General features: G+C 39.0%; 3 protein-coding genes across 11 annotated transcripts; 2 read left to right on the top strand and 1 right to left on the bottom strand.

Moving 5' to 3' along the window:
* Window positions 1–13,933: 13,933 nt before the first annotated feature.
* Window positions 13,934–41,464, top strand: CIITA (class II major histocompatibility complex transactivator). 4 transcript variants are annotated; one of them, XM_061376113.1, is made up of 20 exons: window positions 13,934–14,141; window positions 19,951–20,084; window positions 20,298–20,441; window positions 22,816–22,938; window positions 23,387–23,446; window positions 24,516–24,599; window positions 25,186–25,245; window positions 27,139–27,288; window positions 28,473–28,613; window positions 30,885–30,950; window positions 31,403–33,110; window positions 33,197–33,367; window positions 34,247–34,318; window positions 35,687–35,767; window positions 37,124–37,216; window positions 37,563–37,646; window positions 38,416–38,499; window positions 38,977–39,060; window positions 39,700–39,796; window positions 41,320–41,464. In XM_061376113.1, the coding sequence occupies exons 3-19, from the start codon at window positions 20,315–20,317 to the stop codon at window positions 39,770–39,772; spliced, it is 3,261 nt and encodes a 1,086-aa protein (XP_061232097.1). In that variant the 5' UTR covers window positions 13,934–14,141; window positions 19,951–20,084; window positions 20,298–20,314; the 3' UTR covers window positions 39,773–39,796; window positions 41,320–41,464. The 4 variants fall into 4 exon arrangements, with proteins under 4 accessions (XP_061232097.1, XP_061232098.1, XP_061232099.1 ...); XM_061376114.1 differs by lacking the exon at window positions 19,951–20,084 and having other exon boundaries at window positions 20,302–20,441; XM_061376115.1 differs by lacking the exon at window positions 19,951–20,084 and having other exon boundaries at window positions 24,519–24,599.
* Window positions 41,465–44,546: 3,082 nt separating this feature from the next.
* On the bottom strand, window positions 44,547–61,665 carry DEXI (Dexi homolog). The gene is made up of 2 exons (XM_061376111.1): window positions 60,696–61,665; window positions 44,547–45,193 (listed from the first exon to the last, which is right to left on the bottom strand). Exon 1 carries the CDS (start codon window positions 61,223–61,225, stop codon window positions 60,944–60,946), a length of 282 nt encoding a protein of 93 aa, XP_061232095.1. The 5' UTR covers window positions 61,226–61,665; the 3' UTR covers window positions 44,547–45,193; window positions 60,696–60,943.
* A 1,842-nt stretch (window positions 61,666–63,507) lies between these two features.
* CLEC16A (C-type lectin domain containing 16A) lies at window positions 63,508–137,243 on the top strand. Of its 6 annotated transcripts, none has more exons than XM_061376071.1 (24): window positions 63,508–63,704; window positions 70,325–70,453; window positions 71,765–71,898; window positions 72,656–72,804; window positions 73,475–73,580; window positions 75,465–75,588; window positions 76,485–76,659; window positions 78,369–78,422; window positions 81,008–81,121; window positions 85,522–85,750; window positions 87,087–87,216; window positions 91,268–91,368; window positions 95,564–95,686; window positions 97,559–97,668; window positions 98,158–98,202; window positions 99,428–99,478; window positions 101,411–101,539; window positions 105,380–105,500; window positions 113,282–113,433; window positions 114,145–114,349; window positions 115,748–115,915; window positions 120,784–120,930; window positions 131,953–132,072; window positions 136,548–137,243. In XM_061376071.1, exons 1-24 carry the CDS (start codon window positions 63,625–63,627, stop codon window positions 136,883–136,885), a joined length of 3,234 nt encoding a protein of 1,077 aa, XP_061232055.1. In that variant the 5' UTR covers window positions 63,508–63,624; the 3' UTR covers window positions 136,886–137,243. The 6 variants fall into 6 exon arrangements, with proteins under 6 accessions (XP_061232055.1, XP_061232058.1, XP_061232057.1 ...); XM_061376074.1 differs by lacking the exon at window positions 131,953–132,072 and adding an exon at window positions 135,464–135,502 and having other exon boundaries at window positions 136,548–136,678; XM_061376073.1 differs by having other exon boundaries at window positions 131,949–132,072; window positions 136,548–136,633.
* The last annotated feature ends 484 nt before the right edge of the window (window positions 137,244–137,727 follow it).

Below are 137,727 nucleotides of genomic sequence, written 5' to 3'. Positions count from 1 at the left end.
TTGCCTAGGCAGAGGCCAAGTGAACTTTGTGGGCCCTGATGCGAGTGTGAGGAGGCACAGCTCGAGGGGTAGCCAAAGGCTTTGGTTCAGGCTCCAAGATGTCTCCCTGCTGATGAGGGCTTTGTGCTCCCCAGGAGCACCAACCTCGATAGGGCTTGTGCTGAAGGTACTCCCCAAAAGGACAAAGCAGAGAGAAAGGTGAATGCACATATACACATATGATACATGCCTTATTTGAGGACTTCGGTCCGCTGTCCTGTCAGTGATGGGCCACACTTTATGTGCTTGTCCCTTGCCTCACAGTGGGCCCTGTGCCGCTGTTGGGCTTTTGAGGGGTAGTCCAGTATGGGCATAATACTGGGGATGTACTACTAATGTAACTTAGGTTGGGGTGTTTAGTTAAAGGTTTCTCCTGTGTTTATTTAAATAGCAGGTGGGTTATACAACAGAGTTAAGGAAGTAGGAATGTGAAATGAGACAACTGCTCTAGACAACTAGATCAGGTTGCCCAGAACCACATCCAGCCTTAACTTGAATGTCTCCAGGGATGGTGCATCCACCATCTCTCTGGGCAACCTGCGCCAGTGTTTTACCACTCTCTTTGTAAATAATTTCTTCCTCATGTTCAGCCTGTATCCCCCCTCTTCTAGTTTAAAACCACCATCCCTTATTCTATTGCCCTGCTAAAATGTATCTCCCCATCTTTCTTATAGGCCCCTTTTAAGAACTGAAAGGCTGCAAAAAGGTCTCCCTGGAGTCTTCTCCAGGCTGAAAAACCCCAACTCTCCCAGCTGTTCCTCACAGCAGAGGTGCTCCATCCCTCTAATCATTTGTGTGGCCTCCTTTGGACCCTCTCCAACAGCTCCATGTCTTTCCTGTACTGAAGACTCCAGAGCTGAACACAGTGCTCCAGGTTGGGTCTCACCAGAGCAGAGGGGCAGAATTACATCCCTTGACTTTCTGGCCATGCTCCTTTGGATGCAGCTGAAGATACAATTGGCCTTTTGGGTCTGCAAGCACACACTAGTGGGTCATCTCCAATCTTTCATCCACTAGTACCCCAAGTCCTTCTCTGGGGTACTCTCACTCCCTTCATTCCCTAGCCTGTAATAATCTTCTTGTCTTTTCTAAAACCTCTAACTAATCCAGAATCTATCTGTTGAGTAAGTACAGAAGTTACTAAGGTAAAATTGGAAAGCAGCTTTGTGCAAGACTCCTTACTAGAGCAAGACAATACCTAATGCATCAGAAAAACTGGTAGAGCTGTACTTAGTAGGATCTGTAACTGTAGGGGAGGAAAGGTGCATTTTATGACTAATAATGTTAATATTGTGCTAGTCATATTTTGGCCTTGGTAGTGTTAAAACAGTATCTCATAGTGTATCAGTAAGTGCAGCAGATTTGCACTACAAAACTGAATAAGCAATTTGATGGAATGGTCCACAGTAGCCTAGAACATTAAAATATTTAAGGAGGCTTTCACTCACAAAAAGGACTTAACCTCTATAAGTTATCATGAGATACAATTAGTAAATAATTATGTGCATACCTGAAGCTGACCTCTACTCCATTTACTGTATCAACATGCAGTTCTACTTATGAGCAGCATATTTACAGTAACTCAAATAGAACTGGCTTTCTGACTCATAAGCAGTTCCTGGAACTGCACTGACACAAGCATTAAGCTGTGGAGGGAGGTCTTGCATTTTCTTCACTGCCAGATTATAATCTCAGATGTTGCATCAGCCCTGTCCTGTCAGCACAGTTCTGCCAGCAAGTCTGATGGTTTGAATTTAATAATGTTGCTGTATTGTCTGAACTGTTGCATTGTTATTCTAAGGCACCAGAAAATAACTATGTGCCATGTCCTTTTTAGATAAAACAGTACTTGCTTCTGCAGGAGAGGTGACAATTAGCCTGATACAGAATTAGATATCTGAGTGCTTACTCTGGTGCTGCTAGCTGATTTCATTAGGGGTGGAATGATATAACTAAAAAGAGAAGCAGAACCTGTGTTTTGTTTTTTTAATTTTAAAACAGATAAACATTTCTTTAATTTTCCCTCCTTCCAGTGTTTGTCTTTACTGTTTCACTATAGGGATTATCTGTTTTCTTAAGAAACTCTTTTGGATAATCCCACAGAAGACTATCACTGTACCATGCAGATGGTTTCAGTAACATTCTCTAAAAAGCAATGTCAAACTCTTGTGTGATTATTCAAGATATTGTATGGGTTATCATTTTCTTTGAGCAAATTAGGAGCGAGAAAGAATGCTTGTTTGCTAGAGGAATTGTTGGCCAAACCAAGAATTTCTTCATTTTGGGATTATTGGAAAAGCATCTTTCCTTGTTCTAAAACAAATACATCCAAGTGTAACCTCATTAGAAGTTCCCAGTGTTTTCTAGGATTTTGCAGATCAAATTGTCCTATTTTCAACAGTTTTTCAGTATTATGATTTGACTACAAATTATTTGAAGACTGGAAAGATTAGGAACATCCTAAAGGTGATGCAAGTCCTCAATACCACTTCAACACATAAAATGTAAAGATAGTTACACTGAATTTGTGAATTGTGGTTTGGTTTTCAGGTTTGTACACAGGAAAACCTTGACCTTTAGGAAATACATTAAGATTTTATGTAATTGCTGACTGAAACATAGAGCATAAGATAGTTCAAAGCTGATTCACTTGGTGCAGTGTCCTTATTACTTTACAGGCAGTTCTCTGCCCTGAATAAATAATGGCCTTTCTATCAAGGAGTACTATCAATGACAAAGGCTTGATGTAAATAATGAGCTATGTCTCACACTTGGTTTCAACAATAAGTAGAACCTCCTCCAAGTCGAATATGGTGTTTCATCCGTGTGGTTAACATGAAGTCAGCTGATTTCTCTTTTTCTTTGGAGCGTTGCCCAGAATTACACCCTCTAGCAGTATCAAGCCCTGTAAGCTGCACAAGGACATTCTGAGTAGCTTGACAGTTCTTCCTCTGGGGAAGCAACTCAGTGTTTACAGTTTTCTGTTTTTCTGAATACTGGAAAAATACTGTTAATCCAAGAATAACTGTTACTGTGCATTAGATATATTTGCATGATTTGTTGGAGGTTCAGTAAAATGTTTGCATTTTGAAGAGATAGGCCAAATTAGAGAAGGTATTCAACAGATAACTTTCTTATAGTGTTGCCCTCTAATTAATTTGCAAAAGATTATTTTCTGCTTTGGCCCAGAGCTAATTTCTGTGGAACTTTTTGTCAGTGCATACCTTAGTTATCGTAATTGTCAGCTCTGTATTATCAGGAGAGAAGCTGCAGCATTTACTTGACAGAGCAGGATAATGTCTTTCAGTTGGATGGTATGTAGCAATATACTCTCAGTAGAGATCTAGTTCAAGAGGTTTGGGCTCTAAATATGAATTGAGAACTTTTATTAAATAAAAAAAAAAGGAAAAGAAAAAGAAAAGCTGTATTGGGCCTCCATTATGTTTAAAGAGATTAAAAATATTTTTTTATTACCTTGAGAGGGGTATAAATACCCATTATTGCACAGTAACTGATTTTAATTCTAAAAAGTACAGTAGTACCTGTATTCCTTTCAGACAGGAAAAAAAGAAAACAAGAAAAGATTACATGTTTTTATTAAATGGAATCCTCTGTATTCACTGTTTGTGTTTAGGCCTTATTTAACTGGTGCTGTAGAATTTCTAGTGTGGTTACCTGGGAGACAAAATGCTTTGCAATTATTACTGAGTTTACTTCAGTATCTTTTTCTGTTGAGGCTGTATAGTGGTCACTTAGAAACAACCAAAACAAAGGCAGACCAAAACAATGTTATCAGCTGTCTTCCAGCTTTGGGTACATTGCTTCCCAATCCTTGGATGTCGACTTCTTGATGTGTTTAGCTCTCTGTAAATATCTTGATACATTCAAAGCTTCAGCCCTTCTCAGCTGCAGTTCTTGTTACTTGTTTGTTCTGCAGATCATCTCTTATTGCTCAGTTTGGGAACTCCAGAAATAAGGAATTTGGATGCTGTCAAAAGTTTGTTTTAAGTGGCTCTGTAGATCCACTGCAGTAAAGGATCTAAGTAAGGAGAGGACCCCTTTCCTAGAGTGGCACCAGAGCCCACTCTAAAGTCCTAGAGTCTTCACCAGAAGAGGTGCTTGGGGCTCCTTCCTTCCTTTGCTGGATGAATTTAAAAGGCCTGTACATCCTCACACAAGTATCCAGTACCTTTCCTGACTTAAGCTGGTCTTCTATAGGCTTGCTAAGGGGAAGAAAAATAAAATAGAAGTAATGTAAACCTATTAAATAGAAGACCCTAAGGGTTATCAAGCAGTTGAGAAGCTTAGTACAACAGGAGGTTAATATGAAAAATTGAGTACTGTTGCTTCTACTGTTTTCTCTGCAAAAACAGAAGTTGAGGTGGCTTCTAAAAGCTGTAAGCTGCTTACTTACTAGCCCCCACCCCCTTGCTAGTAGTAATATCATCATAGTCGTGTTGAGATCCCTGAGATGCTTGCTGGGCAGTTCGTCAACTGTTGCTTTCATTGGCAATGTCTACTTCATATTTTGTTGTGAAGGATGTGGAGATTAATCAGCTTTTGCTATAGCTGCTTGCATGTGGTGTTCTTACATACTCTAAAATGGTGTCAGTGGGGTGGTAAAGGCAATAACCTGTACCTACAGTTCTTCATTCTTATGACCCACAGATTTTTCTGAAGCACATTGTGGTCCCTACTTCTACAGCATTATTGTTTAATAGTAGCTTTCCTTAATTTGTTACTACTTTTTTTTTTTCTAGTTCACTGAATAATTCCAGGTCCATAAAATTCTTTGTAGTCAGTCACAAAGAACTTGATGGGGTGTCTGAGCAATTAAAATTCACAAAATCCATACTATTCCTATACACCTGAATCATACAAAGTGGTAGAGGTGCTCAGGATTCGTCTTCAGGTTGCTGTGTCCCCCTTATAAGCCATGGGAACATTAAATGCCTTGGAATGGAGTCCGGCATGTTGACTGTGTGTTCTTTACAAGGTATACCAGGTGCTACTGGAGATAACTCCTGGTATATGCAGTGCACAGCCCTGAACCTCTCCTGTAGGTCGACACCCAACCTCTTTTGGCAAAATTAAAAGCATGGTTCCTGCTTTTAATGAGCCCTTTTTACAATGGAGCCTGTGTTCAGGAAGAGACCATAATTCCCTCTGCTGCCTGAAAGGTGACAAGCCTCAGCCTCACAGCTTAGATGAGGAGAAAGTTCTGGGCTGTATTGGAGGCCTCCAGAGATCTTCCTGTGAAAGCTGTTCTGCTTGACTCTGCAGTTGGAGGGTGAAGCATTTGTTTCTCCTGGAACGGGCTCAAATTCATAACCTACACATCTTCAAAATCTATATAATAATCAGCTATTAAAAATACTGAAATAAACCTTGGAAGAAGGGCAAGGACTCACCCACCCTGTTTGTTTCTCAGACCCGTTTGTTTGAGAAAATACCGTCTGCCTTTCATTCCTTCATGCAGGTCAGAGCAGCTTTAGCAGAAGAGTTTGGGAGTTCCCCATCCCTGTGGCAGAGCACCCCAGAGATCACACTGCAGGAGTGCGGAAACATGGACCTGAAAAGAAGGCAATGTGACTGTGTCTGATGATACATTCACTGTACGCAGTTTACAAGAGTAACAGCACAGCTACTGGAATAAAAGTCATGGTAAATGATGGTTTATTCAAGTGACTAAAGGTAGAGCTACCATGTGAGGTAGATTTTAGTATCTTTGGTGTTTGATGTGTGTTTTAGTTGACAAAAATCAGAAAAGTTCTAGGGAAGCCCCTAAAAATTGTGGCTTCAACTGTCAGTTTAGTATTTTTGCCCAGTCTTCTTGCCTCTGTCATTCTGAAACTTGATGTAGGCTGTGATTTTGCACATATCCTTTTCCTTGCTGGTTTGGTTTTGTATTTGTATTCTGCTTCCCATTCTTGCTGTATTCTATTTTGATGTAAGGGAAATTAGTGTTTTTTATCACATGCCCCAATGCATGAGTGTGCTGGACTAGTTATATGAAGAACAGTGGTGGTGACAGAAAGGATATGAACTTTTTTTCTTTCTCTAGTTACTCTCAGCTATAGATAAATGAAAAATCCTTCTGTTAACAAGAGGAATACTGTTATGTGTTGTCTCAGAACTACTGCTAAAAGATCTCCAAATCAAGAAGTAAGAGCTTTTCTCAGTTGTCTTTTCCTCTGTAGGCCAGGCAGCATCTGGATGTTGCTGCAGGTCCTGGTGCTCACGATGTGCGTGCAAAGCATGCAGCTGCAGCCAACTTCTAGTGAACCACTTCACACTGCATCCTTGTCTTCCTGATGAAACACCTTATGCTTGTACAAATAGTGTAATAAGAAGAGCATGCTTAGGAATCGGAAGTGCTTTAGCAAAATGTTGCCAACCCAGCAATATTTTGTTAATTTTCAGTTGTTTCGGGTTTTCTTGCAATTTTTTTTCTTTTTTCCCACTGGGAAGTTCTAGCGTGTACCATAGCACACTCATTCTAGTGCCAAGGAATGTAATGAATCACTGGTGTTCAGGTGAGGCAGAAAGTGGTGGAATTCATAGTTTAAATGTGGGCCTATCAACACAAAGATAGTTCAGAAAAATATTTGACACCTTGCTGCTGGAAACAGCTTCATTATTTGTCTTAATATATTTGCCCAACTCTGCAGGGAGCTTTGCAGTAGCTATGTCCTCTTGTCACAACAATCTGGACTGAACAAGCCATTCTGGCAAAGTAATGTTATGTTGTTACTATTTATCTTGCTAAGCTAAAAATGTGAGGGTTATGAGTTTTTAAACTCTAATATTTCAGAGAAACAGAATTCCATTGGATGTTTATAGCAGACTGGCAGCAAATTTGTATATGCCAGCCTAATAACGGTAGAAACTAAAGCAACTTCTGCAGAAATGCCTTTTGGAGTTAGTCTATCAGGATTTTGCAAAGCAGTCATCTAAACAGGTCTTCTGTCCAGCCTACCTTGCTCTCTCAGCCTTCTGAGAATGCTTGTCCAAAGTTCTGTGAGGTTCTGAATGACCACAAATATTTGAGGTTCTAGTCTTTCTTTGCACCTACTAGATTGGAAGTTCCTAACCTTTTGAGTTCCTAACCTCACCTGAGAAAATAACGTTCTGAGGAAGTTGCCAGTATGATCAGCAGTGTTGCAGTGTATTACCTTGGGCTCTATGCACTGCCCCACATACAAAGTCCATGCTGCACCACTGAGGCTCATCATAGATTTTGGAAAGCAATATGGTTGGTAATACTACAAGTGCAGGCATGGAAGGATGCTGAAGGACTTTTAAGCATCTCTAAGCTCATGGACATTGCTGCCAAGTCCCTCTTGATTTCAGTAGATAGTTTATTATGAATGAACTGCACTCCCTTGAAAATTCATGTTGTCTGAGATGTTGACTCTATCCTTGAGCTCTGATTTTCCTGTCATCATTTTTTTGGCATCTCTGGCCATAAACTGGATTCAGTACCAGAATTTCTGTTTGTAATTCCTTCTGTGCAGGCTGAATAGGTTTGACATACTGCTGGATGAACAATTTTTTTGTAGACTGGAAAGTCTGTTTAACAAATTTTCCTACTTTCTGATGGTAATGACTCAAGCCTGTGTAATACATTTCACTACTTTGCTTCACAGATGAGTGTATGTATTCAGCTGCACAACTTCTCTTCCTGTTCTAAGGATTTTGTTTAACTGACACACAGCTTATGTAGATAAGACTGATGTTTCAAAGCAGCTGTATCTCTTTTTAAGGATCATTATGGTGGTCTTTCTTTCAGAGTCCAAAGGAAAAGACATGCCTTAGCTATAGAAAGTGCTAAATGATAGCAACATAAACAGCAACAAATAGTAAAAATGTGCAGCATGACTTAGTTCTCTTTTTCACACACGCTGTTTGTGATGTGATACATTTTTAAAGAGGAAAGTGATACAAAAAGGAGAACTCATGCTTTTGATTTCTTTGCATTGAAGGGAAGTGTCACTTCTAAGTAAATATGATGCTGTCCAAAGTCTACATCTAATTTTGAAATCCAAATATTCTCAGTAAAATCATTTCACTCTTTTTCCTAGGGTCAGTGAAGCAGCTGAAAGTGTACCAGTGTAGGCCAGGTTATGTCCTTCAGTCCTTGACATCTGGATATATCATGAGCCTTAGCAGATTTTATCTAGTGTCAGGGTAGTAAGATTTTTTTTTTTATTTATACAAATGCAAAAACAAAAGCAGAAATAGAAATAACATTTAATTATTTTCTAAAAATTGCAAATTAGGACTGAAGAGCACTAGAACTTACTTGAATCAAGTTTTCAAAACTTAAGACACTTGTAGTCCCTTTTCCTGTCTTTTGGCCTCAGCTACAAGATCAGTTTTGAGGTCAAAGGCAGAGAACTTCTAGAATATTATTGCTTGGTATGTTTGTCAACAAAATCAGCTTGAAATCTTCATATCTTAACCCATATGCAAAGACAATACCACTTTTGATCTGTCTCAAATCTAGACCATAAAAGAAGAAACAATATTGTATTTGGTTTGAAAAACTTACAATCTTCTGGAGAATTTACCTCTGGAGGAAACTATTGTATGGAGGGGAGTTCTTTGCCCACAAAAAGAAAATCTACCATTCCCATTATTATATGCCGTCCGTCAAACACACTTACACCCTGGAGCACTGGGCAAGACTTTCTGTACCTGGCTTTTGCAGAGCTAAGGTGCAGCAGGTCAATGAGTTGCAGAGACTGGCTGAGGATTACAGTTTAAATTGAGTTTCTTCTTTTGATATACAGCTTCCCATGTGGCTTGAACTGTCCACCTCCTGTTCTAGAAGGAGACTTCCTAGTCAGGAGCACAGCTACCTAGAGGGGCTTTGAATGTGACTGATGATGCTCCCCAGGCAAATAATGGAGACAATACTTCTTTTTTTTAATCTGTTCAACCCATTCAAGAGCCCACTGCTTGCCGGAGAAGCTGAGATTGAGACTCTTTCTTCCCAAGCTGTGGTAAAATCTCTCAGATTTGCCACAATAGCAAGCAGTTCCCAATCTTCTATGAGGCAAACACCTAGCTGCCTTCAGCATGTGCTCTGCTCCACGAGATGATAAAGTCCAAGTGAAGACATCTTATATGGTGCACTTTCATGTTGACAATACTAAGGGAAGCAGTCCTTTTCATGTAATATTTGAGGGTCAATGCTATTCCAAGTGAGTTGGAGCTCATTCCTACTCATAATTCAATAAAAATAATGTTGCCTCTTCTATTTTGAATCAATGTAGGAAACAACTTTAAAGGAAAATACATTTAAAAGACAAATTCTGAGTGAGATAAGAATATGCATGAAAGATCCAAGGGTTTTATTTTTTCATAAGGAAAATGGATGTGCTTTTCTTAGTTGCCATTTATATAGTTGCAGCAAAGCTTGTTACTGACAAGTTGTTATGGTGGTATGGAAGATTTGCTACTTATTTATACCAGGAACTTGAAAACTCTTCTGTTCAAGAAATTTAACACAGTGTCTGTCCCTTGCAATATAAGTATGCTAGCTTTTACTAAGAATATATGGAAGTCAAAAGCAACTTGTTTCCTAGTTATTTTTTCATCCTGATAGCTTCAGATATGGCAGAAACCAGAGTCAAATCTGGGATAACTTTTTACCTCAGAGTTTCTCACCTGGTTCTAACCGATTTGACTTTCATGAAATCAGAATCAGAATTAATCTCACATTGGAGTCTCCAATGCTTTAAACCCATCCCTGTTGTAGATGATGTGTTTTGTGCTGAAGCTTTTGGTACTGTTCAGATTAGACAATGACATTGCTGGGTCCACACTTCACCTTGGCCAGGAGACAAAGTTCCACCTATGGCAGTCCTTCTTTAGTGGGATAAATATTTTTTTTAATTGTTCTTTCTAGTGACCATGTTGCTGGTTGGAGAGCCGTGTTTTATGAATGCTTGGAAGAATTGTGGTGTTCTGTCATTTCATCAGGAAGTAACTTGGTTTTGGAAATGTTATTTAAAGGCATAATCAAATGAGAAAATACCTCTGCTGTTGCAGGCCAAGGTCTCAACTTTTTTTTCACTTCATCTTTTTGATGCTGGGTGGATCTTTTCATTTTACCGAAACAGTTCAGATTTTGCTTAGACTTCCTTCAAACATCTTCAGATGCAGGTATGAATCTCTTTAAGGAGATCCTACCTAGAGGAAGGAAGATTCTTTCAACTTATACAACGTCTGATTAACCTCATGCTGAAAGAAGATGTGATATCCAAGGAATACAATCAAGCCTTGCTCATTGAGAAAGACAGAAGGGACCTTGCAAGGAAGATACCTCTGACATTTGTGGAAAAAAGGAACCTATACTTGGGACTCTTTGGTTCCCTTCTGTTGTTTAAATTTCCATATCAGTAAGCCTCAAAACATGACATGAGCCAAGAGGAAGAAATTACATTTCCGGTAAATCAGTTGATTTTTTTTCTTCCTTTTTTGCTTTGTTAAAGATTTACTTTTATTGCATGCTGAGATTGCATAGTGCAAAGTACAGCAGTGGAGAGCACGTTGGGAAGAGCCAGATTTTAATGCAAGAGCAGCTAAAGAGAGATACATCCCTTTAGGTTATTAGATACTTATTTTCATAGCCAGGCCATAATAAAACTTGTTTTTTGCTGCCCTTTACAGAACCAGAAATGCAAAGTAGATTAAAGAGACCAGGATGAGGTCAGATTTTTCTCAAGTGACATATTAGTCACTGATAGTCTGAGCAGCATGTATTGATGGCACATGCTGGCAGTTCATGTTGGCAAATCTCTTACCTTTCTCAACCATATATGGAAGGAATATTCTCCACTTTAAATTCCAGATGTCTATAAGCAACGTAACTGCACTGTCTACAGGAGACTGCTGCAGATTTAGGGGGGGGGGGGGGGGGGTTGGGGGGGTAAAAGGAAGGAGGGAGAGGAAATACTTCATGGTTTATAATGCTGTATTCAAGAGATTTGAGGGTTTTAGTGGACAGCAAGAGAGAGAAAAATCTTATAACTCTGAGGCACTTCTTGGTCTGATGCACCAGAGGATTAATGCATATGTAAGAGAACAGGGATTAGCTCTGGACAATCCAAACGTTGTCCATCATATGTAAAATGACATAACCCTATCTTAAATTGTAGCTTTCAGGATTAGTTTAACAAAACCAAGCAACTGTAAATGAGCATAAAAATACTTAGGTGAACATTGGGGTAGTCCTGTAAAACAGGTAGAAGGACCTTGAGCTGCAACACAGTGAGGAGTGTAAATTGTTTTCTCTTTTGAAATACAGTATTGGAAATCACTTCTCAAGGCATGGATGAAAGTACAAGAGAAAAGAAGTTAGTTCATGAGAGGATAAAATACTGAGGTAGGCAATTTTAGCTCTATTATTGCACACATTAAAGTGAATGCCAAAATTTCGTATTTTAAATGTAGACTATCATAGTAAGAGGCCTGGTGTCACTTATGCTGGGAGTATATATAGTCAGGTTTCTACTTTTAATTAAATCCAAGAAATGCTTGACAAAGTATCTGATCCTTCTCATTTCTGTAATGGTAGCATCTAAAATCTCTATTTAAAGATCTTGGTCCTGTCATGCCTGGCTCTGCACTTACTTGAGACATGACAGAGGGAAGCTCATCAGAAGAAACAATAGTCTCAATCTATCACTTGTTCAACCTTTGTCACTATTCTTTAGATTTTTGTAGTAGAGATGGGCTTAAAAAATGTGGAACATTGAGTCACCAAGAAGTGATTCAATTGTATTAAAGACCTGAGCTTCCTCTGAAGGAAATTGGTTTCTGACTTTTGTTTTTTAAATTTGTTAATTTTTCAGCCTTCTGTTCAATCATTATTTCACTCTGACAAAGCCTTGCAAAGAAAACTCCTGTCAGGAACAGATTTATATCAGCAGGTTTCTCTACAAACTACTACTAACTAACATTTCTGCAACTGTTTTTTCTATCACAAAACAGACCTTTACAATTTCTGGACAAAATACCCCAGCTTCCACCTCTCCTACAAAGTGCACCATTGACATCTGTTTTGCAGTGCTTCCAATACTAATCAATACATTCTCTTCCCTCCTTTTGCAGTAGGGCAGTGTATCAGCAAGCATTGAAGCAAAGAAGCTGGTGGTCACCTGAGAAGCTAAAGCAGTTCTCAGCTGTCTCAACCTGATGTTTTTGTAGACTGTTCTTCCTTTTGTCTATAAGACCGTCTTTATAGACTAGTCCACTAAATGATAGAATCATAGGTGAAGCACTACTCTGATTTGCTTCAGCAATTCCTTTCTTCAGTTTCTAAGCAGCTATGGGTGTTGTACAAAAAGTGGACAAGGAGTCTTTGCTACTGTTACAGATTAGAATCACAGTAAACAGCTGAGCTATTTTGTTCTCCAAACTTCCATCTATACACTGTCATCAGTATATAGATCACCTCATGAGGATTACAGCCTCAAAAGGTAGTAAAGAAGTCTGCCTGCAGGGCAGGTAACGGAGTTTATGATTTCTGGGGTTGTGCTGCACATTAGACTAGGGCTAAGAAATAACCTTCTTAAATTTTGTACGGTTCTCTCATACAGTGATTGTATTATTCTATCAAAACAGAGCACTAAAATACAGAAATCTGTATTTGTGCAGCATTTCATTATTTTCTGCTCTGAATGCTGTTATACTGAGATGTTGCTTTTCTTCTAATGCCATAGAGGAGTTCCAAGAACACAGCTGCCTGGCAGGTTAGAGAGCCCAAAGATGCTAGTGCTGGGCCTTGCAGGCTGGAATCCATATCTCTTTAAATACTGAGAATAGAACAGCCACTCCTGGGATGGGAAAAGCTTTTTCTCTTCCTGAAGAGCTATAGAACATGGTGGAAGCAGATCACCTCTACAAGGGGAAAAGGCTTGCACAGGTCAGCAGCTGCTCTGCTTATAGGACCTGCTGCCTTGTGCAGAAGCCATTTGTTATGAAGTATCTGATTAAAAATTTACCTTACTGAAGCAGCAAGTCCTGCATGTCTTTGACTTCGCCAAATCCCACTTCCTTTCCCCTTCTGACTCTGGTGGAACTTTTGCTGTAAGTTAGAGCCAATGGAATACTACTACAGAAAGTATTTGCTTGCTTGAGAATATATTATCTTTCACAGTTAATTTCTAATTTGTGTAGGTCTGCTCATGATTTAGGGAAACAAAAACAAAAACAAAAAAGCAAACAAACAATAACAACCAAAAAAAACAGAAAAAAACCCACAAGAAAAATAGTCAAATAAGCTTGCTGAGCCACGCAGAAACAGCTATAGTCATTGTGGCAGGAATGCTTGTGAATGAACTTGATTTTCAGAAGGTTGTTTGTCATACACTGGCAGGGTAAGTGATGATTGGATGAATAAACATTGTCAGCTGCTGCAACAAGCAAACCCTGAACACCATGTGTAAGCCAGGCAAGATTTATGAGCTCCTGTTTCATAGAACATCCTACTTGTCATTTGGACCAATGGCAAGAAACGTTTGCTCAAGACACCAAACTGATTTTGGATTAGTAGTCTGTGAACTTGTGAAAGAAATACTTTCACTTCTGTTTCAACAAATGGAGCTGCAAGGTAACAGTGTCTGCCTGCTGCTTGCTTCATTCTTACTGTGCTGCTTGTTTTATTCTCACTGATGGACTGCTTAACAGCATGATTTCGGACAGATTTGAACTGGAATAAAAAGGGAGAGGAAGAATTCTATGGACCACCAGAAATGGTTACCACCAGCTCTCATCCGGTTTTAGTTTCCAACCAAATAAATCAATCAATCTGTTCCTAACTAGTGACAAGTGCAAGCTCTTCTTAGCAGTAACAAGTGACGGGTAAAGGTAAGAGTGCTTATTATACAAAGGTTGCTAGAAAGGAGGTTCCTCTTAATGTTCCTGTTTGGAATTCCCCCTGTGTATTTCTTTTTTCTGCAGTGACTAGTCTGGCTCATTTCCTCCTTTCTGGTGTCACTTTCTATAAGCCCTGGGCAGTGATAGCAGCTCTCCTCGTATTTTGGTAGTGAATCCAGAGTAAAAGAAGAGGAACTATCCTGTTTTCTGAGGTCAGTTTTTCCTCAACTCTTGAATGGGGTAAATTCTTCCTATCTTACCTTCTGTAGATATAGTTAACTACAGTGTGTCAGTATCTGGCATTGTGTTGCTTGAAATATTAGAAAGATGAAGTCTGGATGCAGATGAAATTTTGGAGAATTTTGAGTTATTCTCTTTGTGGCTAGCCCTGTTACTTGGTCAAAAGGCTGCTGTAATTTCAGTCTTTTTTTAAAGAATGTACTTGTTTTTTTTAGACAAGTTGCTCCTATAGAAAGTGAAACTAAAAATCATAGAAAGAAACTCATTTATTTCCATTTTTTTTCCACAGAGTTTTACTTTCCCATTTAGGAGGGCTGAGATTCTATCATGAAAAAAGTCTTGGAGTACAAATGTAGGCAAGGTGTTTGCTGTGCTGTTGTATTTCATCTTACTGTTGGGATGGGAGAGCTGGGCACAGCTGTGACACATGAGGTGATACTGGATATGAAAAGGCAAATTCTGCTCTCAAATCACAACTCTGGACACCTGCAGGACAGTACGTTATTAGTCTGCCTGAATTCAGCTGCCTCCAGTGGAAGACTAATAACATTTCTTTTATCTATTGTGTTGGTCTCTATACAGCTAAGTCCATTGGAAGGCAGAAGTTCCTTTTACCTGATATTTATACTTCTAACTTCTTTAAACTCCTCTCTAAGGAAGACAAAGGAGAATGTGGCAGGATACAGGGCAGCTTTGTTTTCAGCATCATCTCTGTTCTTTCTTTTTAGACTATAAAGCTCATGGAATGTAACACTACATTGGCACAGTAAAGACTGTCGGTAAAAGTAGTACCTTTTGTTAAATCAGGTAATACAACAGGAAAAGTTAAATGCTTTTCAGATGTATAAGCTTTTCAAAGATCTGAAATAGAAACTAAAACCTTCTAAGTTCATTATAACTAAGTTCTTCATAACCTGAGCACCACTACTTGCAGTTTATGAATAATGAGGCTGTCTCTGACAGCAAAATCTGTTTGATATCTGTGGAACAAAGGAATTGTTAGTGGTGGATTTGGGGAGAGGAAAGGGAAACAGGTGACTGTAGCATGGAGGGCACTTCATCCCTCCTCATTGCTGGCTTGCCCACCTCCCAGAGTGCATTGCCTCAAAACATTGCATGCAGCAAAAGCCAGAAAGCACATCCCTACCTTCTGGCGTGTGTGTTGTGCACAATGACATAACCCTTGGGTGGCACAAAAGAAGACAGAAGACTTTCTAAAGTTGTTAACAAAATTTTAAAAAGGCTTCAAAATTGTAGCTGGTAGCTGATGTCATTGAACTTTTAGCTCCAAGTGCCAGTGCTTCACTGGACTCCTTATTTAGAGTTTGGTAACACCCACTTCTTGTCAGCTTGGTTCATGTGTTCATTGGCTCATTACTCTGGAGTGGTGCAAGAAAGTAACATTTCTTCAGCAATCTTTGTGTTTAATTTTTTGACCTCTTGTCTTCACTGCAGTCCCACTCTCATATTTTTCTTTAATGCAAGCCTTGGAGCTGTAATGTTATGCCATCCTCTGCTTGAAAAACATGTGATTTGTGTGGCACTACTACTCTTTTCTATGAATTATCCTCAGCTTCCTAAACTGATACAAAAATTAAATTCTGGGGAGGAGGAGGGGATTTCCTCTGTTCCTGAACTGGCTTCAGATATTTTCATTTTCTTAACCTCTACTCATGTGGGAGACTATTTTATTACCTGTCAGTTCAGATGTCAACAGAGCTTTGGGAAGGAAAACCCCTAACAAATCTCAGAAGCACCCACCTTATTTTTGGAGTAAATGTTATGCTATTGTCTATATAAACTTTCTTCGTTCTCTTAGAGAACAGTTAGTAAGTAGCAGACCCCATTGCCAGGAATCTTTAACATGTTGATCCTTTAAAATATAACACATGTTTAAATCAAGTTATTGGGGCAAAATGAGAAACTGCAACCACCTTCCTTATCTTTAGAAATCTAAACTGCCCTATCTAGCTCTTAAGACTTCTATATGGTTTAAGTGAATACCTCTTCCTTCTTTAACCAGATTCTTTGTCCTGGTATGGTGATGTTCACTATTTCTTCCACTAATTTTCCAGCATTTTTAATTCGTATGATATAATTTGGACTCTAAAAGAGCACTCAAAACAAACCATGGAGAACCTTGGAAGTGAATCATATTGTTGTGCTGTATATGCAGAATACAGCAGTAAGCCAAATGCATCATGAGTGGAAACCTTGCTCTAGCATGTATGCACTAAATCATTGCAGAGGTTTAAGAGCACAGGCTACCAAATGCAGGAGAAAGGAGGTTTTATGTAAAGATTTAAAGCAAAAAGTCTGTCTTAACCAGTATCCAAACAATAAAGGAAAATATATTCGTGGAAATACATTTGTAAGTACACCCTGCCTTCCCCCACTCAGCAGCTGCACTTTGTGCGTGGAGGCCTGACACAAAGGAGGGCAGAGACACCCCTGGGGACTTCAGGACTTTGTCTTGCAGGTCTGTGCAGGGTCTGTCTTCCTCCAGATGTGGGCTGGCTCTCGCCTTCACAGGCTTTATGCAGAAATTACTACAGAAATATTTTAGTCTTCTCATGAAGTGAAAATGTGACAAACACCCGTTTTGGCAGCACTGTAAAGGACCCCAGAGGGAATGTATAATCAGTTAACTAAGTTAAAAGAATGCATGAAACAATAGAGAAAGTGCTGGGTAACACAGAGCATACTTATCTTTGGTCCCAGCCAGGAGGCTGTTGGAAAATGCTGTGAGAAAAAAAGGGAAGCCTTGGGACAGGAGTTGCTGTTGTAAACAAGATCAATTATGCCTGGTTTCATTTTGTGTGCTTCAGTTACTACATGCAGCAAAACACTCACTGTCCATGAGGTGTCAGTCTCCTTACCTCTGACTCTCTCAGCGCAGAAGCTTTTCACCTTTCAAAAACTTTTTGACTTCAACCTTGGATGCAGTGCTTTCCATGGTTGCACCATGATTTTAATGCAGCAAAGCACACAGCACACCCGCTATTTGTCCGTTCAACTACAGAAAGAAATTGCAGCATCCCAAATCCAGTGCAGTCAATAACAAGACAGCTATGTATATATCTGTGTCAAACCAAAGTAATTAAAAAAAAAAAAAAAAGAGGATAAGCTGAGGGCCATTCAGACTGGTGAAACAAGAGAGATGAGTACTCCAGTTTGTCATTCCTGAAAGAATGGCAATCTTCATTCTTCTTAAGGTGGAAGGCTATGTTTCCCTTACTCCTGTGTTCCTCAGCTATAACACTTCCTACATACCAATTATAAGCTCCCCAGCTAGACTCGGCACTGGCAAGCTGAAAACATTTTGCATTACTTATGTATTTATCCACAGGGAAATGCTATTAATGCTATTTAATGAAATGCTATTAAAAGAAATGCTATTAAAGGAAAGGTTTAAATTAACAAAAGCTCTTACTTTTCTGTCAACGAAGAAGTTACGATTTTTTATTATTTTTTTTAAAGGACTATGTGCATGGAGGCTGGAAAATCTTGTCTGTAGAATTGCAGGTAGTGAGGAAAAACAATGTTTTCTTACAAGCTGACAGACCTTGAGGAAAGGGAGGATGATAAATGAACCAGATGGATCAGAAGAAGAGTAACAGCTAACTTCAGACAGACTAGGAAGGCAGGAGTAATTTTGAAAGTCCTGGCAAAACAAAAGATAACTGTGTTCCTAAAGGAACTTGGTTCATTATAACAATAAAAATCCCACGCCCTGAGATAAGCGACCCTTGCCCACAGAAATCTTTACTCACTGGATGTGCATAGTGAAATAAATATGTACTGCATCTTTAAACGCAGAGAATGTGGAAGCCAAGATACATATTATAGGTATATAATGCTATCTATGTATATAGGAAGCCCTGATTCTCACTGAAATGTACGGAAATAGGTAACTGGCAGACTGAGGGTGCGTTGGCTTTGTGAAGTTACCACCTAACACCCACCTCTGCTTAGACACAGAATAAACAAATATCTCAACTTTAGGTACTAATCAGCTCTCTGTGCACCAGACAAATAACCCTGATTTTGGGGACAACATTATGACTATGACTTAATTACAGCTTAGTATTTACATGAGGATTAAGTTTGCCTACTCGGTCTCTTTCCATAGGATTTAGCCTTTATCTGCTGTAATCAAGCAGTTGACTGCCACTGGAATGATGCATTTGTCTGTCTTGCATTCTCTTTACAGCTTCTGCCCAATTACTTCTCTGTCTCTAACCCCAAAATTATACTGACCCTGAGGTAGTGCTTCAACAGCATTATTCACGAACTCTGGCAACCTGACATTCTGAAAGGATTTTATGTTCATTTAGCAAGGGAAAGGGCAAAGCAAAATGCTGCAACAAACTGAAAATTTAATCTGGTATGTTTACAACCTCATTTTTGGCTCTTATGCAGATTTGGCAACTTCTGCTTTCCATTTATAGCACAGCAGGCAATAATATTTTTGTAATCTTGGTAGCATAATGAGGCCACTGAACATAAGAAAGGAGAAGTACCTGAGTGTAGGTTATTCCTACTTGTGGAACTTCATTGTGTCCATCCTCTTCTAAGTTAAGGCTCTAGATTCTGACATCTTCTGCAGCAGAATGTGGAGAGGTTGACTTTTAAGCTGTTCATCAGAACAGCCCCTTAGAGTAGTAAGAGGGATGAAGATTAGTGTACAACAAAGCAACATGTAGTAGTGCGTGACTAGGTCTGCTCTGCCCCTCTTTAATGAGAGCTGCAGTGTTAGCTGTATTTCTCTTTCATCATGTTGCAGGTAGGCTTCATGGTACAAGAGATTGCTCCATATTTACACACCTTGAGAAATTAGGCGTGTGCAACCAGAGTTATTGATGGCATTCTGCTAGAGGCAGAATATTTGAGCTGTATTATATTTATTGTTCATTGCAGATTATGGTGCTTGATGTCAAGCTGAAACTTTTCATGGTTGTGGTGTGTCAGCACCTTTTTTTTTAACAGGGTATGGCCTGGAAATTTTGCTGGTTGTCCATTTCATGCTGGCATTTTAATATTATTATGAACTAAATTTCTTGGATCACCAGCACGAGTGGCATTCATATTAGCGACCTGTAAACATTGAGGAGCCAATATTTGGTTTTGAAATAGTTTGATAAAGATGATGAATGACCAACAAGTAGTGTTATTTCACTGGCTGTGGAATATCCAGAAGGAATGTTTGAACTTATTGTAGTGCCTGGAAGCTTATTCTAGTAATTGGAAAGACATATAAGGGATTTAAAATGAGGTGGAGGAAGAGATAACCTTTACTGAGAAATGTAGCTGCAGCAGTTAAAAGCAGTTCTCATATAAACAGGTGACTGGAGCAGGGAGCACCTTAGATCAGTCAGATTTGTCTGGGTAATGTATGGCACTCTGCTTGAAGGGCTGTAGCAATGCCCAACTCACAGGTAGGTATGAGTTCTGAGGGGGAAAGAAAACTGATTAACAAGTAATTGTGATAGATTCCAAATTCTCAGTGAGTGGCCTGTTACAAGAAACTAATTCCCAAAGTGACCATGCTATTTTGTACGCATCAACTGCGGTCTGGAAAAGAATTATACAAAACAAGTGTTCTACCTTTCACTGTACCTTCTTGTGCTGAGGGGATGTCTCCTAGTGCCACCTCCAGGGCTTAGGAACTGAGTGTAGTGTCCCAGACAGAAGCTGCTTCCCTTAAAAGAAATTGTCCTGATGGTAACGAATGGGATTCAGCTTCCATCCTTTTCACTGCAGTCTTCTCGTTTTCCCCAGTACCTGCTGGATTTGTGCTTGCATCATTTATATCCTGATAAAGATACAGGACTTGTGACTTATTCAGTACTTGGCACTTTTGGTCCAGGTGGTCAGGCTGCAGTACTGGACCCCCTGACTGGACTAAAAGATAGGTAAGTCTCATTGCAAGCTGGATCTGGATCTGCAAATTTAAGTTACACAGAGTTGTAACCCAAGTAAGACTTGGTAAAGCAATACCAGTTCCACAGCCTTAAGGTCTCAATATTTTGTCAACAGAAGGGCACAGTGCAGAACTTGTACTTTTCGATGACAAAAAAAAAAAAAGTGGTTTTGTTATTGCTAGCTGTTTTTCTATTTGATTTCAGATAGCAAGAGACAAATAATGGATTCAACATTTCTGTCTGAAAATGGCTATCTTGATTTGCTGCACAGTGATATCGATCCATTGCATTTGTATACTCAACTTGATCCTAAGTTATCGGGAAATGAAGAAGGTGACTTCTCTGCAGGTTAGTAAAACACTAAAAAATGCTTGATTAGTTTAGGCATCATGCTATAAGTTATTACCATCTCCTCTCAATTACATAGCCATCTAATGGCAGTTTATCATGGTGGCTGAACTAAACACAGCAACACATGGTCTTATGATATAACTTTGTTTATATCTGTATGTAAAATAGTGACTGCTTCCAGAAACTATCATAGTTTTGAAACTCCATGTTTACATCTTCCTGCTCAGTGAGTCTAAGAATACATACTATACATGTCACTCATCAAGGTGTGGGATTAATGTATTTGGTTTGGATATCATTCCTGTAAGTAGTTTATTTGCAAGTGTTCCTATTGTAAGCTGATCAAATGTAATTGTCCACACTTGTGTAACTTCAGGGTAAAAGCTTTGCAAAACAGAGACTTTTAGGTGAGTTTGTGATGAAGCCAGTCTGTAAGCAAACTAGCATTTTATTTCCTTCTGAGATCGTAAGGCATCAGCTTTCATTACCAGTTTCCATTTTACAGCTTCTGGGGGCACAGGCCAATGATTTCATGATTCTGTGCTAGAGAAGAAAGCAGAAGGGCCAGGACATAAAGATCATAGAATAAAATCATAGAATAGTTAAGGTTGGAAAGGACCTCAGGATCATCAAGTTCCAACCCCCTGCCATGGGCAGGGACACCTCGCTCTAAACCATGCCACTCAAGGCTTCATCCAACCTGGCCTTGAACACTGCCAGGGATGGAGCATTCACAACCTCCCTGGGCAACCCATTCCAGTGCCTCACCACCCTAACAGGAAAGAATTTCTTCCTTCTATCCAATCTAAACTTCCCCTGTTTAAGTTTTAACCCATTATCCCTTGTCCTATTACTACAGTCCCTGATGAAGAGTCCCTCCCCAGCATCCCTATAGCCCCCCTTCAGATACTGGAAGGCTGCTATGAGATCTCCTCGCAGCCTTCTCCAGGCTGAACAGCCCCAACTTTCTCAGCCTGTCTTCATATGGCAGGTGCTCCAGTGCCCTGATCATCCTCGTGGCCCTCCTCTGAACTTGTTCCAACAGTTCCATGTCCTTTTTATGTTGAGGACACCAGAACTGCACACAATACTCCAAGTGAGGTCTCATGAGAGCAGAGTAGAGGGGCAGGATCACCTCCTTCGACCTGCTGGTCATGCTCCTTTTGATGCAGCCCAGGATACGGTTGGCTTTCTGGGCTGCAAGTGCACGGTGCCAGCTCATGTTCATTTTCTCATCGACCAACACCCCAAGTGTTGATAAGATGATAGTTTCTTCATGTAAGTTCCTACAGCTAACCAGATTAGGAGGTTGCACTGGATCTCAAACATTCTGCTCCTGAATTTGTGTGGAGGCTGTGGAATATTTTGCTTCCCCTGAGTTTGCCAGCATAAGAGTATGAAAGTGAATGTGTGCTGCTGTGTGGTGGAGCAATAGATGAGTTTATTTCAAATTACTGAGCTGGTCTGTGGGTTGAGATTGGTAATGAAAAGAGAACAACAAACTCATGCCAGATATAAAGACCTATAGGTCTGCTTGATAGGTGTAAGAGATTACCAAACTGGAGGATACAACCTCGCATCCTTGCTTTAATGAGAGACCAGTGTCAGCAGGTACATGGGCAAATCAGTGGAGAACTGACCACCAGAACCTGGAATCATCTTTGTGATTAATTATTTCCCAGGTTGAGCTTTGTTCTCTCAATTTCTGACTGTTAATAAAACCTGCAGGAGTGTTTCTTCACTCCCATTGTCTTACTTGCTCAGTGAAAGTAGGATGAGTTGGGGATCAAGGAATGGCTTTTGTTATATCAGAGATTTTTCATTGTTTTGAATACTTCTGAGCCTTAGCAATGTCTGAGATGATGTAGAGAAAGTAAATGTTGTCAGGACGTGGCACCGGTTATTGGAAGCTGGGTATCCCTGCTGTGAAGATGTTAGTATGGTCTCTGGTATATTTTGGCCCTGTTCAACTAGCAGCTTTACAGGCCATTTGTAGCAGTAGCTCAGGGGTTAGCATGGACCCAGCATTTTTCCAAACAGGGAGTCTTGGATGGTACCACAATATCCTGAATAAGAAGGTTTAATAGTATTGATGAGTCTGGGCCACATGCATGGGCCTTAATGGCATAGGATGGATCCTAGAACTGTTTTATTTACTAGGAAAGATGAAGTCTCAGTTGAACAAAAGTGTTGATTTCTGTTGATATATTACTGAGAGTTCAGTTCTGTTCCTGCTTAACCAACATAAAAAGAAGAGCCAAAGCCTTTTGCTGAAGTAACAGATCTGCCTCTTCTACATGTCCTGAGATCTGTTTTTCACTCCTTCGTTATGGTATTCATTGAACCCATGTGTTCTCCTTTTTACTTCTAGATTCTGAAGTTGATGCCAGTGACTATGATCAGTTCAATATAGATTTCCTGTATACAATGGAAAACAGTGAAAATGGGGATGAATTAGATCTCTGTTCCACCAAAGAAGATTATGCTAGAATAGGTATGAAAGCAATTTTTCTTTTTTTCACATCCTTATTTTCCAGTCACTTGCTATAGCTATTTCTTATGAATTGTATTTTCAGTCTAAAGCAGTGGCATATACATAGTGTTCTGTCCCTCATGCATGGCAGATCTAGCCAGGGTACATAAACCTGCACTTTGTGGGGAAACAGATTAACAGTAGCTTGTGGTTGTTGGGGGGGGGGGGGGGGAATCTCTCTATTAATGGCTCCTTCTGCTCAATACTTCCTTTCTCAGCTTCTTCTTTTTCGTTTTCTTGATTTCCTGAACAACAATTTGCAAGAAAAACTTAATTTACCTCTGCAGAATTCTGTTAAAGAGGCTAAGTTTACAGGAGTTTTACTGTGAAATTACTGTGCCCTTACTATGTTTTTTCTTTTTTTGTCTGTTTTGGTTGTTTGGGTTTTTTTTTGTCCCTTTCTTGCTAGCTGGATTAGCAGAATATGTGCTCCAAGATCATCAGGAGATGCAGGTGGAACACACTTTTGGTAAGATTTCTGTGGCAAAGATTAATTTTCTCCATGACAGTGTTCTGGCTAACATCTGCACTGTACTTCATCCCCATGATTTGAACCTTAGTAAGGATTTTATATATCTGGTATACTCTTCTTTCCCCGTGGAAACTGTATCCCAGGATTTTCATGGCAAACTTTGAGGATTTTCTGTATTGTTGCAGGCCTTTCTCAAAGATGGCAGTTTTATCTCTGAGCAGTTGCCGATCACATCACTATGGCTATAGTGTATGTACAGCTAGTACAGTATATGCCCTGAGTTAGAGTCTGACTTATTCTAAGCACAGCACAGGTGGTATGCAGAAGTTCATTAAAGCTGAACCACCCAGAGAACTTACCATGCATTTAAACGCTGTTCATGCACACTAACTTCTGTCCAGGATGCACAAAGCTGCCTGAGGAAGCATGTTAAATTTTAATTCTCTCCCTGATCAATGTAGCAATGCTGTAGTATACATGTGGTAAATGATTCCTTCATTCAGTGTTTGACCAGAGATAATTGCTTGACTTTTTACTGCTCCCTGGTACGTTTAAAAATCAAGGCTTTTTGCACTTAATGGCAAAATTTTTATTGGTTTTAGAGGAAACAAGATACAGTATTAGTGCTGAATGACTTGCCAGTAGAAGAATGGTACAGATAACTTCTCAGTTCTAACAACACAAAATACAATCTCTCAAAGGATCTAATCCCTTTCATACCAAAAATGAGTAAATAACTTTGCTAGTACTGAGATTATGCTGTGATACATCTGTGATGTTTTATCCTTTGCTCATCATTAAAGCATTGAGAAGTGTTTAAGTTTTATTAGCCACTGAATTAATGGCAGTAGATTAATACCTCACAGTTCAAAAACCAACACAGGGTAACAGAACTTGCATTCAAAACTCCGTGGGCTTTCTAAATCCTCTTGATCTGAATATGTGTTTTATTGGATTTCTTTGGAGCATGTTTTATCTTTGCCACCTGTTGGTATGTTTCTGTTACTTTTTCTCTTCCTACAATTTTTCTAGGAGAGCACAGGTTGACATTTTAACATATTTTTAGCAGGGAACCTTATTTTGGATGAAATAGCAGCTGAAAACACTGAGATGCTTCCTGACGTAAAGATGCAAAGCTGTCACAAAAGAAGTAAGTGAAAAACAGTAAGAGTTTGAAAGGCTGCAGAATTTGAATCCTAAATTTGCATTTCGACACTTTGGTTTTAACCCAGCCTCAGTGCATCTCTCATGTAGCTCTTCACTGATACAACCAGACATGCTTCCTTTGATTTTGCTTACCCTCTATGGGCTGGAAGTAAAAACAACTTCCACAAGCACATTCTTTACAATTTGCAGAATTTGTTGTCCTGTAACGTGACATTAAGTACGTTGTATTTCTTCCCTTCATCTGTGTGACAGTGTTAACTTTGTTTTCAGTGACTCTATTGCTTAGCAAGCATTAGCTGAACAATTCCCTCTTCAATATCAAAAGCAGCAGCAAAAATCAATGAGTACTGGCACAAAAATTTGTAACCTAATTGAAACTTCACAGAGTGAAATAATATGAGGCTTCTCACATTCATATTTTATATAATGGCCCCAAACAATTCTGAAATAGCTGAATTGAAATGGATAACATCTCATTCTGCTTTAAAAGGTTAAAATAAATTTCCATGGTGGAAACTTAAAAGTTCCCAAACTGCTTCAATTTTTGTCATTTATCACTTCTCTTTCAGCATTCTTAGGCTCAGCAGAGAGTTGCTCTGATGCTTCAGAATGCAAATACAGGAAAATAGGTAAGTTGCTGGCTGAATAGGAAAAGATTATTGAACATATATTGTCTTATGTTGCAAAGTCTCATCCTCTGTTGGTATTAGATGATATAGCATCATCATGCATTTTCCAGCAGAGTAGAAATCACTGTAGAATCACATTCTTATGCACATTCACTAATTTATGATGCAACAAATCTATGCCCTCTTAAAAGTAACTATTAAACAGCATCTTAGGACCAACTACATGATAGCCTGGGAACCACTGTATCCTTATGCTTCAGAAGCACATGTTCCTGATGTGTGATAGAAAAATTACTTCCTTAGCATCAGATGAGGCCTAGTTGAACTTCTGTAAATATGTCTAAAATCTGAGAGAGGAAAGCAAAACAGTGGAGGATTGGATCAGGGTCAAATTTTGTCATTTTTATCACGTATACCTTTTATTTATGATGGGGAATGTGACCCAGGCCACGGTTTGTTATTTCCTGTATTTGATCCTCTTTGTTCTAAGCATGTAACCTCCCAAAAATCTAATCAAACATCCTAGTGAAAATAGTAACTGTGAAGAGACAGCTTCTTTGTCCAGCCCATGCTATACAGTTCTTTAAACCAAAGTAAGCATGAGAGAAAGGGAAATGTCAAGGTGCTGCATGCTGTTTGACCACCTACAGGGTGGCCAGCAGACAGGCTGCAACTTGTTTCCTAGGTGTAAACTGGTGCTAGAATTCTTATTCTTATTCTGGAGACTAAATGGGTGTCTCAGGCATAGATAAACCATCAAAATACTCTTGCAAAATCCATGTGAGAGCAACCATCTTTGGGTGAATATATCATACTGTGTTTTGAAGAAATGTATGCATTATTGTATGTTAGCACACTTCCTGAGAGGAGCTCTGACTGTATGAAACCTGATTGGCTGTGTGCATGTCAGGGTGGGCAGCCAAAACCAGTATGTGTAACATAGAGAGCCATGCAAAGAATGCTTGGCTTATGGAACTGCTTCTCAGCAAAATTCAGCCTGGCAATTGCTCAGTAATGCTCAAGGAACTGGCATAGACTGGATGAAATTCATCGAGAACACACACATGCACTGGAACTGTGAAACAAGCTGGTTTTCCAATGTTTGTATGGATTTCAGGAGGAAGGAGGGAGACTGAGCCTCTGTTTATGCCACGCTAACAATAAGAGTTTTCATTAAGAAAATGATACATCAATTCCTGATTTAGAAAGAAAACCAAACCAGTAAAAATGTCTCACCCTACAGGACTTGCATTACAGTCTACAGTATCTTCACAGAGCTATCAGGTTCTTTGTAAATCTGCACCTATCCTTTTCTCGATAGGTGAAAAGTGCTCAGAATATTATAAGTCTCCATACCTTACTGACCCATTGAGGGTGCTGAGGGGAGGAATATATATGTAAGGTAGTATACGTACTGGGCTAATTGACAGAAAGATGAGCTACATAACAAAATCAGGCATTAATTTAACCTGTCATAAAATGAGTGTCACAGAATGATCCTGCAAAGTGAAATGCATCAGGTCTTCCGAAGTGTAAGAACATGTGCAGTAAAGAGGCGAATGTGTACTGAAGTTCAGAGTGGTAAGCCAAGGATGAGATTCTTTCAAACGAATCAAATGGAATTCAACTTTAGATTTGCCCAGCTGTTTGCAGCTACGTGTGACAGTACCTGATCTCCTCTGACTATATCAATGCAGCAATACTTAGATGGGGAGTATATTGCAGAAAGCTATTGTGAATTTCTTTTACTTTTGGAAAATCAAAGCACAGCTGATCAGAATCAAGCGGTTTACAATATCTGTTGAGACCTCTTCTTTGGCCACCTTAACTTCTAGCAATGAAATAACTTTCTTCTTTTGGTTTGCCTTTATTTTTATTTTTTTATTTCTCAAGTGGAAGTCCCTGCATTGTCGGCAGGGAGCGGCAGTTTCCTTACTATGCCTCTGAACACCCATCCAGCTAGCTCCACCTCACTAACTAACCAGCACATGTCCTTTTCTCTTCCTGCTGCTGATGCATTGGAAAGGAGTTTCTTAATTTCTGGTATGTACAGTAGAGATACAGGTGTGCACCTGTACATGGGTTGATTTATACAGGGGGAAAACTCTCTTACAAATCTGGTTATTGACCATGAACAATGGTGGGGGAAATAAGTATGGTAGCTGATTCAATCAAGCACTGAAAGTATGGCACTCACTAAAAGAATGAAAAATATTCAAGGGAAATTAAAAGCCCATAATGAAAGAGTGAGCCTTCATTTAACTGGTGAAGTGCAGGTTAATAAATAAGAGAACACAGTTATTTGCTCTATGCTAATCTAAATAACTACTTGTTTGCCTTAAGAATAGGAAATCACAAAATTTTCATTCCTAAACTTGGGGTTAGTTCCTTTCATCCAGGGGCTATCCAGAGGACAATTGTATTTGTAGTAGTAGAGAAAAATCTAGGTTGGAATTTAGTTTGTAAAACCTGAATACTAATCCAATTTATGGGCTGTGTAGCTGCCTTGCCTTGATAACGTTGAGTAGCAGCGGGTGCTCACGGTACACTGGCAATTGCTAATGACAGAGACAGAATTCAACACCTTTTACTGTTAAATCTATGCTGTAAAGGAACCAAAAAGTAGTGGATAGGGGATACAACAAGAAGTCTTGAAGTATGTAATGATAGCTGAAACAGCACAAAGGAGCAAAAGAAATTTTGTCACACTTAGAGAAGCTCAGAACTATGGCTGATTAAATTGCAAGCACTGTATCATCAAAAAAAAAATTCCCAGTGCAGGTTCAGGAGGATCCTTGCTAGCTGCTTGTACAAGCAGCATGATGTGCAGTTATGTGGGAAAGATGTAGTGCAAAGGATGGTTAAATTAATTCAGATACACAATATCTATACATTTCCTCTCCTCTGGGTCTCTGGTCTATACATTTACAGATTTTGCCTTAGGCACCGTTCATTATATTAACAGGATTTCTCTTTAGACTATCAAAAAATAGTAGTTACTGAAAGCTGGATAATCCCTTGTGTTTCACATTCATCGTACCTGTTAAGATTTTTTGAGTAATGGATTCTGTGGAATTCATGTGAGCCTATGAATTCTGGTTCATTAACTCTCCACTGGGAATATTTGCCCAGAAGCTGCCAGAAAGGATATTTTTCTTTAACTTGAAAACCTTTAGAAACCAGGAGCCTTTAAAAACAGAAGAGTAATTGCTCTGCACTCATTTCAGGACCTTCAGCACCTCTGATTCCAGAGTGTCTATCTGTTGGCATGAAAGAGAGCCAACAAAATGCAGGCTTTGCAGATCCTCCTCAGCAGATACTTGGCTTTGTTCTTGTAAATGGCACATCTGATGTTCTAATATATCCAGGTGAGAGCAATATGCTTTTACTCGCATAAATAGGGAGAAAGTACTGGAAAGTCAATACTGTCAACAAAGTACGAAGTTCCTTCATTTCAGATACTGATAGTTATGGTAGGCTGAAAACTATCACTTTTTTTCTTGCCATCACTGACTTCTCCCACTGAAACATTGATATCCCCAAGTTTTCTACTTAGTTTATGTAGTACGTAGAGAGCAAATTTGTATGTATACAGTACTCTGGATTGGGAGAGAGAGCAGATTGCTTCTGTCCAAAGCCAATTTTCCCCTTTGGGCTTTACTCATATTGACCTTATTGAGGAAAATAAAAATTAATGGTATTTCTTTGTGTTGTTCACTGGCTGCTTAGTCTAGTTCAAAATACAGAGCAGATAAAGGGTTGTAGAACTAAAGATTCAGCTGTATGTTAGCTGTATGCTACAAGATGAAGTCTTCTTGTCCAGTTAAAACAATACAAAAGACCAGTGTGCATCATGAGAAGTGGAAGTTGTGCTGGTACTGGCATGGCCTGAGCATCTTTAATGCTTGGTGCTGGAAGCCATACTGCAGTCAGTTAAAATGGAACCTTCAAAGCCAAAATGATGACTTAGCTAAGCAATACAGAAGCGTAATATACAGAAAGGCTTATAAAGAAATTGGAGCCTTGGTCAGGATGTAACAGTCCCGCCTGTGGTAGCAAGCTTTCCTCAGACACTTTTTTTTCCAGCCCTCAGAGAATTGTTACAACAGGGAGTTTGATTTTAGTGGGTGTTTAGTTTCTGGTAATTATGGCTGCTTGATACAGCGTTCTGTTGCCCTCTGGTGGCAACAGGGCCCAAAATGGCATAATTTTAAAGTGAGGATTAACATGCCATGGGTTTGGGGAAGTACTTGTGCGTTATATATACAGTTTATGTGAACACACAATATTAATAATTCCAACTGATTTACAGCAGCACAACGCTATATGAGTATGTCACAAACCTCAGAATTCCAAATGCAGCAGAAAAATTACCGCTTCAGCTGTCATATCAGTTTCCCTTCCTTTTTAGAAAATTGTTAACATCTGATTGATTTGACCAATTCTGCTTCCCATCTAAATGTCTAATTACAGTTTTTCTTGGTTTTACATTCTGTTGTGTTTATTTAATAAGTAATAAACCAAAACAACACACTTGCCTGAAAACAGGCATGTCCCCTTGTTATTTAATATCTTCAGCAGATTTTTCTTCTCCAAGGAGGTGAACTCTATCAAATGTATTCTTTCACTGGAAAAAGGACTTGCTTGTTAGAAGTCTGGGACTGCTTCCCTGCCAGAAGCAACCCTGAACTCTAACTTTTCCATCTATTGTTGGCATGTGGGGTAGAATTCGTTTTCAGATCTCTGAAACTTTGTTGGTTTTTTTAAATAACTTTCTTATCAAGATGAACCAGATATTATGCTAATAAATCAAGATGAACCAGATATTATGGTAATAAATCATTTGTCCAAATCTAGGTAGGTGAGCCTGTTGTGGTTTGGGTTTTTGCCCCCCATCTCTGCTAAGTGTGGTTTCCACAAGACTATTGATGAAGTTGGGTTTGTTACAGCCTCTCTCAGTTTAAGTTCTGTCCTGTGCCTGCAAAGCTTTTCCTACCAAAAGTTTTGTCAGAACTGATACTGTCATCACAAGCCTGTAGAAAATATGCTTTCCCTGAAAAATTCCCAGTTATGTGTTCAGAAGACATGGTTCATCTGACCAAGTGCAAAAGACTGCAGTAGTCTGAAAACAAGCAGGCAAAAATAAGGAAAATTGGACAGTGACGGTACTTCATCAGGAAGAGCAATGGGTAAATTCTGCAACCAATAGTAATTTCTCTGTGACTTTCATCCTTAATGCTTGGTTACAAGGTGTGGAATAGTAAAAGGAAGTTGTTGCTTTCGATGATATAAAGGAGTCCAGTGTGTGAAGATGAATTTATGCAAACCCCTGACATCTGAAAAGAACAGTGGACATCACCTTGTTATGATACGTCATCTGCTTCTTACAACATTGGAACAGCTGTCATCTTGTGTGGTGTCATGCTGCCTGTGACAGTTCATGTCAGCTGAATTGTATGGCTGAGGATATTTTTCCTTTCCTTTGTAAAATAAACAAAACCTCTCTTTTTCTGGATGAGCCGTACTATATATGTTGCAACAAACTTGAAAATTTGCATTAGTCGAACGTTAAAATTAGTAATGCTGAATCAGTGACTATCTAGATGTCTTCCTCAAGTATATTGTTTTGTCCTTTTCAGGTTTAGAAATGCTCAAAGAAGTCCAAGTGCCCATAATTCCTTCTGAAGAACCTCTCAAAAGATCAAGTGAGTTTAGATCTCTTGTACTTAAAACTTCTGGAGTTTTTTGGGCTATATTTTCCTGTGTTTCATTGCATAAAGAAAAGCTACTTGTAGGAATTGTCATTCAACAGTTTGTGAAGCTGTTCCAAGTTTTTTAGCACCGTTCCTATTTTTAAGATGTTAGATTTGTCTACCTTTAGATATCTAGCTGTAGTACCTACCTAGAAGGTCAGTGTACTTAGCTGGTTATATCATGTGTGTGGATACCTCCAAAATTTTTCATTTCATGGTCTAAAGGTGTCTATTGGGCCTGTACTCCAAATCTAAGTACCTGCAGTTGCACGGGATAAATCCAAACATATGCTCTTTATGAGAACTGGTGTATTTTGACCATATTACAATTATGTACTTAAACCACTAACGTTGTAATTTGTGAACAGGTTTCTGGAGTTTATGTGTACTTTCTATTTCTTTAGAGCGAGTGGAAGCTTTCTGTACATCACTTAAGCATTATTTCCAAGATGTCTGCAGATCTGTGGCCATGGAGCGTGAAATAGCTCTTGATCACCTGTTTATTGATGGGACACTTGTTCAAAGCCAAACTGAAACCAAGACTGGAAAGAATAGTGTAAAAGCAATGGAAAAGGAGCTGGGAACACGCAGTCTGCAAGAGAAGGGAAAAGCCGCCCTTAAAAGAAGCCAAATATTTCAAATCCCAGGAAGTAAAGATTTAGAGACTAAAGTGATTGTGGTGCTGGGAAAAGCAGGAATGGGCAAAAGCATTCTTGTACAGAAGGTCTGCCAGGACTGGTCCAATGGAGAATTTTCTCAATTTGAATTTGTGTTTTGGTTTGACTGCAAACAAATAAGCTTGCCTGAGAAGCTATATAGCCTGAAGGATCTGCTGCTTGATTTTTTTGTGAAACCTCAAGAGGGAAGCAAAGAGATCTTTGAGTATATCTTGCAAAATCCTGCTAAAGTCCTTCTGATTTTTGATGGTTTTGAAGGGTTGCATGAGCATGAGAATTTTCTTCGTTGCTCAGTCAGCCAGCCTGAAGGAGACTTGTGCACTATAAAGGAGCTGCTTTCAGGGCTCATTCAAAAAAAGATACTCAGTGGTTGTACTTTATTACTAACAGCAAGACCAAAAGACAAGGTATACCAGTGTGTATCCAAAGTGGATAAGACTATTGAAATAACAGGATTTTCCCCTCAGCAGAGAGAATTGTACATAAGCAAATACTTTGAAGGATTACCCTACAGTGATAATGCACTGAAATTAATCAAGGAGTGTGAGTACTTGTTCAGTCATTGTTACAGCCCTGTTATGTGTAGATTTGTTTGTTTTCTCTGTGAGACAGTACTTGAAATGGGAGACAAGTGTCTTCCTTCAACTCTTACTACAGTCTTCCTGAAATTTCTTCAGCAGAAGATAATACCTATACAAGCAGATGTTGCAGCCATGCAAAATCAAGACAGTCTTGTTACGCTGGCCCGTATAGCCTGGTATCTTGGAGAAAAACACCGAAGTGCCATAAAAAGTGATCTTCTTCCTTCTAAGGAAGTTAAAGAGTTTGCTCTGAAATATAGATTTTTCCTGCCATTTGCATTCCCCAAACATTCAGATCATGAAGAAGAGGCATTTGGAAGCACATTTGCTGATTTTGTCATTCAGAATTTCTTGGGTGCACTTCACCTTACGTTAGCAGAAGAGATCAAGGATAAAAGTCTAACAAAGTACCTGTCTTTTCCATCCAAGAAGAAAAAACCTTATAACTGGTTAGATTTAGTGCCTCAATTTTTGTCTGGATTGTTGTTCCTCCAGGATGACCCCTGCTTCTGCTCCCTTTCAAATAAGATTGTAAAACAGTCAATCAAGAAGCAGAAAACATTGTTGAAATGTATTAGAAGGCTGCAGATAAATGATCTGTGTCCAGAGAGGTTACTCAAACTCTTACAATGTATTTATGAAACACAAAGCAGTTACCTTTTGCAGCATGTGGCCTTAAGGCTCAAGCCAGACTTGTCTTTTCTGGGTGTAGTTCTAACACCACCTGATGTCCATGTACTGCACTCTATTTTAAAAAGGTCAAGAAAAGAGTTTTCCTTGGATTTGCGAAACAGCAGCATTGACATGCAAGGGCTGAAAGACTTGTCTGGCCTGAAGAATGTGGTATCGTTCAGGTAGATCATTCTCTGTAGATAGTAGTGTCATTCATAGGACTGTTCATGCAACAACAGCAATCGTATCTGTTGATTTCACTTCACAGGGCCTCCCTCAGTGACACAGTCAGGCTCTGGAAGTCTTTAGAGCAGGCAAAAGACTGTGAACTGCTGAGAGCATCGACAGAGAAATTTGTTCTTGATCCCTTTAAGGCAAAGACAATGAAGGACATCAGTGACCTTTCAGACCTTGTGGATATACAGAAGATGATCAATTGGTAGGCTCATTTATGATCATAATATACTAGTGATTTAAGAAAATGGGGTTTACTGACAGTGCTGGAAAAGCAGAGTCCTCCACTTGTCCAAAGGAGAAGTGACTAAGTCAGTACAAGATCTTGTATCATCTCAGGGTGTTCTCCTACCCCGATATGTGGTAGTTGTTAGGGCAGGGAGAAGCAATGACAGCACCATGCGGAACGTTTATCAAAACTGCCAAGAAAAAAGGCTGGCTGTCATTTTTTTCTTCAGATTACTTTTTAATCTCTGAGTATGCTGCTATCTTCCAATTGCTTTCACTTACACAACTTGGGCTAACTGATTTTTGTCCCCTGTAGCATCAGGGCCATAAATGAAGGCTTGTTTTGCACCAGTCACAAATGACCTGAGTTGGCCCTTTAGCTCAGGAAGTAAAAGCTTGTGTTATGTGAAAGCCTGTGTTTCATCCCTGTTCATGATGTTGCATGGGGATTGGTTGCAATTAATAGCATGCGTAAAGAAAGGATTTTGGTTGTTTTTTAAATAGAAATGGGGACTTCCATTTTAACATGGGCAGAATATTTTGATTAAACTATATGCAAGTTTTATGTTTGACAGAAGACACTTGATTTAGAAGAACGTGTTTTTAAATTCTGTTGGAAAAAGAGCAAATCACTGCACTACAAAAGGTGTGGTCATTTGAAATTCATTTCAATCTGAAAATTCGAATGAATTGAATGAAGAAAGGTTGGAGCAGGAGGTATTCTGAAATTTCTGGTTCCTCAGTTAATGCAACAGTGGTTTATTTCTTGTAAAAGTTTACTATGGATTTATATGTAAAGTGCTGTTCTGGTTGCTAAAATATTTATCATGCTGTGGTTCTACTGTGATATTTTTAGTGTGCAAGATGCATCTGGTTGCAGCAGCTATGAAATTCCTGCCATCAAAAACCTCAGGAAACTAGAATTTGCGTAAGTAATACACCTCTCTGTTGACTGATAGATGATTGCATTTAAGACTCAGAAGAATTGTGGATATTGGCTACAGTCATTGAACTGATACACAATCAGTTTATGGTAAAGTATTAAGTAAACCCCATTTATTGCTATTTTGCTTTTCTCAACTAGATATATTAAGTTATGGCCCAAACTCACAAAACATAATTTCTGGCTCCTGCCATGATACAGATTAACATGTTTTGATCTATTTTGTTTGATTTTCACTACAAGATAGCTTCTTATCACCAGGTGTAGATCTTGTGCCATAGGGTATAAGGTATCTTAATTGTGATCCAGCTACATGGGCAATATCTTTTATTTCCCCAGAACTGCTCAACATTTTTATCTGAGTCTTCTGATGTAATTTCTGCCCTATTAGAGCTTAGGCCATGAGAGAATAAGGTCAGAGAATGCCTCCCAAATAAAATATTTATCACCATTTTCCTGGAAGAAGGAAGATTGACTTGGAAACACTGACTTTAAACATGAGGTGTAGTAACATTTCTTCTTCCTTACAAACTGTAAGCAGCTTCCAAGGCTGTTCTACTGCTTAAAATTCCCTACCATAGTGTGTGAATTAGTTTGGGCAGAAATGGCACCAGTGCAATGGCGTACTCTCATTAGGTCTTCATCTGTTTCCTGCTCTTCACATCCGACCCAGTCTAGAGGGTATGCTTGACCTCACTTCTGATTTCATGCTGCTTTCCCTTCCTGTTTCCTCTCCTACCTTCTATTTATTTTAAAAAAATTTTTTGTTAAAATTCCGATCCTTTAACTAGGCTGAAGTTGTTCTGAAACCAAGGAAACTCCAAATAAGAGGTTAATGTCTGAGAGACAAGTGCTTGGAGCTGGAATATTCCATTTCTGCTTTAAGCTGCAGTAAGATGTTGATCTTAAGTTAGTCTGAATTGCCAACAGTTGGGGGGGAAGGGGGATAGAGAGAGATTCGTTTCATCTAGGTTATTAAGATTATAATACTTAAAAAAAAAAGAAAAAGAAAATGGAAAAGAATACCTGGAAAAATAATAAAAGATCAAAAATACAGGAATCTAAACCAGGTGAGATGAGTCTCGCAAAGAGTAAAAAAAAAAAAGTGGCAAATGCATGTTCTGCTGCTTCTGTGCAAGCAGCTCTGTTGTGTCTGATCTTAGCCTTGTGGGGTTCTCATCTGGAGGCTTTGAAGCAGAAATCTTTGCTGCAGATGGTAGGGCATGGCTGTTTCAGAGGAATGTAAACTGTCTTGCATTTGGGGCTGTAGGGGAAGAACTGAAAAATTCGTAACTTCTGCTGTTTCTGGGCATGTGAAAAAGCTGCTGCGTGTCTATATTTCTTTTCTTGCAGGCTGGGTCCAGTATGTGGCCTTCAGGGATTCTTAAAACTTGTGGAAATTCTTGCAGCATTTCCATCACTTCAGTATTTAGAGTGAGTAATGCTAAAGATGACATTTGCTAATGTCGCTCCTCAGCAACCCCTGATGATGGGGGAGCCAAGAAGACTACTTGCTTTGAAGAAACTAACATAAAAACATTCAGAGAATACAGCAGCAGGCTAAAAGCTAGCACTCTTCATCCTCCCTTACCCTTTCAGTCACTTTTCTGTGTGTTTCCCAGTGGTTAAAATCTTGTGGGAAAGGTCTTTTACAGAGACCCACTGGGTGCTCTCCCCTCCTGCCACCGCACTGCCTGCATATTACTTCTTCATTCAAGCTCCATTGTGTGCCTCCATTGTATGTCAGGCTCCCTCCTGGTGAGGTTTCTGAGGGACTCACAGTTGTGTCTGCCACAGGAGAGAACAGGCTCCCTCTGGAACTGGAAGCAGTGTTAAATTTAGGGGTTAATTTCAGTATTTGTGCCAGTGCTGTGCCCCTTCCAGTGTCAACAAACATCCTGAATGTCTGGTGGAACTTGCAAGAGATTGAGCTGTGTGGATTTGATTTATATGAAAGGTATAGCCATTATCTGCTTTGGTTCTACCCATGTATCTTCACACATCCTTTGTCCCTTCCTTTACCAGGAGCAGTATTACAAATAGAATTTTAAGAATTCCATTTACTCTTCATTGTCTTGTATCCATGACAAACCAGCTGTCTCTGAATTTTAAGCTGCTTTAGGCTAGAAACAATAGTAGCAACTATAGTCAGCGTTCTGCTGTCTTCTCATGGGAAGATTACTGGGTTTTGAGAGGGCCTTTGACCTTACTGGCTCAGCTCATGGACCATTTGTCTGTACTGTATGTAGCGTTTCCATGATATTCTGGGAAAACAATAAAGCTCGAAAACGAGTAAGTCCGATGTATCTCAGCATTACCTGTCATACTAGAGAGGATCCAGTATCTAAAATTGTGACTGTAAAAGTCTTTCCATCTTGATACCTGAATGAGGAAGAACTTCACTTCTAATACTCCCTATATGGAGAAGGAGCTGGTTAGGCAGAGATTTACAGCATCTGCTGGATTTTCAGTTCTATATTTTTGTGTGCACAGGAAATCTTATTTCAGCATAGCTGGAACACAGCTATTTCGTAACAATTTAAATAATCTTGTGTATCAAAGGAAATGGGTCAAGCCATTCAACTACTAAAAAAAAATAAATCTTAGGCTGTAAATTTGGGAAGCAGAAAGCTGTTTCTTAGGGAAGCAGTAATCTGTGTGATGCTTCTTGCTGATTGAGGCTACTGCAGAGAAGGAGCTTCTCAAGATAGATAGAGTGGTCTCTGAGGTGAACAAACCACAAAAATTTAGATTAAAAGGGAAGCTAATTCTTTCATTGTCATCACCCAGCCTTGATGCTCTGAGTGAAAATGGCATAGGAGATGAAGGAGCAAAGAGTCTATCTGAAGTCTTTCCAACCCTGACATCACTAGAAACATTAAAGTAAGTGCAAGGTTAACAGTTCTGGGAAATTTTGAAAAGAAATAGATTAAACCTAGAGCCTTAAGGGACTGTGTGTTAACAATTATGGGCACAACTAACCCATGGGGGTGGAAGACCAATGAGTCTATGGAGATACTTAATCTACTTTCATTAACAAATAGGTTAATCCTATGGCAATTCCTCATTTCCCTTCAAGGGCTGTAATTTATTGTTTCCCCTGCATTTGGTCTAAACAGACTGTCCAAATTATACATAAAAAGGCATAAAAAAATAATTGTCTCCACATTGTAATAAATCAGAATAAAATGTGTTCAACTAATAAAGTGTTCTCACTTACCTACTGTAGCTTATCACAGAATAACATAACTGATGTGGGTGCTGAGAAGCTAGCTACAGCTCTTCCTTCCCTGTCTTCATTAAAGACACTAAGGTAAGTAGTTGTGTTGTGTTCGGTTGTTTTATACAATACATCTCACTATCTCTGTCAGAAACTGCTGAACGTAAAGCAATTATGTACACTGTGCAGCAGCCAAGCTTTTGACTTCATTCTTGCATAGAGCCTTTAGAAAGGAGAGGGATGTATGATCAAGCATAGACATATGAAAGGATATCTCAGGAATATAATGAGGACTGTTCTGATTTTTAAATCAAATCAGTAATACCCACTTATGTACAAATGTGCACCCAAGGCCATGATCTGCTGCAAGCTTTTGTGGAGCTTACTAAGCCCTAAGTCAGCAATAAGGTGGTGTGTGTTTGCTGATATGAGACTCATGGTTCATCCCACTTCATTAAAATATCTGGCATAGGCCTGAGTGAAGCATCTCAGTAAGGAATGCAAGAAACTGTGGTGTGCAATTCTGGAATAATATGCTCACATGTAATTTTCCTGAATGCTGTACCCCAGATATTTGAGCTTCATTTTCTTGAAGATTTTAAATTTGATCTAATATAGACAGAAATGTCCCATTATTCATTAGGAATCTAGACTTGGTTTTGCTGTAGCTGTGCTAGCTGAAGAAGGATGTCACCATTTGCCTTACTTGATACAGAAAGCTGTTTTAAACTAACTGCAATTAGATAAGGATAAATTGGAAGCTAAAATGTACCAATCATATCTGAAATTCCTTGATCTAATATATAATCTGTTTACATTATCCATTATTCAGTTGTGACTGTACCACTTTGCTTTTCTGCAGTTTATACAACAACAGCATTTGTGATTTTGGAGCAGAAAATCTTGCCAAAGTTCTTCCTGCAATGGCATCTTTGAGAGTACTAGAGTGAGTATGAAATCTTTTGAGATGGCCCAGGGAAGTTTACTTGCTTGGATCATGAACATTCAAATTTTCTGTGCTCAGGGTAAAGGAATCAGAAATTGAGGAAGAAAACTTTAGGAAATTTCACAGGGAAAAATGTACTTATGCAGAGTCCAGGTAGTGGTTAGAAAGGATTAAAGATAAAAAAATGGAAAAAATCTGGCTTAAGATGGGAGAATAGGATCATGGGGAGTTGGAGAAGGACCTTGGGTACACAGAATAAGGAATCCCTCAGATGAACTAACTGAATAAAGTTCCTGTTTGACCTTCTGAGTATGTTGTTAGAGGTTTTTTGATTCAAGGATTTCTTTTGGTATTTTTCTTTTCCCTTTTCCCCTCATCTGCAGATAAGACCATATGGTATTTTTTATTTTGAATGAAGTGCTTGATTACACCACTACATGTTGTGATCTGCGTTAACAAAGTTGGGTTTTTCCTCAGAGTTCAGTATAACAAAATAACTGGTGCTGGAGCCCAGCAGCTGACTGACAGCCTGCGAAAATGTCCCCATATAAAGAAATTGGTGTAAGTTTCTTGATACGCTGTTTGCTCTGTCTTCATTCTGTATATTTGGTTAGAATTCATGCTAAAGCTGTGTTCTGCATTTGTCAGTTTTATAAGAGGCACAAGAAAAGACATCAAGATATGAAAGCAGTTAAGGACATGTTAAAAACTTCTGCGGCTTCAGCTGCATTAATTCCCATCATCCCAGGCAAGCAAGCTTGTTCTGCTTTAACCATAGTTTACACTGAGCCTCTTTTTGTTATCTTCTACCCTCCCAGAGCATGTGACCTACTCTGCAGGACTTGTATTTGAATGAGCAGCCATCATTAGAGGTTAAATAGACTGAAGCTGCCAGTACACATTCAGAGGAAGGGAGTTTGATAGTAAACAGAAGAACAGTTATGGAGACAGGACTGTAGTGTGTCCTGTAACTAGAGTGAGCCAGGTTTTGGAGGGTTGAACTGCTTTCTTCTAAATGAAAATGCATTTTCATTTGTTCCATACCTTTAATACTTTCATAGAATGATATTCAAAAGAAACAGGCAACTTAACAAAATATATAAAAAAACCCCCAAACACGAATATACCAAAACCGCCAAAAAAACCTGAAGCAAATTATTCTTCTTAAAATCTCTTTCCTTTCTGAATTTGCCCTTACAGGATATGGAATCCCACTATTCCCTATGGAGTTCTTGAACACCTTCGGCAGCTGGACTCTAGGATCAGTGTGTAGATTCCAGAGGATCAGATGATAAAGGTAACCCTGGCTCACTGAGACAAAAAGATTTGATTCTGTGGCAGCTGTTGATTGTGGTCTCACTGGCAGCAGGCACAGTAACAGCATCGATGTATACATGGCTGAGTAAAGAGATGCTGCCCTAGAGTGGTACAGATCAACATCACATCAGGTCCATTTGTCCCCACTCACCTTGCACACTCCCATTTTGCTGGCACAAGCACTAGCAGATTGCAAGGTCTCCATCACCAAGAATGGACTTCTAAAATTCCTAGGTCAGGCTTGTTGAGTATCTGGCAGCTGGCCTGCTTACTTTCTCTTTTCTGTTGCTGAAAATTATGTATTCCTGTGTACTTGTCATGTTTAATAGGTGAGTTCTGTGCTTCTTAGAGATTGTTTTGTGTTGGATTTTAGTAAATTCTTTCACTTTTGTTTAGTACAAAATCCCCAATAGCTGCTTATCTCACTATGAAGCTGGGCCTATACTGTACTCGGAGCAAACTACTAGTTCCTGCATGTCTTGTTCTCAGCCTGGTTTGTGTGGGTTTCTGCTATTTTTCTGCTATGTGCTTCCTCTTGCTTTTAAAACTATGCACAATGCATCAGTGAAATAGTTGCAGTGAAGAATGAGGAGCCAGAATTGAGCCAGAATCAAGCCAGACATAAGATGCCCTCCAGCTTTCTTTCAGATGGCAAAAAACACATTGCAGAGTGATCATCAGCTGCTTCAGCTGTGGGTTGCATGGTCCTGGCATTGCTGCAGTTGGCAGTGGCTCCCTAAACTATGCAGTGAGCCAAGCTTTTGCATGACTCTGCTCTCACTGCACTCATCACCAGATGTAGACTGGGCTGTATATATGGCACTGATTAGGCTACAGGGTGTGGAAGACCCAGGTGCCACACCAGCTTCACAGACTAGCCTGATACAGCAGGAGTGAAAAATTGTAGTGATCCTTAATAGCCTACAGTATAGCTAAGTCTGTCTTGTTGAATAACTACAGCTACACACAGAACACACTAGGTACACGAACACTGTCAGAAAACCTTACAAAAGCAAAGCTTTCTCTAACCTCCTGTGTCAGTCATTCGAGGAGAGCACTCACTGAATGTCTGAACATGTGGGTCAGCTCTCAAGTGACCTTGGTTCTCCTCTGGACACAGAGCAATGGCAGTCAGTGGTAGAGAGCTCTGTCCTGTGAAAGTCGGTGGTTCTCAGATACTGATGAACTTTCACACCAAGCAAAAGATGTGTTTAACACAGTTCTGCATGAACAACCCCTTGCATCTCTCTCCACTGCTATTCTTCCATGTTTGAACATGATACACTTTAGTATCTGAGTATGTGAGGAAACACTCTTCTTCATTAGCACTGAGGACAAGTAACAGCAGGAAGTCTGGATGCTCTCTCCCAGACTTGAAACATCCAGTATCTACCAGTCGCTGTTGTCTGTTTTCAGAGCATATCAAATATATGGTTTTGGTGATGTTCATCATGTATAAGCTGATGGGCATACTCCTTATACTCTGTTTTAATCATTTCACAGGTAACAAAGCAGAGGGGAAGGTGTCCTCTGTATGTTCCCATCTTCTTGCTGCTTTATGAATTGGTGGCTGATTTTCATGATGGTGGCAAGATGAAAAAGGTCACATTCAAGCTTCTGAGTGATGCTTGAAGTGGGTAAATGATGGAGTTAAATTTTTTTAAAGGTCATTTAAAATGCTACTCAAACACCCAGTTGCGTTTCTACTGAAGCGATGAAAAGTTAACATCACATTTCAAAGTCGAAAAGAGCATCTGGAGCTTGTGATCACCGTTAAAGGTGACCAGGAATCACCAGGATATTACAGTATAAATTTTCATCATCAATTCATCAAATAATAGACTGCAAGCTGCTGGACCTGCAACATCTGAAGCAGTCACAGATCAAATCTAGATGTTTTCTGGTGCGAGGGGTAACTACAATCAAATTCGGTTTGATTTTGGACTTCCAAAGCTCCGTGTTGCAGATTTCACTTGTCTGTCTGGACTGGTTTGAAGCATTAGTGTCAGGAGCATAAACAGAAATGATCAGTCTTAGAAAGCAGACTGGGATTTCAAGATTATCCATGAGAATCTCAAAGTGGCTGTTTTCTTGATGCTAATCGCCAATGCTCTCTCTATCACTCTCTTGTTATAGAATCCCTTTAACAGATTCAGGGGTGGGGGGGAGAGTTATTAGTAAAGAGAAGAAAGGGATTAAAACTTGAAATACATTCAGGATTTTTCTGACATTATCACAGAAGTCCAAATGCATGCACATAGGTTCAGTTTATTGCACAAAAATGCTCAAAGTGATGAGAATTTTCAAAGGTGTTTACTCTGTCTCAAATGAGAACTTTGAATTCATATGACTGGATTTGGATTTAGTTTCTCACTTGTACGTGTCAGCAGAAACGTACAAGCATTCATTTTATACTTGACAGTGCAATCACTACTGTGTGGGGTTTATGTGGCCCGTCTTTCACAGAGCTATGAATAACTAGGCAATGACAGCCAATAATTTATTCTAACGCATTATCATGTGTCTGTGCTGCTGGTCTCAATCATACGTGGGCCAAATATTGGCCCTGCTGACTGCAATAGCAAACCAGTTGTCTCCTTGTGTCTTTTATTTCAGCTCCATGAATATGGAGAGAACTTAGAATTGTACAGAGACAGTGGTCATGACTAGCATACTGACTCCCTGTCCAGATACACGCCACAGACCAAAGCTAGGAATATTTGATATGCCACAAATTGGGGCAGGATGTCTCTACTGCATGGTTAGCTCAACAGCCTTCTTGAAATCTCTTCCAGGAAAGACTGACAATACTGACCCAAGGATCTATGGAAAATGGAGTCTCTCAACTAACCTCTCAAATACTGTTACTCAGTTTTTAAAAAGTCTCCAATTTAAACAGTTCAAAACCACAATCTGTATGTTCTGGCAAATTATACTTCTCTGCTAAAGTCTGAGTGTCCTCCAGAATCTTGATAGCAGGAACAAAGGGTGAACAAATTAAAGAAGAATGGAAGGTCTGCTTTGTTTACTGTTAATCAAAGGTGTGCAGAGAATCAGCCATAGGATGTGAAGGAATAGTATGAAAGCAAGGTGGAAAAACTCTATGGAGAATATAACTAACTTCTTAACTTTCTGCATGGTTCTCTCTAGCCAAAGTGACAGAAAAAAAGCCTCATTTACACTCCCCTCTTTCAGCTGCTTGAATGGGAGATAGTTTGAGCCAAATCTTGTGTGATGCTCCCATCAGCCTGCAGCACTCCAGCTGTGCAGATCTGTGAGCCTTTGTCTTGGGTTAACTAAGCTTTGGATGACAAAATTCATTTTCAGGCATGTGTTCTAGAGCTGCCCTCCACTGTGACTCGATCTGAGGATGTGCTAAATATTACACAGGCAGCTGAATGTAAAAGGATCTTGTCTGGACTGATCAAATCATGTTGGTTATAATGCTGTTCTCTTTCTGTGGGTTACTTGGAGATGCTTGTTTATAATACAGGTTGCAGATCATGACACAGTGTTTTGTCTGTCTTTATACAAGTTGTTTTAAAGTATTAATAAAAGCGAGTGCTCCTTTTTACAGTACCTTGTAGTGCCTGTTGAAAATTATTTCTTCTGTTGGCAACACTATGAACCCACTTCTGGCTTCTGAACAGAACAACACGCTCTTCAATATATTTAAGAACTGAGGAGGACAGAATAATGAACTCAAAATGAAACTCAAATGAATGAAATGTGAACCAGAGCAAACTAAACTAGAGAAATTTCATTTAACAGAATTTATGGCAATGAATACATCTAAAAGCCATGCATTTTATATTCAGATAGCATTACAAAAACATTAGCCTAACTCAAAAAACAACAAATATTTAATATATAACCTATTCCATGCTTACGAAACAAGAGACAGTGATAACTGAAAGGGATGATTTTTTTTCTGAGAGTTTACTAATTGATTGATCTGCATCTGGGGGAGCTGTCAGTTCCCTAAATGTATCTTTATATGTCAGAATATGACATGTAAGTGTCATCTTAAATGTGACTTCATGTAAATCCCCTAAGTGACTTCATCCAGGACTTGCAGGACAGGGATTGTATGGAACAAAGCACTTGTCAGTGTTTTAAGACCCCAAATTGTTTCTAATGGGACCTATCTTAGAGAAAATCTACTCAGTTCAATGACAGTGCTTCACCACTTGCAGGAGCAGCTGGAAATTGCATTTGGAGCACAGAACTATGGGGACTGGGAGCTAATTTCTACTGCAGTAGGAGTTAAAAAATGCCATTTGAGTGCAACAAACTGAGAGTATCAGGAAAAAAGATTTTGATATGCAAGTTTCTTTGTCATTGCCTCAAGAAGGATCTGAGCCATCTCCCCCTTGTTCCCTCATACTGGCTGTCAAGAGACTTATGACACCATCTGTCTGGAACTGAAAGCCTGAGCTGGGAGCAGATGGTAGAGACATAGACTGCACGGGACAGACATAACGCAGAGTTCAGGGAAATGTTTCCATTTCTGATTTATCTGAAATGTTCTTGATGCATCGACTTGGCTTACCAACTGCAGTTATGAAAATCAGAATTGAGGTCTGATTTAAACACTTGCTCCTGAGAAGGATTCCCTACACACTGGGCATCTCAACAACCTGGGGCTATTTGCAGGTACTTTTCCTGGAAAGCCTATTTCTGTTAGTTTCTGATCAAACTGAAAAAGAACAACTCCAACACATGACTGCTTAACTTTTTCATGGAAAAGGTCAGTCTTTATTGTATTGCTTTCGCATCTGTACATAGGAACTTAAACAATCTGCAAAGTGTCTCGTGTTAGATAACGAATTCATCTGACTTATATAAAATTCACTCTCTGATCTATGTCAAAACTCACAATTTAAATAAAATATCTTACTAGCACAGTTCTTTCCGTAATGCTGCCCTGAACAGACACTCCCTGCAGTCACTCCTGATGATTGTCCCCTGAGAAAGCACTGTCTTTGAACTACTGGCTGGTAGAGTTTCAGTGTGTGATTGTAACAGTTGCTTAAGCAGTATGTAGAGCATGTCTGGGTAACATGGTATTTATTCAAAAGTTTATCGACTCTGAGTAACATCTTGATTTTCTGTTATAATAGAACATAGCTTATATTATTTGTTCATACAGTCCATTCCAGAATTACCTATGAAGCCAAGTATGGTGCATGAATCACTGTGGTTACTGCACACTCAAGAGGAAATGACCATGGAGAAAAGTCACCACTGACAAGGTCTAATGACAACTCTTCTTGTCCCCTTGTCCGTCTTTTCATCTCCACATTTCAGAGTATAATTTCTTTCCATGATTTGACCCATGCACCTGGTCATAATCCATTTCAGGTGTTTAATGAATCTGTTTAAAAGAGAACACATAAATGCAGAGTAACCCTCTATACTTAAAAATGAACAGAGAAGTCAGTGTGTAGGTTAGATATAGCACCATGCTGTTGAATTCTTAAAAAAAACCAACAAAACCCACCACAACAAAACCTCCTGTGAATATGGATAATAATTCTGTGAGAATTGCATTTCAGGGAAATCAAAGTAACAGTTTCCATTCATGAGAGGGCACACTAGTCCTTACTGTAATTTTAACAGAGGCATGAAGATGTTAGCATGTGCATATAAGAAGCTGTCAAACACAGGCCATCAAATCAATTATAAGGACTGCCTTTAAGAGATTACAACCAGCTGTGACATACAGTGGGACAGCCTATTTCATGCTAGGTTTGATAAATCAGGCCTATAAAAACTGATTTTTGAACTGGCTACATTTTCTCAGCCAGATACTGTTCATTAAGACTCTTGTTATTATTTGTGTAATTGTGTTAGTTAAATACTGCCTATGTTTGACACTGTCTGATTTTGGTCACTTTCTCTTCTTTGGAGTCACTTTGTTCAAAGCATTTTGGAGCCACTGGTAAGTACAGTTAAATAACATGTAAATTCTTGCTCTTACTGACAAGAATCAATGCCTGTTATAATTGCTTTATCCCAGTTTACCTAATTTGCCTTGACTGGATCAAAGTATCCGGTGGCTATTAAGAAGTTATTTTTTTACTATCATCAGAGGTAAACATAAGGCCTGAGGAGCCTTCTTTAAGTAGAACTACAGCTGCGGATTATGAAAGTGATGGGCACTAGTGACTTTATCCATTTGAATCACAGAATGATAGGATGGTTTGGGTTGGAAGATACCTTAAAGCTCATTCAGTTCCAGCCCCCTGCTAGAGGCAGGGACACCTTCCACTCAACCACGTTGCTCCAAGCCCCATCCAATCTGGCCTTCAACACTGCCAGGATGGGGCAGCCACAGCTTTTCTGGGAACCCTGTGCCAGCAACTCAGCACCCTCACAGGGAAGGACTTCTTCCTAGTGTCTAATCTAAATCTATCTTCCCCTACCCCTGGATTGGTATTGTGATCTTACAGATGAGTAATTAACATAACATAAAATGGTGTGGCTCTGAGAAGGGATGGTTGCCTGGGGATGAATCTGTGTTGAAGAGTTGAGGTAAAGAAAACCAAGAGCAGGTCCCTAGGCTGCCTGCAGCTCAGGAGATCATCTGCACTGTGTGTCTTTGAAGGACAGCTCTTCCCTCCTTCCACTCTGTAGGTATGACAGGCCTCCTGCACAGTGTGGGAAGGCAGGGGACCCTGCATGGGAAGGGAGCTAATCTGGTTGTATAATGGAAGAGAGTTTGTGGTACAGCAATAACAGACCTGCTAACAGATCTGTAGCTCTGTGAAAAGGCTCTCGCTGGGCTGATGGCACAACACAGCCTCCCTCCTGTTCTTCTGCTTTGTCTGGAGCAGAGGCTCAGCAGATCGTATGCCAGGGTGTCTGGCACACGGGGCCCTGAGGCAGGACAGCTGCCACCATTTTGGGTACAGAGGGTATAACAGAGTCTACAAGAAGTCTGAATGAAGAATGAAATATGACGGTCACATTCTGCATGAGAATGAAGAGACTGAGGAATGCGGCATCGTGAACAAGAGTGTTAAAGGGAGCCAAAAGCGAACAGGTTGACACAGTACTGGGGGAAAGCAGACTGAAAGAGTGACTCCTATTGAGACAAAGGGGCACAAAATCACAAAATGGGATATAGAAACTTTTATAAGTAATTTTAAGTAGTGTTAAATTTGATGGCTTTGTAACAGTAGCAATGGAAAATTACTGAGGTGCAGGATACATAGAGAAAAATAGAGAGAGAGAGTACAGCTAGAGAACATACTGAGAATTCTCACAAGATAAATCGTTATAGTTGACATAGCTTTAAGAAAAAAACAGCCTAGAAGAACAGGACACAGGGATAAGGGGTATCTGGGAACTGCAGGTGTCCAGGATGGGCTACAGTTAAACTAACTGATAAGTAGGAGGATAGGAGGATTATTATGTCTCTGGTGCTAACGAACCAATTAAACTGGTATAAGCATCTACTGCGCATGTTTCAAAGGCTGCCAGAAGTGATGAAGATTGTTGGAAGAAGTAAACGACCCTCAGAGACCACCACCACAATTCTGTACGCATGCGGGGAACTCTCTGGAAAATGATGTAATCCATACGTAGCCTCATGAATATGTATGTATGCCCAGGGACTATATAAGGGTGGCTTGTATAGCAATACAGGGACACACGTTAGGAGGATTTATCCCCTGTGTCTCCCGGCGTCGCAATAAAGAATACCTGCTTGTCAGCTTGAAAACTTTGTTGGCAAGTTTGTTCCTGGAGTTTTCTCCGAATCAGTTTGGCGACCCAGATGGGACCCTCTCTGCTCGGCTGCAGGACCCGCTGAGGACAGGGCTCCCTAGGGCCCTCGGGAATTTTTCCCGGAGGGACCCCTCAACTCATTCGGATCGCTGCGGGAGCAGACAAAGACCATCTCATAAAAGGTATTCTTTTTTTTTTTGTATAGTCTGTAAGGTGCAGGGGGCACCTCAGTTTGGTAAATTGGTTTGGTAAATTGGCTTGGTAAATTGGTTTGGTAAGCGTACGCATGGTTTGGAAGCCTTCCGTAAATCGAGATAAGAAATCTCGTGGGTAAAGGTGTATACCCGGCTGCTAGCGTCCCTTTGGTATACACCCACAAGAAGCAGGGGGCTTCTTGTGGTTTGGGTCCTGCAAGACACAGGGGGTGTCTTGCAGAAAAAGGTTTTGGATTTTACTGGTATACACCCAAAGGAAGCAGGGGGCTTCTTGTGGTTTGGGTCCTGCAGGACACAGGGGGTGTCTTGCAGAAAAGGTTTTGGATTTTACTGGTATACACCCAAAGGAAGAAGGGGCTTCTTGTGGTTTGGGTCCTGCAAGACGCAGGGGGTGTCTTGCAGAAAAAGGTTTTGGATTTTACTGGTATTTGATTTATTTTGTGGCTTGTTATATTAAGGATTTTGGTCTTGTGGTTTTGGTATCAGTGACAGACTGTTATAACTAAGCAGGGGGCATCTTGTGATTTAGGTCCTACAAGACACAGGGGGGTGTCTTGTGGAAATGGTTTTGGGTCCAGTGTGCTATCAACAGCCCATAAAGGATTTTATTCAGTGATGCTGTCAGCGGGGGTCCCTGAATAGGTTAGTAGAATCACCCTCTGATACAGTGGGCTGTTCAGTATGGTTCCCACAGTGGGATGCAGACAGGCTGGTTGGACACAAGGGTCTCATCCTTCCTGGGACACTGACAGGTTGGTCAACTATAAAGGGTTCAAGGAAACCCCCCTATTAATGTTACAATATGGTCTGAGCTATAAGGGTTAGGAAGTATTGCTTTTGATTCTACTGGTATTCGCCTATTTTGTGGCTTGTTACAGTAATGATTTTGGTCTTGCGATTCTGGTACTGGTGACAGGATGTTATAACTGTGTTATTAACTGTTGTTTGTTTGGTTGAATTTAAGTCTCTGTCTTTGTCTCAAGTGTTGTAACTGTGTGGAGTATGTCTGGGGATCCCGTCTGTGTGTGTGTAAATGTGAGATTGATAATGGAAAATCTAGCAGAGTGAAGAGATCTTGAAAAAGAATCCTTTTGGGTGCCTTTTGGCACACTGGAAAGAACTTGGAGGGTCTCCTGGGGGCTTGGTAAATAAGAAAATATTGGTAAAATATTGTAACCAATGGTGGCCTTTGTATACTTTGGAAGATCAGGAAAAATGGCCTAAAATTGGAACTCTGAACTATAATACAGTGTTACAATTAATGTTGTTTTAAGGGGGCAAGGAAAATGGGATGAAGTAATGTATGCAGATATGTTTTTCACTTTAAGAAATCACACGGAGTGACAGACTGAATGCAAAATTAATATAGCTCCGCCAGATTCCTTAATTTTGGCTTTGGAAAAGGACAGGGAAAAACTGAAAGTTACGCTGGAGATGCTCAGCCTCTGATATTGGGGAAAGATGTTTAAAGTTAAAAAACAGTAATCAGGAAGATAGGGTGGAAAATCACGTACTACAGGTACCTCCGAGAGGAGCACCCTCTGCCTCTGTCCTATCTGATATTGATAAGGAGGAAGAGATTTCTGTCACTGGCAACAAGCGGCACATCCACATTCAGAGTTAAGAAGGGGTTAAACCAGAAGTGCCGTTGCAGAGGCAGGCACCTGCAGGCCCTGCAGAGCAGGGGGAGCCGCTGTGAGAAAAAGAAAAAAAAAAAAAAGGAAAACCAAGGGGGAAAGGAGGGGAGATCGAGCAGCTCCTGTGTTTGAGCGTGGGAGGAGGGATGTCTGCAGGAGGTGGGGGAGTGGGCTCTTCTCTTCTGTGGGACCGGACCGGTGTGCGTGCTATGGGGGGTTTTGGACGCTGGAAGTGAGACTGCCTGGGGAGGGCAGTGCCATGGAGTGGCTCCGGTGACTGAACTGGAACTAAACTGACGGGGACCTGGGGAATATACCCTAGCAGATCCACTGGTTACATTAAGACTATGAACTAGGGGAAATAAAGTGGAATTTTAGTGGATACAGGAGTAACTTATTTGGTGTTAAATAAGAGAGAAAAGAATTCGTTACAGATGTGGGAGCTACTGGCCACCAAGGAAAAGAGGAAAAAAAAAAAAAGGCATTCTTTTTGGAACCTTTAAAGTACAAATTGGGAAAACAAATCGGAATGCATAAATTTTTATGCATGCCAAATTCTCTAAAATCTTTGTTAGGGCGAGAAGCAACATTTAAAGAAGGCAAAATGGAATTCAGAGTTAAAAACAATTAATTGCAGTTTTGAGTTTAATTCAACAGAAAAGCAAAAAGGAGGACCTCCCTGAAATAGAAGAAATCCTTAATCAGGTGTATGTGGGAGTATGGGCACCTGAAGTTCCAGGTAAGGCGAAAAATGCTTTGCCTGTTATAGTGGAAATAAAAAGGGAGGCCTACCCAATTAGAATAAAACAGTATCCCTTAAAATTAGAAGATCAAAAGGAATAAAAAAAATTGATAAATTTTAAAATATAGATTATTAATTGAATGTGAATTGGAATATAATACTTCTATCTGGACAGTAAAGAAATATGATGAGAAAAGTTGCAGATTGGTTCATGATCTCAGGGCAATCAACAGAATTGCAGAGGATATACGTCCAGTAGGAGTTAATTCGTATGACTGATTGACTAAATTGAATAATAATCAAAAATGGTTTGCCGTCCTGGATTTAAAAGACACTTTCTTTTGCTTACCATTGGCCAAAGAAAGCCACAATTACTGGCTTTCAAATGGGAAAATCCTGACAGAGGAAGGGAAACTCAATTAACTTGGACAGTATTACCTAAAGGGTTAAAAAAAAAAACAGTCCGGCAATTTTTGGAAATCAGCTAGCATGAGAACTAGAATCATGGAAGCCACCTACTCAAACGGGACTCTGTTACAATATGTGGATGACCTGTTAATTGCTACAGAAACAAAGGAAGAATGTATCAAGTGGACAGTGGAATTGTTAAATTTTCTGGGACTGAATGGTTTATCAGGTATCCAGACAAAAGGCCCAACTAACCCAAACCCAAGTTTCCTACCTAGAATATGAAATAACAGGAGGACAGAGACAACTTGGAACTGCTAGAAAAGAAGCCATTTGCCAGACTCCAAGACCATTGACCGTCAAGGAGCTCCGGACATCCCTGGGAATGACTGGATGGTGCAGACTTTGGATCCATGATTATGGTGTTCTGGTAAGACCACTATATGAACTGTTGAAAGGAAACTCTCAGTCTCTAGAATGGACTGATACAGCAGAGGGGGTTTCTAGAAATTTAAAAACAGAGCTAATGAGAACTGCAGCTCTGTGACTCCTGGATGTGACTAAATAGTTTTGGCTATATTCCTGTGAAGAACAAGGAATAGCTTTGGGGGTCCTTGCTCAAAAACTAGGACCCTACAGAAGGGCAGTGGCCTATTTTTCAAAACAGCTGGATGAAGCGAGCAAAGGATGGCCCAGATGCCTAAAAGCTATGGCAGCAGTTATCACAAATATTAAAGAGGCTTGCAAATTTACTTTGGGACAAAAGATTACTGTACTAGTGTCCCATGTGGTATCAGTAGTCCTGGAGCAGAAAGGAGGTTATCTCCTTCACGTTTTTTTAAATACCAGGCCACCACTGTAGAACAGGATGATACAGAAATTGTGGTCACTAATGTTGTGAATCCAGCATCCTTTTGCAGGAACAATCGACAGAACCACTAACACACGACTGCTTGACCACCATAGAGGCTGTATATTCGAGCCGACCAGACTTGAAAGAAAAACCTCTGGAAGATGCTGATTCTTGGTTTACTGATGGTAGTAGCTTCATGAAAAATGGTAAATGAAAGGCAGGATATGCCATTACCACCACTTCACAGGGAAAAAAAAAAAAAAAATAAAAAAAATAAAAAATCTAAACCTTCACCTGGTAACACCTCTGCCCAGAAGTCAAAAATAATAGCATTAATAAGAGCCCTGGAACCGGCTAAAGATAAAAGGATAAATATTAGGACTGATTCTAAATATGCATTTGGTGTGGTCCATGTCCATGGTGCTATCTGGAAAGAATGTGGACCTTTGAACACACAAGGGAAACAGATTAACCATGCTACAGAAATTCTACAATTACTGGAAGCTGTTCAGCTACCTGAAGAAGTAGCTGTTATGTACTGTAAAGGGCATCAACGAGGTGGCTCTGATCAAGAAATTGGAAATAATTTGGCCAGCAACTGAACAATTTCAAATCATGTCCTTAATCCCTGATGGCAAACTAACAATTGAAAAATCTAAACCTAGATATTCAAAAGAGGACAGAAAATTGATTGAGGATCTAAAGGGACAGGAAAATAGAGGGTTGGGCTCAAATACCTGGTGGGCGAATTGTAATCCCCTATAACCAGCTCTGGATGTTAGCTCAGGAAGAACAAAATAAAACTCATTGGGGTAGCAACTCTTTGCATAAATATTTAGACAAACAAATCTATACACCACAGTTCAATTAGTGACAAAACAATGTCAGCTATGTCTTAAGAATAATCCTAAGACTGAAAATAGAAATCAAACTGGGACAATTGGGAGAGGAAGTTATCCGGACAGCAGTGGCAAATAGATTTTTCTGAATTACCAAAAAAAAAAAAAAAAAAAAAAAGGGGTGGTTATCGATATTTATGGGTGTTAACGGATACTTTTTCAGGCTGGCCAGAAGCATTCCCTTACAGAATAAATAATGCAAAACAAGTGATTAAAATATTATTTAACAAGATAATAAGATCATTTTGGGGTACCAGAGGCAATTTCTTCTGACCGAGACTCGCACTTTAGTGCAAAATTGTTACAAGAAATTAGCAAAAAATTAGAAACTGATTGGCAACTGCATGTTCCATATAGGCCTCAGGCCAGTGGGCAAGTAGAAAAGATAAACCATCTGATTAAACAACAAATTAGTAAAATATGTCAGGAAACGAATTTATATTGGTACCAGGCATTACCACTGGCTTTATTAAGAATTCGAACTAGACCCCGGTCAAAAGAAGAGGTTAGCCCATTTGAGATTTTGTATGGAAGACTGTATCAGTCCCAGTTTAAAGGAGAAAGTCTTCAGGAAGTGGGAGAAGGCTATCTCCAACAGTTTCTGATCAATCTGGGAAAACAATTGGAAGAGATAATAGGGAAAAGAGCCAGAGGTTTGGATTATCCAATTCACCCTTTCAGATCTGGAGACTGGGTTTATGCTAAGAATTTTTCAGGAGATCCTCTACAGGAGAAGTGGAGCAGACCGTACCAGATATTATTGATCACCTTTACAGCAGTGAAGATAAAGGAACAACCTGCTTGGGCACATTATTCAAGAATAAAGAAAGCACCAGAGCCAGAGAAGACATGGTGGATCGAACCTTCAGTACCCTTGAGTATGAAATTGTGTCAGTCATAATTTGGACTCTCATAATAACTGGCGCACAAGCTTGGGACCAGAATTTATACCTGAAATTAGTGCAGAATGTTACTAATGTTTTAATCATAGTGACTGTTGGGTGTGTGCACAGTTGCCTAAATCAGGAGAAAGCCTGGATCTCCCATTAATTGGAGTTCCAATTCCTAACACTGTCTCATGGACAAGTTTGTGGGTGAACACTAGCAATCTGTATTCGAAGGAAAGGTTAACATTTGAAATAGTCAATCCTAACCCAGGTAATAAATACTACACCTGTGCACAAAGATGTATTACATCAGAAACCAGGGTAGGAGATCAGGCTTGTTTAAATGCCACAGATGTAGGTCACCATTCAAATTGCAATCATACAATTAACATAGATGGTATCGTAGTTCAGTGATGGCCCGTTCCTAAAGGGAAAGGATGGTATTGATTATGTGGAAAAATGCTTATGAGATTCTACCCCCAACTGGAAGGGGGCATGCACCTTAGCTGCTGTAATACCCAATTTTACTATTACCAACAGGTACCCTTCCAGGACCTGGATTAGAAGTTTTGCTAAACGAATTAAGTGAGGGTTTAACCACATTATTGAACGGCACAACTCATTTCACAGTTTTGTAAAAGGGCTAATTCCATCTTTGGCAGTAAGTGAATTAGAGAAGGCAATTGTAAATATCTCGGCAACCATAGGGGAAATGGAAAGTAAAAACATCGATATAATCCAGGCAGAACAACAAGAGATAACTAGCCTATCTAAGGTGATATTACAAAACTGAATGACTCTAGACATGTTACTGGCATCACAAAAAGGGGTTTCTTCTATAATCAATAAAAGCTGTTGTTCCTATACAGACTAAAGTAGCAGAATTGAAACAGATCTGGAGGAAATTTGGAAACAAACTAAGATATTTCATGAAATGGCCATGGATGACACCTCCTGGGGTTTTGAAGAAACATGGAAAAACTTAACTTCATGGTTACCCAATCTCTCCTGGTTGAGGCAACTGGTTGCAGGAATATTGGTGTTAATTATTTAAATATTGATTACTTGTGGTATGATACAATGTTCCCTCTGGTATTGTAAACGGTCTATGATAAATTACAAAGAATGGAAACGGAATGAAACTAAGCACCAGGTAGAAACGGGAAATTATTTCAAAAAGACTTTTGATGGTAATGGTAATATGTAAAATGTTGCAAAAGAATTTGCAAAAGGACAGAAAAAGGGGGGAATTTGAGACAAAGGGGCACAAAATCACAAAATGGGATACAGAAACTTTTATAAGTAATTTTAAGTAATGTTAAGTTTGATGGCTTTGTAACAGTAGCAATGGAAAATTACTGAGGTGCATGATACATAGAGAAAAAAAATAGAGTACAACTAGAGAACATACTGAGAATTCTCACAAGATAAATCGTTATAGTTGGCCTAGTTTTAAGAAAAACAGTCTAGAAGAACAGGACACAGGGATAAGGAGTATCTGGGAACTGGAGGTGTCCAGGATGGGCTACAGTTAAACTAACTGATAAGTAGGAGGATTGGAGGATTATTATGTCTCTGGTGCTAACGAACCAATTAAACTGGTATAAGCATCTACTGCGCATGTTTCAAAGGCTGCCAGAAGTGATGAAGATTGTTGGAAGAAGTAAACGACCTTCAGAGACCACCACCACAATTCTGTACGCATGCGGGGAACTCTCTGGAAAATGATGTAATCCATACGTAGCCTCATGAATATGTATGTATGCCCAGGGACTATATAAGGATGGCTTGTATAGCAATACAGGGACACATGTTAGGAGGATTTATCCCCTGTGTCTCCCGGCGCCGCAATAAAGAATACCTGCTTGTCAGCTTGAAAACTTTGTTGGCAAGTTTGTTCCTGGAGTTTTCTCCGAATCACTATGGACTGAAAGCAGACTGAAAGATTGGAGGTGGAGAATAAGGCTTAGGAGGAAAGAAGTCGGTAGCAGCCATACCAGGGACCAGCTTCTACTCAACATCACTATTAGTGACCCAGAGAAGTGAGTGAATGGAGAGATCTTCCTTCCAGACTGCAGAAAGTAGGCTCTTTCAGGTACTCAGATGCCGTACTGACAGCAAGGAACTCTGGAAGGATTTCACAAAACGCAATGGGCAAAAGGAGGCAGGTTCAGGAAACATCTGCAAAAGGGCTGGGCAGCAATGTGCCCTCTAACATTCCCTGTTCCACCATTGTGGATTCTGAGAAGTACAAAGAGAACAGGCTGCAGATTTTGGTCAGGATCATGCACTCTCCTGGAGAGCATCCTCTGCTGCTGTCAGTGGCGGAACACAGCACTGGCTGAGAGTGGTCTGACTCATCCTGACATTCTGTATGTTCTTGTGTGTCACTTACTGTAGATGCTAGGCCAGAAACAAGCACATTTGTGTTCAGTGAGGTATTTCTGTCAAATGTCTATCAGCTACAGCACTCTGCTAACAGTAATCATGTGCTCAAAATCCTGTCTCTCACACTTAGAACAAGAGAAGGGGAAATAGCAGCTGAACAGGTTACTCATTTGGTGTTTATCAGAGTGCTTTCCAAGTTGATTTAAAAACTCTGATCTACAGCAGGCAGTTAAGGGGAATTGTTGCTATTCCGCATTGTAAATCTAATTTTAGGCTGGCTTAAAAATAGCATTGCAGAACATAGTGGGCCTCCAAATTAAAGTATAAAGCTTTCTAATGGAAGTTCCAAATACTGCTGTAGGGCTGCTAGTCTAAGATTGTAATTTGTAGTGGCAGATATTAAATGGGGTGTGAAAGATACGATTGGCCAGGATATTCAATTTTGCCTTTCTAGTCAGCTGATTAAAAGTCTTCAAGTTTCATGTAAGTCTATTTTTTAACAGAATTAAAAAAAACACCGGGAAATGAAAAGGTAGCAAGTATTTTTAAAATCTCCAAACTATGGTTTTCTAGTAGCCTAAAAGATTGCTGTATTTAATGGTAGGGCTATTACAGCCTAACTCCAGCACTGGAAGAAGAAACTCACTCATGGTATTTTTGTTAATTGTCTGTGAAGTTACTGCTCTTCACAACTGAGGCTGAACCAAAGGAAACACTGTGGCTCTATTTCACATCCTGACATTGTCTGCTTGCTGTTTCCTGGCTTCCTGCTGGAGTTCATGGCATTCACTGCACTAGAGCTTGTACCTGCCACGGATCTCTCAGTGCACTTCATAATTTCCTATTATACTGTTATCTTTCATATATGGCTGCTATTAGTCTACATGCTTTTTATCACATATATTAGAAACATGTTTGTGTTCTCAGAGAGCATCATTCAAACTATTTAACTAATTTCTTCCCCCAGGTTTGTAGCCAAAGTACTAAACTTCAGCTGGCAAAAGACAGTTTGACAATTTTCTTGAAGAACAGGAAAAACTTGGCCACTTCTGTGTCCTATTTAATTCTCTGACACAGTTGTATTCCATATAAACTAGAATCATTAGAAAGGGTCAAATGCCAAGAGTTGGACTGGCCAAATACACAAACTAAGTGTCTCCAGATTGCTCTTTTCTTCTATCTTAGGATTGCCATTTGCTAGCTGAAATACAGCATCACTCCTTCAGAGGAAACAAACATGAAGAATTAAAACAGATTCATTTCTTAATTCCTTTGGCAGCTTAAAACTGGTAACTGGCTATTGCCTCCTATTGAAGCAAGTTGATTATAGTAAGCTTCATTTTTTGTAAGGAAGAACCACTGATTACTATTTTTTAATTATCTTTCTTTAAAATTACATGTGGCTGGGGCTTTTAACACATGAAATACTAAGGCCTGAACTATTTCTATCCTAAATGGAACGTGTCTCTATATTCTATGCCTCATTTCATGTTACTAACAACAGCTTTTGGAAAATTTGCATTACACAGATGAATGCATTTGGTAGGAAATCCCTTAGGACTGTCCGTGGCTGTGGTTAATGAGTCTGTATAGACAGTTTATTAGTTAACTATGATTTTGTCTTCTCTCCATCTAAGATGGAATTCCAGTTAAGAAGAGTCATAGTACAAAAGTCTCTTTAAAAGAGCTATCAGGTGAGTTTGAGCACTTCTATTAAGAATTCAAAACAGTTCTAAAAAACACAGCTATTACTCTTAAGCCTGTTGTTACTCTAACTCATACAAACTAGCTGACTGACTCAAAGTCTGAAAGGGAAGAAGTCAGAAGGTGTATTCTGACACACTTATGTGTATCCTGTCACTTCTAGTGATAACATTCTTCTGATTCGTTCCTTCACATGGCACTTCCATTTTAGAGAGATGGATCAGAGGCACAAGTTAAGCTCACAGCAGCCACCAGTAGCAGACACAGGAAGGAGTCCAGCATGCTTACTTCCCTCTCCACTAGGCCATGCTGTCTCTCATAGACACTGAGCCTACGTTTCTGATCGGCACTGTACTGATGAGCTAGTGAGTAAAGCTATGTCTGATTCAGGACTTAGGTGCTGGCATTCAGCAAAAGTTCTGAGTCACAAGATTTTGAGTTCTAAATTCTGCTCACTGAAGATGTTTATCATAAATCACATTGATGAAAAATATAGATAATGCTTATACTGTAAGATTAAACAAATCTAGTATTTCCTATTCAGTCTTCATTACTGATTACTTTTGCTCATTTTCTTTCTGATTAGAATACTTGGTGATGAGTCACATCTGATTTTAATAAAGTTCAAGGATAACAGTTGGATCACCTTATTCCAGGGGACTTAAAATATAATAGGGAACCTGGTACACTCACACTAAAACAGTAGATTACATGAGCAAGCTCAGTTATGCTCAGTTCACACAGATGGGTCTCTCCATCTGAACAGGACAGGAAGCTTCTTTCATCTCCTTAGTTGTCTACCTTCAATCTCTGCCACCAGTTATGCCCAGAACCTAATTTTGCTTCTGTTGAGTTCTGTCAGCGCAAGAGAGGGGTTTGCTGCAAGAGAGAACAGAGCTTTTCTGGTCCATGTGCTCTCTTATTTTTACATCTCAATTAGCCTATCCACATTTGCTGAATCCCCTCTTGGGATTTCCCCCCTTTGTCTTCCTGTCATGCTGCCACTCGCCTCCTGGGTGCAAGGCATCATTGCAAGGAGCACACTGCAAGGTTTCAGCTAAGGCTAATCACAGCTTTTTAGTTGTTCTCAGTAATCACTGGTGAGTCACATGAAGAACACTCCTCTTACATTTAACACCAAGCATATGCCTATGGATTTCTCATCTCTGCTGGCTAGATTCTCATCTGAGACCCATTCTTCCCACAAGTTCTTGTGAATGCTAAGCCCATCTGGGTCCAAGTGAAAAGGTCAGGTGGGCAGTCTGTGTTGACACTCGGTACAATAAAGAACTTAGTACAGAACTTAGGGCACTACAGGCTAGGCACAACAGGGGTTTAAATCTTCTCTTTCAGTGCCTGCCTTCTGCTCCCAAAGCAGAAAACACAGCTCCAAAATAGGGTGCTTCTGCCTGCCTTCCTAGGATATTGGTGAGGAGGAATGGCATGGAATAGTGAAGAAACCTGTAACCAGGATATTAACACAAATCCCTTTTCATGGTGACATGTTGTCATTGCCTGGTAGCTATATAATTATGCAGTTTGTGGCCTGGCTGCTGCATACACAAATATCATTAAATATATAAATAGACAAAGCACAGTAATAGTGCATTTTTTTGCTCCCTAATAACTGATGTAACTTTAGGCATTTGTGGTTTGATTCTCAGTGGCAACCACCACTAACATGACCACTTCCAAATTAAATGATCAGTGCTGGAGCTGTGAAGTGTGCAACGCTCCATTACCTCAAGGTGGATATAAACCAGAACTCCTGAACTTTGTAAACACCTCTGCATTTTGATTTCTCCATGTAGAGGTGATATGGTTTTGTAGTTAGAATATCAAGAAGTTTGCAGAGCTGCTTATCCCATTAATATGAGGGAAAAAATTAAGAAACCTATTTATACTGAACAGAACTGTGTTCAGGCCTTATGCTCTGCTAAACTATGTGTTCACGTAGTAGGAAAAATCCACTGAGGAAAATTATGTCTGTTTTTCTCCTTGGGTCTTCCTGAAAACTAGATGCAACTCATCATGACAAATCCTAGTCAGCAAAAAAAAAAAAAAAAAGATTAAAATAAATGTTAATGCCTGCATTAGAATGGTGTTGGAGTAATTAAGATTTGGAGAAAGGGATTTTTTGCAGCAAAGATTTTGCTTAAGTTCCATTAATTTTTATTAATTTCTTCCCTGGAATATAGAGCATTTGTTATGTTCCATGTGCTTTTGACAAAACTTTGTTCGGCTGTTTGTCCAATTAATGCTACTCCAATAATAAAATTTCCACATTTCCCTCTGAACTACTGACCAAAATCAGCTACTGCTGCTTTATACGGAATGTGAATAGAAATACTTAGGAAGTAGTTTTAATCCGTATGAAGGCCAGGGAAGGTTTGTTTGTTGGGTTTTGGTACTGGGGTTCTGGTTTTGTTTTTTAATTAGAAGTCAGATGAAAATCATTTGATAGCTATACGGTATTTGTATAGTATATTCACCAAGGTTATGTTTACAACCTTGAAACAGAATTTCCTATTTCCATAATTTCAAATTGAAAATAAACACATATCCTGATCCGGTTTTCAAACTTATAGGCAATATTTTGCTAGAAATTCTACTGACAGATTTGCTAACACATTTTAATTTAAACTGTGAATGTTTTCGTGAACATACATTTGGCACAGAAAGTCCTAGCTAGAAATAGTGATTTTCTTCCCAACTGCATTTCTATGTTTTAAAATGTTAAATCCTTACAACATTTCCAGAGTTTTAGGATCACTCAAAACTACAACAATAAATTGATCAAGCAAGCCCTCCTGCTAGGATTATCATGAGAAGAAGCCAGAGCTGGGTAGGTTTCTTATTATCCAAGACAGAGGTTTTAAAGGGCACCTGATTGAGATGTCTTTCTGTTTCGATTATGGGCTTTGAATTTTAATAAACATTAGCCTGGATGCTCAGTTACGTTCCGAGCTGCTTTCAAGAGTGGAGCAGCGAAGTTCTTTACCAGCTGTAAAGGTAACACCGAGCATAAGAGCTGCAGTGGCTCACAACTGTGGATATCGGGCCTTAGAAAAAGACATTCCCCTCGCCTCGCCGCAGAGGACAAGGAGCGGGCCTTGGACGGTGGTGCGGCGGAAGCAGGGTGGCGGGAGCGCAGGGGGCAGCCCAAAGCCTGCCCTCAGAGCGCCAGCCCCGGCCCCAGCCAGCAGAGCTCCAGACAAGCCCCGGCCTCGGCTCCTGGCCCCGGCCCGCAGAGTTCACGCTCGTTGGCGGCTGCGGCGGTGCGTGTCCCGGCGCAGGGCCCGCTCCCTGCCCCTGTCCTCCGCCGTCCTTGGAAGGGCTGCCCCCAGCCCTGATGGCGGGCAGGGCGGGCCGAACTCCCCACTGCCAGAACGAGATCGAGTAAATGACTTACTTCCCCGGCGAGTCCTCGGCGTGCCCGCGGCCCTGCCCGGTGGCAGTGGGTCCCGGCCCCCGCCCCTGCCCCGGGGCTGAGGGGAAGCGGAACTGGAGGGGAACATGCTGCAGAAGGAGCGGAGCCGCAGCGAGGGTATCCCGGGGCCGCGGCGGTTCCCTATCTGCGGCCATGGCGGGACACCCAGCCCCAGTCCCGGGCCGGACGGCGTCACCCCGCAGTCAGTCGCTTCGGAGCGCCCCGGGGCGTCACTCCAAGTACCCATCAAAGACATCCATCTCGCTGTCCGTCTCGTAGAGCACTGAGCCAGGGTCAGATAACACCCCCAGATCCACCAGAGCCTGGTCCATATCCTCGGGCAGGAAGACGATGCCTACATTGAGAACGATGTACTCCATCAGGAAGGCATAGTACAGGATCAGCACGTTGACAAAGAATAAGCCCACGTAAAACATATAGGGCAGCACCAGCAGCGCATGGAAGGCCAGGGACTCCAGCGAATCCAGACGTGCCGAGACCGCGGCGGGCATGCAGCCGTGGGGGCTCCGGCGCTGACACCAACCTGCCCGGCTAGCCCGGGGGAGGAGCAGGGAGCGGAGGACCGCACTCCGCAGACCCGGTGACGGAGAAGGGCAAAACACCAGGGCCGGAGCTGGATCCGGAGCCGGGGAAGAGGCGAGCCCCGCTGAGGCGGCACAGCCGCAGAGCGCCCCGGTCGGTCCCCTCCTTCCCCGGAGGAGCCCCCGCAGGCAGGTGGCCAGCGCGGCTTCAGCTCCGCTGCCGCAGCCCCGCCGCTGGCAGGAGGCTCCGCAGGGGCATCTCCAGCGCGGCTGCTGCAGTCCCGCCGCGGCTCTCCTCCTCCGCCCGCCCGCAAACTTTGCGGAAGGGGCCCGCAAGCGCGCTCCCGCTGAGCATTTGCTGCCCTCAGCGAGCCGCCAGCCCCGGCCTGCGCGGCAGCACCCACTTCTGCCCGCTCCTCACCTCCCACTGCTGCTGCTTGACCCTCACCCGCGCCGCATCCCGCCGCAGCACAGCCGGCTCGCGGCGGGGCTGACGGCCTCCAGGGAACCGCCACTTCCGCCGGGTCCCGCTCCGCCTGCCTAGAGGCCGGCGCGTCGGTCTGGCCAGTTGGAAGCGTCGTTCGGTACCCGACCCCAGCCTCCTTCCCCGCACCCGCCGCAGCCGGAGGGTGGGGGCAGATTTGGGGTGTTTCTGTGCCCCTGGAAGCTGTTCTCTGTCCCGGGGGCCTCGGTGGGGGCGTTTCTTTGCTGATTAAGGCTTTACCTGTATCCACGTCCTGCCAAAGGCAGGGTTAAACCTGAAGGCTATCTTGACAGTGGCTGACAAACTCCTCAGCTGTACTAGGTTTAGTTTCTTTATCCAGTTAAAGTAGTAATTGTAAGGGCAGACCAAGACGGTCATTAATGGTCTCTTCATCCCGCTTCGATTAAGTTTGTTTTCAAGCTGGTTCAAAAGTATACGAGCATTACTGGAGGAACTTAGGCGAAGGCAGCGCCAGCAGCCACTTCTCGTCGTGCCCCGCAGCTCTGCACGGCGGCATGGGCCGCGGCAACGCTGCCCGCAGGATCCCGAGGGCGCACAGCGAATGCTGGGGGCCACGTTCACCTCAGGTCACCGCGCCTGTGGGGCACAAAGGCGCGCTGAAACGCTGTTGTGTTGTGCGGGCTAAACGCGGCCTGCGGTACACCTTACCGCGCCCGACTCCTCACAGCCTCACGGAGCCGGCCCGCCACTGCCGCGCGGGGGGCTGAGGGGCACCTCTCCAACACGGCGCCCGAGAAGGCCCCGCGCCACCCCGTCACATGGTTCACCCTGAGTTGATCCGCGGCGGCGCTGCTCTGTGGTAATCCCGACAGGAAAGGAGGAAGCGCTGCGCTTCCCGGGGACTTCCCAGTTTCCTTTGCAGCTGGGTGTCGGGCCCCGGTGGACGCCCTCCCACAGTCCGGGTGTCCCTGAGAGCGGGTGCTTGCGGGAACTGCTGGCTCCGCCAAGCGAGGAAAGGCGCGGCCGTAGCTGAGCTCGCGCTGGTGGAAAAGGGCGAAGTTTTTATGATAAAACAATTGCATAAAGTAGTAGAAATGATTGTTTGAGAAATTTATAAATTAATAGTGGGATTTTGTATATTATAAAATTTTGTAACTTTGCAGTTTTGTATCACGGCTGCTCTGTAACCAGTGTTGCAATGGTAGTCTTCATAGCATAACCATATATGGTGAAAGGTGTACGGGTGGATTCATGGGTGGATTTAGAAAAGTATGTACTGGAGACTATACCCAAGTAGAACCTATGCATGAGGTAGCCAGAAGAGCATACCAGAATCTGATAAGAAAATGCTAGCATCTACACAAGGGTTGGGATATGTCCCAGTAAGGGAAAGGTGAAGAGAACAACCTGAGGAGGACTCCTTCATCGGAACGACCACCAGAAGGGGCTGCGCAAGCGTAGAAGAGGCTGATGTCGTAACATTTATGATGTGGCAATCCTTAATGCATATGCATTAGCTAATGTTGTAACCCGTGCTAAATGTGTATAAATTGCGAACGCGATGTGGCAAGGTGGAAACCAGGTTTGGGTGCGTACCCCTGGTTTCCCAGCGCTGCAATAAAGCACCTTGTATAACCATTCCGGTGGTTATGTGTTTGTTCCTACACTAACAAACCGTGCCCGGTTGACGAGCAGCGGCAGCGCCGCAGTGCCTGCTGGGATCTGCAGTCCGCGCGGAGCCGCCGGGGCTCGCCGAGTCCCAGCGTGCCCCTCTGGCGCATGCGCCATGCTGCTGGTGTCTGCTGCGGCTCGGACTTCTTCGTGATGTCGGTCTGGTCGGGCGTCGTTCAGTCCTTGCCCGTCCTTCTCCCTGGGGCCATGAAGTACTAGAGCCCTGCGGGTGCAGTAATCTTTCGCTGCCAGCATGTTCGGCCGCTCCCGCAGCTGGGTGGGCGGCGGTCACGGGAAGGCCGCCCGCAGCATCCACTCCTTGGATCACCTCAAGTAAGCGCGAGGCCGACGCGGGCTTGGGGCAGCTGTGAGGGGAGGGGGAGCCTGGGGGCGCGTGACCGCTGTGGCAGGGAGCCGGGGCCGGACGGCTGTCTCCGGCTCTGAGGGCCTCGGAGGGTACGGGGTGGCGGAGCTGCTTGGGGCAGGGCTTTACCTCAGAGATGGCTTCGCAGCAGGGCTGGGGGAGAAGTGGCGCGGAAGTCGGCCGGGGCGCTCCCGGCGCTGTTCACCTGAAGCGGTTCAGCTGAGCAGCCCCAAGAGCAGGCTCTGAGCGGTGCGGGTTGGTGTTTTTCTCACGGAAACCTGCCTCGTCGTCCCAGAATGTCCTCAGGGCAGACGCAGTTTCTTGATGCCATGCTATGCTCAGGGCTGCGGCACTTGTGTGATTTTTTATTTTAATAATGTCACAAACTCATTCAGCAGAGTAGCGTGTGAGAGGTGATAAATACAGGACATAGCACATTCCTCAGGAGGGAGAACTTTGTTTCCTGGTAGTGGCAAAGATAGGGAAGCAAGGAGCCTGATCCCATCCTGTACAGTACAATACAAACGTTCTGAGGGGTGTGTACATTTTAGCAGTCAGCAGTGATTCATGGTAGTCAGGTTGGTGGTTTTGCAGGTCCAGGGACCTGCCCTGGTTGGAGGGCTCAGGAGCTGGCACAGAAGTACAGCTTTTGAGCTGGAGGATCCTAACGTTCATCTGTGGAGGCTGACAGCCCTGTGTTACTGCTGTCTGCAGAGTGTGGAATAGTGTTTTTCTCTAGTTCTGCCACAGGACAGTTGGAAGGATGGGGAGGGATAAAACATTCCATATTCCATTTCAAGCCTTCTGCTATTGTGAGAAAAGTAGGATTCCCTGCTATAGCTGCTTTTTCTACTGAAAAAGAAAAGGAGGTTGCTGAGAGAGGAAGCATTTCTAAATCAAATCAATGTGAACACACAGCTCATTGAGAAGTAAGTGGCTGGTAGTTTACAAGTTTTGAATCTTGCAGTTAACTTTGTCAAGGTGATTTACAGATTCTGATACTTGTCTTCAACTAGAAAAATGTTCAAAGCCTTCAAGACTAATTGAAATGCGTTAGTTTTTACCAAAGACGGGGAAATCAAGTCCATAAGTACAAAACTGATGATGCAGTAGCACTGCAGAAGGTCATTTTGAAGCATGGTAGGTCAGACTAGTACATCAACATGATCTGGCATTGCAGGAAAAAGGGAAAAAGTCATATTTGGATATAAACATAGGAATGTTTTATTTAACATACAAGGGTTAGTCACTGGATACTACTCATTGCTCGTGGAGTTTTAGGTCTATATGGTTTTGATGTTACACTTTAAGGTAGAGCAAGAGTGCTGATGCACAGTGAAATTTGAAGCAACTGAGTTTGTTCAGAAAAAGTAGGCAGGTGAGGGGGAGACTTTCGGATGTTAGAATCTTTCAGGCAAGAAAAATGTGATCATATGTTCTCTTGGGTTCCCAAAGGGTCGAAAAAAGTGATACTTTCATTTGCAGTAAAAGGGACTTAGGCCATAGGTATTGTTGCTTGTGGCTGACTTCTTGTCTCAGAATGAAGTATAGCGTTCTCTACTAAAATGCTAGCTTTTGTTTGTTTGCTTCTTTTGCATGTGATTTCTTTAATCATAAATTCTGAAATGGTAGTAAGTAAAGGACACCCAAGACCTTTGATTTGTTTAGACTGTATATTTTAAGTGTTTCTTTATGTTGTATTAATTTCAGTTTGCAGCTACATGTTAACAGCAACGGTAGCTACCTACTGGTAAAGTGAAATTTAGGGGTTTTCTAAGGTAGCAGTCAAAGTGGGTAAAGCAACAGAAGGAAAAAGAGCAAAGAACCTTTGTTTTGGGGTCATGAAACAAAGTCTGTGAGCTTTCTGCATTCTCATCTCAAACCACCATGTTGTGTTCCATGTGAATGAGTTGAGTAGAATGCACCAACCTATTACAGGTTAGTTTAGCCTATAAAAAGTGAAATAGGCTATGTTGCAAGAGTGAAATTAGCCCAGTCTATCCTTACAGGAATACTTCCTTCTGCAAGTATGCTATAGAATGGGTTGGTTGGAAGAAAATCATGAGGCTGCATTAAGTGTTTTGATACAGTCTCTTGGTCTAGTCAAAAGTTACAGTATAATCTAGCTTTTAGTAGTTGCTGATACAGTCTCTTGCTCTAGTTAAAAGTTACAGTATAATCTAGCTTTTAGTAGTTGCTGAATTGCAGTCTAGAGAGGCTGCGAAACAGTCACTACGCACTGAGTGCTTCTGACCATTGTTTTTCAGGGAACTTGGTATTTTTGTTCCCTTTGGTTAGTAATTGAGGGATTGTCAATAACAATAAATGGAGAAAGTCTAAATATTCTCAAAACGAGAACAATGTTAACATGTTGTGAAAATGGTGTGAAATTACGTTTTTATCTTTACATTAGATTGTTTGAAACCAGGCTGAAATTCACTTCTTAAAGTTGACATCCAGCAGTTTAAAATGAAACCCTGTTTTCCCTGCCTTTATGTAGCCCTCTGCTTTGTTTATTATATGTTTCCAGTTCTAAAAGCAAATACATCAAGGCTAGTCTGCCTTTCCATGCAGGCTGGGAGTTCTCCTGTAGGTCAGGATTTCTTACACAGCTGCTGGCTGTGATAGTCACTGTACTCTGATTCTGCGGCAGCTCATCTTAGGAGCTGTGACCTATGGTTAAAATACCAGGAAGTCTTTCATATAGCCTAGTTGAGGGTAGTGTAACCTTAGCATATTCATGGTGAGGATTTATTGAAAGCATAATGGTATCTTAATTCCCCTTCTGTCTATAAACTTTGACTTTGCATTGGAACAGATGAAGAGGATTGATGTCAGTTCCCCCATATATAAGTGGTGATATCTTAAACATTTCTGAGGAGTTCATCTGGTAATACCTCTGGTGTTTCTGCTAAAGTGAAAGGCTTTCGAGTTTAGGAGTAGTATCTTTGTTTCTAGATGCATTCCCCCCCCCCCCAGTCTCAGAAGTATTTTACATAGCCCTGTTGTTACGTTCAAGTGTGCTTCCCATTATTGCTTCTACACTTGGTATTTTAATTCCATACTGATTGCACAGAAGGTTTTATAGCGTTAGAGATGGATGCTGAACATTTCTCATGACTTGGTCAGGTGCAGTGCCCATAAACACATATGATTGAAGACCTGCTTCACAGTTGACTCATTTCCTGCAGTACTCTCCATGCTATAAATTGAGTTTCCTCTATAAGAACAATATGTGACTGCATAGTTACAAGCAGCATGAAAAAGCAAGCATGTTATGTTTAAGTCTGGGTGTTCTGAGTGCTTGACTTCCTAAACTCTTCTCAGTTCTAGTGCTTTTTTGTAAGTAATAAATAGGAAGCTCATTAATACACACTTTCTATATTCATGATTTATGTTATCCCTTTGAACATGAAAATGTTCAGAATTTTGTTTGTCTTAAGTTGCTGGCAAAATCTCTCACAGATTTTGATGATATCAGGTGCTTTGATGCTTCCTTTATGCTGATTTTTTGATAGGATTTTGTTTGTTTGAATCCAGTTTTGAGATAGAGAGATCACAAAAGCCTCCTTTTTGAGGGTTTACTATTCTGGAGCACAAACTTGACCCTTTTATAATAAGCATTTAGGCATAGGCTTTAAGGATTTATGTAAATATAAAAATCTTGTTTCTGTCTGATACTTTATATTCTCAGATGTGGTATGTTGCATGTCTACTGAGAGAAACAAGCGTGTGCATGATTTCTCATACATTTTTAACTAAAGGAATAGCTTGAAAGTGAAACACAGGCTTTCTCCAAGTGCAGCAGATCAAGGAACTTTGCAGTAATATTGATATTAAGTAAATTAATATGGAGTTAATATGCTCCTGACTATTAAATGTTTCTTGCTTTTTGCATCTCAAATGTCCTATGTTCCATAGATTCCTGAGGTGAAGTAATAGCACATATTTCTTTCCACCGCTTCCATTCCCAGTTCTGCTGTTGGAGTAAACAGTATTCCCACATTTGCATAGTGTAACTTATTAATGAGAAATACATGTTCACAGATGCAAGAATTTTTATATTACTTCAAATAAATAGGCTAAAATAATTGAAGTAGTGTAGTATTAATAACTTTATCAGGAAAAATACTTACTACACAGATTGCTGTGGAACAAACTTTTGTGATTTAATTGTCTCCTGTCTTCAGCTGTTCACTGTTCCATTAACTGATGCATGCTCAGAGCAGTGACTTAGCTTTTGCTCTGTTTTTTGGTTCACTGTCCTGACAGTACATATAGAGCCATAATGGGAAGCTTTTGCAGGCCTTGTGTGGTGGTTGCTTTTTTTAGAAAGCCCTGGGAATTCTCACAGGTGGTCACACTTCAATTCTCACATCTTTACTGTGAGCCATCACACTGTCAGTCTCCATAGAAGGAATCTTGAATTGTGATCCTCCGATTAGTTAGAGATTTGCAGGTGCTCTTTGACTTGCTGTTTAATGACTTCTGTTACAGTACAACATGTGATCAGGCAGTTATGACTGTAGGATATAGCTACAAATCAACTTTTCCTAAAATGGTTTCAAGCTTAGCAGTTTCTGTTCTGGATTTGGAAAATGAGTATTGATTTATGAGGGGAAAAAACAGCATGAAGAGGGAGAGAAAACTTTACTGGAAAGAAAAAGCATGAAAAGACAGTATTTTTGCCTCTCCTGTAGTCTCTTCTGTTTTTCTTCCTCTTCTGTGTGGTAGGTCAACTTTAATATGATGTAGGCTTTATTACACTGCCGATTCTGGGGGGGAGGGAAGGGAGAATGTGGTATGTCAAGTTTACTAACGTGAAATTCTGAGGTTTGTTTACCTTTTAGTGTCCTTGTGCAGTAAAATTGGTATTTCATGATTAAGCAGTACCAACATTAGCAAGCATATAGCATTTTACTGTAACAGCAACATAAACTCTGAAATAGCCTCTGCTTCCTGCATTGCTCATGAAGATGGCCTATGTCTTGCAACCAGTCCCATGAAGCTTTGGTCAACTGAGTGGCAGCTCAGTCGTTGAAGATTCCCCAAACCAAATTTTGCAGATTTAAACTAAACTGAGAAAATGATTAAAAAAATATTAATTCAATCATGGAAAAGGTTCTGAAACTGGGTAATACCTTATTTTATCTTTTTAAGTCTGATAAGTAGTTGGAACAGCCTGATACACGTGTTCAGTTAAATGGCATTTTAGTCTCCAACTGCATGTTTGCCCTGTGCAGTGGTTCACTTTCCTAATGTACATCAGATTGATGGGAATACTGTTTTTTTGAAATGTGATTTCAAGTTTGGTTTTGACCTGAATATCTAAAACTTAGTCTTAAATGAGATACCCCAGCATTTTCTGTCAGAAATGCACACTGTTTCCTGGAACCCTATAGTAGCTTGGCAAGATGGATGTTTTTATCTTTTACATAATGGTTGCTTGAGGTCTTTGGGTCTGGTGCTTAACTCCTGCATCTTACTAATAAGATTCCTAGAATTTCAGCCTGAATCACAGAACAAACATTCATGGAATCCAGAACAATAATAATAGGCTGCCCCAGAGTCAGGACACTCAGGCTGTTTTCCTAGAAATAGATCCTGGGAGTTTTATTAGCTCCACTTTTCATGGAAAGGTTAATAGTATGGAAAAATCTCTCTTCCTTCCCAAGAACTTGTGAATTTATTGCCCATATAGTCCTGAACACTTAGAATTATCCACAAATTTGGACAGATTGCAGTATAGCAATATATGATCTGTGTTTAGTAAGCTAAAAACTTGCAGTTCTAATTTTATGCAGTTTCTCAACATGAAATTATTTTTAATAATGACTTTCATAACTGTGCACCTTTCTTTCATCTGTCCTTTTTATTACTCTGTAAATAAAAAAAAAAAGACATCAAACAGAGGGAGAATAGCAGTGGTGATTGTTGTGCTTTTATTAGCATCCCCTCTTTTGTTTTTAGGACAAAAAGAAATAATCTTTATAACATTTTATTTTGAAGGAAAAAAATAAATCTGCTTCACTGAGTGAAATTGAGACTTACAAGCCTTTCCAATTTTATTTAGCTTCCTGTCCGCTGTGTAAATCAGACATACGCTTTTGTAAACTTCACTGGGCAGCCTTAAACTTTGAGATGGTAAAGCTGGAGTTTGCCGCCTTTCCTATCAGTAGCTCCATGCTTGAAGGGCCAGAGATGTGATGATTAAGCTTTGCCAAGATGAATAGCCTTTGACAGTCCTGATTATTGACCATAAAGTTGACATGAGTCAATCTGTAAATTGTCTCTGCAGACAAGAGTCAGGATCTAACTTTTCTAGTGGGATCTGCATGTGTCTCTTTACACAATTACACTTTTCACACTGGCTAGTTATGGATTTGTTTCATTTGGCACATACTCTGTTTAACAATTACTTTTCTCTCTGCATCAATAGTAAAGGGAATTTTAGGATTTTTAAGTTGTACAATGATGAGGCATAGTATATGTGTGTCTATATTAAATTACAGTGACTGAAGATAAATGTGGTGCACGTGAAAATGACAGGATAGCCACATTGATACTTGTGATTATTTTTTTCTTTTAGGTACATGTATCATGTTTTGACTAAAAATACAACAGTAACAGATCACAACCGCAACCTGCTGGTAGAGACTATTCGTTCTATAACAGAGATCCTTATATGGGGGGATCAGAATGACAGCTCAGTATTTGAGTAAGTATTCCAAAGAATTTTGACTCTGGTTTGTTTTTGAAAAGTGATGAAAATTGCATAGAGATCTAGTTCAAAAGGCTGACTCTTCCAAGGCTGTACTTCATGAATGTAGGTGCAAAGCTATGTCCTGTAATAGACAGGTAGGCAGGATCATATTCTTGTAATACAAAGAAACAGAGAATGTACCACTTTTAATAAAAAAGCATTCAAAGTCCAGAGCCCCTTTCATGTGCTGCTTTTGTTTGACTCTGAAATCTTCAGTATAAATACAAAATCAGGCCTGGTTTAGGGCCCAGATTTTCTCAGTACATCTATTAATATCATATTACTTCAATTTGTTCAATTTATATAAGATACTATGAATAGATATCTTATTCTAGCTATGATATTTAGAGCTTTTGTTCAGATCTTATTTTAATTCTCATACAATAGCATGATAGAAAAACTTAAAAACAAACATTCACAGTTGCAAATCTGACTTTATTATTACCCATTGCTTGGCTGTTTGCTTGAAGATGCTTGCTCTTTGATCAAGGCAACTTGTGATTGAGATAAGTAAATCTAAGGTGTTTGTGTTTTTAATTGCTTATTTAGGGAGTGGTTGGTTTCGACATGATTGGGTTCAGAAAACTAACTTACTCTGACTATTCATGCCTGTGCTGTAACTTCATCACATTCCTTACTGTCTTCTGTGCTTGGGAGAATTTTAGTAATTAGGAAGTTTTTCTGCAGTTAAGGTAAAAAAACCCCAACATAGATATGTTTGTGATGTCCTAGTAGGAAAGAGTCCACACTGTTCTTTTAAAATTGCATTCATTTCTGGTTTAAAATGCTGCAAGTATCCACTTCTGCTTGAATTGTACAGTAACCCATGAAATGCTTGCCTCTGGTGTGGGGGAAAAATAATTAAAGTGGATTACAAATAAGGTCTACAGTGTTGAAGGCAAAAAGTGTATTAGCTTAAAAGGGGCAAGTGAGCAAAATGTAACCTTCATTTTGAAGCTCCCCCTTCAAAACGATGATTGCGAGGTCGCGAAGCTGCCTGATAAATTGCATATACTAAAAATAAAGAAGCCCCTGATTTCTTGACATTCCTTTTCTGCATAATTTGAGTGTTGAAGTGACCTTGTTAGTATTTAAGGTTGTTGGAAGATATTCTTTTGTTGTACAGATAAAACTTTGCAAAATAATCCTTTATAAATGTAAAACATGCTGTTCGTTAAACTTGCCTAGAATCATCCTTGATCTTAGTAAAATTATACTCTCGCTAAAGACAATAAGTAACTTGATGACACCTCTATTTTATTTCAGCTTTTTCTTGGAGAAGAATATGTTTGTTTTCTTCTTGAACATCTTGCGTCAGAAGTCTGGTCGTTATGTGTGTGTACAGCTTCTGCAGACTCTGAACATCCTTTTTGAGAACATCAGTCATGAAACATCACTGTGTAAGGGCATGCTTATAAACTGTTCAGGATTAAATGATCAAGATGTGGTTGAATTCCCTTTCACTTAATGAACTTTAGCCCTAGTGCACCTTCACTGAAGAACCTTATGTATTCCTGAAAATCTTTGTAATTGAACACTGAAAATACAGTGTAATTTGATTCCAAAATACCTTTAATGTAAACTTTCAGTAGTACAGAAGTAGTTGTTCAGTATTACTGAAGTATTTAGCACATTTCAGGGGGTTCTTTAAGTCAGCAAGTTCACTGTGGTCTGTATTGTTTGCTTTGCTGCTGCAGATGATGTGGTGGAACTCTGTTGTATCATTTGTACTGGGACTGTTCTGAGGTCATCAGGGCTGACATTCAGCCTGCTACCTTTACTTCAAGGTTTTAGAAACATGTAAAGAGAGAGAGAATTAATAAAGTATTTGACAGCTATCCTGTAGAGAAAGTCATAAGCCTTTGAAAGTTAATGATTTTGGGAGGAAAAGAGAGTTGTCTTATGTGTTACTAATTGCAAAGCCTGCATAAATTGAGGAAAGTCAAGTGTATTCTTAGTTTTCTTATTCTTAGCAGCAAAGACTTTTGTAGGAAACGGTTTCTTTACATTACTGCTTGAAGCCATCACTTCAGTTGTTTGGCTAAAAATGTGGATCTTCAGCCATCAGGTAGTTTGTTACTAGCAGGTACTTTACATACAGCTAGTTAGCATAATGTTTTCTTTCTGTTAACCTGTGTAATGTCTCTTATTTTTCAGACTACCTGCTCTCTAATAACTATGTAAATTCTATTATTGTCCACAAATTTGACTTTTCTGATGAGGAGATCATGGCATATTACATATCATTTTTGAAAACTCTTTCCCTGAAACTCAACAATCATACTGTACATTTCTTTTATAATGAGGTAAGTGAAAAAAGAGTTGTAGTATAATGATGAGAGGACTTTAATTAGAAATAGATAGAAGTTTGGTACACATTCTAGTTAGTCTCTTCTTTTGGCATGTCCTACATTTATTTTTATAATGTTAATAAAAGTGGTTGAGAATTTTTTTGTGGGGATCTCTGCAAAAACATGATAAAGAAGGTCTTTGTCCTTATACAACTATAATAATTGGAAGTTGGTTTATATTGGACTGTTTTGGTAGTTCTGAAGTCTACTTCCGTGAGAATTCAACTTGTTTGTGCTTCGTTTTCTTGTGCTTTTTTAAACAGGATCTTTTCTGTTGCATCACTTAGTTCTAAGAGTCTTAGTCATAGTCTAAAAAAGCCGGAGTAGTCAAAGATTAAGGTGGTAATGGATTTTTCCTCGCTCCATTCCACATTTTGCCAGAAGATGGCACTATAGCACTGAATATGTGCAGAGTTGACTTGGAAAGCTCTGCTTTTAAAGCAGTTTATTTTTAATGCAGAGCTACAAATGCAGCTGACTGTGCACTGTAAAATCATTTAAAACACTTAAGTAGAAAATAAAAATATCAGAGCAGTACATGGAAGACAGCTTTCATGCAAAATCCCAACAGATACTCTGTACATGTTTGGCTAATGCATAAATACTTTCTTTCCTTTTGTTGCAGCACACTAATGACTTCGCTTTGTACACTGAAGCTATTAAATTTTTTAACCACCCGGAAAGCATGGTCAGGATTGCTGTTAGGACTATAACTTTAAATGTCTACAAAGGTATGCTTTTTACATATTAAAAAAGGCATGTGTAAAAAATGCTTGTTTTGTGGTAGTTTAGTTTTCAGTTACTTATATTTAAAGGTTTTCTGTCTTTTATGATATTGAAAAGCTTGGCATATTGACACGCTTCAAATACATATTTTGTTTTTTATGAAACAGAACTCCAAACCTGCAGTATATACTTGTAAATAGCATTGTTTCCTCAGAGATTAAACTGGTTTGAAAAAACAAGCATGCACAAGGAACTTCAGCTTCCCTTCCAACAAAGATCAGAATGTGGCTGTATTTAAACAAACAAACAAAAAACCAACCCCAAACCCAAAGGGCTTTAAGCCTATCAACTACTTTTGACTTATGAACTTGAGCTTTATAATGTGTGTAGTAGTAATCTTGCTGGCTACATCACTTCCTTTTCGATTTTTAAGTGCATTAGAATATGATTATAGAGCTTGTAGGTGCTGCAGTCTGAAGAAGAGCTAAACCGTTCCCAGAGGGCCCCAGTCAAGGCCAGGAGGCTGCTGTCACAAATTTCTGTACTGGCCGTTCCAGTAGGACATCAGGAAAAAAAAAAAACAAACTTCACCATGAGAATAGTGTGGTAGGTTTTGCAGAGACCCTGAGTAATCTGTACTGTTTGAGATCTTAAAAATGTAATAAGACCCTTAGCAACCTTGTTGAACTTCAAAATTATTGCTACTTGGAGAACAGGTTTGAACTAGACAATGTCTAAAAGTCACATCCCCCTAATATTTTAGGTGGGGTGTATAAAATCTGCAATAGGCTAAAATATCATAGTGATCTCTGTAGGGAAATTGGTGTATATTTAGAACTTTTACCTCTGAAATCAGCATACTGTAAGATAGGATGTATTATGGAATATGTTCATGCAGGGCTTCTTAGTCTTTAATCCGTTTTAAATTAAATTACATTTTAAATCTACACAACTTTCTATGAAGAGAAATAGTGATTTGGCAAGTCTTCATCATAGAAGAATATAAGATCTGTTTTTTAAAAAAATGAACAATTTGCTGTTCAAATAACTGGGTAGCCTGCGTGGCTTAGAGGTTCTTCATAATGTTGACTGAAAGGGACAGAAATGTCTTTCTTTTGTATGTTGTGAAATGGGCACTTTGTACATGTTTCTGCTTCAAGGAGCTTTAAACCCAAGTATGAGCTCACAAAAAGAGCAGTGTGCAGTGTTTATATCCTATTAGTTACGTATTTATGTATCTAAGTATTTTTATGGTAAAAAAAACACAAAATGCACTTGTCTAGAATTTTCATTGAATGTTAGAGCAATATAAAGGTTAGAGTTGAAAAAACACAGCTCAGGTGTTCATGGTTCATAATTTTCTGACTATCCATTTGCATATATTCTGATCTAACACCTACCCGGTATCTTTTAGTTGCTTTGTGCTTTAGCTTTTTAAACCCTTTTGGAGGATGTCACTATCCCAGTTCCTAATCTTGTTAACTGTTGTCTGTTTCTTCTGCCCTTCCTTCACTGATGATTCCTGTGTTCCTTAATGCAGTGTCATGTAAGTCTAACTAGCTTGACTTTCAGCATTACTGCTTTATTCTTATGCTTTTTTTTCTCTTCTTATTAATACAGAATGTGCTAAAAAAAGCCTTTCTCAATTCCATTAGATTTGTTTATCTTCAGACCTTTGTAAATATATCAGTATTAGGCTCATTCAAGCCAATTAAGAATTGATATGATGCTTTTGTAGCTGTCCATTTCATGCATAAGATCCTGTCAGGTATATGCACATATGAAAAGCTAGCATGTAATCAAATTGAGAAGATACTTTGTTGTATTTGTTAAAAATTAATTACAAAAAGTTGGCAACTGATTTTTTCTTTTTAACAATTTCTCTTCAGTGGACAACCAACCTATGCTGCATTACATTAGAGATAAAACTGCTGTCCCTTATTTCTCCAACCTTGTTTGGTTTATTGGAAGCCACGTGATAGAATTGGATAACTGCGTGCAGACTGACGAAGAGTAAGGTTTTACAAACGATGGGTATTGAATGAAAATGCTTTTTCCCAGTTCTTGATTCTCTCTTTGTCTGTAGCGGTCAGATCAAGTTAGTTTCTGAATATGTTCCACTGTAGACAGTTCAAGCTTTTCATTCTTGCAAAGTTTTTTAGTGATTCTTTGAATTGGTAGTGGTTAGTGCTGTGTGTCCTTTCCATGATAATACACAGATAGTAAATTAGTGTTTAGCCACATGCTTTTTCTTCATCTTTAATTCTGCTAAATTTAGTAGATATTCAGAAGACACAAAAGGAGGGTTTTTTTCCAATTTTATTAACTGTATCTTTTTAATCTTCCTTTTTTTGTGTAGCATCACAGTAGAACAGCTTTCTGAAAAGTTTCTAGGAAAAAAATTCAACTTGAAAAGATGAACTCTTTATTAAATACGTGAACTGTCAGACCTGAAATGCGTGTGCAAGACTCCAGTATCATCTACAGAAATATTTTGTTGGTTTAGATTATTCTTGGTTTGCTTTCCCAACCCACCTTAGCATAGGTCTCTGTTTCTTGCTTTGTTAAAGTGAAGAAGTGAACGTTAAATACAACATAGATTTCTTCTTTTATTTTTTGAAACAAATCTTACAAATTTTTTTTTATGATTGACTTGTGAAAAGACCCTGACAGTGAAAGTGAAGTTTTAAAACAACCACTGCTTCTGAAAACTTGGGGAAGAACTTGATACGTGCATCCTAAACCACATCGAAGCCTGATGTGCTAGCTGCATTAGCTGACTTTACTAAAAACCTCTTTAGGCAGTTGATCTGAGGTGCTGTGTGGAAGGGATGCACATTAGTTCTTTCCTCAAGGTTTTTAACACTTTGACAATTGTTTATTTCTCAGACTTTCTGCTCTTTTTTCAGGCACAGAAACAGGGGCAAACTGAGTGACCTGGTAGCAGAACATCTTGATCATTTACATTACCTTAATGATATCCTTATCATTAACTGTGAATTTTTAAATGATGTGCTGACAGACCACCTACTTAATCGGCTCTTTCTTCCCTTATATGTGTATTCACTAGTCAATCAAGACAAGGTAAGGTAATACCTGCAAACAATTAAAGGTATTACTTCCAGTATGCATAACAATTTCTTCAGCAGGTGCATGCTATAGTATTGTTAATGTTGTTGATATCTATGTATGCTTTACATGAAACAGCTTAAATAGGATTAGTGAAGGAAATATCGTGAGACTGAATTTTAATGGCAGAATAGATAAAATAAGCAAATTATAATACATTTTTCCCAGTATCCCTGCAAATTTGCCCTGGCGTAAAATCCACTCCAGGCAGAAAATACAAATTTTGGTTTTGATACTTAATTATTCTGTTTGCAGATAAGCTGTGTTTGAATGCGATACACTTGATTTGATTTTTCATAGAATCACAGACTGGTTTCGGTTGGAAGGGGCCTTAAAGCTATTTCAGCTTCAACCCCCTGCCATGGGCAGGGACACGTTCCACTAGACCAGGTTGCTCCAAGCCCTGTCCAACCTGGACTTCAATACTGCCAGGCATGGGGCAGCCACAGTTTTTCTGGGCTACCTGTGTTAGTGCCTTGCCACCCTCACAGGGAAGAAATATATCAAATTTACATCTACCCTCTTTCAGTTTAAAGCCTGTTGTCTTGTCACTAGTTGCTTTTAGAAAAAGGTGGGGTGTATTTTGTTTCGTTTTGGGGTGGGTTTTTTGTGTTTTTTTTTTTGTTGTTGTTGTTGTTATTTTTTGTTTTGTTTTGTTTTTTTGCAAAGCATAGTTGAAAGACAATTTTTAATGAAATAGAAACTGTTCTTATAAAACCTGTACAGGTTCCTATGTTCAGCTGTCTTTTAAGAAATTTTTATTTTTATTTTTCCAAATCTTATGTAGTGGTGTTTGTTCTTAAGATAGGCAGTGCTTTGTGCGCTTCAGCATACTTGCATTAGCCAGAGGTCAGGTTTCTTGCAAGTTAATGAATTCAGTATGTTCCTTGTGTACTGAAGATTGAATAACAATAAGCTGCTTGTCTTGCCATTGAAATAGGATGAGGCAGACTTTCCCGGCTTTTACTTTCTTCAGCTCTTCCAACTTTTTCCATTCACGCATGTACAGAAATCTGATTGTCATCCTGTTTTCAGGCACTTACGTTGTAAAATGGGGCTGTTCTTACCTCTTACAATAACTGATGAGTTTATTTGGTGATGGTTTTTTAAGGTATCACTAATTCATTTTTAAAAATGTTTTCATTACTACTGGTATATAAATTTAGCAGCGTTGTGCTCAAATTATACTTCAGATATTTTTGTCCAATGTGTTTTACTTGATTTAGAGAAGTGTCTATGAGGAAGATGTTTTTTAATATGTAGGTAATATTTCATTGTTTCTGAATAAGTAATTTTTAAGGCAAATTTTTAATGAAGGTTAACTGAGAATTACTGTTTGAAGGAATAGTAGCATTGTGAAACCCTGCATGCTTCTCAGATACTTACCTGTTAAATTTAAGTTACCAAGGTGTCTGAGAGACTGTAATCAATAGCTGGTTTTTTTTAAGCATGTAGATGAAGGGACATGCTTATTCTGAGGTTCTTCAGTTGAAATAGTTTACAAGAAGTGAATGATAAAAAGTATGTTACTTTCTGAACATTTAATAGCAGAATGTGTGGAACAGCACCTTATTAAAAGTTCTGCTTTAAATAAAATATTAAACTGTGGATGCTTTGACTTTTTGAAAATAAATAAGCATTTTTCATAAATTTTTTTTTCATAGGGCAGAGAGCGTCCAAAAATAAGTCTCCAAGTTTCTCTCTATCTTCTTTCACAGGTAGGTATTTTAAGTATTTCGTCCTGTTGCTGAACATATTTTTGCAGTAGTGTTATGATTTATGAACTACTTTATTTTTGGGCAAATCTGTTAAAGACGGTTTGGCAAGTGAAGATTTAAACCTATCAGTTTCCATTTAAAAAGGAAAACCTTTTGTTTTTTTATGGACAGACCAAGCAGTTTCTTACTTGAGCAGTTCCTTCTTCTGAGGATCGCATAGCACAGGGTAGCCTTTAGAGCAGTCAGTGATCATAGTTTGTGAACACCATCTGACACATGGTGCATAACAGAGCCATGCAACACACCAGGACAAAACTTGGTGATATTTCAGGTGAAGTTTAGCTAGATTCTGTATTGCATTTTGAATCTGCCTAAGCAATGAAATATTCCAGATTTGAATAGAAATAGGAGAAGCAGTGATCTCATGTTTTTTTTGTTTGGTTGGTTGGGGTTTTTTCTCCCCCAGACAACCACCCCGCCACCCCCCCAAACCACCACCACTTAAGCCTCTAGCTTTCTCACAATTTGAATATCATTATGCCTATACCTTAAATCTGTATTTAAATACTTGCCATTTCTTTCGGTTACTAGTGCCACCTCCTTTTTTCATATTGAGTTTCGCAGTGGGATTTTTTTGTTATTGTGAATAGAGAAAAAGAATCTTTTCTCCCTGTGGTCTTCACTGCATGGGTAGAAGTCTAATTTTCTTAAATAATTTTCTCTGAAAATAGTTTTGCCTTGTATTCATAGAGTTTATTCTCCTTTTTTCCGTTGACCTTATGATTTTACGTAATTTTCTTATGGTCTGGGCCATAATTTCATCTTCTTCAAGAACTTTTCTGAAAAATGTTATTTTTCAGGATAATGCAATTTAATGCTTCTTAATTTAAACTTAAAAAATTATGATAGTGTGGTAGTTATTTACCACAGATTAAACATGGGGAGGAACAACTTGTTTTAGCTAGAGGAGTCTGCATCATAGTGCTGTGCATGTTGACCTCTTTTAACCTCTTTGATTTCAGTGGAAGTAGTATTGCCTAGGTATGACTTCAAGATTTAGATCCATATTCTTTATTCTTTTAAATGGAACTGCTTTTCTAACCATAAAGAACTGGGAAAAAAAATTTGTGTCAGAATGGGATGTGATGTAGCAAATCACTTTTCCTATAACTGGTAGAAATACATCTTTGTCTACCTCTTTTTAACCTGGAGTCTGGCTTTGGAGGGGGACCTGAAAAAGTGTACACTGAGTATCTGAAAAACCTTCTTAGCTCCTGTTATTGAGACCAGGCATACACTTCAGGCATTACTCACATTGGAGACAAGTGCTTGATAGAGTCATACTAGCAGATTAAATTCCGCTGTGGACTTTCATCGACTTTTCACAAAGTGAACATGTAACATACTTATACCAAAACATGTTTGTGTGTAGTTAAGCTGTGTTTTCTGAATCAGAAGAAGCTGGAGTGGTTTATGAGGTTGTTCAAAGTGTGTTGCAACTTTCCAAGTTTTACTTGGTCACCACTGCATGCTAATAAGCACTTCACTTTTGAAGGTCTGTAATAGTTGTGACTTTAACGAGAAAACCTCTGGAGGACATGTTTAGCTAAATATTGTCAAAACAATGATAAGGTTTACTGATTTGGGAATTACTTGGGGATTTTTCAGTTAGAAGCACTGTTTAGGCTTCGATACTCCTGTGGAGAAAATGATTATAAGCTGACACAAGGCTGTTGCGGCTGGATCTGAGCTGGTTCTGTTCAGGAGCCAATTATTTGCTGGCCCAACCTTGTAAGCCTTGCCTCAGAATAGAGTGTTTAGTGTAGAGAACTCTGTTAAAGCACTGGAGCACTTCTGCAAAAGTGCTTTAATATTCTAAGCAGTATGGCCCTTATTCCTCTCTTATGTAGCTGCTCTGTAGCTAGACCATAAGTCATTGAAAGAAATAATAGCTAATTCATAGCAAGTAAAGCTGCTTCTGATCCAGTTCAGCTTCATTTACTCATAAATCACTGCAAAGTAATTGTATACACAACAGAGAACTTACTGGAGTCCTTCCAGTTGTTGGCATACAAGAAGGTCCATGAATGCTCTGTACCAGAATCAGTTTATGTAGTTTCCCAAAAAAAAAAAAAAAAAAAAAAACAGCAAAACCCGTCCAAAGTAATCAACCAAAAAATCTCCAAACCAAACAAAATAAAAAAAAGGCAAGTGATCTCTTCACACACACACACACACACACACACACACACACACGCAAAAAAAACCCAGCCAAAAATCCCCGTTTTCTGGAGCAGTTTTAATTTGGGTTACTCACTAGAATATCACATAAATTTCATCTTGAAGCTGATGAGGAGAGAGAATTTTACTTTTCTATAGGAGTGAAGAGTATGAAGAATTATTTAAACTAGGTAGCTTAAAATGTGGAGAAAGGTTGAAGTAGATTTCATGAACTGTTAACCAATTGTACTTTATATGTGAAGTTACCAGTTTAACAAGGTCAAAGTATGCTCAGTGACTGAAATTGTGAAACTATGTGCTCTGTAATAGATGCCTGATATTTCTTTCCACTCTTCTTTTAATAGGTTTTTCTAATTATACATTATGCCCCTTTGGTGAACTCATTGGCTGAGGTTATACTTAATGGTGACCTCTCGGTGTTTTCTTCTAAAGTTGAGCAAGATGTACAGAAAAACTCGGTAGGTGGCTGGCTAATTTTGAATATTTTTGTTTTGGAGAAAACATTTGAGAAGTAGAATCAGGCATCTGGAAACTGGTAAGCTAAGGTGATAGTGATTAGGAGAGAAAAGCAGCAGTAGATTGCAGCTTTTGTTGTTGGTTATGATAGCAGAAAAATACTCTCTGAAACTTGGTGTACTCTGTTCTTGTCAAAGGTGCGATATTTTTGTGCATGCATATGTATTTCCAGTAGTGGTGTCTGCACGTGTAGAACACGTATGCACGTGTAGAACATGTATTAGAATACTTAGTTGCTTAGGGGTCAGGCACTACACAAAGGCTTCTGTTGTTCTGATGGGACACTCCTGTAATCCAGTCTTCTGTATTATAGCAATGAGTCATCACAACTTTCCTGTGAGATTACTTCCTTACGCAGCTTAGAAAAAATACATGGCCTTATGGTAAATGCTTTGTATATAGAAGGATTTAAGGATTTTGTCTGAGTAGTCCCACTGGTTTGTCAGTAAAACTGATCATCTCTGAAAGCATGCATCCATGTGCATAAGAGAACATAGGCAAGCCGCAAATAGATGGGAGTGCTATCATTTTGTCACTGACCTTGTATCTTCAGATTTAATCCTGTGTAGATGTTGGTAGATGCTGCTGCTGCTAATGTGTGTTCTAAGTGTTTCATGTATATGTTTTTTTTTCCCTTTTGTGGTGGGTTTTGCGATTTGTTACTTGTTAAAGGCCTAATGGGGGATGGTAATAAGAAGGGGTACAACCTTACTTTTGTTAAGAGGCTTATGACTATAGTTCTGTCTGAAGAGTGAATGTGTTCCCTGATTTCTGACTGGTCAGCAAAAAGTTACTGCATATTTTTATAACAGGCAATAGATTGTTATGTTCTTTCCCAGCTATAGCTATGAGAGTTTCAAGGGGGAGATATGCTTCAAGTCTTCCACAATACAAGTCCGCTTTTCTCTGTTTCTTCCTACTGTGCAGTGGAAGCTGTGTGGACTTAGCTAGTAGCTTTTTGTACTGTTGACCTTGATATTTAGAGTCTAATCTTTTTTTAGAGTAAACTGCAGTGGAATGGTAGAACTGGCTGAATGCTTTAAGATAAAGCTGTCTTTTGTGTTAGCAGATGTCTGACCTTCTGCTAGCTGTGTACTTGATGTTGTGTGCTATTACTTGTGCAGAAGCACCTTTGTTACCAGGAAATTTGTGGCAAGAGGGTGTGGCACCAGATGTCACAGAAGTGAGATTTTTCTTTTTTTTTCATAGCTACTGTAACAGGTGCAAAATTCCTGTAGCGTGTGTTCGTGTGCTTGCACTAATGTTAGGAATATTAGGGCTTTCCCATGAACTTCTGTTCCTCTATTCTTCTATGTTTGTAATGCTGTTTAGATTGCATCTTATTATTGCTCTTAAAGGTCCACATGGCATGTAAACTAGTACTTCTGTCATACCTGACCAGTGGGAAATAAGAGGGATATTGGCTTTCTAGGGTAGGCATTTGACGAAACTGCTGGAGGTGGACATTTGTTACAAGGAGAGCAGAGTGGTGGCACTTCTGGTGGTCGAGGAAAAAGCTTTCATGGGAGAAATTTAATTGTTGGTAAATTCAACCATATTCTTCAGTGAAATCTTGGAGGGGTGAACCTATACTGTCAGAAAGGCTACTGGTGCAGAAGGAGCAGGGAGTAGTCTTCAGCAGAATTGCTTCATGTGCTGCTTCCAATGAGGGGAGTTATCAAGTGAACTGCTCTCCTTTGAGTGTGAGCAGCTACTGCATGTGTTGCATGGTGTACTGGTACACAACTCAATGCAGTGAGGTTAAAGTCAGCTGTAGATGGGGAGGCATGGATAAGTAAAGTTGAGGCAGTTTCTTGTTGCTCTGTGATAAGAACTCTTAGAGCAGAAAGTTGATTTTTTGAGCAGTTGGCCATTTCAGGGGTGCATTAGCATCATTGCAAAGTTACTGCTGTGGTGTATTCTGTTGTGAAGAAATTACAAACTTCCACTGAATAATGGCAACTATTTCAGAAGCTACTTCAGAATTGCTTGTTTGGGGGTTAGTAGAGAAGTGTGATGAGTAAAATTGGGGTTGTTTGTGTGTTTTTTGTTTGTTTGTTTTATTTTTTGGCTGAGTTTAGATTTGTGTTTGTTCTTAAGTCAAACCCAAATTTATCTTGTATTACTTCCTTTCTGTTACAATTTCCCATGGTAATCATTCTGATACTTTCCCAAGCTTCTTGTTTTGGGGTATTTCTGTGTGTTATGGTGAGCCACAGTTCTCTCTAAACCTCTGCTCTGTATGTAACACTGCTTATCCCTTGTAACTGAGATGTCTTTATATATTTAAATTCAAGTGTGTCAGTTTTTAACTAACATGTAGTTTCTAAAACCTGAAGTAGAACTCATGTCTCTATTAATCTTCCTAATAAAATGAATTAAAGTGGTGTGAGCTGTAGAGAACATGGACTGAGATTACCAGAAGCAGGGTCATGTGCCTTCATATTAGGAGACTGAAGAGTAAAGAACACTTAACAAAACTAAAAGGTGAGAAGGGTTACATTTGCGGTGTATAAATGCAACATATCCAGAGTTATTTAAGGCAAAAGTGCAGTGATAATTGTCAGGAACAAATGGTACTGCTTCCTGCAAATCAGTTTGTTGAAAAAAAATCACCAGCAGATCTAACTTACAATAATTTATGAATTGGCAGTAACCAATCTGGAGATCTGCTGAACATCATAGGGCAGTAGTGATTGCCCGGCCTCCACTGAACTGGTTCTCCACCTCAGGTATAGCAGATGAAGGTACAGGTTTCTTTCTGTATTTTATCCCTGTATTTCTGGGTTTAGGTGGCATCAGAAGAAATACTATCTCTTACTTCATGTAAGAGTTGAGTATGTGTAGCCAACAGAATATATTTAAACTTGTTAGCAGTCATCACACTAAGGTTTACCTTACTTCCTGTGAGATCTGTTTCTCTGCATAATTCTGATGTGGGCCAGTTCCACCTATTTCATGTTTCTTGTTTAACCTACTTTCTCCTTCCCGTAAAAGCTGTTACAGTTACTGCCTTATTTTACCAGCACACATTGCACAAGATAAACCATAATTGAAAGCATGGTTGAAAGACATTTTAGAAGTATGAAATAGCAGTATCTCAAACTGTATAATCAACTTAGATAAAGCATATACTATGTAAATTATTTTTAAGTTCGATTTTAGAATGTTTTAAGTATATAGACTTGTTATATTTAGCAGGATAGCATATGTTGACTTTTCTCAGCATTCTATCTTGAGATGGACTAGACCATGGCTCAGTGCTTACAAGCACATTTCTGTCTACTGGTCTCTTATTTTGCTCTTACGGCAAACAGCATCTTCTAAATGCAAACATGATAAGTATGGGCGTTCCTAATGAAGAAAGCAACTACAGGATTCTAGGAAGCAGTTTTCAGAAGTGAATGCAAGAAGAGAAAAATGCATTATGCAACTTGCATGGTACTTTTCCTTTTTTCCCCTAAAGAATAGGACTTAATGAATTCTTCCCTTTTCTTATGACTTTTCTGACCAGAAACCATCAATAAAAGGTAATCTGGTTGTAACTCTGTTTGGTTTAAAACCTTCCTGTGTTGCAGTTTGATCAGTCTAAAAATACATTGGAGAGGTTACTTGGGGACATGAGTGTGGTAAATTTCACATTGTGGGTTTTTTTTGGTGTTGTGAAAGATACCTCCTACTGTCTGTTTTTTTTCAGTGCAAAGCACAAGGAGATTTATGCAAGATTTCTATGAAACCTATTAAAAAGTCAGAAGATTCAGAGAAACATTTTACTTGTAGAAGGCTTCTTCCCAGATCTCTTCCTAATGACTTACTTTTTATGTATAGGTGTTCCTTTCAGTGAAGGGAGGGATTTTTCTAAATGTTTTGTGAAGTCTCTGTTGTTAGGATGGCATGGATAGTGCAGACTCGTGGAAATAACTTACTCTGGGAGAAATTTGTCATTAAATGAATTTTCTTGCTCTGTAAATTAATAATCAGTAAAATCAGGTGGTGATTGCTTACTGTTTGAATTTGTGTGTCTCAACTACTCAGGAAGTTAAAAGGAGGGGAAAAATGATAAATTTTATTGATGAAATAGGTAGTTCTGTATCTTCTGTCTCAAAATGGCGTAGTTGTTAATAAGAGATCTTTAGGATATATTACTTTGGAGGTGATTGTTCTACTGAAAATTTGATACATCTTGAGGTCTGCCTTTTTGTAGTTTAAAACATCTTGGAGAGTTTTAATGGCCTGCTGATTTTCATTCTGAAACCCCTCTTTTATGTGAACTGAAGTTTCTTTATCAGTTGGAGTTAAAAATGTGCTGCTATAACTCAATGTAAACTTTTCAAATTTACAGGCAAAGTCAAGTATCAGATGTTTCATAAAACCAACAGAAACACTTGAGAGGTCTCTTGAAATTAACAAACAGAAGGGGAAGAAGAGAGTGCAGAAAAGACCCAACTATAAAAATGTTGGTGAAGAAGATGAAGAGGAGAGAGGATCTGAAGATAACCAAGATGAGCTAGATAAAACCAAAGGTACAGAAGCTAGTTCAAAGAGCATCCGAACAAGCAGTGACAATGAAGGTGAGTATAACAGCAAATTAAAATGACACAATTTGGATACTTTTATTTAGTGGGTTTATCACAGTGTTAGCTGTGATCTGTTGCATCACTTGTTCTCTTGTTGCACTAGGTGAATGTGTGCCTATTAAATTTGTTTCAGTCTTTGGCCATAATTTTTTTTTTGTCTTGTTAAATTATTCTGACAGAGCATGTGCTTCTAATCTGATTAAAAATTATGAAAGTGTTTTCATGTCTTCTGTAGTCTTCAGCCTTATCATAAGTGCATGCTTTGCAACTAGGTGTACATGGTTATGGGGACTTCATAAGCAGACTTCAACTTTCTAACTTTTCCTTCTGTAGTAAGGCAGTAAAGGTGGTCAGGAGTATTTTATGTGTGCTAAAACTGACAGTACATGGTAGAAGGTGGTATTAAGTAGTTCAGAACTGAAAAAAAAACTTATTTTTTAATTCTTAATTGAATGTTTTCAGGATTTTTGATGTAATGCTACCCTTAAGAAGAATTGGTTTTATAGGATGAGGGGTCTCGCAGCATACTGTAACTGTTTTATTTTCCTAGTTAGTAACTGTTAGAAGAATGTATGATCGAAACTAGTCTTTACTTTAGACATAAATTGAGAAAAATGTGGCAGAATTTCATGCAAGTAATTCAGAACAAGACTTTTATGCTTTGACAGCCCTCTCCAAACATGGTTGCATTTTGATTTAGGTAAACAGTCTGAGAAGGCATTTCATTAAATGGTGTCAGATAACTGATTTGTTGCCCACCATGATTTGAAGAAAATATGACATGATCTGCTCTTCAAACAGGAACCTTTAGTGTTTATCTTTGTCCAAATTCTTAAGCAAAAGCTAGACTTGGTCCTAATACTTAATGCCAATAGAAATGAAGCACTCGGGTCCAAATAACCTGTTTGCTGTAACTGTAGAGACCTGTTTGCATCCTCTATGAAACTTGGTGGCCGCCCATGCCCCAATCTCACCAGCATTTTCACAGAGATTTTTCTTTTTTCCCAGAAAGAAGTTCTATGTGTTTTCTTCCTGTGGTTTGGAGGGAAGGGGGATTGCTGTTTCTTGTTTACATGCCAAAATCTATATATTATCTTTACATATATTATGTATGTGCATAGTTTTCATATAGCAGTTAAATTCCTTAAATATAAATAAACTATTTTAATGAGAAGAAATTTTGCCTATATCTATGAATTCATTGACCTTTCCAAGGTTCTGTTTGCACCTCTAAGATATAATTGCATCAGTTATTTTTAATGCAAAATGGAAAGTATGAAAGAGCTTGCATAGCTGTTTGTTAAAAATACATTTTTTGGTTTGGTTTTAGAGATAGAGATGGTAATCATGGAGAGGTGTAAGCTGTCAGAATTGCCCATCTCTACTGTGACAGAACAGAATACAACAGATGAAGAAAAGAGTGCAGCTGCCTCTGGGAGTGAGATAACTAACTGGAACAGGTATAAAGATACTGCAGTGTATTTTGCTGATTTCTTCCTTACTTGCACTCCTGTTAATTCTCTCACTTCTCTTAAAGGAAGTTTGAAATCTGCTTCCAATTAAAATTGCAAGGCTTTTTTGTGTATCACAAATAAGTGAGGCAACTTGTGGGATGAGAAAAATGGGATAAGACTTCCACCGATCAGTTTTGAAAATAGTCCTGTTGCTTCGTGCCTTCCTTTATGGTAGTTGTGATGCCTTAAGGTAGTAAAATTAAGTTACGGAATATTAACACAATAATACCAGAATATAAATGTTTTATTTCCATAATTTTCTAAAACTCTAAATTAAGAAGTTTTCTTAATGACGTATATGGTCATGTCTGCCAGTTTTGTATATACCTGTAGGGAGGAAAAAAAATAATTCTTCTGATCAGGGCTGAATTTGGCAGAATTTTAGAAATAGTAGTTGTGGATAAACCTTACTAACTTACGAACTACCAGCATATCTTAGGGTTATTGAAGACTTTTGAAACACAGCTTTTAAGTGTTTTGGGGAGCAGAAGTTGCTCCATCAGCATATCTTAGGGTTATTGAAGACTTTTGAAACACAACTTTTAAGTGTTTTGGGGAGCAGAAGTTGCTCTGTCTTCAAAATTTAAACTTGGGTATATTAAATGCCCCCTAGGCACTTTCTCAGTATGAATTTTGCACTGTTATTAGAATGCTAAAGAAAAGAAACTGAATGTGCCATCTCTAACCCAAAAGTAATTGCAAATGTGTCCTTTGGGGAAATGCACATGTGTAATAGGATTTGAAATTTATTTTTAAACTTGGGAAATGCTGCCTAGTATTCCCAGAATTTCATTCTGTCTCCATTATAGCTTTGACGTACCTTAGATTGCATTCATTTATAAAGATAACCATTTCACTGTAAAAGTGAAATTAAACCTTGGCTTGAACTGGCTTTAAAATACGTTTTTCTAGATTATTGATATTTTGACTAAAATATGTGCCAAATGGCTTTTAGAAAGAAATTGGCAATGACTTCACTGAATACTGAAACAACTATGTGCTCAGGTGGTAAAAATTGCAAAATACTTACGTGTGAGAAGCCAGTGCATTTGGCAAATACCTGCATTTCAGAATTCTTTTGATCTGCAGATATGATCTGTCAGCATCCTGCATCTTTCCTAGATATAAACAGCATCAAAGAATGTGCAGAGCTAAAGATAGTTTAAAAATAAGGATAGGTCTTGTGTAGGGTATTTCTGGCCTTAGTTTTTTTTGGAAAATGTTTGGTGGATAAGCTGGTACAGCTTAAGATTTTGTGTTATTCTATATGCCAATTGTAATATTTGAAACAGTAGCTAAATTTCTCAAAATATTTGCTCAAGTGTGTGTAGCTTCTTTCTGACACTGATTGGAGTTGCTGAGCCTTGTGAATAAGGTGAGCCATGTGGTAATGGGAAATACAGTGATCTTCTATGTCATGCTTGAAGTGGGAGAAACTTTCTTAACTGGGATAATCATTAATGATTATGATGATAGTGATTCCTAAAATGTTGCAGTTTTCAGTTGTGGACAGTCTACAAGAATAAATAGTTTGAAGAATACTTGTATGGCATTTAACCTGTTTCTCCTATCAAGTCACTAGTAAAAGGCTAGTAAAGGAAGAAAATGCTTACAGAGTTAAGAAATACAATGGAAAATACTTGCCATATGGCCATTATTAATATTTAATTAATATTAAAAATGGTTTTTAAATTTTGTCCAATAGTTCTTGAAAATAAACAGAAGGCAGTGGTATTTGCAGTTTAAAAAGCTGTAGCTGTAAAAGGTTTTCAGATCTCCCTTAGCCTTTTTACTACTGTGAAGAACATAAAAGAGAAAGTTCAAGTATTTTTGTGTAATTTATTTTGATGTGCCTCACTACTGAAAACTTAAGCCTAAAGGCTTCTTTAAATTAACTTCCCTTTATGATACGTTGCATAGTAAAGTTTTTTCCAGACTGAAAAATCTTCATGCTACATTGTACATTCTGTTGCTACCTTCTTACAGCTGAAGTTTTTCTGGGTCTCTCCTGTATTTAGGCTATATGAGGACCTGATGATGAGTGGGATTCTAGCAGTTGTTCTGGCCTCAAATTACTGCAGTTGAGACTTTGATAATGCAGATAGATGCTGTGAAGAAGTACCTGGAATGTAAATTATTTTGGTCTCTGCTGTAATCATATTTTCTTGAAATTCTGTAATTTCACAAATCTAAGTAGTGTGGGGGTGAAAACAAGGAAGAAATGCACTAGAGATTATAGAATTCATTTAATACCATGTAATATTACTTTTACATCATATGCTAGTTTTCAGGGTAATTACTATCTGGTGTTGGTCTGACAACAAACCCAGTGCTGTAGCATTTCTGTATTTTAGTAGTCCTGAACCTGGATATTTTTGGGCCTTTTTCTGCTTCAGACCTGGAAGCTGGACTCCCTTTGCTGTGTGTAAAGCACCCCTTTTCAGGATGTCATGAGGCTTATAGGGCTTCTTTAATGCTTAGGAAGACTGAAGGCACTCTTGGTTTATTTTCAGCATTGTTCATTCTTCAGGCTGTTTTTGCATGAGTAGTTACTTCCTTTTGTGACCTACAATAGGAGTATCTATACCTAAGCAATATGGTTTAGGTACGTAGGGCAGTGCTGAACTTCGGCAAAGAGAGAGCACAGCTCAGTGGCAGTTGATCATGGAGGATGCTTGTAGTCCAGCTTCAGAAATGCCCAAGCATACGACTGATGTTGTGAACTGAGCAGCGGAACAGTGTGTTCAGTTATTCTTGTTATGGCCTTGTTTTAATAAAAGAGAGTGTGTTGTTGAAATGTGTGTGGAGGGGAAGTGTTAACTATATTGTTGTGACTTTGATTGAGTGGCTTACTGGGATACATTAAGTGTGACCATCAGGGTGCCACAGGTCTGGGATCGGTATGTTGTGTTCTAATCTTTGATAGCTGTTAGGACCCATCACTAACCACAGCAATGAGTTTGAAGTACATGCTTTTTGTCTGTTAGGTCTGAAGATAGGCAAATATACTTGGTTTAATAGTTGGGGTGCTATGATACTGTGTTTTATTTGGATATAATTTAGGTAACATAAGGATGTTTTTTCTTTTCACTGTTAAAAAAATTCTTTGAGAAGTAGAAATTCTCCCTTTTTAATCAAGGTTCTAAACTTTATTCTTATCACTTCCATGTTTTGTTTTGTTTTTTTAATTATTTTCTGTCTGGACCACCTGTGAAAACTAACCTAATTTCTGCTTGTACTCTGAGCTGACTGGGTGCGAGCCACCTGAAGACAAGAAGCCAAGTTTGCCTTACTGTCAGGTTTTTGCTAGTGCCTGTTGAATCTCTGAGCTGTCCAAACAGCTTCTGGATTAATTTGACTTTTGTGGTCTGTTCAGGGTACAAGTGAAGGGTGACCATTATGTCGTAAGTCACACATGCTTAAAAGTCATGGGGAAAAAAGGCTTATCTGCAGCCTAAACATTTCTTTTTTCCATTCAGATATTCCATCCCTGATAATTTTCTTCCTAGAACTGTTTGAAGTTTTTGACTGATTCTTTCAGAATAACCTAGCTTCTTCCAAACTTCTAGTGAAACCTGCTTTCTTGTAATAGTAAACACTTCAAGTCCATTTAGTATGTGATATTTAAGGTAGGGTTTTTTTAATGCAACAGTGATAGCAGCTCCTTAAAGTTAATTATATAAATATTTAAACCAAGCTTTTGCTTACATGCATGCTACAGACAACTTAGTAAATATGTCAACAGACGCTTCTTGGAAAGTATGTAATAAATCCCATTAAAACATGAGAATTTATGTCAGGGTGTAATAATGTAATACAAAGCTTAGCTATGATCTGAATACTCTTAAACAGGTTCATTTTTGTTTAATGCCTGCAAATGTGCATTACTGTAATTTTGCCTCTTCCATTAGCTACATTTCGAACAACATAGTTACTTGTTTTTCTGTAGATGTCTTCTTTTTCTTCTGAACAATTGTAAAATTACTCCTTCCCACAGGCCCTTTCTTGATATGGTTTATAATGCGCTGGACTGTGCTGAAGATGATTACTATGCCCTCTTTGTGCTCTGTCTTTTATATGCAATGTCACACAACAAAGGTAAGCAATGTTTGCTTCTTCTAGGGAAACCAGTGAGGCACATGGTTTTGGACAGGCAGGATCTGTTTGTAACTTGTGTTTATGCATGCCTTAAAGGATGAGAAATTCTTTACATGGGGGAGGAAGAAAAAAGTATGCTGTAAAAACAAGTGCTAAGGATCACGTTTTTAAGAACAATTTGGTAGAAAGCTTTGTGAACATCAGATAACTTTTCTTCCATTGGTTTCTTGTAAGTGGAATAGGACTGTTCTGTTTAATTTTTCATTTCTTAATATCAGTTGGAAGTCCACTGTATTGAATCTGCAGATATATGGCATCCAGTTTTTTCCCCACTTTGCATATACTGTGATTGCTACATGTAAGCCAAGTATAAAATGTTCCAAAACTTGCCACCATATGTTAAAATTAAATCTGTGTGTAGTTTAAGCATATAGATACTGCCCAAGGCCTGAGAATCAGATGTGGTTATGCAAGTCATGTACTGCCTATTTCTGTCCAGCTTTGGCAGCCCTTCAGTAATTCTTTTTGAACTATGCAACTCCTCACCAGCTGCCTCATCCATTGTGCCATAATTGATTAAAAGTTTATTTAAGTTGCCAGTGTTCTATGCCATAAGACATCTTGCCAGATTCCCAGGGAGCCTGGACTATGTTTATAAGCTAGCAAACCTATGTTAAATGTGTAGTTCATTATAATTCAGACAGTATGAGAATACATAACCTTTTCAAAGGGATGGTTATGATTAGATTTTGTGCTGTTTATCTTTCTGTGCTTTTTAAATAGATTCCTTATGGAACAGTAATGTAAATAGCTCATACATGGGAATATGGTATGTCATGAACTGAGATCGGAATCTGAATTATTTTTAGCTTATGAGTATAGTTTCTATGACGGACTAGTTATTTAAATGAATTAACTGCTACAGTAAACTTAGCACTAAGTAAACTTAGCAAGAGAGCTATCAGGTGTGATGGCATGTTTGAAAGCAAAAATACCATTTTAGCTTCAAGGTACCTCTAATGGGCAGGTAGAGTAGAAATGGAGTCTTGAGGAAACTAGCTAAGATAAGGGTCCCTGCTCTCCTCCATTCTCTTGATGGCTTTATCTTTTTCCAACAATGCTTCTTTGAGATGATAATTTACAGACAATTCCAGGGCTTTCACAATCTCTTATGACAAAAGATAATAACAAACTAATATCACCCAAGATAGCACCACAGCCTTGCCATGTTCTAGCCCTCTCTGACTCGCATCTTTTATTTCCCAGCCTGCCCTACAACCAGTATACCTCTTCCAAAAAATGTCTTTTTACTAAAGGCCTTTTGAGCACCACTGTGCTAAAAAACCCTGATGTCAAAAATTGATTCTCTTTGCTTAAAATTCATTAGTTGAAGCTGTGAATAGCCAAAAATCATTAGCTGTTGCAGCTTCAGTATGTCCCCAGAAGCCTTTCAGTATCATTGTAAAGGAGTAAGCATGTACTCTAGGGTTGTATTTCTTAAGAATTCTTCTATTTAAGACTATAATTCTTCAGCCTACTGTTTTTTTCCTTCAGTATAATTAGTCACTATTCAATATCTTGTTCCCAGAAAAAAGTCTGACATCCTCTCTTGTTTCAAAGATGATATGCTTACATCTGTAGTACTGCTGTAAACAGTGAGGAATGAAGCAGATACAGCCTCTTGCTGCTTAGTTTCAGCAATCTCTGTGCTCTTTATTTTCCACCCAATATCCAGGGTTACCAAGAGAAATACATCAGGCAATGAAATATCTAACTTTCAAGGCACTAAACATATCCCTGCCCTAAACTGGAGGTACCTGTTACTTGTTAAGAGGTCAAAATACAGACTTCCTTCTTTGGGGATCCCATCAGCCCTTTCTAAATGAAAACTTCTTTAGGCTATATTCATTGGCTTTCTTTGTCAATAGTTTACATTAGCCTGGTGCTCTTTGGAAGCTATTTTCCCTTGTCCCTGTATCCTTGGTCCTAGGCCTTAGATGCTAAACAGATAATGACATCCAGGTTTGGTGGTCTTGTCTTTCACGAGCCCAGTCCTCCTGTGGCCTGTAATAGACTGCTTTCAGCCTTAGGGGGCCAAAGAATCAGTGCATATGTCTTGAAGAAGAGGGGTTTTACAAACTGTTAATTTAGGGCCCTTGTTTGATGCAAGAACAAATGTTGTTTTTTAAAAGTTCAGGAGCTGTTAAAGAGCAGCTCTTCCATTCTACCCCAGATTCAATGTCAGTCATGAAAGGTGCCTCAGGATTGAGCTGAAGTAACTCTGTTTATATCTGAATTCAATATAATGCAAGAGATCTGTCTGCTTACAGACTTTCTCAAGATATGGATCAATGACCCTTTTCTTTTACAAAAGGGCATGAAGGTCCAAACATGGAGAGTTGTTTCCCCAGTTTCAGGAAGCAATAACTCTCTAAGAGTTGTGTGTTTAGGATCTGATTACCTGTTTACTGCCTGACAGGGATGGTAAATGCTGTAGTGAGCACTTGAATCAGTTCAAACAGGTAATGAATTGGAAATCTAGGATGATTTCTTGTGACTGAATGCAATACAAACTTGTCCTCTCTACACCACAAGAAAATGAGTTGTGGTTTTCTATTTCAGTATATTAGCTGTTTCAGGTCTGTTCCTGATTCTCTAGCTGGTCAGTTTGAATTTCACCATTCCCCCCCAGTCCTGCTCACTCTGGTACAGTGGTGAAGGCTAAAACAGAACACATTCAAAAAGCATTGAATTGCTCGAGCTTAACCAAGAACTTTGATTTGGGCCTTGCTCCTAAGGAAGCAGCCTTCTCAGTCTTGGTCACTAAATGTAGACACCTTTTTGAGGCTTTTGATCATGACTCCTTCCATTTGGATACTGAGTCTGCATTTTCACCATGTGCTTGAATGAGTTTAAAGAAAATATGCTTGGTCTTCACCAGCACGAAGTATCTGTGTGAACAATAAAAAAGAATCACAATTTGTAACACATCTATTTAGGTGCATACATGTACCTCTTGGATCTGAGAGATACTTAATCCCAGAAGGAACCCTTCATATATGTTGCTAGAGCATGTGCTGTATCTCAAGAATGCAGAACTTGGCGTCCTTGGCAGGCAGACAACCAAAAGAAAGATGCTGAATACGAATTCTTCCACTGTGATTTCCATTTGGCATCTTTATTGAGTACCTGTCTGGTCCTGCCTTATTCCTCCCACATGTTTTCTTAGTCTTCTTAATGGTTTTATGCTGGTTAATGACTATGTCCTCCTGTGAAAACTTAATCTGCATATAGGTTTTCTCTTAAGAAATGTTACTTGTGAGTAGCTTTTATTCCCAGAAGGAAAACTGTTTCTTACCATTTCACTAAACTGTTAGATTGTTGTGAACACTAGCACTCTGATTGCCCTTGTTCCTTAAATGCTTCCCCTCCTGCCCCCCTTTCTTTAGTCTCATCATGACATTTGTAATACTGTCATTAATCTTCAAACAGACCTTGCTAGTGAAGAAATAATTCAGATACCACAAATGGTGGTGTTAATGTACTACAAGTACAGGTTTGGAAGAAACTATAAACCCTGAGATAGTAATCTTCTGTTTTATGGGGTTATTACTATTCTTTAAAACAAGGACAGGGAGATCCTCAGTAGTCCATAGAGTCCTTACAGTAACCAGTCTATTCTGAGAAATAACTGCTATTTTAGAGGAAGAAATTGAAGAAAGATGGGTTTTGTTTCCTTATACAAATCGGTGAGAATCTCTTGGGGAGGGTACTAAATAAAAGGCTACTAGTTACTAAATAAAATTCCTATTGTCTTTAAACATAAATGAACTGATCACTTATTCCTAGAGCAGAATTTCAAATTAGACTTCCATCTTTTCCCCTGTAGCCATTATGCTCTTCAGATATATGACTTGACTTTGATTTAGATTCAGACAGTCTGAGAATTCCAGATGCAGCAAAATGGCTTGGATGTCACCATCCGCCTGGGATTTGAGTGCTTTCTCCAAGTAGGCTCCATTTGAGACTGAGATTTTTCAGTGGTACATGAATGCATTTAGTCTTTCTGTTGTTCAAAACTAAATTGTCCAGTTTTGTATTGCTGCTTCTGAGAAAACTACTGCAGTATATTAAATACTCACCTCAAGGAATATCTGTTTCCTCATTTACTTTTCTTCCTTCTTCTCCCACAAAGGAATTGACCCAGTCAAGCTGGAGAGAATTCAGCTTCCAGCTCAACATGCTGAAGAGAGAAATTCATATAACCATGTACTTGCAGAAGGGCTCATCAGGATAATGAATTATGCTGCACAACCAGGTTTGGGGGGGGGGAAGTAATAAAAAAAAGTAATAAAAAAAGTGTTGCTCCCTAGCATCTTGCCTTTGAAGGGGAAGTGTCTGTCTCTTCCATGAACAATAAATAGATACAGTCTGTGAGAGACAGCAATCAGGTTTTTCTTGGTTGATGGAACCAGGAACTCTGGATTTCTGCTGAATAGTTGCTTTCATACTCGGAGTACTACATGATTCTGTTGTCTTAATTCCTACTTTCTGTGGTTTTGAATAAAGAAAAGTGATGAGGTATATAGTGATTTCACAACGGTCTGGCAGGGACAGCTGTGGTCTCCTGAGGCCCTCCCCGGGCTTCAGACTTCCCAGTGCCTGGGGAGAGTGTCTGGTGGAAATGCGTCATATTTAAGCCCAGTCGGCAACTCAGGGGAAAGTCCTGAAATAAGGACAAAGTGTATGTGCTTTTTGGGAAATAAGCAGAATTAATAGAAAATGATAAATGTGAGGGTGGTGAGGCCCTGGCACAGGCTGCCCAGAGAAGCTGTGGCTGCCCCAGCCTGCCAGTGTTCAAGGCCAGGTTGAATGGGGCTTGGATCAACCTGCCTGTGGCAGGCGGTAGGAACCTGGTGAGCTTTAAGGTCCCTTCCAACCCAGACCATTCTGTGGTTCAGCATCCTGGGTATTATTTGTGGCACCTTTGCTTATGAAAGTAGTTCCAGTGGAGTAGTAGTCTTGAAAACCAGATGGTAGCCTTTGCTTATAGCATTCTCTGTCTCTAGAGGTGATAGTGTATTTTCCCGTGATTTTTTTTGTTTGTTTGTTTGGTTGGGTTTTTTTACATTGTATATCCAATTTCTGAACTGTTTTGCAGAAAACCTGGGTTTTTTCCCTGAGTTCTACTTTCTTTGTGATATGAGGGATAAGGCTCAGTGGCCTATTCTATGGAAACGTGATTGTTGTTTAAGCCACAGCTCTTCTCACTTGACTTCCCCTGTTAACACTTCAGATGAGTAGACGTGGTTTTCCCCTGAAAATGACACCAAATCAAATTCCTGGTTGTCTGCAGGGTACAATCTAATGCTTATTTGACTGATCGACAGTCACAGATTAAGAGCATGTTTTTATATATAAAGAGTTCGGACATACTGGAGATGGAAAGAGCGCAAGATGAGGAAATGCATTTATTTAAACAAAAGCACTTCGAGGGGGGGTGGAAATAGGGGGGGTGTAAGCTTGCTAAATGCTGTGTAGAACATTTCTTGTTCTCTGCTTTTTGGGGGTACTGACCTTTGTCTAGTTTCTGACAGCATGCTGCTAACTTGTAAAATAGTAGATGGGATTGGGGTCAAAAGCTAAGGTGTTTTGTCTCTTTGGTGTTGATCACTGAACTCCAACTCTATATTTCTTATATATAATACATATCCTAAGGATTATACCTATATTAAGCCTTCTGAAGTACAAGCTTAAAATCTGAATGCATTCTTTCACTCTGACTTCTCCAGATTTCAGGCTGTATTTAAATCCTGTGGACTTTTTTTTAATTAAGGAAAAGCTATGCCTTTTTAGTATGCTATATACACAACTTCCTTTTGTCTTGTAACTTTATCCATGCCAAACACCTGTGAGTCTTTTGTAATTTTAGTGTAATTCAGTTCTCCCTATTCAGATTGACAAAGGCATTGTTTTCGGCTTCTTGTCTAATAGTATTTATCTTTATTTCCTTCCTATAGTTTAAGTCAACATCATTAGCACTCATCCTTCTCAGATACGGTGTGTATGACAGAGGAGCAAAGTTTATGACCATTGCAGAAAAGAGTAGAAACATTTAAAAACATCTGGTAATGAGAAAAGCAATACTTGAACTGCTGCTATTTTGTATATTGAAATTTTCCTTTCATAGATGGAAAAATCCGTTTGGCAACTTTAGAACTTGGCTGCCTGTTGCTGAAGCAGCTTGTGTTCTCTAGAAACAGCAGCATCATAAAAGATGTTCACCTTGCTTGCCTTGAGGTAAGTATTTTCTTTCACATTATCAGTCACAGTGTCACTTGTCTTTGTTTTATAGTTGAGTAAATTTGTTTAACCTGTGATTGCAATAAGCATAAATGTGAAATTTGAACTTCTAGAACGTCTTTCCATTGGTGACTTTGTGCAGTGAATATAGAGAATCAATACCCTGTTGTGTTCTCAGCTTTGCTGTTCTCTTTCTTAACTTCTCTAGCAAGGTTATTTTGACGTTTCTCTCTGAAGTCTGTATGTCATCCCTCTGAATTATATGGAGTGCTTTTGAAACTAACAAGCTTGCATAAACTGTGTTTTTGTGAGTGCAAGAATTGTGTTCTATCAAATTCTGGGCTGAAAGCTATGAGTATTGGCACATTAATAGATAGTCTCTTATGTATGATTTTTTTGGCTTTTTTTTTTTTTGTTTGTTTAAATGTGACCTTTGAGTAAATGGTGCATTTACTCCCTGAAACACAGTTATTTTGTTTTTCCTAGGGTGCAAGGGAGGAAAGTATTCATCTCCTTCGTCGTTTCTATAAGGTATATATGCAAAATGCTGCAAGGAAAAGGTCTTTGAAGCAAGTCTGCATCCCAGTCTTTACAGAGTGCCCAAGGCAGCACTTTTTAAGAGGGGCACTCCAAATGTGTGAGAGAGAAGAAACTCTGCTTTCATGCCATTCCCATACCACACTGGCATAATGTCACAAAGTCCCACAGGGCTTGTGCTGGAGGTCAAGTTAGCAGCCATGTGCTTTTGCTGTAACTGGCGTGTATTTTATGTATTTCATGGAACAGAACCACACTATTAGAACATTTCTAATGCAGAATGTTGTTTCTTTTTGGCATTGCTTTTTATTCATATCTTATCTGAAATTATGATCTAAAATTTTACTTAATCTTCTTACTGGAGGCCTCTGCACCCCCAGGCATTAACTTCTGTATAATGAGTGGTAAATCCATGACAGATTTCGGGTGTCTAAAGCCTCTTTGTATTGTTCTTAGAATTCTCTTGAAGGACGTCTTCTCAACCTGGCTTACATACTTGAGTATGAGTAACTTGAGGTGGTGGGTTGACCTTGACTGGCTGCTGCACATCCACCTAGCTGCTCTCTCACTGCCTCTCCTCAAGAGGATGGAGGGAGAATGTAACATACAAAAATCTTGTGGTTGAGATAAACAGGGAGATCACTTTTCAAAACCATCATGGGCGAAACAGACCCAATTTGGTGAAAATTAATTTACTGCCAATTAAAATAAATTTAGATAGTCAGAAACAAAGACAAATTAAAACTTTCCCCCACCCCTCCATTTTCCCTAGCTCAACTTTGCTCCTTCATTCCTGACTCTTCTACCGTCTTCCCGTGAGTGGTGCAGTGGGGTGAGAAAGAGGGGTTTGGGGTCAGTCCATAGCAGTTCATCTCTGGGCCTTCTTCTTCCTTACTCTTTTCCCCTACCCCAGTGTGGGTTTTCTTCTCCATGGGCTGCAGTCCTTCAGGGAAAAAACCTGATTCAGTGTGGGTCCTCCACAACAGCAGTTCCTTCAGGGCGTACTCACCTGCTCCACCATAGCCCTCTCCGCAGCCTTCACAGGAATCTCTCTCCCTTTCCCAGTCGTGTTGTCCGAGAGGTGCCATGACTGTTGCTGAGGGGCTCAGCTGTGCCCTGCAGTTGTTGGTGGCACTGGAACACCCAGTACATGACGAAACAAAACATGGCTTCATGTTTGTAAGGATTTATGGTCTGTCCCTGTCCCTCTTTTTGAAAGGGAGAAGAAATTTTTCTGGATATGTTTGAAGATGAATACCGGAGCATGACCGTAAGTGACACCCCTTCTGCCCTGCCAGATCCTCAAACCCAGATACAGAACAGCAGCAAGTGCAAGTACTTACTGCTAACTACTGACAGTGCTGGTATCTTTTTTTCTGGGAGTAGAATAACAAAATGTATGTGGCTTTTTTGTTTCTGAGGAGTTATCTCTGCAGTTACATGAATAGTTTCTGTGAAATTTTACAGCTCTTTATTTAATAGAAGCCCATTGCTTTCACAAAGTGATTATATAAAAATTGCTTTATCCTGGGAAATGAGACGTTGGATTTATTTTTTTTTTTTTTAGGCATTAAACAATGTGAAAATCTTCCTGTATCATACTTTCTGTTTCCTTTTTTTAACATTCTTCACCTTTATGTTGTAAAATACTGTTTAAACCAGTGTACACACATGTGAATTGCATCTGAAGTAGTTATTTATTTGTTAGGAATTTTAGTTCTGTGTTCTCATTTGTTCATTGTTGTCATAGTTTAACCCCAGCCAGCAACTAATTACCACAGAGTCACTTACCCCCCACCCTTCCCATGGGAGGGGGAAGAGAAATGGAAGAAAGGGTAAAAAACTGTGGGTTGAAAAAAAGAGCAGTTTAATAAGAGAAATAAAGTAAAATATAATAATAACAATGATAATGATAACAAAGGGAAATAGAATAAAACAAATAAAAAAGGACAATCCCAGGGGATGCACAGCACAGTTGCTCACCACCTGTTGACTGATACCCATCCTGTCCCTGAACAGCCATCAGTCCCTCTTGGCTCACTCCCCCCAGTTTATATACTGGGCATGATGTACTGTGGTATGGAATACCCCTTTGCCTAGTTTGGGTCAGGTGTCCTGTCTGCTCCCTCCTGGCTTCTTATGTCCCTCCTTACTGGCAGAACATGAGACTGAAACGTCCTTAACTTAGTATGAGCACAACTTAGCACCAACTAAACCAACAGTGTTGTCAACACTTTTCTCAGACTAAAGCCAAGACGCAGCTACTAGGGAGAAGATTAACTATCTCAGCTGAAATGAGGACAAATGTCTATGTAGGCTTCTATATCTTTTTACACATTATTGAATTTGTTAATGCAGTGTTTTAGACGCTGAAGATGAATTGTTCTGAGATCAGAAAAATTGGCTAAAATTTATTTTTAAGTCTGTATGTGTGCAAAGCAACAGTTAAAACTGCACTGTGAAAATTCTGGACCTTGTTTCAGTCTGCTACTTTTATGGTATGCAACTATGGCAAAGTGGCCAGGAATGCTTCCAGTTACAGTTGGCTATTTTGGAATGCCCATATGACTGCATTTTTCTTTTGGGCTGAATATTTTACAAGCTGTGGAACAGGCTTTTGTATGTTCTTGCCATTCCAGCTGGCTTCCTGACAAAAAGAAGCTCGTGTCTCCAGTGCGTGTGTATGTAATAAGTCTTGGATAAAATTGCCCAAAGGTATAGAAGGATAGATAGTTTAGACATCATTTATTCATGAAAATAGGCAGACATGTAAAGGAGAGACTCTGTTAGTAGCACAGTTAAAGGGAATTTTCTAGTGTGAAAGTTACTGCATTACTTGATACTTGAGAGTTCTTTTGGAGAGAAAAAGATATGGAAAACTTTCTTATGATTGAAGTTGCAAGAACATGACAGGCTTTTGGTTTTAGTACTCATGAAATAGCTTTTTGTCTAATTTTTCAGAGTTATTTTCCCATGGGTTCTTTTCAGTATGGAAACTTCAACAGTGTGTTAGGGAATGATAAGCAAATAAAATAGAAATTGTGTGTAAGGATCTCGAAATAAGATACATGGTATTAAAAAAAAATCTCCGAACTCTGACAATTCCTTCCTCTTAAAATATGCAACCATGAATTGTATTTGAAAGTAAAGATGCAGATGCTTGTTGTTCTGTATAGTGATCAATGTTAAAATGTTCTTATAGATTAAACCCATGAATGTAGAGTACTTGATGATGGATGCTTCAATCTTACTGCCTCCAACGGGGACACCACTGACTGGTATTGATTTTGTGAAAAGATTGCCTTGTGGAGATGTGGAAAGAACACGAAGAGTGAGTCATACTATATTTATTTTTTTCTGTTTTTTTTTTTTTTTTTTTCTTGAAAGCTGCTTGGTTAGAAGCTACATCTGTAAAATCCTGAAGACTTTATGAAGGCAGGTCTGTGTGTAGAGTATATAATATTTACCTGTCACAGTGAAAAAAACTTTTCTCTACAATTTTTTGTGTCTGATCAATTCAGTATGTTCTTGCACTGGGGATTTAATTTTTTAGACCATGTGGACAACTCCATAAGAAGGCATAAGAAGTTGTGATGACATATGCTGGCAGTTTCCTTTTGCGATCTGTTATTTCAGTCATTATATTCCTATGGTAAGAATCGCCACTGAAAGGCTGGCTGACTTCATATTGCTTGTCTTTCTTAGATTGGAAAAAAAAACCCAGGAGTGTTCATCTTGCTGAAGTAATTCATGATGGGGGTCTTGAGAGTGAGAAGAAAAAAAGCAAAATACTTATTTTTGTGACTGACACAATCTGTAGAGGTGATACTGACCTGAATAACAACACTGTTATCAGCATGCTTAGGATAATCCCTTCTTGGCTCTTATCTGGCAGTGTCATAATAAGCCTTGTGGTGCCAGTAAGTCTTTAAGATATCTTATTGCACAACGTTGTCATCTGAAAAGTGGTGTTCCTCGGGTAGCTTTGTACTTGCATGTCTGCATGTATATTCAAGTGCTTTTGAAGAAAAAAAACATATTTCCAGGAATCTTCAGAAAACTTTTGCTATAATTACTTCTTATAAGCCATGAAACTTTTGTTATCACAGGAAGTTTGATAAAGTACAGTGAATTATCTTGAAAAGTATTATTCTTAGAAAGCAAAAATGTTTCATAGAATTTCCTCTGAGACATTGAACAAAATGATACTTAAAAATGTGTTAAGAGAAAATGATTGCTCTGTGTTTTTTCATATGCTAAGTAAGGAGTAGCTTAACTTCTGTCAGTGGAAATGCAGAAATCAATATTAATATTCCTGTAAATCCTTCGGGATCGAAGGGTCTTTCTTGTCAGCAAGAACTCCCAGAATGCTTCTTTGTTGGTCCTCTTTACCCTGATTGTATTGCTCTAGAAGGTTTAGAGTTTGTTAGAATTCCTGTGCTACATTTTTCCTGCTAAGCTCTCCTAGACTGAATTGCCATAGGAATATACTGAACTTCAGGTGTATCTTGTGACAAAGCGTATCTTGCTGCTGCCACTTAACCTGCTGGGAGTCCGTTTTGCTGACAGGTTCAAATGGATAGTGACTCAATTCAGAGAATCCCATAGCATGATTCTAAAAATGCTTTATTTCACTAGCAAGTGAAAAAGTCCCGTACTTTGATTATATGGTGAGTTCTTAGCTGTTAGTGATCAGATCCGTTTAGGCTCTCATTTCTTTTGCTATGGGAAGTGCCTCTAAGTGGCAGGTCTTTTGCTCTTTAATTTTAGCAGGAACTCTCAGAAACCGGAGCTCTTGAGTTATCAGAGGCACATCTCCGAAATCCAGACAGCCAACGCCCCTGACTTGAAGTGTTAAAATGACCAGAAGTTTCTAGGCTGCTTTCTGAAATCAGCTATTACTACTTGATTGAGCCTTCTGCTCAGAAGCAGGTGCTCTTTGGAATTGTTGGCAATTCAGTTACTGTTCGTTGGTTGCATCTCTTCCGTCTGATTTCTACAGTCCTAAAGATGGTGTTGCTACCAATCACCTAGAATAATGCAAACTCACTTACATGCTGATTCAGGAAGCACTAACAGTATGGGTCATGCACCTCTGCACTTTAGAGTGCATAGCAAAGGCTTTGAGAGAAGGTTTTGAGCTACCTGTGAGAATGCTAGTAGATGGGAATGTAGGAAGATACTGGAAGGTTTCCCATAAAATTGCCATTTCTTTGCCTGTTGTGTGTATATGAATGAAGGAATCAGTGCAGGGTGTACCTCATCATAACACATAGTTCTTTAATGTAGGTAGCAATTCATACTTGTTCCTACTTAACCAAGAAAACAGAAGTCAGCTGAAAGAAATTCTAGACCACTGCTCTGCTGTTTTATTGAGATACAGTAAACTGCTATAGGAAGTCACAAATCACATTTTTGGGGGTTTATATTGGTGCTGCTAGCAAAGCAAGGGCTGCCAGTATTGCAAGAAGCACAGGGTAGTTCCCTTTTCATCTGATGTTCTCGATAATTCTTTTCTTGCAAAGGCTAAGATTCTAACTTTTTTACCCATTCCTGTAGTAAATATGATTACATGTTTGAAAATAAACGATGTTAGTTTTATAGGGAATGTGAGGAAAACTAATGCTTTGTGTAGGAGGGAAAGAGTGAAAGCAAGCTAAGTGATGGCTGCCCGCTGAATTTTTAAACCCCTGGTGGATTTGACTTCTTTGAGTTACCAGATATGCAGGGATGTTGCTGTTCTTGATTGAACTTGGAAACTTAAACCCAATACCATGAATTCTTCTTGAAGCATCTGGTAGTAAAGCTGCTTTATAGTAAGTGATCCTGTTTAATTTCAGTAAATGCGCAATATGTAGTCTGCCTAAATGGGAGAGATCATGTCCCATGAGGAAGTAACTCTGCTGTTATTCATAAGTCAGTGTTAATAATCATGGTTTTATTAAATACCTTTTGACATTTTCTGCTTAGAATCACCATTTTGCCCTCTTAGGTTTCAACAGTATACCACACTGGTCTGCTCTGGGACAGTTTATGGAAGTGCCAGATACATGGCTTCCTTCTCTTCATCGCTGTTCTGTCAGAAGTTTCTGAAAGCACCACCAGTATGATATTAACCACCAAACATTCATTTCTGCTTCACAGGAGCCACAGTTTTGTTGGTTTTAAAAATACAGGGCAGAAAGGTTTTGTGTTATACCAGTTTAGATTTGTTTTTCCTAATACTTCCTGCATTCTGGGGAGTTCCTAGGCACTGCAGCTGTTCATGAATTCAGTGCTTTTACTGTAAGGCAGCAGTTAATTTATACTATGCCACAGAATTACTACGTAGAAGCTGTTTTAAAACCAAAACACCAGAAGTAATAAAAAATGATATATTTTTTCATTTGCTGTACTGAAAATACAGTTCTTTTAAGGGAAGAGGATTATAAACGGTGCTTTTCAAAATGTGGCTAATAAAATGATGACACTTTTTTGGCGCTTTATCTAGTCTTTGCATATTATTTGTCATTGATTTCTAAATCAAACCAAGAATATTAATTTCTCACAGCAGCTGTTGGAAATTTCTTGGGACTGGTGCAGCTTTTAGAATGCTTTGCCCTCATATAGACCTTCTGAGCATGTAGATGAAGTTCTCTGAGAATGCTGTATTGCAGATGGTTAGTTTTGATGAACACAGCAAATTAAAACTCAAAAATCCCCACTTTTCTCTGAAACTTGTAGATGTCTTGGCTAGACTCCGACAGAAAACTCATTACTGTTTAAAGTTCAAATTGTGAGAGTCTCTGAAGGTTGGTTGTATGGTTGTCTGTAGTGTACATGTAAGTACAATTAGTCTTCAAATAATGATAAATAAAGTCTAATATTGTTGGTTTTGCTTTAATAACTCCTGTAATCATTTGCCTGTCAGTCACACTCTGTGTAAGTGTGCCAATAGGATAGAAGTTCTGCTTCTTCTACTTCATTAAAAATAAATAGCATATTTCAACTTCTTCTATGTACTTTTTAACTGACTTTGAAATTCCATTCTACTTTCTCAATTAAAAAAGTGGATGTACTGCACCGCAGCAAATTCCAAAATGTGAAAGCGAGTATACATGTGTAAGATGCTGTTAAAACCTGTAATACTGAGTGCAGCAATAGTGTAATATTCTTTTTCCAATTTCTCCAGGCAATCAGAGTTTTCTTTATGCTCCGTTCACTATCACTGCACTTACGAGACGAGCCAGAAACTCAGTTACCGCTCACGAGGGAGGGAGATCTGATAAAGGCAGATGATGTTCTTGACTTGAGTAAGTAGTCCCTTGATTTCTCAAATAGTACATGACTTGGAAAAATTGTTGGCTTTTGGTTGGGTTTTTTTAAGTTATATTGCTACATTGCTTGTGTACTGACTACCAAGGAGGTTGTTATTAAGTTTGTTTTCTACTGGATTTGGAACACTTCTTGTGGTGTTTGTTTTTTTGTTTGTTTGTTTGTTTGTTTGTTTGTTTTAAGAGGCTGTTGATAAATATTCCATATAAAATAAATATAAGCACAGAAAAGATTTTGTCTCATTCGTCTGGTTTCCTGGTACATTAGTTTTCTAGATGAACTGATCCTAGGAAGATTTTCTTTTATCCTGCTTTCACTTAAGCAATTAATTAATTTTAAGAGACTAGAGGTAATTGCTCCAACATCTACACTGTGCTGGTTTACTAATACTGGGATTTGGTCACCATCGTGTATGTGTGTGTGTGTGTGTGTGTGTGTGTGTGTGTGTGTGTGTGTGTGTGTGATTGTTACCCTGCCCTGCCCATCCCCCAGAGTTCTTTTGCTTCACATCTCTTCTGTCATTTTCAAGTTGGTGTGTGGAAGATATACTCCCATAGTTGGACAGGATACTAAGCTATTCCCAAGGGGAATCAGTCTGTAATGTCCAGAATGTCATAGGGATACTAAGTAGTACTTATTGTGAAGTAAAGGTGAAGTACCTTTTTTCTGCAGTATCATGGCGAGAAAAAAAAAAAAAATCCAAAAGAGTTGGAAGGAATAGAATCATGAAGTATATATTTGCCCACAAAGTCAATATACATGTGTTTATTTAATATCAAAATATACATCTTCAGATGACCTTCAGGGTTACTAAACAGTACAACTTCTAGAGTCCAGACTAAATCATAAAGCTGTAGTTTCACTGTCTCCAGCACTGACATTGTTTGAGAAATAGTAACATGTTGTATTCTAAATCAATCTTGTAATAATCGGAGACATTTGTTTTTTGTTTAAAGGCTTAAAATATGTAGAAAAGTGTACTTTTAGGCTAGAATTTACAAGAAAGCACATGACAATATAAATAGTATTAACTCCATTGCCTGTAATCAAGACCTAGAAGATTTTGATATATTGGTGTTAGTTAAGTTTTATAAGTAGTTAACTTCTGTTCAGGCAGTTGTTTTATTAAGAGTTTGGAGGTATGATTTGTAGCTTTAGAGGGCATGTGATTGCTAAAATAGTGTGTGTATTTGCTAGGGGTTTAATCTTTGAAGGTTCTTGTTCTTTAAAAAAAGAAAAAAAAAGGGGGTGCTTGATGTTTTAGATGTTAAATTTTTTATTCTCTTATGTTTAAATGCCTGTTGATCTTCAGCTAAAAAAATAGTTGCCATAGTAGGTGTTATATGATTATGTCCAGTATCTCAGAGACCTTTCTGTACATCAAGTCCATCAAAATATTAATTACCCTAATAAAGGGAAAACCAGCTCAAGTCTTTTCATTGCCCAGTAGAGAAGAGAATATCAGTATTTCAGTATGCTATTGCTTAGTGCCATATCCTGGGAGGAGACTTAACAGCTGACGAAACATGACCCAAAAAATTATACTTGTGTGCCTTTTTTCAGTTATCACTTGGGAGATATTTTCAATCAGACAAATTCTCCTCAATCTATATTTTTACTCTGCTTTTTAAATTTTTCGGAACATTAGATACCTCCAGTGGTTATGCTCATTTGTATACATATGGTGACAAGTAGAAGTTGATAAGATTCAGGAATTACTTCAGCTACCGTTAGGATTTTAAAATCTCTTGCAAAACATGTTATCAAAATGCCTTCTTCCCCCCCCCACCAAATGCAATGCTGGTGTTTTATGGGAGATTGGTAAGAAAGGTTAAAGTTTCTTGTACAGAGTCATTTTAATGTTTTGATGTACATATGTTTATTGTAACCCTTTTAAGTGTAATAGCAAGGTTGCCAGGACTCTTTATGACTCTGCGTTTAGAAATGAGTCAGGTATTCCACAGAAGGTTCATTCCATCTTGCTGGGTATGCTGCTACCACAGCGATATATACTGCTACTTTTCAGAGTTGTTTTTTACTGTAAATAGTTTTGAAGCACTCATGTATTATGTGATAACTGCCTGCCTTAGGCTGCATGCGAGTTTGTAGGTGTCTCATGTAGGTGGCTTTTTAATCTTGTTCAGCATTTCACTGTGTGAAGTTCACTGGCAGCTCAAATTAGCATTCGTGGGGCTTGGTTTCAGGCTGCTGATTCTGTTAGTTACAATGTTTTAAATGCCGTGGCCAAGAGGTAAATGATGATACATTTAAAGCCATTATTTCTTTGTTAAAACAGGAAAAATTAATATTACAGGCAAGACTCCTTGTTCACTCTTGTCTCTACCAAATAAATAGGATTTATAAATAATATCATAATCAATGGTTTTTTTAATAAGATTTGAGGAAAATTTATCATAGAATAATTGAGGTTGGAAGGAACCTCTGGAGACCATTTAGTTGACTTCCATGCTCAAAGCAAGGTCAGGTAGAGCAAGTTGCCTAGGGCCCTCACCAATCAGGTTTTCCATCCTTGAAGATGGAGATTTCATAGTGTTTCTGGACAACCTGTTTTACTGTTTAACCACCTTCACAATAAGGAAAGGATTGTGGGGTTTGTTGTTGTTTGCTCCCCTGCGCCACCTCCCCCGAGTGTTTCTGTGAAATTTCCTGTGGTTCATTTTGTGCTCAGTGCTTCACATCTTGTTGGATACCACTTGCTTCAGCTTCTTTACTCCCCCCAGACAAGTATTTAGAGAAGTTGTCAAGAGGTTTTATCATAAGGCATATAATTTTTTTATTCTATTAAATATATTCCAAGGAATATAACTTAGTAGTAAAGAAGAATAGCATACCAAATGGGCTGCATGCTGTTGGAAAAAGTTTTTTATGTAAAGTGGGAGGGGATACAGTTACTATCTGCAGTCTAATGCTTATTTTAGACTGCCAGCTAAGCACACAAAGTGCTGAAAGTTTTCTGTAAGAGCTTTTAGTGTCTACAGATGATTTCTAGAATTATCATGACTGTAAATTATAAAATCATTAAAGACCAAGCCCTGGGGTAGGAGAGGCACATTTAGACCGTCTCCTAAACTAGCTATTACATTTGTAAAGACTTCATTTAGTACAGTCTTCACAGGCAAGTGTGTCCACCTAATTTAAATCTTTGCTGCAAGCAGTTGAAATCTTCAAATTCTCCTTCCTGGTCTGTATTTCCTAAAAGTTGTATTTTCCTTGGACAAAGTCCAGAGAAATCTTGAATCCATGTCTTGGATGTGTATTGTCTGAAGTGATTGCACGCTTTATTTTGCATGAGGAAAAAATGAGCATTGCTGTTAGTCTTGGAAATGGCAGTATGCTTCTTTGCAGCAGAGTCATGTCAGTGAACCATTCAGTTTGTGATTCACTTTAATCCCCTGATCAGATTTGAGTAGTATTTAAGTTTACTGGGCTTCAAATTTTTACCCAAATGTAGTTGAATATCTGTAACTGGTTTATAGATTAGCTGTAAGCTCAGATCAGTTCACTGGAAATGTGTTTAACCACATTTTTCTTCTGTTTTTGTCATAAAGGATGACTGTACTTTATGACCCTTCAGTAGCTGTGAACAGTCATGTAAATGGGGTACATTCAGTTGTATAAACTAAAAAGATTCCTGTAACAGTTTACTAGTACATGAGTACCTATTTTTTCTGTTCTTTGATAAGCTTTAACCGTAAAGCTTTGCTTGACGTTTTTGTCACATCTAAAATGAAAACTTTCTGCTCTGGAAAACAGCTGCTCTGTAAGTTCTTTACCTTATGTACTACATTTCTGTAGTCCGGCAGTTGAAAATGTACAGCAGTTATTTCAAGGACGTTAATCTCCTTGCAGTTGCACTAAAAACTGTATAAATACTAGACAAAACCTAGTATTTCAGAACTTCATGACTATATTGGGTGTTGTGGCCTATATGTTGGGAATCTCACAATAAATTATCCACAGATTTCAGAAACCTCACATTACTAATTTGGAGGTGTCAAAATCCAGCTTCTTCAGGTCTAGAGAGGAATATGGCTGTTCCACAAACTTGTATTGATGGATAGCTAGGTTTTTTTCAGCGATGTCCAGTCATAGGACAAGGGGCAGTGGGTGTAAACTGGAGCATAGGAGGTTCCATGTGAACATCAGGAAACACTTCTTTACTGTGAGAGTGACAGAGCACTGGAACAGGTTGCCCAGGGGGGTTGTGGAATCTCCTACATTGGAGATATTCAAGGCCTGCCTGGACAAGTTCCTGTGTGATGTACTCTAGGTTACCCTGCTCTTGCAGGGGGGTTGGACTAGATGATCTTCTGAGGTCCCTTCCAACCCTTGGGATTCTGTGATTCTGTGAAATAAATGTGTTGATGAACTAATTGGATTAAAGAATGAAAGAGGCAATAAATGAAGGGTCCCAAAATAAGCAGTAACCACAGTCCTGTTTTGAAATACAACTGTGAAAAGTCTTAAGGGCTCATTAACACTGATAATACTTTGTTACTGAGACTTTGTTACTGAGACTGTCTCAGAAAAGGTATTGGCTATAAGACTCATGCAATGTGGAGGATAGGCCATAATAAGCCCATCCTTGTTTAGTCATACCAACTGTTTGAGAATTATTCTTAGTTAACAGCTATATTTATAAGGGTTCTCTTGTGTTTTTCTGGTTTCTATGGCTTGGAAAAAAACATTGTGTACATTACGTAAGACTTCTGGGGAGCTGGTTCTTTTTGACCCAAAATGTATTCCTAGAAAAATGTTTGTTCTTCATTAGAAACTTTGTCTTGTGAAGGGGCAGACTATCAGTTGTGTAGGTTCATTAGTCACTTATTTTCACCATGGAACTGCTGCCACTTGTAGCTTTTGTCTGTTAGACTTGCACCTGCATTGAATTTCTTACCCATTTGTCCTATTTATGTATGGATTAAAATCTTCCTCCTGGGTTTTAAGTGAGTTAGTTGAATTATTAAGGTTTTTGCTTTAAAAAAAAAAGTCTAATTTTCCTGTCAGTTTTTGTTGTGGTAGTCTTTCAAGTTTCTTTCAGCCTGCTTTTTTCAAACTCTGTGTACTTCAGCTGGCAATACAATCAAAATATGTTTGAGTGTTTTATGCCTAAATTCACAGGCCAGTAGAGAATAAATGACACTTGCATTATTCTTGTTTTACCATTACTTGGAAACCTTTATAATAACTTCAGGCTTTTCAGTTATTAATGAAAAGGTGAAATAATTTAGGTATTAGAAAGTAATTTCTGGAGGGATGTGATAGATTTATACCTCTGTTACCACTTCTGGATGTGTAAGTAGAAAATATATACAAATACAGATACACTTCGGGATCATAAACTTAGAGCTTTTGATGCATTTAATATACATTGTTATCTTTTATTGTTCAATTAATAGAATGTCATTGGTACAATAATATTGGAGTAAGATTCTGTTTTCTCAACATATAGCCTACATTGCCATTTTAAATCTCTTATTATTTTCTTCCTGGCATCTCTTGCTTCTTCTCTGCAAAGGGATAAAGCAACCATTGCTCCAAGGGTAAAGTTTGCTAAACCTTTATGGATTTCTTGAGCTTTCCAGGGTATCTGAGTAGGTATTAGTAATCAGTCCTCATGTAACTGAATCGTGTCCCATACGTATTGCAGAAAAGCAGCAGTGTTATATTTATTGATTCAACTTTTATTGAATTTCAAAAGCTCACGCTAAACTCACATTGGATTAGCATTAATTATCTTCTTCTAAGTATATAAGGGTTCCATATTTCCTTCTTTTCTCTCCTATTATCCAGTCAATTTTGAATAGATCCTGCTGGTAAAGGGTAATTGGTAGAATAATAGAAATGTTAGTTGGAAGAGACCTCTCGGTTGTGGTGTGAGGGCAGTCTCTTATGGGGAAAAGGAGGTTGGTTTTGTGAGTAATACTTCTTTTATTCTTTTGAAACTTGAAGACTTTTGGTGATAGAAATTCTACAACCTTTCTGGGTAACCTGCTGAGCTGTATTATGCACAAAAGAATTTCCTCCACCTTCCAAACCATAATTTATGGCTGTTGTCAGTAGTTGTATGACCTGCCACTGCAGAAAACTTTATGCTTCCACTTGTAGCTTGTATCTATCCCACAGATGTTTCTAGTATGAAATACAGTTAACTACTGCTACAGCTGGGTTTTGAATGCAAGAGCGCTTAACATTCAACATGGAGATAGCATTAGAGGTACTTCAGTATTAGAGATATGTTAAATTCCTTCTGTCAGAATAGCCCCCTTCAGATAGATATAAAAAATCCAAATAAGAAGGCAGCCTTTTTAAAAGATACTTACTTTACTGGAGACTATCCCATTTATCAAACTGATGTCAGTATATAGACATATGTAAAAAATACAGCATCCTGAAAAATACTATGTGTCTGTGGAATAGGAAGGGGAAAATAGCATTGTACAGCTTAACAGCAATTGATGCCTACAGTACTGAGCCCTCATTTAAGAAAGGCTGTTTGAATAAACTGCTAAGTCTATTGATGCCTTAGCAATACTGAGGAGTGTGTGGAAAAACTGGCTAAGGTAGAAGCAAAATATAGAACTCATTGCTTTCAAGTCCTATGGTTTCTGTCCTAAAAAATCCAACAAACAACAAACCACCACAAAACTCCATCAAAATAACTTCAGCAAATAGTTAAAATGATGCAACTTCTCTGGCTAAACCTATCAAATTATGTGGAATGATATCTAGCATTGCAAAGATGATGAACTCTGAAGGACAGTAAGTGTGGTCATAGAATCTTTTACTTGCTGTAAAGTTGCACTACATAAGAGGACAAAGATCTGTGTGTATTAAGCATGTGAACAAACTTATTAATTTGAAGTAAACGAAAAAGCTAAAATGAGGTCTGCTGTGAGGTGTCAGTGCCAGTTTATGGGCAACTTAGTATACTCTGATGTAAATAATGTGATTTAGATTTTCAAGATTGATGGTTTGAACTGGAACAGGTGCATTGAGGAGATGCAGGAGGATCAGGGAGTAGTGTATTTAAAGCTTGAGATCTGTATGTTGGGGCTTGTTAGAGTGGTGCTAGAATTAATGATTAAGAGAGGGTATGTTTATTCAGTATAAATTAATAAAGTTGGTTGGGTAAAGGGAAAAAAAAGTCACTTAACAAATACTGGCAAAATCCTCGTTCAGTTAATCTGGAGCATCCCTATAGTCTTGAAGCTGAAAGGCTTCCAACAGTCAGAAGGTCAGGTTTTAAACCTGTAGAATTGCAGCTTGTGTCAGAATGGAGGTGATGCATACACTGATGTACAGGCAGTTGCCTGCAGTGCTGCTGTGCCTCCCACATGGAGGGTATCTCTGGTCTTTGGACAAGACTTTGAGACTTTAATTTAGTGAGAGAAATCAACACTGTTGCAATTTCACCCCTAAAATAAAGTGACCTTTTATACTAAAAGGTAATGAAGGTGGTAAAAGAAAGCAAGGTACTTATGATACACACCTGATACATAACTTGTAAGATACATTAGTCACTACTATTGGAATATATTCTGGCCTTTCTATGTAACTATAAATACGATAGGGAAATGCAAAGTATTTATTAAAAAAACAGCCTTGAATAACTTCAAATGTGTGTTGTAAAGATGATTACACTTTTATACATTTAAATTATGTTACGTAAAAAAAACAAAATCCAGAATCCTTAACTTCAGTAGCTAAGTTATGGTATTCTTTTTCCTTCCTTCAGATAACAGTGATCTAATTGCTTGTACAGTCATAACAAAAGATGGGGGTCAAGTTCAAAGGTTCCTGGCTGTGGATATATACCAGATGAGCTTGGTTGAGCCAGATGTTGCCAGACTTGGATGGGGTGTAGTTAAGTTTGCAGGCCTTTTGCAGGTAAGAGGAGTTTTAATATGGGTGGTTACTTTTTCTTGGCTGAAAATCTACATTTATGTTAACTAGTAATACCAATATTAGCTTATATATTTTAGCTGTGTACCATGCTTACTTGTTTCTTCTGTTGCTAGTCTTTTTTTCTAGGTTTTGCTTTTTAAACTATTTCTGATTTTGTGAGAAAGTTTACATAGCTAACTAAAGACAGACTTGAAAATAAGGTCAGTTAACTTCTCCGGTATATATTGGGCTGTGTTCATTTGAATGCTGGAATCATATACAATTAGGATTGACTCCCAGGCACCTGCCTTAAGTAGCACAGTAATGAACTCGCCTAGAGTTCTGGTCTTACTATACATGTAGGGAAGATGACAGGTTGTAACTTCAAAATCATCTGTGCTTTTCTAATTTATTTCAAAAGCTTTAACAGGTTTCCCTCATTTGTATCTTTCTTGCCTTATCCAACACTGTATTTCCTTAAAACTTGGCATGCCCAAACAACTCAATTGAATTTTAAACTGACAGTCTCTGTAAGTACTAATATCTGAAGAGCTAAATTCAGCATTGTGCAACTTGTATATTTCATTTTCTTAATACAGAAACTGTTCCTAGGTGCTTTAGTGAACCATTCGTAGAGTTTTCTTTTAAGGTTGGTATCTGTAGTTATAAAATGCAAACTTTTTTAATAGCAACTTGCGTTCTGTTTGTTTTTAGGATATGCAAGTGACAGGAGTGGAGGATGACAGTAGAGCTCTGAACATTATAATTCATAAGCCTGCCTCAAGTCCTCATTCTAAGCCCTTCCCTATCCTTCAGGCTACATTTATTTTTTCGGATCACATCCGCTGCATTATTGCAAAGCAGCGGCTTGCAAAAGGCCGTATCCAAGCTCGGCGTATGAAAATGCAGAGGATAGCAGGTGAGCCATTAGTTCAAAATGATTCTGAGAAACAAGACTTGGATGTCATAGCAGATCACTCTGTAACACAAGCGTGCGTTTGAAAAATCTAAGTAGTGATGTGCCACAGAAAACTGTAAACCAGTGTCTAGTTTCCAAGCAGTAGATTTTATTGGAGTAAAATGTGTTTTCACATTTAATGATAGATGTGTCAAAGGAAGGACAAAAAAGGAGTTTTTGTTGTTGCCACTAGCTGCCAGTCACCTCACAAAACTCAGCATTTCTCTTTAGATGTCATTCAGGGATTTAAAGTTCAAATGCTCTACTTAAAAAGCAGATGTTCTATTGCCTTAGGACTAAATTGGAACTCAGCTTGTCTGAGTCCCAAGATGGACGGTGTCCCAGTGGTGTTATCGTAATGTTTAATGCTTGAATGGGCAATCCTAAATGTTGAGTCAGCAGCTATGTTTCTGTGAGTGAAGGAAATGCATGCAAAGAGATGAAGGAAAGAGTTAAGCTGACTAAATAGCAATGCGTGATTAAAATATTAGTCTTAATATTAAGCGACTGAAGAATAAACTGAAGCTTACCAGTAAACTGAATGTATTGAAGAGTTTAGAAGAGGGAACTCTCAAATACTGGAGGGAAAATAGCTGGGCAAATGAAAAGGGACACCAGCTGTCTAAGTTGCTTGGGTTGTCCAGTAGCATTAATGAACTGATCAGAGCTGTGAAAAACACAGTCATAGCTGGTATTAAAATTACTGAGTTGGACAGAGAATTTCTCTGAGTATAGATGGTTTAAGATCATTTTAGTGTTTTATGGTTGATGTAGGAAGCTAAATATAAAAGTGTTTTATGCTTTGAGTTTACAAAATAGATATGTCATACATATATGGGTTGCTTCATGTAAAAAAAGTGTAAAGCAAGTTTACAGTTAATACAGGTCTATTTTGATACTAAAATTTCAGGTTGAGTGGTGATGGAAAAGTTTTGGGGTTTTTTTTGCTAGTTGACAGCAGATTGTCTTTTTGCATGGGTTTCTGCAGTGTTCATTTGTAACTAATGAATGACTATTTGTACAGTGAAAACCAGAAGATTTATTTTTTTTCTTTTAAATAATTCCACTGGCCTACTTTATGCAAGGAGCTTACTTTAATCCTTTTTTCCTCCTCCACTGTATTCTGAAGCTTCCTTAGCGTGAATGTGTAGACAGCAGTGGTAGGAAAGGTTGCCATAAATGCTGTGTCTCTTCTTCTGATGCAATTGTAACCATAATTAAGAGGTAAATGCAGGCAAGTTATGTCAAACAATAGGGTTCATTCTCAAGATTCTGAGAAAACGTTCAATTTTGTTTTCACTTACTCTTCCTTTTATGTATTTTTGAGTAACAGAAATTATCAATTGTGATTAAACATAGTTCTGCTGGATCTTCCTGTTCAGCCTTCAACTGAAATTACGGGTTTTGGACACAGCTCTTCAGCTACAGCCCAACACCTGCCATTTAGATTTTATGATCAGTCACGGCGTGGTAGCAGTGATCCTACAGTGCAACGCTCTGTTTTTGCATCTGTTGACAAAGTTCCAGGTAAGATTAGCATTCCTTAACAAGCAGTTTCTGCTTTGTGGTTTGAATCTGCAACAGCTGAACTGTAACTTGTATGAGTAATGAAAAGCTTACTGTGATAGGTTTCTGAACACACAACTCCAGGATAAGACTTATGGAAAAAGTTACTCTTAGAGAAACAAGTAATACCTGCGTGTGAATTCCAGATATGTTGTGAGCAATAACTGTGGCAGTTTGTCCAAGTACACTGGAAGTGTCTTAACGCATTGCCTTCCTTTACAAATTGAGTTAGTTTAAATTGTTCTACATGCTCGGTATTTATGCAATGTATGTCAGTTGTGCATAGTTCCTCATTTAATTTGGTTATGATCATTTTCTTGCCGGTTTGAAAACTAGCTGGGGTACTGTGTGCTGCTTCATTTACCTTAGAGGTAGCAAAGCAGAAAAGGGCCACAGCTACTTAGCTTGAACATTAACACAGAGCATCAGTTTGGAATTGGGATTAAAGGTAATTTGTGCAACCAACCACATAGCACTTTGAATTCCAGGAAATGGAAATTTCCACTGTATGCACATGCAGTTCAGGAGGAAAAAGTACTTTGAAGTTTTATTTGATACTAAGTACAAGAAGCAGGGCACAGAACAGCAAGTATTTCAAATGCTGCGGTTTTGAAATGCATTTTAGGACAGCCAATAATATAATAAAACTGGATTGTACACTATTTTACATCTGGTTACAAAATGAGTATCAAAGGCCTCTTCCTTCTCCCCTTTTCTTCACTAATGAATGTATGAGGTTTCCTAGTTCCAAGTGACTTTCACAGGAATCTCCTTGTGTTTATCCTTTAATCAGACTTGGAGTGGTTTTCACTTTGAGAGTGATTTTGCTCGTTTTAAAAAAAATTTTGAACAAGTTGTAGTTACTACCTTTGTGTATTCATTTCTTAATGCTACAGCTTTAAGTGATGCTTGAGAGTTCTGCAGATGTCACATAGTCTGTTAATTTGATTGTACTTGTAAGCAACAAGTTATGCTTTCCTTCAATGATGGTGGGTTTTGCCGATTTAAGGGAGAGCCATTGTTTTGGCAATATTTTTAGAAGATGAATCACTTTCCTTAGTAGGACCATGTCAGCTGTACATCCAGGGTAGGTTTTAAGAAATTGACAGCGATATAAACGTTTTCACCCCTCCTGCAAGTTTCACTCTATGGAGAATTTTAGTACAACTGTTGAATCAGTTTGCTAATCCGTCTTCTCATTGAATGTAGAGTTTTCAAGAACTTTTATTTCAGCTTGGTCTGCCTCAGTCTCTGTTGTAGTGCATACATAAAGCTCTACATATATCACTGGAGATCATGTAGTTATCTTATTGTAGTCAATCTGTTTCACTTTGCTTTGTTGTTTCATGGTCCAGAGTTAAAATCTGATTTGAAAGTGCTTCTTGATACCTGGAAAGAAGAGAGTGGAAGTTGTTATAGCTTAAAACCAGATTTTGTGCAAGTTGGGTGAAGGTGGCAAGAATATAATGGACCACACTTCAGAACATCCCAATTCAGAACATGCTAATACTCCTTACAGAAAGTATGGGTTAAGCAAATGCAGTGAGATGTTGTAACCATCCCATATGACTGGCTTGAGAAACTGGGCAGTTCTGCTCAGAGGAGAACAGAAGGAAAAATCCTTATCTTGATCAATTTTATCACCTTGAAGTCATTACCATGAATATAGTTCAGGGTCTGGTTTAGGTTAATGGACTTTGGCAGAATGTTAGAGCATTTTAGAAATAGTTTTGCTGACTCGACTGCTCATCATCTTGTTAGCTATGTATATAGTGCTCTTGAAGCTCTCTTTATAAAGAATTACACCATTTTCAAAGAAACAAGCGGGTTTGGTAGAAGTCCTGTGAACATAGGTCTTATATTGAAAGAAATCATCACTTCCTCTCCAAGCAAACTCAAATAGTAGGTTCAGATCAAAGCTGTTACAGATACATACATACCTATATATGTACATATATATATATATACACACACACACACAGCGTTGGTGTGTCTAAAGGGTAATCTTGTTGATTTCCTGCAAAATTTTCATCTAAATATTTAGAAAAGTGAGATCACTTCCCTACTGAGAAAATTTATTTTTGAAAGCAAAATGAATCCATAGATCTTAGTTTTTTCTTCATTTTTAATACCTTACTAGATGATGATGATGGTAAAATTTTGGGGGGAAAGGTTGGAAAGCTACTTCTTGTTAGTGTCAGTCTGCAAGCACAGTACAGCCATCCTAATTTTAAAATCCAAAGGAAAAAGTCGTCTTCTATAGCTATGTAACCCTTTAAATGAAAAAGAAAATGTAGGCAAGAATTATGTGTAACTTTTTCATCACTTCTTGGGAATAGGAAGACTTTAATCAAAGCCCAAGAATTGTTTAAACAGTGGTTGAGATTGTTCGAATTCATGTGAAGAAAGTTTATTTTAGTGTTGTCAAATATTTTTCATTCTGAAAGCATATTGCACACTTAAAAAATGGTGTGCCTTTCTTTAGCGGTTCACTACAGGCTGGTATAAAATCATAGATCTTAATTTGTGGGGTTTTTAACTAATACTGTGTATGTATTCTTGAAATAGTCAGGCTTTTGTAATTTATTGCGGCCATCATCAACAGTAAGAAAACAGATGGTTTTGATCAAAGTACTGATGAGGAGCTTGACATTCTCAGCTGATGAGCATCTACTCTTGTTACTGATTTTATGAGGTTAGATTGCTCAGCACATTTGAATGTCATACAAGTTACTTTGGAACTGCACTGTGGGACTTGCCAACCCTTTAATGTTCATCATCAAGCACAGCTACTGGAGGAAGGTCAGATTGGAATAGTTTAGTTAAGTACTACTATGTTACTTCCAGTGTGAAATAGTTCAAGTATCCCATTCTCCATAATTCTAGGATACAGTTGATTTTACAGCCCATAAGTATACATATTTTTTAATCATTTGTTCTGTGCAAGAATAATGGAAGACAACTGCTAAGTCAGTTTGTCACCTCATTTTGTTGTTGTTTTTTTTAATTAACATTCTTTGAACCATTTTTATATTTAGTTAGATATTTAGTTATGGCAGCTGCTTTTAAAGACCTAACTCTGCTGCCTTTTTATATGTATTTGTATTGTCTAGTCATCAGAATTTTATAAGCTATACAGTAATCTTCCTGTCATGGTCTGAATGATGTAGAACTAATTACTTCTGTGAAGAGGTATTCAAGCAGAAGTGCCTGTTTGAGGTAGTTTGACAACACTAAGACTATACAAGCTACAACTGATTTGATTTATGTAATATTACTACTTTTAATATTACTTGCTTGTGTGCAAGAAATGAAAGGTAACATTGAAACTGAGTTAAATAAGCAGGGCTACTGTTTACGATTATTTGGAAGCAGATATTTCAATGTGAGGACATGAGTCTATAAGCACATTTCTGCAAAGTCTTTAGGCAGGCAATCCTCCTGAATCCAAGCAGCTTTTCACAGGATAGACAGATTAACCCTTGTTTATTTCTGCTACCATTTTGGTGAGGTTGGAAGGTTTATCCTCTGTTGGAAGTGCAAACCATTTGTGGTTATAGAATGCTTTGGATGGGTACAGCTTTTTCCAGCACTATAAGGGAAACAAAATAGATTGATGTAAAAACTCCTATAGCAGTGGCTTTAGTAACTGTTCCAAAATCAACTTTCATTCACTTTAAGAGATGTCTTTGCCTCACTTCTGTGGTCACAAGTCCATTGATTATTCCTTGTTTCCCATCCTAACTGGTTTTTCAAAATATGATGTATGAGAAGCCTAATGCATGTTTGCTGTATTAAAAACTATATGTATCAGTGGCCCTGAGTGCTATAGAAGTCTTTCACATTTGAAGTAGTTTAGTTTGTGGTTAACTTTTTGCAGACTATCAGGCGTCACTGTGTGTGACCTCAGTTTAACTTATCTGAATGGTTGTAGAAGATCAATCAGTTGGGTTTCTGAAATAAAATACATAGGTTTATTAACACTTATGAAGTAATTAGCTGCTTCACAAACTCTTTTATTTTGAAATAAAATAGATGTCTCCTGCAGTGGTGGTTATTTAATTCTTTCAAGTGATGTTCATCTTGGACATAATGAATTGTAACTTCAAATAAGAGAAAAGCTTGATAAAAGTGGCATTCGCCCATCTAAAACTGATGCAAGTACTGCAGCTATTCACATGGCATTGTGTTTCTGTAAGTGGTTTTGAGTCTAATTCTCGTGTATAAGGATGGGAAGTAGAAGGTAAGAAGTGGGACTACAGATTAGGCCAGATTGTTAACAAGGCTGATGTTTGTTAGCTTTTGTTTCTTCCTTTCTTCATCTACTCTGGGTTTATTTTTCTGTGCAGCACAACCTGTCAGTGTGTGTTGCTGCTAACAGCATTTTCCTGACGTGTCATGTCTGTGTGTTAAAGCTTTCATATTCTTCTTGCAATGAGTCCATTTAAATTGTTTTGACTGTCTGCCTGCTTCATGGCACCAGCAAATTCCCCATATAGGATATTCTCTGAATGAATCCAGTGCCATGGGAGATTCCCCATATAAAAGAATAAAGAAATGTGCAATGGTGCATTTGCTTTCATACCTGATTGTTAGATGCTTTCCTCTTCAGTGCTTACTATGCAGTTGAAGGCAACGAGTAGTACATTGTTAGGTATTTCACAGTGCATATTGTGGCTACTTTCAATAATTCAGGGATCTGCCAACAAGAAGTCAATTTAGCACCACTCTGATGCAATATTTGCACTTCCCCTTTCTCAATTTGTTCATGTGGGTTAGCTCTGTCAAGCTAATTATTAACTCATAAACTTCATTGTCCTGTTTTGCAGGTTTTGCTGTAGCCCAGTGTATAAATCAGCACAATCCATCACCACTCTCATCACCATCACCTTCCAGTGGCAGTGGGAGTACGGGGCGCTGTGATTCAGTGGCTGCAAGTTCAACGTCCACCCCTTCTGCTGCACAGAGCCCATCAGGTATTAAATCATGATTTTCAGCTTAGACACATTAAGGAATATAGGATAAATCTGTAGGATACTGTAAAGTTAGTGTATTACTAGATTAAAAACTACTGGGCTTTATGGTTTCAGATCATGTGATCATTCAACTAAACCAGTTGAAGTAAATTGTGGAGCCTTCTGGAACTCTAATAAATACTTTGCATCTTTCAGCAGTGATTTTAAGTACCAGTGAAATAATGTCCTGCTTGTCTGACTTGTCTCCTAGCACATACAACTTAAAAGGTTGTTGTTTGTTTTTAAACTGAAGTATTGCTTTGCATGAATTTGTAATGTATACTGTTAGACTTTCACCACAGTGGCTAGGTTGAATGAACTCCACATGAAGCATCTTTCTGAACTGGGTGGCATTTGCTTCTATGTTTATCTGACACTCATGTTGATTTGTAACAGTGGCTCAAACATGAAATACTTGAGATGTTAATGTTGTAAAGCTTTTGCAATAACACTCTTCTGGCTGAAGCCACCGCATTTGAGGAGGCTGTTTCACTGGTGCAGAAGCAGCTGCCATATAAGTATATTGACAGTGTAACTTTCATTAATGTGTTTGTGTGGTCAGTATATTTAGTGAGTATGTTTATACTGGGGCTTCTTGTTGCTTTAGAATGCCTTCATTCCTCCTTTTTTTGTGTAGCATTTATAGAGAATTTGTAACAGTGTTTGTTCTGAGTGAAAATTACATGTGAGGTAAAGCCTGAAGCTGGAGACTAAACAAGTAACTCCTGAAGGATACATACCAAAGTGCTTTCATGCTGGAACAGACCTGCTCTACCTCAGTTTAGTTGTAAGGCAATAGAGGTAGCTTGATTCTCAAGAGCTTTTAAAACAGACCCCTTGTTTAACAGTCACTTTCAATGTTAATCACTCCTTGGAATTGTTGTTCTGGTTCCCCCTTCTTGTCAACGCGGGAGTCACGGACAACACAGGAATGATCAATGTGATCAGCGAATGCCAATTTATTACAAAGCTTTAACTCCTTATATACCATTTCTTACAGGCACTTACAGTGATTTGGCATATTATGATTGGATACATGTCTTGAAGACCCTTAGCGACTAACACACACTTGGTTAAGCACAGGTGTGAGAACTTGACCTTGAAAGCTTGCCAACAGTCCACAGTTCTCATTAACTGAGTGAATTACAGCTTCTTCTTATCTTGCTTAAGCTTCCTCGGGCCTCTCACGGGCCTCTTTCAGGATTATTCAGTTTGTGTACCAATTATGCGTTCTCCCATGAGAACTGTCTCCACATCTCCCCCTTTTTGTTTTATATATGTTTTGGATGACCCTACTTGAGCAGGGGACTTGGGCTAGATCATATTTTCAACATATGCTAACTACAGGCTGCTGGGCCTGCCCCTTTTTTTTCTGCTGTGTGGTTCTCTGGTAACAGGGGAGGCCATCCTTCACATCAAGGTCTGGCATGGCATGTGTCCCCACCGCTCCACGCCTGCTGGGTTGCAGCCAGCAGCGGAGCTAAAGGTTCTTGGTGGCAAACCCAGAGGCCAACTCAGTCTTGCCCTTGATTGTGGTAGCAGGCATTTGGTCAGCCTCAGTCCTTGCACCGTGTTGTCAATGCAGTTTCACTTGCTTCATCCAATAACAAGTTGTTGTTATGGCAAGGCACACACACAGATTTACATTAGCAGAGTAACTATTACAGGGTGCAGCAGCATGTTGAAGATGCCGATGCCAACAAGGGACTAGCCAAAGAAATTTCTTACCAGTGGAATTCTCCCACCCTCTTAATTTGTTCCATTACCTGCTTTATAACTCTACCATTGTATTAGAATATTTCTATCTTTTGCCTTAGCATTTTCTAGCAGCTACTACAACTTTGCATACTCTGACATCTCTTTTACAAGTGACAAATCCATATAATACAAGGCGTGGTTTCTTATTAGCAACTGGCTAGTAAATACAGGTGGTTTTATACACAAAATCAAAGCCTCTAATAATAGCTATTTTACAAACACACATATTCAGGCTTTTACTTTTCAGTTGCCCCCAAATGATGTTTAGCAATCATTGGTTTTTCTCTTCCTCTACCTCATTCTGCTTGGGGTATTCATGTTCAGCTCCTGTAGCTGAGGCATCAGGTTCCTCCATTCGTCTATCTAGCTCATGGCAAGGCTTGACAAACTTTGCAGACTCCAAATGCCAGTTTCCAAATCCTTGTACTGGACCAGAATACCCAGATTTTTAGTCATATAACCTGAACCTAATGCCTGACCATGTATTATAGCAGGGGGGTCATTAAAATCTCCTGTCAATCGCAAAAAATTCATAACATATACAGCTTTCTGTATCCTTGCTATTGGTGTAAGTCCTTCCCCCGTTTTTTGTTTTTCTAACAACTGTTTCAAAGTTTGATGTGTTCATTTGATAATAGCTTGTCCTATAGGAGAATGAGGAATACCAGTGATATGAGAAATACCCCAAGTATTCAAAAATCTAGAAAGTGTAGCTAGATGCATTGTCTGTTTTTAGCTGTAAAGGTACTGCCATAGCTGCAAAACAACCACGTAGATGTATGATTACATGGCTCACAGTCTCACCAGCCAGGGGAGTGGCCCAGACAAACTGAGAAAAAGTGTCAATAGTAACATGGACATATTTCAGTTTCCTGGAAAAGGGTACATGAATCACATCCATTTGCCAAAGCTGGAGAGGCTGGAGGCCTCAAGGGTTGACTCCAAGGCCTATACCTACTGCTTGGCCTTGACAATCGGGACAAGATTGCACAATGCCTTGGGCATCTGTTAGGGACAGTCCAAACTGTCGAACTAACATCTTTGCTGATTGATGGAAGAAGGCATGGGATGCTCGAGCTTGTTGAAAGATATCTACAGAGGGTCCTGCCCATGCTGGGGCAACTAATTTATCCACTTTGTTATTGCCTTCACTAAAGCTTCCTGGAAGGCTTGAATGACTGCGAATATGCACAATAAAATATGTACATTTACAAGTATTCACAAGATGTAATAAGGTTTTTAACAAGATCCACAACCTGTGATTAGTGACTTCTTGTAAAATTGCCTTTTCCATACGTTGAACAATGCTTACAACATATAAAGAATCACAGACAATACTAAGAGGGGTGTCAGGCCATCGTTGAAATACTGCAATAGCAGCACTTAGTTCTAGTGTTTGTAGCAAATTGGAAAAATGACCAGATATCTTCTGCTCTTTCCAACCATCGTCTGTTTGCCAAACATATCCGGCTGTGTGATTGATTTTGCTTGCTTAACAGTTAATCCTACAACAGGTTTACTAGGGTAAAAGGTAACATCTTCAAACTGATTATTCTTTAGCATTGTAAGCATATTATGAGGTGGAAAATGTATATTAAGAGCACCAACAAAACCTGTCAGAACAAACTGAAAAGCAGAGCTAGATTGTTGTGCCCAGTCTAACCGTACCCTGGTAAGTGGCAAAAAAAAAATTTGTGATGGATCACAGCCCATAATTTCCTGAAGCATGAACGACCTCGTATAATCAAAAGAGCAAATACTTCTAACCGAGTAGTTACAGTTTTACGTAGGAAAATCCATTCTGAAATGCATAAAGAATCAGTCTTTTGAAGATCCCACTGTGCTAGTAGACTAAATGGATAATACTCACTGTTGACAATAAACAGAAAAACCTGTAAATCTGGATTCCATTGAGCAGCATAAGAGGTAGTGATTTTTGTCATCATATGATTTAAGGCCTCATTCTGAACTTTTAATAGAATTTTTTTTTTTTTTTGACTCACCCTTTTAAAGGGGCATGAGATCAGTCAGATCATCATTTGTGATTCCACACAAAGGGCAGATCTATTGAATATCACCCATCAATTTCTGTACGTCAGACAAGGTTTTTATCTGTGTGGTAATTTTAGCTTTTTGAGACCTAATTTCAGTTCCCGAAATAATCCACCCCAGATATTTCCAAGGGCTTTATGCTGCTCTCTGTCTGGTGCAATTACCAGTCCTGCTTTCGCTAATTCTGATTGTAGCAGGTAGAGCAGATGGTCCTTGTTTAAATCTTTGCCTGCAATTAGGATATCAGCCATATAGTGATAGATTACACATTTTTGCACTTTTTGTCGGATCGGTTGCAATGCACAGGCAACATACAGTTGACAAAGAACAGGAGAATTTTTCATACCTTGAAGTAAAACAACCCATTCATATCTCTTAGCAGGCTCTCCTTTGTTAACTGCTAGGACAGAGAAAGCAAATTTTTCACAATTGCTTGGGAGTAGAGGAATTGCGAAAAAACAGTCTTTTAAATCAATTACTATTAAATCCCAACCCTGAGGTATCATGAAGGGCAAGGCTAGCTAGGTTGTAAAGCAACGACATTCAGTTGTCTTGTGTCCAAATTTGTGACATCTAATACATTTATCTGCAAAACTAGTAACCCCACCATGGGGGGGGCGGGCTGCTGAACTAATTTTCTTTGCAGTACACTGTTTCTTTTTAAAATGTCCTGTCTGTCCACAATTATAACATCTCATACCTTTATTACCCCCACGATTGCCCTAACCTGATTGTAGAAGGGGTTTAACAGCAGCAGCGAAGGCAGTAGCCCTGTATCCAGCCTTTTCCTCTGCTGTGCCCCCTTTAAAACATATCTGAAGGTGGGGAGTAAGCAACAGTTGAGCTATCATACGGATATCATATGGTGCTAAGATATATGCAGAAAACATATGTGCAGTAATTGCCCGAGTATACGATGATTTTAACCCATAGGATGTTACCGGTTGACGCGCCTCCTTTACTGCCTTTAAGTTCAATGCCTCCCACTCCTTTCCCCCTGTGGAGTGCTAAACACCGGGTATGCCGAGGGACCCATAGCTGAAAATTCCCCCATAACAATTGCATCTTTGATCATCCCACGCAAATGTTTAGCAGGGTTATTACCATAATCCCCTACCCTGTGCCCAACACCCCCCTCCCACTCCCCTTTCTTTACTACTGGATTGTAGAGGGTGGGGCAGAGGGTTCGGAGGTTTCTTTTGTCTCCAATACTCTTAATTTCTTCAGCAGCTGTCGCAGTTGACCGTCGCTGAGGCTGGTTCGCATCTGCCGACGAACCGAACTGTCTGAACCGTCTGAGTCGGAGTCAGGAAGGGGAGGGTACAAGTCTGGTTCTGCTGGAGACTCTGGGTCTGGTTCCAATTCCGAATTGGGGTCTCCTTCCTCTGGGTTGGAGGTGACTGTGTTTGCACTCTCTGCCTGTACTTTCGGGCACAAGCACCTTTTCACTTTATCTTCCCCCTTATGCCGAGGAGGCTTCTGCGATGCCGTGCCAGGCACAACTGGGGGGGGGGGGGGGCAAATACCATAGAGGTAGCACTCTTCTCTACCTCTGACTGACTTTGTGAAGGAGCAGCAGCCAGAAAACAGATGCCACTGCTGCCTGTTCCGATTTCATTTCCTTTGAAGTCTCAATTATCAGTCTCCATAACGAATACTTCAGGGCTTCCTTTGTCCCTTTACTAATCTCATCCCACAACGCCAGGTCTATATGTTCCCATTCAGAAACCTCAAAGGTAGCTTGCGCTGTGAGGCCCACTTTAACAGCCTCTGTGAGGCAGCACTATCATGTTGCAGTCCTCTCTTAGAGAGAATTATGTGGAGGAGCTCCATCACTGCCTGTTCATCTTTGGATAGCAAGTGCTCCTTCTCCCCAGCCGCTCACCTGATCAGGGCGAGATCCCACAGTTTGCAGACGTCTGACTTCACAGCACCGGGGCAGCGCCGATTTTTGGCCGGCTCTCTGCCCCCTCTTCTTTGATCGGACCTTCAAACTTGCATGCCACAAGTTACCGATCTGAGGGTCCCTGTTCAGGCACCATTTGTTGATGCAGGAGTCACGGACAACGCAGGAACGATCAATGTGATCAGCGAGTGCCAATTTATTACGAAGCTTTAACTCCTTATATACAATTTCTTACAGGCACTTACAGTGATATGGCATATTATGATTGGATACATGTCTTGAAGACCCTTAGCGACTAACACACAATTGGTTAAGCACAGGTGTGAGAACTTGACCTCGAAAGCTTGCCAACAGTCCACAGTTCTCATTAACTGAGTGAATTACAGCTTCTTCTCATCTTGCTTGCCTAAGCTTCCTCGGGCCTCTCACGGGCCTCTTTCAGGATTATTCAGTTTATGTACCAATTATGCATTTTCCCATGAGAACAGTCTCCACACCTTCTAAGACATTTTGGCTTTATTGGAAAGCTCACGTAGATGTAAGCTTTATTGCAGTTCTACAGGAAATTGTGCAATCTTTGTTGGGCATTTAGTATATTGTAGATTTCATTAAACAGCATCAGGAGATCAATGTGCATTTTATGTCCAAAGTGACCGTCCCTGCAAAAACTGTTGCTGGAAAGGGTAAGAAAGGTTACCTAGGAAGTGTATGAATGATATGCAAAGCATTCTAGCACTCAGAATCTAGATTAAAACAAATCTATTGCTGTAAGAGACATATAGTCAAAATATTCCTGCAACATGCGTAATTCAAGAACACAATTTGGAATATTTTTCTATGTGCACTCTATTGAAAAATTTGGAAGGACCTAATTTTATTTTCTCTGTTAGTAAGTGACTGCTGTTACCCAGTCTCTTGATGGCCTAGATAATGTGATGTTTACCCAGAGAAGTGGTACCTTTTGTCAAAAGTCTCAGTATAGGTTTGCACCACAAGAAATCATTTGTTTGACGGCATCTTTCTCCTTTGCTGTGTAAAAAGTCTAATTTATGATGGCCTTCTATTTGCATCCTCTATGATGAGGAAGTGAAATGCAACTGCAAGTTCTTGGCAGCAGTGATGACAGAAAACTGGGGTAAAGGAAATGAAAATTAAAAATGTAAATTATTTTTGCTGTCAGAAGCAACATATTAGTTCAAAGAAATATCCAGCAAGGCCATACTCCATGTTTCAAAATGAGTACCTCCAGAGCACATAATTGCTTATCTAGCATAAAAAGTTAGTGCCTTATAACCAGAGACTATAGTTAAAATCCACTTACACAATATATTGGCATCTGTATAACATAAAATTCTGTTTGTTTCCTGGAATTGAAAAAGCTTGGTGGCAGGAGGCTACTTACTGTTTTCCAGAAAAAACCCAAACAAGTAAATTCTCTCCCTAGCCCCCCAAAAACCTAAACAATCTGCAAAAGAAACAAACAAGACACACACACACACACACACACAAAACAAAACAAAAAACCAAAACAAACCACTAACCAGAAAAGAGGGGAAGGTTGGGTTTTTTAAATGCCTTGTTTCAGTCTGCACATTACCAGTTAGGTTGTATGAACTGTCCACATTTAGTACGATCTGTGGCTTAATCATAAAGTATATTCAAAATGCCATGACAGGCAGGAAAACAGTCTTTACTTGAGTTTTGGTGTTTTGCACAGGATCTAGGTACAGATGTAGCAAATGTAGTTGTGAAAATACAATTCTGTCCCCTACCACTATGACCAAATGCCATGGAAATGAATGTGAAAATGTGCATCAGCTACTTAAGTCCCAGGTCAGCAGCTTACATTAGGTTGCTGCAGAGATGACTTCTGAGCTCAGCTCTGATTTTGTACTGCTAACTACTTGGAGAGCAGTAACAAAGAGGAAGACAGTGACTGTATGTGCATGAGCAGGTAACTCAGTGCAACTGGATGATGGACAGTTGGTACTGAGGTGCATGTATCTGATCTGCCTGTAGTTTACAAATTTTGTTGTGGACCGTATTTACTCTACCCTTTAGGACCAGGCATCATTGCCATTGTATGTGATTGTCTGAAGGACCAGTTATTAGGTCAGATGTCTGTTGCTACTCAGATTTGAAGTGCACAGTTGCAGCGTATCTTACAGTTTGGTTTCCTTGTGAATGCACAGAAACTGTTCCTAAAATCAGACTAAAGCAGTAAGTGTACATAATTCTTCAAAGTTACTGTTGGTTAGTACCGAACTACTAATGTAACTGCAGCCAGTGATGGACAAGTAGTGTTTTAAGTAGTTACAGCTGAATGGTTAACAGTGTCTCAAGGTCCTTAGTATGGACTAGAGAGGGTGTTGAGATCCCCGGAGCTGGGTCTTTGTGGAGTGGAGGGAGGATTTTCTCCAGCCCAGGGATCTTTGTTGACACTTTTTGCTGATCTTCAGTGTCAGATTAATTCTTTTGTCAGTTCCTGGGAACAGTGCTTCTGCATGAACTGATTTAACCGCTTCACTGCAAGTTTGTAATATTTACAGTGTTTATATGTAATTGTGATCTATACTGGGAACTGTTGCCAGGAGCATAACCAAGAAAGAGATTATCTGTTTGGTATGTCCAGATAGCTGATCCATAGGCTTTTGCATGGATGGAAGTATACTGCTGAAAGAAAAGATAGTGTCTTGACCACTGTCTGTGTTGTATCAGGTTTTACTGACCACTCACTGATTTGGGGAAACAGTTGTTTGATATTCACCCACTTGAATGGAAAACAATGTGGTTTTCCCTTAACCTGCTGAGGACAATTGAAAATAAACTGGCTTACTTTGCTGTGAAGCAAAGAGGAGGCTTACATGATGTGAAGTGGCTCCTTCAAAGAGAAACTAACAGGTAGCTAGTTAACAGCAGTTACCTAGATGTGCTTTATGGCCCAAGGTAGCACTTGAATGTTGTCACCATCTGTCACATTTGAATCTTCCTTCTTATTTCCCATTCCATTTTAAACACACTCATGTGAGCACACATATGTGCTCTCTGTCCCTCCTTCCTTCCCTGCTCCCATGTTTGTCCTGACAACTGCTAAGGTTGTTGACCATGAAGAACCTGCTAGAGTACTCAGAAACTTCAGTCAAGAACGCCAGACAAGGTGAAGGGGAGAGGTGTATGTGCACTTCCAGGAAACTCCCTCAGCTACCTTCCTTCAGAGCAACATCCTAAACCACAACAGCTGTTTCTCCTGTACACTTGTGTTTATGGTGTCTTAAGCTACTGTCTGCTGACAGATTTAAAAAGTTTGGAGCTCGATACATCTGAGATGGTACTTCTAATCTTCACAAAGTTGTTTCAGGAAGTACGATTTGGAACATAAACACTGACTTTTATTTAAAGCTGGTAAATGAGAGCAAAATACAGAAAAACTGCATAATGGTTAGTTGAGAGAAAACTGTTATAAGATAGAGTATATATTAATAGTTCAACAGCAAAAAAGCTTTCAAAAATGTTTCATAGAAAAGAAATTAATTTTGTGTTTTGTAGAAATCCTTTGCTTGCTATCACTCCTGCCTGCATCAGTCACACAGTATTTTAATGTGAGGAGGGAGTTTAACTGAGTTTACATAAAATTACATGACTGCTGTGCATGTTTCAGTCATTGTAAGAGAACAGTTGTGGCATTAACAGCATTGTCATGAGTAAAATAAGCTGTTATGATTCCTGAGTTTATCAGCTATCTTAACTGCTAATTGTTTCAATACTTCCTTGCACAGATATTTTAAAGCCTAGCACCTCCCCTATTTGCAGTATTTGGGAATTAAATTGAGCCCTTTACAAGATCTCCATTCCTTAATACTGAGAAAGCAGAAGTCATCCCATAGAGATAGCAGAAGCCCTAGCAAGACAGAAAAGGTGGTATCAGATTCTGCAAATGCTGCTGTCAGGTTGGGGTTTTTTTCTTTGTATTTACATATTTGGTTTTTTAATTTAACACATCCATTTGAAGTGTTTTGATGCATAAGGTAAAGATGTTCTCTTGCTAGGCAGATTTTAATCATCAAGCTTCTGAGTTCGGAATACAGGCTCTTCTTGGCTACACTTGCTGGAGCCATGCTCTTCTTTAAAGTGCTTATTTATATATATGCCAAGGATTAAGACAAAGAAGCTCTCTTACTGTAAGTGAGCAGTCTTCCAGAATTATGTATGTGTAATGTCATCTGCGCTGTATTTTATCACTTTTGAAGTTGTCTTAAGCTTTAAAATGCAATTGGCTTCAATACTTAAGAAAATGTTTACATGGGAGCAGCGGATATTGAGGACTTTGGAAGGCATTGATCTTCTACGCTACTTACACTGTATTTCACACTACTGGCAGATATTGATGGTACAAGGTCTAAAATAAGTACAGAGAGCTGTCTTGTCTCTTGTTGCAGAGAGTATATTCAATTCCAGTCAGTATATTAAAATTTTTATATTTCAAGGAGAGGAGGATTAATCAAGCATGGAGAGCCTGTAAGAGCAGTGCTTGCCGTATTACTGAAACCATCCCTGTCTCTTCCCTTTATAATCAGTAATGTAAATGTGGTTTGATCTCCTCTGTTCTACGATGCTAGTGATTTTCTAACTAGGTGAGGAAATACTTTTGTTTCTAGAAAGTTCCTTTTCTAGAAACTTTATATGCACCAAGCATCATCATCTGAACTGCTGCTATCTTTAAAAACACTAAAATAAACCAAATCTAATACTTCAGTTTTGTATCATAGAGTATTAGGGCTGAATGGTCTGAAGTATTGCCACATGCATGGTAGTGCACCTTTTATAATCTGTGGCCAGTGGATATCAGAATAATTCTGTGTCACCAGAATTGGTGATAAACAGCTGCTCTAAAGGTTTCTAAAGCATGTGAGTAAATTGTAATGCAAATAAGTGCCTGCCAGTCCTTCCTCAATGTAAATACTGTTGGTGTTGCGAGACATAGCCCAAACATCCTTTTATGAACATTTCCAGATAGGTAAGAAAAAAAAATCAGTTAAACTCACTTATTCCTAAAGAATTAATAATTCCAGCTTCAGAAATATTTCCCAAACCAAGACTCTTGGTGTGGTGTCAAATTGTATTCAAGATACCAGCAGTTATGGATGTGTCCTTGTCACTTATTCTTGTTGCTACTCTAACATTTATCCTTTGTCTTCATTCCAGTTTCACTTCCTTGTTTCATTGTTAAAGCCTTCATATGATATATCGCTGTGTTTTCCTCTAGTAAGGTCTGGCAGGAAAGGACGTCGGCGGGTGTTTAGTCTGTCGGAGGCTGACAGTCACGGTGGACACTGGGTTTAGGTCTTCAAGCAGCAGTTGCAACAGAAACTCGCGCAATATCAATTCAGGCAGGTTCCTCTGTAAGCTTTCAAAAGGCCATTGACAGTTGATAGAACGTGTTTGGTTTCCATGCTGACACCAATGATGGTGAGGTGGGAAAGTGAAGAAAGCATCATAAATCAGTCTCTACTGGTTTGGGGGGGGGGGGGTTGTAAAACAGTAATTAGCTGGTTCTGAAAGCAGTATCTGCAGTTTCTCCCATGTTTCTTGGTTCTCTTGACAAAGATGGAAATTCTGCTCTCAAGCCTCCAGCTTCAAAGCAGCTATGTCTTCATTTGCACAGGGGCAGCCATGGCTGTAGTGGAATATAGTAAGTCACAAGCTCCTGAATGGACAGTGATGCAGGTATTCGGCTAGCAACAAATCTATAGCTTGGATAAAATGGACAAGCATTCAGCATAAGACTGTCCTTGGACTATGATGGCACAAGCTTAATATTTCTGTGATCATCAAACTCGGGCAGATGGGTTTATGGACTGTTTAATTGCCTGAGGAAGTGCGGAGGGGAAGCAGATGCAGTGACCACAGAAATACACTTGATGCTACCTTCTTATTTATAGAACCTGTTTTAACTTGTGTCTAGTTTAATTTTCTTTTCTATCATGGCATGAAGATATTTCTTCTGTTAATATTATATAAACATCCTTTTTCAGCTCTATTAGATTTACTTTGCCTCTTTTCATCTAATGGCCAGTTTTTTATATTTTTGTTATCCTTTCACAGTATGTTGCTGTACAGCTTAGGACATGTCTCTGTAGATTATATCCATTCTTTCCTTTTCCTGTTCTTTTCTGTCTTCTTTCACTAATGATCATCCTTAATATAAGTTAATATAATGGAAGTTGAGTGATTTTTGGTTGGATTTTTTTTGCTGTAATGGTAATATTGATAGCATTACAAAAGTGCTGAAACCCATATAAGGTTGCTGAAGCCACTGCAACCAGAGAGAGAGAATAATAGCCAAAAACTTGCTAAATGACAACCTGTTTTCAAACCTTGTTTGGTATTTAAATTTGGGGATGGGGGGGGGGTGGTGTTTGTTAGAACTAAATGTTCATATCACAACTGTTTTAAGAAACTGATTTCACTTTCCCTAGTTTTGTTGGAGATCTGGCTTTTTATTTTTTCCAGAACACTTTTGCTTAAACAGATGGGGGTTGGAGAGAGGTGAATAGAAGTGCTGTTCTCATTATAGTTTTTGGTATTTAAAAAGTAGAGCATATTTTAGTAAGTGGAGATTTTATTCAGGTAAAAATTACAATTATTTTTGCTCTTTCTGTCCAAAAGTCAAGCTGGAACCCAGTGTTAGGAGTTTGGGTTTTTTTGAAAGCCAGTTAGTGTTTTTATGTGCAATATAGGCAGAAATTCCAGAATTACCCATAACATATGATACATGTTTAGAGAGCAAGTATATATCAGGATGCCTTGAAACTCTTTTGAATCAAGAACTTAATACCTGTCTGGTTTTGATAGACATTCTTTTAATAATCCCTTCTTGAATTTTTGTTTCAGCTATGGTACATCTTTTTGCCAATTGTTTGTTCCAGTTTCAAAGACTAAGAATTCAGATCTTACAAAGTGTAAATTTATCTACTTGGATCCTTCTCAAAATTGAGTATGACTTCAAAAGGCTTTGAAATTTTGAGCCTCAAAGATTTTCTCATTATTAATTACTTTCCTGAAGCCATGTATTCAATTAAGTGGGAGATGTTACATGTGAAAACTTTTACATCAAGAGAGTGGTCTTACTTTAGATTGGAGATTTTCATCCCAACATGTGGGATCTCTGTATTCTATTTTCTGTTTAGTTTCTTTTGTCTGTAGACTAGGGTTGTTTTTCCCCATCCTTGTATCCAGAAGATATGGGAGATGATCGTGACCTGGCAGAAGCATATAGGTGCAGTTTTAAGCTAAGTATAAGCCTCAAGTAAGGGCTTTGGTTGCAAAGGTTAAAGTACCATTCTCACAGCCGTAGTTTATAGCTGTGACTGAAGAATGGTTTTTTTAGTTAAGCATTAATCCAGAAGGGACAGTATATTGCAAAATAGTAGTGAAAGCTGTTGACCTATTCTAGACAACGTTAGAAATCCTCTCTCCTTCCCCTGCCCCTTTGTGTAGTGGTACTTGCTTTCTGCCCCTGCAGGAGCTAGGGGCAGCTTGCAAATACTTTGTTATTTTGACAGTAATGCCATGTTGGGTTACAGAAATCTGTCACTGCTACCCTTAAATACAGTAACAGAGAAAGAGAAATTAAGCTTGGACAGTGACTAAAGGAGTAGTGAAAGTAGAAGAGCGACACTTAATTTCTATCGATAGTAAGTAAAAGCAGGAGGGAAACATAGAAGAGTTCCAATTTTGTATTCTGTATAAATGCTGCAGCTAAAATCCTGAACAAGAGTATGTTTAGATTTTTTTATATTTTTATCTTTTTTCTGAATGTTATTTCAGCCTTTAGATAGAAAATTTGGACTTGTTGACTCCAGATACTTTTTTTTTTTTTTTTTTTTTTTAATGGGGACTTTTTTCAAATGCCGTTTTTCTTTGTGGCAATAAGAAAGGAGTCACTTTAGCATTAATTTATATCCTGTGTGAAAGGATTTGGAAACAGTACAGCCTAACAAAAGAGTATGTACATCTGTCAACTTCAGTAAATGAAAGTATTGAGAAAATGTATCAATATTGGGGGGGGGGGGACAGGAATTAGGAAATGAACTGCAGTGTCAGAATTGAAATAGCATGACTGCTATTTTACTGTAAATAACATTCCTGAGCAGAATGCATTTGATTGCTAATTTACCAGAATGTCTCAAGTTTCTGAATCCTGAATTTTGGTGCATATTCATACTAGAATGAAGATTTTAAAAAAATTTGGAAAAGAACATTTTATATTCTTTTAAGATTTTATAATTTCAGAAATGAAAATCGCTGCAAAGAGGCACACTGTTCTGTGCATACTTAAATGTTAGTATTCATCTTGGAATTCAGAAAAATGAGACTTCATGTTTTAGCAGTTACTTTTCTGTGCAAGTCTTGCATCACCTCCTCTGTTATCTCTACATTCTCACTAAAGCTTCTCGACAGCTAAAAAGAAGAATCTGCAGAGTCACTTTGAATCTGTCCTTGTTTTTCATAAATAACCAGTGATGTCTCCTTTATTTAAAAGGAGACTTTTTTACAATCTATAAATTCTGGACTGATTCAGCAAGTAAAACTGAGTGGTTTTCTTAGGTGAGAATACACCATTGTTTGGGGTTATCTTACCAGAAAGGTTAAAACCCCAATAATCTTACTGTTGCCCACTGAAACCTTGCTGATATCCATTCCATTTTCAGCTTTGTTCTTCGTTTGTTTGTTTGATTTTGTTTTTGCCTTATGTTCATGCTTTCTTTTCTTTTACAGGATTATTTGCAATCAAATTGAAATGGAAATATTTTTAAGGTCACTCAGTATTAAAAATAGAACCTAATTCTTCTGTATTCACTACATTGCCTTGTAGACTTTTCTGCAGATGCCTGTACACTTGAACACATGCTGTTTCTTACAAGAGTTTTAAAAATGATCTGTCTTGAAGCTGGATACCTGTAACTTTAATGGCATCTATTACTCTAGTCTGAAAAAAAAAAAAAAACAACCAAAAAATCCCTGACTTTTCTGGGCATACAGATAAGCCTGTGTTGCCTTATCCCCTCCATTTACTATCCATCTGAACTTGAGAGTTAGCTAGGATTTTAAGGGGGAAAAGGGCAGTACAAATAGTTGTTAATGTTTTTTTGAAGTTGGGGAGGGCGGGTGTCATTGTGTGGGAAGGTGCAGTAGTGTCCCAGTTTTCTGTGGTAAGAAATGCTTATTCTCCATTTCATCTGGGCTGTATGCCCAGTCATATAACACAAGCCTGTATAATAACAGGCCTGTTTTGCAGCATCTTTCAGTTACAGTAAGCACATAATTCTCCTTCCCGTTTTTCTGTAGTTCTGCTTTCTATGGTTAAGGTGCCACTTAAATGTGTTTTTTTCCAGATTCTGATTTTTTTTTTTTTTTTGTCAGAGACAAGCCACTTCTTGGGAAAACTAGTTATACTGGGGTTTGGCTTTTTAATTTCTAAAGAACTTCCTGGTTCTTCATATGGGGTATCTATTCATTTTAGTCTGTACTAAATACTGGAGAGGCTTTTTTATTCTTACCCTCAATTTCCTCTCTCTAGGAATATTTCTGATATTGCTGCATATTCTAATATTAAATGTGTAAAATTTTCTGGTTCCTAATTCGAACGCATTCCTGCTGTCATTTTATGTTGTGCCCTCATAATATTTTGTTTCATTTCTGATTACTAAAAAGTTAATGCTAAGCACAGTGCTTGACAGAACTGCATTTCCCACCCAGTTATTCAGAAATATTTGTAAAGAATAGCATACTGTTGTCCTTAATGTACATAGTAAGTTCAATGCTGATTTTCTTTTTTTTTCTTTTCTTGGTGTTTTATTAGATGATGCTTCAGCTCCAGAGCAGCCTCAGATGACCATTTCTAGTCAGACGATGTTGACTGATGAAACTCTTTCAGCTCTCTCAAAGTCTAGCAAGAATGCTGTAAAGAATAGTGACACAGAAACAGCAAACCTTTCTCCTAGCCTGATTCCTGCACAGCAGCCCACAATATCGTTAATAACAGATGACAATACGGATGCACTTAGTGTAGAGTCACTCACACTGGTGCCACCAGTTGATCCACACAGCATTCGAAAATTCAGCTGCATTCCTCAGTCCTCTTTGCAATCTGAAGCTGAAGTATGCAAGGTAAAAGAGGTGGAGGAAGAATCTGACTAAAGCCAACCTGCAGACTGTGATAAGCAGTGAGCAAATGCAACCAAATTCTTTGTTGTTTTTCCTTTGGGAGTGCACATACTTCATGAAGCCTCAGGGGCAGTCTGGTCCACCAGAAGAGACCCATCATGAAAGAGAATATGGGCAGCTTTTAGAGTAAACGTCAGATATTCAGCATATTTAAACAGGAGAAGAAAAAAGCTCAGCTTTTAAATCTGGACTAGTTATTTCCTACTAATTTGTGTTATACAAGAACATGTATTTCAGAGCACCTACTTTCTTTCTAGTGTAGAGTTCCAGCTGCAGGAACTAAGTTAATTCTAAAAGGTCTACAGTATTATGGCAAAATGAAGACATTTTTGGATAATTTTGGATAATAATGAAGATATTTTGGCTTTGGGATATTGTATCATTACTTCTCTGAAACTGGAGATATACCACTGACCAGAAAAAAAATATATATTGTAGTACAGACATAACATTTCCATTTGAGAGGTGTGTTTTTTAGCTTGGGTTGTTTTGTTGTATCTCAAAATCCTGATCTCATTCATTTTGTGGAGGCCTGCACGATGCCAGCAGGATTGGCCACTTTCAGTATTGTCTTTGTTAGGACTCCAGTCTTTAGTATTTGTGTTTTCCATGTATAATATTTATTTCCAGGTTTGATCCAAAGCAAGATATATATCAAATGATTATTTTTTTTTTAAGGTAAAAGCCTAAAATTTAATGACAAATGCTTATACAAATTAACATAAGGGAGTTTTGAGGCTATTTCAGTCTTTGGTTAATCAACTACAGAGAAATGTGAAATATCTTACGAGATTGCTATAACTTGTTTCTTTGCT

This window comes from Neopsephotus bourkii, unplaced genomic scaffold (genome assembly GCF_033783945.1).
Source record: "Neopsephotus bourkii isolate Nb327-2 ecotype Australia unplaced genomic scaffold, CSIRO-AGI_Nbou_v1 NB_1706, whole genome shotgun sequence".
NCBI lineage: Eukaryota > Metazoa > Chordata > Aves > Psittaciformes > Psittacidae > Neopsephotus > Neopsephotus bourkii.
Note: the sequence above shows the minus strand (reverse complement) of the source record. Positions and strands in the feature narration are given on the sequence as shown.

What these genes read in the sequence shown, in the direction of transcription:
- DEXI (XM_061376111.1), bottom strand. Translation starts at nt 61,225, where the DNA reads ATGCCCGCCGCGGTCTCGGCACGTCTGGATTCGCTGGAGTCCCTGGCC.
- CLEC16A (XM_061376071.1), top strand. Translation starts at nt 63,625, where the DNA reads ATGTTCGGCCGCTCCCGCAGCTGGGTGGGCGGCGGTCACGGGAAGGCC. An exon ending in ATGTGGAAAGAACACGAAGA is followed by an intron (nt 101,540 to 105,379) that starts GTGAGTCATACT and finishes CAATTTCTCCAG; the next exon opens with GCAATCAGAGTTTTCTTTAT. An exon ending in GAAAATGCAGAGGATAGCAG is followed by an intron (nt 114,350 to 115,747) that starts GTGAGCCATTAG and finishes GATTAAACATAG; the next exon opens with TTCTGCTGGATCTTCCTGTT.
- CIITA (XM_061376114.1), top strand. Translation starts at nt 20,315, where the DNA reads ATGGATTCAACATTTCTGTCTGAAAATGGCTATCTTGATTTGCTGCAC. An exon ending in AGAACCTCTCAAAAGATCAA is followed by an intron (nt 30,951 to 31,402) that starts GTGAGTTTAGAT and finishes CTATTTCTTTAG; the next exon opens with AGCGAGTGGAAGCTTTCTGT. An exon ending in ACATCACTAGAAACATTAAA is followed by an intron (nt 37,217 to 37,562) that starts GTAAGTGCAAGG and finishes TACCTACTGTAG; the next exon opens with CTTATCACAGAATAACATAA.